Genomic DNA, 144179 nt, shown 5'->3' with positions numbered 1-144179 from the left:
TTGTTTGGATTCTACAAGTTTCATAAATCAGGATGATTTCTAAACAAGGGGCATGATCTAGTAAAGTCAGGTATAAGGAAGAGGGGATAGACCCTTCACATTATTTTCTGAGTGAGGCTCATACTCTCTTTTCCCTCCCCCGCCCTCCTCTCAACTCTGTTTACATCTTTTTCTCTTTGCTGAAAGGGAGGAAAATCACTTCTTGGCTCAAAATTCTTCTCACAGGTTTCCTGCAGAATAAATCCCTGTTCATCCCTAAGAGAATGTTAAACTCTCCATGGAACAGCTTTTTATAAATGCTTTTCATTGTGAAATTATATCCATTTTGTTACAATTTAAAACTACCTACCCCATGTTATATATTCTCGATTTAACTAAGGGTAGATTTGTTCCCTAGAGCAATGAGGTATTTTGTTTCAACATGTATTTATTTTCTCTTGCCTGTTCTAAAAGTGACTCACTTCTGATGAGAGTTCTTTAAAAATGGCATTCCATGTGTTGGGGCATTCAGGCTTGTGTTCTTAGAGTCTCACAGACTTTTTTTTTGTGCTCCTATATTTTTCTCCCTCAGAAGATAAATATGGGCCTCTTCCCTGTGCTAAATAATCGTTTGGAAGTTGACTGTGCTGAGAAAGATTCAAAGTAGGTTTTTCAGCAAGAAAGAAAACTCTTATCATATAGTGATGTCTACTGCTGGCATAGGCTGAGCAAGTAGGTCCCATGTGTTGGCCAAACATTCTTAATTTAGTATGTTAAACACTGCACATGGTGAAGATGAATTGACATACTAAAGGTATGTAATTAAAATGTTAGAATTGAGTATTTATTAAAACACGGACCCTCAATGTTATGTATATTAGGACAACTATAATATATTAAGGAAAACATGATAACTGAGAAATTGGAAATATTCTGAATATTTTGAAGCATCCTTCTCAATAAGTTTATAGAATAATAGACAAAACATATCTGTGGATTAGTGGAGAGGAATCATATTGAATACTACATTTGTCATTAAATAGTTACATGGTTTTAAAAATTCTTGGAATGCTGAATGCCACTATGATCAAGATCATAGCTTTGACCTATAGATATCTGGATAATTCTTGCTCTGGCACTAGCTCACACCATAGCAGATAACTTCAGGTTTGCCTTTCCATATTCACGTTCTTCTAATTTCTGTTTTATTTAGTAAGTACTCCAGGAGGCTGATCTGTATGGAATGCATTAATAGGCTCTCTTGGCTGATTTCTAGTTGTTTCAGCCAATGGAAGCCCTGGCAGGAGATCAGAGAGAAAGTGAACAAGGATAGTGTGTGTTTTCCTCTAGCTCCCTCCTTGTAAGGTTGCCTAGGGCTAGCTGTGCCTTTCATCTATAGATTACATTTTCTCTTAAGGTGGTCCTTTCTACATGATTCTCTCCTTACAAGTTCATGTAACTGTTCTCTCTCCTCCCTTTCTCAGGCCTAAAAAACCAAGTCCACGGCACTGCACTATCCATTATTGGTTTTGGGAACCCTGCCCTTACCTTTGTAAATAGTCTCTCTATTTACTCCTCTTTAAATTATCCAAATTTGAGTGTGCCATCTGTTTTCAAAAGAGACTCCAACTGCTGCACTAGCTGTATAATCTTGGCAACAAATTTTAAATTGTGCTTCAGTATTCTCATCTATATAGTAGAGGTGAAATCATTTTCTTACAGACCCTTTGCATATATAATATCAGGGTGTGGATTAGAATAATTATGTTCAAATGTTATTTTCTGAAGCTCTAGATATTCTGTCTCTACTGCTTTCCATACTTTCTCCAGGAGTAACTTTTACTTGCTCAGTTATACTGAATGCCTGAAAAATTTTTACTTGAAGCAAGAACTCCATGACTAAAACAGCTTGAGAACCACTGTTCTTAGATGATTATAGGGCTCTTTTAGTGCAACAAATTCTGTTATTCTGTCTGGCTGTTATATACAGAAACTAGTGTTCCTTGCATCATAGCCTCTGGCCAGTGCTGGAAATTTGGTAGGTTTAAATAGCTGTAGGCCATCTAGTCACATAATTTACTATCTGGCCATGGGGAAGAGTCTAGTTAACTTTCCAGGATCATGTTCCCCCTTTTTTTTTTTTGAGACGGAGTCTTACTCTGTCGCCCAGGCTGGAGTGCAGTGGCTGGATCTCAGCTCACTGCAAGCTCCGCCTCCCGGACTCCCACCATTCTCCTGCCTCAGCCTCCCGAGTAGCTGGGACTACAGGCGCCCGCCACCTCGCCCGGCTAGTGTTTTTGTATTTTTTTAAGTAGAGACGGGGTTTCACCGGGCGCGGTGGCTCAAGCCTGTAATCCCAGCACTTTGGGAGGCCGAGATGGGCGGATCACGAGGTCATGTTCCCTTTTATAATTTTTTTTCAAGGCTTAAGATAGAAGGCTGTAGGGGCCAATAAATACACTGCAAGTTGGGGATCAAAAAGCTATCTTCAGTGGTTTCACTGTGGCCATCTCAGTTCTCAGAGCCCTTGGACAGTAATTGCTTCTCAGTGTGCTGGGTGGGCACTAAGAACCCAGTTCAGAGTAATTGTTAAGCTTTGCAATTTGTCCAAGTCTAGCAACACTCTTGAAACGTTCTCCCTCTTGGCTTATTGTTTCTATCCTTGTAGCTAACATCTTTTACTTCCTTTTCTATATAAAGGAGTAGAGGAAAGGCATCAGCAAATTCTTGGGTGTACTATAAGCTATACCTGTCCAGAGATTTATTGCAGCATTTACTGGAGTGATGAAGCACTCAGAAGCACTACTGATAGTATGCCAAAACAAAAAAGTCTGTGAAGTATAGACAATAAACTGTGAAGTATAGTAGTTTAGAGTTGCCCTTTACAACCATGCAAGTGTTGGTTTATTCTTTCATTTAATATTTGTTCAGCAAAAATTTGAGTACCTGCGACGTACCCAAGAGTGTGTTAGACATTGTGGAACATGAAATTTGGCAGGACCCGTGCACTTAAGAAGCCTGTGTTCAGGATATATTCAGATAACGGCAACATGATTGGCTGGTAAAGGCAGCTTCCTAACCTGCTTGTTTTTAGAAGTAGTCCTGAAAGTCCATCTGAGTAGGCTGCATTGCCTAGTGGCTGGTCTTGGAACTGCTTGTTTTTGCATTTCTTCAGTATTCTTCTGACTAGATCAATACTTCTGGCTTGATCTAAGACTCTAGTCTAGATCAAGAGTCTACCCCCTTATGCTTCCATTTTCTGGTAACTTTCATTGCTGCAATCCAGTTTATTTCATTTAAGGCAACTTTGCTGTCACAATACACACATGTCCACTTTTTAGTGTTCTTTTCTCTCTCTGCTATTCAAATTACAAAATTCTTCTACACTCTTCTCCCCTTTGCAATCTAGTTGTCATCTAATATAAAAACCAATATACGGTGTAGTAGGGAAAGGAGAGTAAGATGTTTTGAAGCAAACATAAGCAGAAACAATCATTGCTTTTCACCACTAGAATCCTTGCAATCACACTTAGACTTTGGGCACATATATTTTCTGCTTCTGACTTTTCTAAGAATAAACTTTCAAGATTTTAAAATAAATAAAACTCATTTAATGGGAACTTTCACTGTATTTTTTTAGGAAGAAACATATGCATGATTAAGAGGCAAAATCTTGTGAAGGAAGTTGCATTTATACCCAATTCTGTGGGATCTAGTTAGATGAAGATGGAGGTGTGGGTTGTGAAAGGCATACCAGACAAAACAAAACAAAACAAAACAGAAACACTTAAAGGTGAAAGCTCAGTGCTCACCTTGGTTTCATCAAATTTTGAGCAGCTTAAGGTATGGTAATCTCTTTGCTTGACTGAAATCACTTGTTTGAATGACTGACTATAACACTCTAAACTTCTTTAAGGAGAGTCTCTTTTATGTTTGTATTTTCAATGTTTAACACAAGGCTTGACACATAGTTGGTATTCAGTAAATGTGGAAGGGTGAAGGATAAATTGCAAGATATATATTAAGGATAGGAAGTGACTTTGATTAACAAGAGAAAGGATTTGATAGAAAAGGGATCTAATATTAGAAAAGTAGATTGGGACAGATTAGGGAGGCTTTATATATCAAGTCATTAAATAGACTGAAGAGCCGCTTAATGGTTTTGTCACACTAATGTGTGACACACACTTTAGTATTCAGAAAGGTGAATGTGGTAGCAGTGTGCAGTACAGATTGGTGGAAGGAGGGACTGAACAGGAGATGCGGAAATCAATAATGGGGGTAATAAAGTAGAACAGGTGTCAGAGTGGTGTAAAGGTTATGAAAAAGTGTTATTTCACAGCTAAGTATGCTAAACAACTGGCTTTAATCTGCTTCTCCCTCCAGAGTACTGTCAGTCGGCCTGGGCTTGAATCCTAGACTGTCACTTAGTAACCAGGTACCTTGGACAAGTTACGTAAGCTCTCTAAATTCATTTCCATGTGTTTACTGTGAGGACTAATATCCCCCAAAACCAAAAACAAACCATGAAGTATTTGTCATGGTGCCCAAAAATGAGGAATATTCAACACATGATAATAATTATTAGTATTATTACTATTATTACTTGTGAAGGCTACAAGTAAGAGTTTCCTGCTGTAGGATGGAATGAGGCTTCTGTACAACTCTTCTGCCTTGCGTGTTCTGACTCAAAGAACTGTGTGCCCTTATCTCTTCAACAGATTTGATTAAAATCTTTCATCTAAGTAGCAAAAGGACAAGCTTTCAAGCAAATATTACATAAGAAGGAATCGTAAGTGGTAGAGTGTCATGGAAAAATTCTAGTCCAAAACTTGTTTCAGAAGAGCAGGGTGACCTTGGGGAAGTCACTTCATCAATCTAGATCTTCCTTTTTTCAGCTATAAAATAAAGGGGTTGGATTAAATGATAAATGTGTTTACACGCGTGCTTGTGCATACAATAGGACATTTTACATAGGTCTAGGGTTCAAACTTTGTTGATAAAGACAATTGCTTTATCAGTTTTCTGAAATATCTCTAAACTCCTGTAGCTTGGATGCTTCAGGGTAAAGTTGGGTGACATCACTCTTGCTAGAATTTATTTGTGCCACTAATTTACATGGGAAAGAAGAGTTTCCAGGGAGAAAAGAAATAGGGTTTGAGTCTTCTTTTTTTAAGTTTCAAAGATATTGAAGTTTTTTAAGTTTCAAAGATATTCAAATATATTGAAATATGTCTGATGGATTAGGGTGGCCTTGATAAATTCCAAATTATGAGAAATAGCAAGAAGGTGCTGAAAAAGACAACTCATCTTTCTTGGAGGCATAAGGAATTCTGATGAGGGAGGCTGTCTCTCTTTAGGGGCTAAACTTTGAAGGAGGGGTAGTCCTGATCCCATGCCCAGGATGACTGACACACTGAAACCATCTTGATGCAACCACCCTGACACCTTAGATATGCCTTGGGATAAACATTTACATAGGTTGAATCAAAAGAACTTGTCTAAAACATGGAAATTCTTAGGCATTTAACAGTTTTGCTACGGGACTGCTAAGTGAGTGTAGCTCAAAGGTAACAGCATTATTTCTTTACCACTCAGCACAGAACCATATTTGTCTGGGGAATCCATGGAAGTGTCTACCAAAAGCAATGCGAAAATACATACAGCAACTCAGTGACAATGATGTTAACCAAAACTAGCAAGCAGGACTCTTGGGGGCCAGCAAATGTAAATGCTAATTTCAGTAAATATCAAGTTCAGTCTTAAGGGCTGTGCCCTTTTCAGGTGCAAAAACAGTGACAAGCAATGACTCTTGGACACATGAACAATCTTGGAGATCCTTAGATATATTTGAGGGAAAAAAATTGTAGAGCAAGTTGGAATTAGTGTTCAAAGGGTAGGTGAGAATGCAGAGACGTCGCAAATTATGTATTAATGTATATGGGACTTCATTTGAATGCAGGCACATATTAATGCATCCACCAAGCATAAAGAAAGGTTAATCTATTTTGAGGGTCACTTATATTTATTGTAAACTAGTAGCAGGATATTCTGGTTAACAAAGCAGTCTCATGAACTTAGTTAACCTGAGGCTACCCCTGAGAGAGAGAGATCCTCTCTATGCACACTGATAGGCCAGATTTTTGAGTCTCCTCTATAAGGCTAAGAAAAATGCCTTAGCAATCTGTCAGAATGGCTGGCTAGCCTCTATCAGATGATGTCCAGATTGTTGCTACAGCTTTATTTTTATCTGCATCAATAATAAACTGAAAATCTTTATTGGGTAATGTTACCTTTATCTATTTTAAATGGAAATAAACAAGGGCTTAGATCATTCTGACAGTTTCCCAAAGTCACCTTGAGGGTAGTAGTGGAATATGGGCTCAAAATTTGGTCTTTTGACTCTAAGTACTATGTTATTTTATCTGTTTCCCTCTTCTGTGGTGAGTGTGACAATCTGAAGAGTAGAAATATAGATGAAAGGAGGGAGGGGAGTTTTCTTTTCATCGAAAAGGGGTAGTAATTCTGGACAGATTGTTGAAACTAGAATTAAGTCTTTTAAAAAAAGACTCCCGCCCCACAAACTATCCATAATGTTGGAAATCTAATTGTGTGTGTGTGTGTGTGTGTGTGTGTGTGTGTGTGTGTGTGTGTGTTGGATTGGGCAAGGGAGAGATCTTGAGTTATTTCTGTGATTTGATTCACAGTATTTTACAAGTAGCTCTGACAAAAACACAGTACAACAGTATGACAATAATAATTCTTATGCTGATTCTAAATGCAAATGATAATTTTATGGTTTGGGTTATTTAGTTCTGAAGCTTGGGGATTTAATTTTCTATTTTTTTGGTTATAATCCAAGTGGCATGTTATTAATTTTCAAATGTATTTGTAACAGTTTGTGTTACATATGAGTTTTAACTGTCAGAAATCAAGCAATGCTGAGTTTGGGTGCTCTCTGCAGAATAGCTGACAAGCAATATTTGGATTAGTGGATCCAAATGTCTTTGAAAACATAAAATGTAGAATATATATATTATATATTTCTAAAGTTGGTCTCCTTAAAGCTCATTAGTTTCCATGGCATTTTTGTGGATTAAGGAAGTATATGCTTGTTTGACTTGCTGAAAATAAATGCCCTTGAGAAGGAAAACATGAACCCTCTATCAGTCTTTTATTTCATGAGAATTGGCTCTTGCAATTAACTCATGGTAATTTCAGGAGGCACTGGGAAAATCAGACATAAAAAAGCACGATTCACTGGGAGGGTTACATCCAGAAAGTGGGTACTACCCCAGGAGTCAACATGGCAGAAGAAAGAATATGTGTTGGGATCAGAAGAACTGGGTTTGAATCATGTCACACTGTGTGTTGAATATGTGACTTTGAACAATACAATTAACTCATTCAGGCCTCTATTACTTTCCTGGAAATTGGGATCGATAGTACCTCCCTACCTGACTTCAAAAGATTATTCTGGGGCCAAGTTAAGTAATAAACCTTAAAGTATTTTTAAAAAGCTTGTATCATTTTAGGATTCTTTGGATATAAACATCACAGATGCCATTTAACTTCAGCGAAAAAGGAATTTACTGAAAGACCTTGGTTAATTTTCTAACCGAAAGGACAAAGATGGGATGCCAGGTATAGAAAGCACAGTAACCAGGGCTGCTGGACCAGGAATCCAAGTGATAACAAGTGGGCAGTCTTGTCTGGATGTCATCACCAGGATGAATCAGCCTTGCCTTTCTCTTTGAGATCTTCTCAAGATTCCGAATCCCTGGAGAGAAGGAGGGGGAAGGAGGGGCGGGGTAGACAGAGACACCAGGAGAAACCAGAAACCGGGACCAAAAGCCCTCCACGTGGATTAGGGATTATCTAGGGTGAAGCAGCTTGATTAACAGACCCTCAAGACTAACACAGGGATAGAGGAAATGCTGTCAGGGGAAAACTGAATGGAAACTGGATGACAAAAATACTGATGCTCGCTGAAAAGGCTCTACAATTATTTGTTCCTTTGGGAGAACAGGCTGCTGAGAAGATGCAATGGTGGCTGTCTGGGGGAGTGAGAGGGAGGTGGAGCTCTGGTTAGCTAGGGCCCCTCTGGCAGGGGTACATACCTTGGGGAAGAGGGTAAGAGTGATGGAGGAGGAGGATAGGGTGGATAAAAAAAATGGAGGTGGGAGGACACTCAAAAGACAAACACTGGTGATTTTGCTTACAGAATGTTTTGTGTCCTAATGATTTCATATAAAATATCAAGATAAACATAGACATCTGTTTAGTTTTTTGAGTTAGTTTTTCTAAAGTGGGCGTTTCAGCCTATCTTGTATGCATCGTAGGGTTGCACGAAAGTGACTGAAAGGACTTGAAATAGATATTTGGAATGGTTGGGCCTTGACCACATCACTCGGAAATGCTCCAGGTCATAGTCTTTATGAATTGGGATTTCATGTGTGAATCTCATAAGGAAAAAAGTTTCATTGCTAAAAATAGCACTAGAAAATAATTGCTAGAGGAAATCATGAAGAATTTTTTCTGAATAGCATATTTAGTCTCTTCAAATTGTCTTGGTCTCTATCAACAGCTGGGCAGCTGGGTACACAAGCATGATATTGCTTTATTGTTTGATTTATATTAATATTACCTCAGTGTTGTTTACACAATTCATTTTGCCATAGCCAGAAAGAGCCTCAGTCCGCAGAAAATATTTACCTGCCAAGAGGGTTTGTGAGGGTTTGTTGAAATAATCCTGAATTGTGATTGATCCATTTGGTCAACAGTGGAATTAATAGGCTCAAGCAAATTGGACTTCTTTGCTCAAAAATATCTCCTTCTTCCTTAGTGCGTGCCCTGAAAGGCCAGAGTTCAGCTGCCTTGGAATCCCTAATTTTCTTTGACATCAGGAAATTCTCTTGGCACATTCATTTGTCCCCCTGGTATCCATTAACATTTTCATGTGCTTTGTGGAGTAAATGAAACTGTCTCATGTGGACTGCTTATGTCTTATGTGAGGTTAGAGATAGTATGTGTTAGAGGGAGATGAGTGGTTTCACGGTGTGCGTTTTCTTAGTTTTGCTCCAAACAAAACAAATTGTGTGGATGTTCTTAGATTGCTCAAAATAAGCTGAGCAAAGAGTTTCATGTATGGTGAAGTCAGTGACTGAAACAATAATACTGTAGACCTACATTAGCCTACCATTTAGCTTTGAAGATGCTTTTATCACATACTTGTTCAATTGCATTTTTTTTTTTTTTTTTTGAGACAGGCTCTCACTGTCACCCAAGCTGGAGTGCAATGGCTCGATTATTGCTTACTGCAGCTTTGACCTCCCCAAGCTAAGGTGATCTTCCCACCTATCCTCCTGAGTAGCTGGGACCACAGCCATGCATCACCAGGCCCAGCTAACTTTTTGTATTTTTGTATGGTTTCGCCATGTTGGCCATGCTGATCTTGAACTCTTGGGCTCAAGCGATCCAGCTGCCTCAGCCTCCCAAAGTGCTAGGATTACAGGAATGAACCACTGTGCCTGGCCCAACTGCATATTTAATCTGATGTAGCTAGATCTTTAGGGCCAAAGGGGAAGCAGTGATATCTGTGTGTCTGTGTCTCTATAGATATATAGGTATTTCCCAAATACACCACTGTAATTATTTTTGTTTATATATCTTGTTAGCCTTATAAAGTTCTTTGTAGGACAAATATAAATGTGTGTCCAAATATATGTATATGCAGATGCCATTGGTATGGTGCTAAAAGAGGTTTGTGTATTAGGATTTCTACTTGCTTGATAAAGGCTGCCTGGTGGAGAAGACAGACCAAAGTATATAACAGAAGATAATAAAAAGGGCAGAGTGGGAAAATTTGAGAATAGATAATACAGGATATAGAATACTGTTTATATCAAATATTAATTTTTATAGGCTAAATTAAAAATACATGCTTATTTTCAAAAATGGTGAAAATATCAGATGAGGAAAATATGAAGGGGCATAAAAATCCTGACACTAATCTTAGCAGCCTAAAGCAACTAACAGCATTTCTCTACATTTCCTTCCAGGCTATTGTTTCTCCCTTTTTTACTTCCATTTTTCCATTGTTGTATTCATTCAACATAAAGTTATGTGCTTTCCTTTGTTTACTTAATAGTATATAATAAGATGAGTGTCTTTGTAACTGTCTGTCAATATTTTATATTTCTAAATCTAGGTTTCCCAAAATGGACTTAATGAGTTAAACATGTTTATTTTTTCTACTATGAACAGTTACATTTATTGGGACTTTGTTATAATTTTCATAATTGCATTATAAAACATAGCTCCATCATGTACCTAGCCCGGCAAGTTTCCTAAAGGAGGTTGCAAAACAGCTTGATCTAAAATATTATTTTCCTAATAACACAGCTTTACTGCATAGAACCAAGATAGGAGTTAGACCAAGATGCAATAGAACCTGTACAGAATTTTTTTCAATTTCTACTTCAATAGAAATTACTCTTTAATGACTATACATTCTTTGTTAATGATTTTTTTTGAAAACTAGAATTTTAAAATGAGCCCAGAATTTTTCTGCTGTATACATATATCCATTTTCTTATCAATTATATATAAAATATATCTTTATTGTTTAAACTTTTAAGTTCAGAGGTACATGTGCCAATTTGTTATATAGGTAAGCTTGTGTCATAAGGGTTTGTTATACAGATTATTTCCTTACCCAGATATTAAGCCTAGTACCCATTATCTATTTTTCCTGATCTTCTGCTTCTTCCCACCCTCCATCTTCCAAAAGGCCCCAGTGTGTGTTGTTCCATTCTGTGTCTGTGTCCTCATCATTTAGTTTCTACTTATAAGTGATAACATGTGGAATTTGGTTTTCTCTTCCTGCATTAGTTTCTTAAGGATAAGGGCCTCCAGCTCCATCCATGTTCCTGCAAAGGCCATAATCTTGTGGTTTTTTATGACTGTGTAGTATTCCATGGTGTGTATGTACTACACTTTCTTTATTCAGTCTACCATTGATGGGAATTTAGGTTGCTTCCATGACTTTGCTATTGTGAATAGTGTTGCAGTGAACATATGCACATGTGTGTCTTTATGACATAACAATTTGTATTCCACTGGGTATATATCCAAAAATGGTATTCCTGGGTTGAATGGTAGTTCTGTTTTAAGTTCTCTGAGAAATTGCCAAACTGCTTTCAACAATGGCTGACCTAACATTCCCTTAGCAGTATATAAGCATTCCCTTTTCACCACAACCTCACCAACATCTGTTATTTTTTGACTGTTTAATAATTTGGATGCCATTCTGGCTGATGTGAGATGGTATCTCATTGTGGTTTTGATTTGGATTTCTCCAATGATCAGTGATTTTGAGCTTTTTTTTCATGTGGTTGTTGGCTGCATGCATGTCTCTTCTTTTGTGAAGTGTCTGTTCATGCCCTTTGTCTACTTCTTAATGTTTTTTTTCTAGTAAATTTAAGTTTTTTACATATGCTGGATATTAAACTCTTGTTGGATACATAGTTTGCAACCATTTTCTACCATTCTGTAGGTTGTCTGTTTACTCTGTTGATAGTTTTTTTTTTTTCTTCTGTGCAGAAGCTCTTTAGTTTAATTAGATCTCATTTGTCAAGTTTTGCTTTTGTTTTGATTGCTTTTGGTGTTTTCGTCATGAAATCTTTGCCCATTACTATGTCCAGAATGGTAGTGCCTAGGTTGTCTTCCAGGGTTTTTATATTTTAGGTTTTACACTGAAATCTTTAATCCATCTTGAGTTAATTTTTGTATATAGTATAAGGAAGGGGTCCAGTTTCATTCTTCCGCATATGGGTAGCCAGTTCTCCCAGCAACTTTTATGGAATAGGGAATCCTTTCTGCTTTTTGTCAGGTTTATCGAAGATCAGATAGTTGTAGATGTGTGGGCTTATTTCTGGGTTCTCTATTCTGCTTTTCCTTGGTCTGCATGTCTATTCTTTTATCAGTACCATGCTGTTTTGGTTACTGTTGCCTTGTAGTATAGTTCGAAGTTGGGTAACATGCCTCTAGCTTTGTTCTTTTTGCTTAGGATGGCCTTGGCTACTCAGTGTACTGTGGTCCTGGTGATTGTTTGTTATGATTTTTTGGTTCTATGTGAATTTTAAAAGGTTTTTTCTAGTACAGTGAAGAATGTCAATGTTTGTTTAATAGGAAGAGAATTGAATCTGTAAATTGCTTTGGGCATTATGATTATTTTAATATTAATTTTTCCTATCCATGTGCTTGGAATGTTTTTCCATTTGTGTCATCTCTGATTTCCTGGAGCAGTGTTTTATAGTTCTCCTTTAGGGATCTTTTACCTCCCTGATTAGCCATATTCCTAGGTATTGTGTTCTTTTTGTGGCCATTGCTAATGGGGTTATATTCCTGATTTGGCTCTTGATTTGTCTGTTGTTGGTGTATAAGAATGTTAGTGATTTTTGCACATTGATTTTTCTATCTTGAGAATTTGCTTGAGTTTATCAGCTTAGGGAGCTTTTGGGCCGAGACTATAGGGTTTTCTAGTTACAGAATTAAGTCATCTGAAAACAGGGGTAGTTTGACTTCCTCTGTTAGTATTTGGATGCCCTTTACTACTTTCTCTTGCCTGATTGCCCTGGCCAGGACTTAATAATACTATGTTGGATAGGAGTGGTGACAGGGCATCTTTGTTTTGTGATGGTTTTCAAGCAAAATGTTTCCAGCTTTTCCCTATTTAGTATGATGGTGACTATGAGTTTGTCATAGATGGCTCTTACTATTTTGAGGTATGTTCCTTCAATACCTAGTTTATTGAGAGTTTTTAACATGAAGGAATGTTGAATTTTATCCAAACCCATTTCTGCATCTATTGAGATAATCATGTGATTTTTATCTTCTGTTTATGTATGAATGATATTTATTGATTTGCCTATGTTGAACCAACTTTGCCTCCCAGGGATAAAGCCTACTTGATCATGGTGGATATGCTTCTGGATTCAGTTTGCCAGTATTTTGTTGAAGATTTTGGCATTAGTGTTCATCAAGGATATTGGCGTGAAGTGTGTGTGTGTGTGTCCATGTATTCCTGATAGGTTTCAGTATCAGGATAATGTTGACCTCACAGAATGAGTTAAGGAGGAGTCCCTCCTCAATTTTATGGAACAATATCAGCAGGAATGGTACCAGATCTCATATGTACTTCTGGTAGAATTCAGCTGTGAATCTGTCTAGTCCTGGGCTTTTTTTGGTTGGTAAATTATTTATTACTGACTTAATTTTAGAACTTGTTATTGGTCCATTCAAGGATTCAGTTTCTTCCTGGCTCAGTCTTGGGAGGGTGTATGTGTGTGTCCAGGAACTTACCCATTTCTTCTAGATTTTCTAGTTTCTGTGTGTAGAGGTGTTCATAATACTCTCTGATGGTTATTTGTATTTCTGTGGGGTCAGTGGTAATATTCTCTTTGTCAATTCTGACTGTGTTTGTTTGAACCTTTGCTCTTCTTTATTAGTCTAACTAGCAATCTATGTATTTTATTAACTTTTAATGAAAACAGCTCCTGTATTCATTGATATTTTGAATGGGTTTTCATGTGCAGTCTCCTTCAGTTTAGCTCTGATTTTATTTCTTGTCTTCTGCTAGCTTTAGAATTTGTTTGCTCTTCACTCTTTAGGTTTTGTTTGTTTGTTTGTTTGTTTTTGCCTGGGCTGGAGTGCAGTGGAGCAATCTTGGCTCACTACAACCTTCGCCTCCCAGGTTCAAATGATTCTCCTGCCTCAGCCTCCCAAGTAGCTGGGATTGCAGGTGCCTGATACTATGCCCAGCTAATTTTTTGTGTTTTTAGTAGAGATGGGGTTTCACCGTGCTGGCTAGGCTGGTCTCGAAATCCTGACCTTGTGTTTCGCCTGCCTCAGCCTCCAAAAGTGCTGGGATTACAGGCGTGAGCCACTGTGTCCGGCCCCTTTCTCTAGTTCTTTTAGTTGTGATGTTAGGTTGTTAAATTGAGATCTTTCTAGCTTTTTGATGTGGGAATTTAGTACTAGAAATTTCTCTCTTCACACTGCCCTAGCTCTGTCCCAGATTCTAGTATGCTGTCTCTTTGTTCTCATTAGTTTCAAAGAACTTCTTGATTTCTGCCTTACTTTCATTATTTACCCAAGACTTTTTCAGGAGCAGGTCATTCAATTTCCATGTAATTGTATGATTTTGAGTGAATTTCTTAGTCTTGATTTCTAATTTCAATGTGTTGTGGTCCAAGAGATTATTTGTTATGATTTCACTTCTTTTGCTTTTGTTGAGTGTTATACTTCTGATTATATGATTGATTTTAGAGGATGTGCCATGTGGTGGTGAGAAAAATATATACTCTGTTGTTTTGGGGTGGAGAATTCTGTAGGTGTCTATCAGGTTTATTTGATCCAGTACTGACTTCAAGTCTTGAATATCTTTTTTGGTTTTTTGTTTCAATTATCTGTTTAATATTGTCAGTGGAGTGTTAAAGTCTCTATTATGTGGAAGTCAAAGTCTCTTTGAAGCTCTTTGAGAACTTGCTTTATACATCTGGGTGCTCTTGTGTTGGGTGAGTAATACTTTACCATTAGGTAATGCCCTTCTTTGTCTTTTTTGATCTTTGTTGGTTTAAAGTCTGTTTTGTCTGAAACTAGGATTGCAACCCCTGCTTTTTTGTTTTTCTTTTGCTTGGCAGATTTCTTCATCTTTCTATTTTGAGCCTGTGTGTGTCCTTGCATGTGAGATGGGTCTCTTGAAGACAGCATGCCAATGGGTCTTGGTTCTTTATCCAGCTTGACACTGTTCGTTTTGATTGGGTCGTGTGACCCTTTTACATTTAAGGTTATTGTTATATGTGGGTTTGATCTTGTCATGTTGTTAACTGGTTATTTTGCGGACTTGTTTATGTGATTGCTTTATACTGTTAATGGTCTATGTACTTCAGTGTGTTCTTGTACTGACTGGTAAAATAATCTTTCCTTTTCATATTCAGTGCTGCCTTCAGGAGCTCTTATAAGGCAGGTCTGGTGGAAATGAATTTCCTCAGCATTTACTTTTCTGAAAAGGATCTTATTTCTCTTTTGCTTATGAAGCTTAGTTTGGTCAGATATGAAATTCTGGGTTGGAATTTAAGATTGTTGAATATTGGCTCCCAATCCCTTCTGATTTATAGGGCTTCTGCTGAGAGGTCTGCTGTTAGTCTGATGGGCTTCCCTTTGTAGATGACCTGACCTTTCTCTTTAGCTGCATTAACATCTTTTCTTTCATTTTGATCTTAAACAATCTGATGATTGTGTCTTGGGGATGATCTTCTTGTGAAGTATGTTATTGGGGTTCTCTGCATTTCCTGAATTTGAATGTTGACCTCCCTAGCTAGGTTTGACAATGTTCTCATGGATGATATCCTGAAATACGCTTTCTAAGTTGGTTCAGTTATCTCCAACTCTTTCATGGACTCTAATAAGTCATACATTTGATCTCTTCATATAATCCTGTATTTCTCAGAGGTTTTGTTTTTTCCTTTTCATTCTTTTTTTTCTCTATTCTTGCCTGTTTAATTTCAGAAAGCCAGTCTTCAAGCTCTGAGATTCTTTTTTCTGGTTGATCTATTCTGATATTTATACTTGTGGTTACATTATGAAATTCTTGTAGAGTGTTTTTTAACTATCAGGCTGGTTACACTATTTCTACACTGGCTATTTTGCTATTGGCTACTGTATTGTTTTATCACAATTTTAGCCTCCTTGAATTGGGTTTCAACATATTCCTCTAGCTAAATGATCTTTGTTCCTATCTATATTCTTAATTCTATTTCTGTCATTTTATCCATCTAAGCCTGATACAGAACCCTTGCTAGAGAGGTGATACGGTCATTTGGATGAGAGAGAGCACTCTGGCTTTTTGAGTTTTCAAGGTCATTGCACTGATTCTTATGTTTGTGGGCTTATCTCTTCAATCTGTGAGGTTGCTTATTTGTGGATGGGTATTTTTTCATTTATCCTGCCTGATGACCTTCAGGATTTGATTGTGGTATAAGGTGGATTCAGCTCACTGGCCTCATTTCTGTAAGATTTTAGGGGGCCAGTCCTTAGCTCCCAACTCCTTGAATGTGTGCTCCAATTCTCGGGAACTTGTATTGGACCCAACTTTTCTCTGGCTCCTTAAGGTTAGGAATCCACTGTGCTGTGGGGACTGAGATGTTCCCAGATCACTGATCACTACACTCCAATGAATTGTGTCAGCCAAAGCATTTCATAGTGTAGTGAAAGCAAGATCCACCCTCCTTTGCATGTGTCTTCAGCAGTACAACAGCAGCTACAGTAGAGTGCTAGTGGGCACCGGGGTGCCTGTCTCCCTGTGGGCATTCACCACAGTTGTGGAGGCAATGCAGCTTAGGGGATATGGGTGGGGTCCCCTGGTGACAGCTATGTGTGTGCTCATAGTAGAGGGTGGTGATGGCTGGGTGGCGGGGTATTGGTAAGCACAGGTCTGGGTGCCTTCTTTGTACCCTACAAGCAGGAGTGGTTGCTTAGTGCAGAGGGGTGTCTATTCTTCTCTGTGCAGTGTTAGCACAAGGTCAGGGCACTAACAGAGTTGGACCTGGCTGGTTCTGTGCCCACCAAAGTTCCATCTGCATTGGTGGTCAGTGGTGTGGGGGGAGGAAGGAAAGAACTGTATGCCCACACACAACTGGTGCAAAACAATCAAAACCCATTGACGCAGATATTTGCCAGCAAACTGCTTTGGGGAGCTGCAGTAGGCCCATGGGGAGCTGCAGTATGGGGAAGAAGTGTATGGACTGGTGCCTGCCCATAGGGGTCACCCCACTGGAGCTCTTCACTGGTCAGTCATGGTCTTTCAGTGCATAAGCTATGGTAAGTGTCTCCCGGGTACCCAAGACTGCCCTGCAAGCAGGTGTGACCAAGCTGGGGCCCTGGGACAGACTAGCAGACCAAGGAGTGCTCAGGTCAGACTGGTCCCATCTGATGGGCAAGGCCACACTGCAGAGTTTAGGACTAACAGTTTACCTAAAGCAAAAGTCCCCTGTGAGAGCATGTGGATCCTAGGGGGATGGCCATCTCTGGTCATGCTCCGCTACCGGCACTCCCATGCCAAACCCTCTGTGCTCCACATCAGCTGGCTTGCTGCCCCTACTACTTCTCTAAGCAGTTCTCCTTGCCAACTCAAGTGTCCTTGATCTCTTTCTGCTGGGGTTCCAGAGGCTCACAGCGAGAACAGGTTGCTCCTTGATGATTCAACTTACCCATTCTCCTGGAGCCACTGGAGACCAGGAACCACTGTAGGTACACTATAGCCTCATGTATGGTTCCTAGCTTTCTCCCCCTTCAGTCAAGCTTCTGTGTCTTTCCTCTGTCTACTCTCAGTGCCTTCCCTCCAAAGATCTGTTAGGAGCATGCCAGCCATCTAAGTTCCTTGGTGGGAGCTTTCACCTGGTTGCATCTAGTCAATCATCTTGGCTTCCCCTCCTAAACATGTTTAGATTTTTGAGGCCCCTAACTTCTAGAAGGGCCTGTTAACTTAAATTTCCTTCTATATTCAAATTTACCCTTAGATTTACACTTTCTAAAGACCTCAGTTGGAATGCATATCCCATTTGGGTAGTATAATCGACTTTTATCAACACTGAATTTATAATTTTTTTGAATTTGAATTTGATCAGAAAGTTATATTCCATTTTTTACTTTTGCATGTTTTTGATTACTAGTACAGTGATATGTTTCATGTGTTTATTGGTTATCACTATTTCACTTTCTGTAATTATTCATGTATTTATATATTTCCATTTGTAGATTTGTATTTTTTCTTCCTGTGTTTCTATTTTAATTTATATTTACTTATTTTTTACTCAAGTTATTAAACACGTTAACACTTGTTAACTAAATTGCACATATTTCTCAGAGCTTGTAATGTTTTCTTTCTTTTTAATGTGTGTGTGTGGTTGTGTGTGTGTTTGTGTATATATATATGTGTGTGTATATATATCAGTTTTTGAGATGGAGTCTCGCTCTGTCACCCAGGCTGGAGTGCAATGGTGTGATCTCGGCTCACTGCAACGTCCACCTCCCATATCCAAGCGATTCTCCTGTCTTAGCCTTCCAGGTAGCTGGGATTACAGGCATACACCACCACAACCAGCTAATTTTTGTATTTTCAGTAGAGACAGGGTTTCGCCATGTTGGCCAGGTTGGTCTTGAACTCCTGGCCTCAGGTGATCCACTCACCTCAGCCTCCCAAACTGCTGGGATTGCAGACATGAGCCACCATGCCCAACCTATTTATTATATTTTTAATGCATGGAAATTGGAAGGTGTTATGTGTTCATATATAGCTGTTTATTCCATTATGATTTGTGCTGTTAAATGTATACTTTAAAACATTTTCACCTTTCCAGAATCATATAAATAATTCCCTACAATTATTATAATGTTTTCATATTTTATATTTAATCTTTTGATCTCCCTAGAAGTAATCTTGGCATGTGACATAGTGTAGGGGTCTACTCTGGTTTCTCCTTACCTCTGTCTCTTTATCTGGTTCTTACCTATCTAGCTATATCTATTCGTCTCCCTTACTCTCCCTTAAATCATTACTCACCAATCACATAGAGAGTAATTCTTACTCTTCATTTACTCTCCAAGCTGGTTCCTCTTATGGTTTTAACACTTGCTTCCCCTGCTTGGAAGGCCCCTTCCCAGAACTCCATATGGCTTATTCCTTATGCTTTGTCTGTTTCAAAGAGGTCTTCCTGATCTATCTATCTTAGATATACTTTCCTATCAATAGGGTCATTTGACCTTATTAATAGTTTCTTTCTGGGATTTAGCAGTATCCAAAATTGCTTGTCCATTTAATTGTATTGTCTTCAACATTGGGAGTATAGGCTCCATGAAAACATGGGCTTTGTTTTCTTTACCACAATTTCCCCAGCATCAAGAATTGCCTGGCATATAGTATGGATTCAACAAATATGTTCCTTGGGCAAATGAATAAATAGATTTAGTGTGTATCATTAGCCAAGTATTATGCTGTAAAAATAAAGACAATAGCTACTAACTTTTACTGAGTACTTATTCTTGATAGTCTGTCTGCTGGAAATTGTCTTTGCAAAAACTATAACAGTGAGAGAAATGTAACATCACTGACTCCATCTGACTTATAATTTCACAAGCTACTTGCCCTTGTTCATTGCTGGGCATAAGCCAAGTTAACTATTGGAGAAATTTAGCTTATAGTTTAACTTTAAATCAAGGATGATGATAGTCACTTTCCAAAACTAGCCCCTGCCTTGTTTGGGAACCAAAACTGCCTTTGTAAAGCTAATGAAAGTCTTCAAGGTTAGAATTATGGGAAGGGCCTGAATTCTGCTATGATGTAGGCTTATTTAAATGATAAACAGCCATTGCTCACAAGTTTTCTTTTCTACAGTTGCTGCTCAGGAGTCATATAGTCAGAAGTCACAAGATTTGTAACTACCCCCAATTGCTCCCATATATAATGTCACTATTGTAAAACCTAAGACTGGTCTTTGAGATATTTTTCAGACTTTTGCATTCTGGCAGAACAACTGATGCCATCCAGACCCATGACCCATACCACAGAATTGACTTGATTAGTCCTGTGAGCCCTACCTGGAAACTGATTCAGCACACGAGGACACTTGATTTCATAGTTTAGACATCCCTATGATTTAGAAATCCCTAGCCCCTGCCTGTCAACTTAACCTTAAAAACACTAGCTTCTGAGTTCTTGGGAGGCAGATTTGAGCAAAATCTCCTGTCCTCCTCTCTCGGTGCTCCATGATTATTAAGCTCTTCTTCTACTGCAACACCTACTATCTTAGTGTATTGGGATTTTCTCTTCAGCAGGCAAGAAAGACTTACTGAGCTTTAATATGCTTGCTTCGTATTTTATGAACATTATTTTATATAATCCACCAAACAAGATTTGCTTATTGAGGACCTAATGAACCTAATTACTGCAAATAGCTCTTAATAATAATAGATGGTATTATATTCCTCACAGGTAGAAAGCAGAGGCATTGAGTTTCAGTAAATATGTTAAGATCAAATAACAAGGAAGAATGTTGTAGCTTTGTAATATGTTTTGCATATTTACCTTCTCAATTTTCCTGGAAAAATGTTTTGACTTCATTTTAATTAGTTTATTCTACCAAGTGAACTTTTAGATCTTCCTTTTAGTTTCTTTCTGGCTAATCTTGTTGACCTTTTGATTAGAGTTGAATTAAACACTTCCTTAATTTGGAAAAAGCTTCATCTAGTCAAAATGGAGTCATTCTTGTCTGGGAAGATTGCCTTTCTTTTTCTGTATTCCTTTATGATCCCAAGCTTCATGGAACAGCTTAAGGCTTTTTTATAGGTACTGCATATTTTAAAAATGTTAAGTTTACATTGAGCTACTTTATATTTTTGCTTGCTGTTACAAATAAGACATTTGTTACACTGTTCAATTATTGTTACACATTTTTAAAATTATGTGCAAAGCTATATTTTTAAAAAGAATAGATATGGGGGTGCACTCAAGATGGCCGAATAGGAACAACTCCAGCCTCCAGCTCCCAGTGTGAGCGACACAGAAGATGGGTGATTTCTGCATTTTCAACTGAGGTACCGGGTTCATCTCAATGGGGCATGTCGGACAGTTGGTGCTGGTCTGAGGATGCAGCCCGACCAGCAAGAGCTGAAGCAGGGCGAGGTATCACCTCACCTGGGAAGCGCAAAGGGGAAGGGAATTCCTTTTCCTAGCCAAAGGAAAGTGAGACACATAATACCTGGAAAATCAGGTAACTCCCACCCTAACACTCCCCTTTACCAAGGGTCTTAGCAAATGGCACACCAGGAGATTATATCCCACACCTGGCTCTGTGGATCCCACGCCTACGGAGCCTCCCTCATTGCTAGCACAGCAGTCTGAGATCTAACTGCAAGGTGGCAGCAAGGTTGGGGGAGGGGTGCCTGCCATTGCTGAGACTTAAGCAGGTAAACAAAGCCACCAGGAAGCTCGAATTGGGTGGTGCTCACCACAGGTCTAGGAGGCTGGCCTGCCTCTGTAGACTCCTCCTCTGGGGACAGGGCAGAGCTAAACAAAAAGCAGCAGAAACCTTGGCAGAGGTAAATGCCCCTGTCTGACAGCTTTGAAGACAGCAGTGGATCTCCCAGCATGGAGGTTGAGATCTGAGAACGGACAGACTGCCTGCTCAAGTGGGTCCCTGACCCCTGAGTAGCCTGACTGGGAGACATCTCCTGCTAGGTGCAGACCAACACCTCACACCTCACACAGCAGGGTACACCCCTGAGACGAAGCTTCCAGAGCAAGAATCAGACAGCAACACTCGCTGTTCAGCAATATTCTATCTTCTGCAGCCATCGCTGCTGATACCCAGGCAAACAGGGTCTGGAGTGGACCTCAAGCAAACTCCAACAGACGTACAGCTGAGGGTCCTGACTGTTAGAAGGAAAACTAACAAACAGAAAGGACACCCACACCAAAACCCCATCAGTACGTCACCATCATCAAAGACCAAAAGCAGATGAAACCACAAAGATGGAAAAAGCAGTGCAGAAAAGCTGGAAATTCAAAAAATCAGAGTGCATCTCCCCCTCCAAAGGAATGCAACTCATTGACAGCAACAAAACAAAGCTGGATGGAGAATGACTTTGACAAGTTGAGAGAAGAAGGCATCAAGATAATACCAACATCTACAGCCATCTGATCTTTGACAAACTGACAAAAACAAGAAGTGGGGAAAGGATTCCCTATTTAATAAATGGTGCTGGGAAAATAGGCTAGCCATAAGTAGAAAGCTGAAACTGGATCCTTTCCTTACTCCTTATATGAAAATTAATTCAAGATGGATTAAAGACTTAAATGTTAGACCTAATACCATAAAAACCCTAGAAGAAAACCTAGGTGATACCATTCAGGACATAGGCATGGGCAAGGACTTCATGTCTAAAACACCAAAAGCAATGGCAACAAAAGCCAAAATTGACAAATGGGATCTAATTAAACTAAAGAGCTTCTGCACAGCCAAAGAAACTACCATCAGAGTGAACAGGCAACCTACAGAAGGGGAAAAAATTTTGCAATCTACTCATCTGACAAAGGGTTAATATCCAGAGCCTATAAAGAACTCAATCAAATTTACAAGAAGAAAACAACCCCATCAAAAAGTGGGCAAAGGATATGAACAGACACTTCTCAAAGACATTCATACAGCCAACAGACACATGAAAAAATGCTCGTCATCACTAGCCATCAGAGAAATGCAAATCAAAACCACAATGAGATACCATCTCACACCAGTTAGAATGGCAATCATTAAAAAATCAGGAAACAGGTGCTGGAGGGGATGTGGAGAAATAGGAACACTTTTACACTGTTGGTGGGACTATAAACTAGTTCAACCATTGTGGAAAACAGTGTGGTGATTCCTCAAGGATCTAGAACTAAAAATACCATTTGACCCAGCCATCCCATTACTGGGGATATACCCAAAGGATTATAAGTCATGCTGCTGTAAAGACACATGCACACGTTTATTGCGGCACTATTCACAATAGCAAAGACTTGGAATCAACCCAAATGTCCATGAGTGATGGACTGGATTAAGCAAAAGTGGCACAGATACACCATGGAATACTATGCAGCCATAAAAAAGGATGAGTTTGTGTCGTTTGTAGGGACATGGATGCAGCTGGAAACCATCATTCTCAGCAAACTATCACAAGAACAGAAAACCAAATACCGCATGTTCTCACTCATAGGTAGGAATTGAATAATGAGATCACTTGGACACAGGAAGGGGATCATCACACACCGGGTCCTACTGTGGGGAGAGGGGGGCAGGGATAGCATTAGGAGATATACCTAATGTAAATGACTAGTTAATGGGTGCCGCACACCAACATGGCACATGCATACATATGTAACAAACCTGCACGTTGTGCACATGTACCCTAGAACTTAAAGTACAATAATAAAAAAGATATTTGAGTCACTATATGCGTTATTGACATCTCCATAGAAAAGTGCTCAGTGGCGAAGTAGATGGGTAAAAACAAATATCAAAGCCAGAAAACTATCAATAATTCAGCAGGGCAGTCCTGGGCTCAAGTCCTAATTCTTGAATCTGAATAAGTTACTTAGACTCTCTGAACTTAATTTCATCTGTAAAGTGAGTATAATGATAGTTTTTACCCATAAGGTTGTTGTAAGGATAAGCTAGGTAATGATGTCAAACACTTAGCACATTGACATATACTAAATGCTTAATTAAGGTTAGCTATGATTAATAGGGCTACTGAACTATAATTTGCAAATATTTTTCTCCAGGTTTTTAAGCTATAGAGGGACTATCATATTGTGAAATTTCATGCTCCTTGGTCAGGGATGGTGCAGAGAAGCCTAAAGGAGAAGCCAATGATTGTAGAGTCACTTTTACTGTCATGTCTTTGCCTATAAAGTCAAATAGAAATCTAGGGTTTCATCTGTATTTTTATTTTTCTGTATTTATAACCATAAAATATAGACACACAACACACAGTCATCAATAAGTAACTGTATTAGGGTTCTCTAGAGGGACAGAAGTAACAGGGTATATGTATATATGAAAGGGAGTTTATAATTAAGGAGAATTGACTCACATAATCATGAAGTTGCATGATAAGCCATGTACAAGCTGAGGAGCAAGGAAGCCAGTCCAAGTTCTAAAACCTCAAAAGTAGGGAAGCTGACAGTACAGCCTTCAATCTGTGGCAAAAGCCTGAGAGCCCCTGCCAAACAACTGGTGTAAGTCCAAGAGTCCAAAAGCCAAAAAACTTGGAGTCTGATGTTTGAGGGCAGGAAGCATCCAGCACGGGAGAAAGATGAAGGCTGGAAGACTGAGCAAGTCAGCTTCTTTCACCTTCTGCCTGCTTTTTCTAGCCACGCTAACAACCAATATAGGCTAGTGCCCACTGACATTGTGGGTGGATCTTCCTCTCCCAGTCTACTGACTCAAATGTTAATCTCTTCTGGCAACACCCAGAAACACGGATATACCCAGAAACAATACTTTGCATCCTTCAATCCAATCAAATTGACACTTAATATTAACCATCACAATAACTTTTTAAAACGTATGATATAGCAGGATTTTTTCATCCCATAATTTGTTTTTTCCTTTCTTTCCTTCCTTTCCAGATGGGTTAATGCTATGTTGTCCAGGCTGGTCTCAAACTCTTGGCCTCAGTGATCTGCACATCTCTAACTCCCAAAGTGCTGGGATTACAGGCATGAGCCACTATACCGAGCCTCATTCCATAAAATTTCTATTGCTCCCTTGTGGACCCTTTCCTCTTTATGGTGATTATCCCCCATCTCCTTACCTAATCTGAGAAATGTACCCAAGCATTGTTCTACAAACATAGATCCATATAAAGGAAATAAATACAAGAATAATTTAATTTAAATCTGACACTCTTCCATCTCTCTTAGGTATGTCTTACTTCCTTTTAAGCCTCTAATACTTTGATCATAAAAACATGCTGTTGTAGGGGAGGGAAATGGTGGTGGTTAGATTACGTTTAACTCAGTCCTTACTAAAAATTCTTCCCGCCGGGCGGGGTGGCTCATGCCTGTAATTCCAGCACTTTGGGAGGCCAAGGCGGGCAGATCACAAGTTCAGGAGATCGAGACCATCCTGGCTAGCACAGTGAAACCCCGTCTCTACTAAAAATACAACAACTTAGCCGGTCATGGTGGCGGGTGCCTGTAGTCCCAGCTACTTGGGAGGCTGAGGCAGGAGAATGGTGTGAACCCGGGAGGCAGATATTGCAGTGAGCCGAGATCGTGCCACTGCCCTCCAGCATGGGCGACAGAGTGAGACTCCATCTTTAAAACAAACAAACAAAAACACCTCTTCCTGCTGCTTTTGATCTTTTTAGTTGTTGCTTTTGTTTCAATTTTTTGTTCTATATTAAATGGGTCAGTTCAGCTCTTTCTCCTCAAACACTAGGCAGTGTCCATAATTTAATCTTTAAAACTTGAAGTCATTTTGTTGTCTGAGAGGATCCTTTCCAATATGTATTCCTTACTACATGCAGACACCCTAGAGTTAAGAGAAGGTGGTAGTGTAGGGCTAGGATATTTGTGATGAGGACTTGAAGAGGCCTAAAGTGTGTTGAGTGGATTATAGTGAAGTGAGGGTCATCCTAGACCTGAGAAACATGGGATTTGGAATCAGACACCCCAGTATATGAATTCTGCCTCTAGCACTTAATAAGCTTACCTTAAACAATTTAACCTTCCTGAGCCTTAATTTTTTGCAGCTATTGTTTGGGAGGAAAGAGGACCCACCTGAGTATTTGTCTTGGGGATTAAGCCAGGCTGTGTAAGTAAAGTACTTGACATGGCACCTGGCCCATGTGATGTCAAAGACATTGCAACACTCATGATTATTACATTCATTCATGTCAGGTGCAGGGAAGAAAGCAGTCAGGTTGCGATGAGGTGTAGTTTGGCTAGTTTAAAATTTGCTCTGAAGTGGAGCTATTTTCCTTAGAAGGAGATGCATCTCACAAAACTGTGACTCTACAGTGTGTGAAGAAGGCAAGGTGACTTTCAGCCTTCCTATAATCTGGTGGCTTTGCTTGCAAATGGTGGCTGGTAAATGTTTTCCAGATTTTATGGACACACTGTCATTTGATGGTTTCTTAATAATTTTCCATTTCCTCAATGTGTGAAATAATAAACTATAGCTATTTGTTGGTCCATGGCAAGCCTATCTGTGATGTTGAGTAATTGCTTGGCACCCAGAAAAGATTGCCTTCTATATTTAAACATGTTTATCAATCATGCCTTCCAGACACCATCTGCCCAAGGAAGGCCACAAGTGGAGGTCCAGAGAAGAATGACTTTGGGAGGAAGCCTTTCCCAGGAGCATAGAACAGAACCTATTTGGCTCTAATGATTGTTCAAGGTGGATAAGGAGAGGAGAAGAGAAAATGTGTGATCAGATATAACCCTTACCTGCTTATTAATTGAACAAGGCAGGTGCCAGGCTGCTCTGAATTCTGCTGGCAGGCTGCAGAATGAGCCATTTTCCCTGTTAATAAGTCCTTCAGTGCAGGAGACATCTCTAGCAAGCTTTATATCAAGAAATAACAAAAAATTCAATTAATATGAACCCTGAGGTTAACTTAAAAATTTCCTTAGCCTATTCTAAAAGTGGAGGGTTGAAAGCAAGGATAAGAAAAGGAAACAAAAACAAAAACAAAAAAACAAAAGTAGAAAATTGAGCCCACTGATATTAGGAATTAAAGAGAACATTTTCTGGGTTTTATCTGAATTCCTTAGCCTGGTATTCAAGATTACTCTCATGTCCACATGCCCTACCTGGGACATGGCCTCTATAGCCTTGGTACCAGTTGCACCTGAGCCCCTGGAGTGAGGCTGGTGGGGCAGCAGGGAGGGGGAGTTGGAGGCTTACTTCCCATTTCTCTGATTCTTTTCATAATTATCCTCACAGATATTCTCATTTCTGTTTATCATCTGAGACCCAAAGAAGGTTTGGAGAACTTGCCCAAGAAATAAGTTAGTGAGTGACTGAAGTAGGACTTAATCCCACTCACAACCTATTTGTTTTCATGTCTTCTTTCTCCCGCTTATCTGAAAGGTCCTTGAGGGCAAGGTTAGCTATTTAAGATTTACTGTTTATTCTTTATTAAAAATAATATGCATACCAGACAGAATATTTGATAATAAAGAAAAGCCAAAGAAATTAAATTTTCATAGACTTTTCACTAATATTTGGTTTACGTGCTTCTGTGTGTGTGTACATCATTACACCATTTGAAAAGTTACATAATTGCTAAGATGTTTACTTGATTCAGACAGATCTAGACATCCGTCTGAATTTCTTACTGTAGCGTTACATAGGGAATATTGACCCTCAGTTTTCTTATCTGGGGAAATATGTGTTTCTCACTTTGTATTTCTTTGCTTATGATGTGGTAATAATACCTATTTCACAAGTACTTTCTGATAATTGAATCATATTGTCTATTTAAAGCACATAGTGGCCCATTTGATTAGATATTGTTATAATAACAGTGATTACTGTGGTAATAATTATCAAGAATATTTTCCTTGTCAATAAATATTCCCCTACAATAGTATTTCTCAATGTTTGGTTCATTATTGCCTACAAAAGGAGCTGTCTAAAACATTTTCTACCTAATTGCTTCCTCCATGGAATTTTAATACCACAGATGCATTGTATATCTGTTTGTGCACTTATTTATATCTGTGTATTTTATATAGAAAGAGCAGGATTTTTAACTCCTCCAAAAGCATCAATTTTAGTGCCTATTGAGAATGCATGTGGCATAACATGATTTGTAACAGTTACATGATCTTCTGTCAAATAGATAAGCTGTAATTTAGATAATCAAGACTAATATTGAATATTTGGGTTATTTAAATGTTTCACTATTAGCTACATTGTAATTAACATTGTACATAATATATTTGCAGATAAAAACATGTTTGTATATGTCTATGATTTTTCTTAGGATAAATTCCTCAAAATAAAAAATCTTTACCAAAGGTTATAGATTTTTAAAGTTACTTTTGAAATATTTTGTTAAACTACTCTTTAGAAGTGTTGATACAAAACTACACTTTAATTAGCAATATCTGAATGTGGCTATTTCACTAAATTTTATTTAAATGGACTATTAAAATACATAATTTTTTAGAATTTCTACAAATGTCAGCAAAGTTTAGTTTTGAATCTAATTGCATCCCTACTCCACCTGATATTTGTCTAACCTCATGGCATGGCTCATATGACCTGTCAGGGTTCAACTCTGGACTATTACTTCCTACATGACCCTCCGGACCCCTGAATGATGAATACAATGCAGCTCCCAATCCAATCTACCCATTTAATTTCTTTCATGTTCCTTCCTGTGTGTTCTATTCAGTGGTGGGTTGTCAAGGTTAGACGCCAAGAGTCCTAACTGATTCAATAGAAACAGCCATATTTCTATCCAATGGCACTTCCATTTTCACTTTGTGTTCCAGTTCCAATTCAGACCTATTTCTTCTAGCCACAAAGAACAAAATGTAATATTTGCCATTGACACAGCTCTAAAACTAGATTAAAGAAAGACATGGAGTAAAAGACTGCGCAGAGATAAAAAATTTTTTTCTATCAAGTTCAGTGTTTATTTTTTTGGGGGGAGGCATTTGTTCCTACATCAAATGTTTGTTGTGCACCTAAACACACAGTAGTTCTAGTTTCTGCAAATATAATAAACTAAGTAAATGCTGTCACATTCATACCGATTGAAAAATCTTATATAGTAGCAACAACCCCAATTCAAGAAAGTAATACCAGCTTAGGCTGGCAAATAAAAAAGAACAGAGTGAAACAGAAAAATGTGGATCATACAAGAAGAAAAATGGAAACCTTGCTAAAACATTGGTCTGCTAAGCATTTTCATTAGTTCCTTAGAGAAGAGAGAAGTGAAACTTGACAGGATCACACTGTAAATCTTTTGTAGCTTGTTATATTAGTTTTTCTTTTTCAACTCTCTAGTAAAATGTAGGTCATTCTTATTTCACAGTGAGAACACAGTCATTCTTAACAAAACCTTTTGTGGACTTCATAAATCTCTGAATTAAATAACTTTTTCATGTGTTTTTATACTTAGCTACCTGAAGTACTGGGAGTACTGACCTGACAATCTGATAGTGAAGATTTTGGTGCTCAGTGAGCCAAATCAGAAAGTAGTTCCTCACGTACACGTGGCCTTAAGGCTCATTTTATGCTGAGTGTGTTATGTGTTGAATAGGCAGAAGCGTTGAATATCCATGTGTTTTGGCTGGGTTCTTCCTAATTATCATTGTTGACAAGACATCCCTCAATCTCCCGATCCAATTCAGCTGACCTCCCTTTGATGTTTTAAAACACCTTAGAAACATACCTGTCCTAACACTGATTTCCTAATGACTACCATTTGACTTCTCCCTTTTCCCAGCTAGATGGGGACTTCCCTGAAACATTAACTATAATATTATTTCTCTATCATGAGCCTATAGCACAATCTAACCACAGTAGTTACTCAATGTAGATTTTTATAAAAGGAAGGAAAGAATGAGGGGGAAAAAAGAAACAGGTAGGTTCTGGGGCAGATATTCAATCTGGTATTGAATCCTGCTAAACCTGCAGCTCTGACTTAGGTCGATGCTGAAAAGTCACTGTGACCCTCAGCCACCAATATCTTCTACTTGCCAAAGCAGAAAAAGGATATCAACAGATTCTAGAAATCTTCCTCATATTGCATTTACTTGTTTCCTTTTTTTTAAAATACAACATTTATTGAACAGTTATTACATTCTAGATATAGGGCTCTAGATGCTGTGATACCACCATCTGCAGCATACCTCGCAATCATGCTGTAAGGTAAGTATCATTGTCCTCACTTCACCTAAGAGAGAATGAAGGCTTATAGAAGATAAAGAACTAGCCCAAGTGCACATGACTGTTAAATGTGATGGCCGAAATGTCTCACCTTGTCCTAATTTGAGAGTCCACTTAACTAACTACCAAACCTGTGATTCTATCTCGAGTCACATACACATTCCATTCAATCAGCATTTCAGTGAGCTTCTAAAGGGCTGTGGAACTTCAAACCTACATGACTTATAGGAAGATATATCATTATCACCTTTATGACTCTCTGTATGGCTGCACATGGCTCTTAAATTATTTGGCTTCAGATGAAAAAAACATACGAAATAATATCTGAGCTTTTGTGTCTGAGACTGATAAATGAGAGAAAGGCAGGGAGGAATAGAGAAAGGCAGGGGAGGAAATAGACTTTATACTTTTCTCTTTGGAAACATTTACTTAAAATGAGCTTAAAAACTCCTTTCCTATCTTTTCCTTTAGCTGCATTTATAGTAGAGGAATCAATTATTGTTGTGGATCAGTGAGTCAGCGGTTAGGGGGCCAGCAGAGGTCGGATCGTTGCAGTAGAAGACCTCCTGGCCCCTGGGAAGAGTCCACCCAAACCGTGTGAGTAGAGAACTCTCTGTCTTTCTCTTGTTCTCAGCAGGAATTCTTCTGTCCTCAACATTTTCCTGCTTTATGAGATCACAGATGTGGGGGTCAGATATTTCAAGACCCTGTGTTCTACACAAAGGTACTGCATTTTTCCTTTACTGCCAGATTCCTTTGTGGATAGACACATTTTCTCTTGTACTTTTAATGGAAATTCTGCAGGAAAATGTAATAGAATATATTTAGTCTGCCCTTGGTTGGTATTCAATATATATATATACATATATCATTTTATCATTTATAAGGATGATAAAATTGACTTAACCTTTCTGTTTTTCCCAGAAGCTACTTTGTGTATATAATATGGGTAGTTTCTCCATGGGGCGGGGGGGAAGTTTGATCAACAAAGGGATATAATTCTAAAATATGAGTTTTAGAGATCCTCTTTTATCACTCTATTTTTACATATAGCTCTTTGCAGGCAAAGCCCATGTTCAGATCTGAGTCTCTCAGTATGACTTACACAGGGGCTTTCCACATCCAGTGTTTACAGTTTAAAAAATGTAATTTGGAATGAAAATGTATTCAAATTTTAAAACGATGTGGCAACTAGAGGAAGTTATATATTTATGTGGGGGAGGGGGTGGGTGGTTTGTAAAAGAGATTGTTTTGTTTTGTAGTATGCGAAGTTTCTCCAGATAGAAATGGTTGGAGCTTCTGTAACCATCTTTAAGTTTTCTAGAAATTTATATTATTTATGTTATTTTTGTTATAAATTATAAAATAAATTATACATAATTTATAATCTTCAAATGTAGGAGGAAAAGTAATCTAAAAGGGAGGCTTTGATGTCATGAAAAGATTTCGCATTATATCAAACCCTGAGATTTTTTTTGTTTTTCCGGTAGAGAAAGAGGCAGACAATTGTGTGTAACTTGGCATTTTGGTCTGATAGCAAAACTTGGTAATAAGTTTTTCTGTTGCTGTCTGTGAAAGCTTTGATGCCTTGGGGGCTATTTTCCTCAGGGAATAGTAACACCTGATAGTAGGAAACAGAAACAGATAAAATCCTGGTTTAAAAAAAAAAAGTCTTCACACTGGAACAAGTTAACAATTAATTCAATTCAGAAAATCACATTAAAACATTAGAAGTATGACTCAACCAAGTAAGGTCTAAGAAGGTCAAAGCCATGACACAGTATCTTTTGCTAATTTGTGAATGCAAAATTCCTCAGGCACGAGGGACATTTCTACCAGTGAAAGGCTTTCTGGGCTTGCGTGTTGCATAGACTCAAATGATTAGGTTTGAGTTCCTGATTAAGTAACTCCTGTAACATGATGTTAGTGGTTGATTTAGACTCATTCCTTCTGTTTGTTTTCATTCACAACTCTGTGTGTGTGTGTGTGTACGCACATGACTGTGTGTGTGTTCTACAGATGTTCATGTTCAGAGGCATTTTTGATGTTTCATTTTCAGTTGTGATAGCTAAGTTGATATCTTGTACTGCTGACCCAGAGGCTGGCATTGCCCCAAAAGTAGAGGCAGGGGAATTCCCACAAGTGAGTGCCCCAGCCATCTTGATGTGGTGCTGATTGGGATTCCAGAGAAAGAAGTGCGAAGCCCCAGGATGATTTATCAGGGGAACTTATGCACAGAATGCTGCTGAATGTCCTCGTGGTGGATGACAGTGAGAGGATGGGAATGTTCTACCGTGGTATGCCCTCTATGAGCAGGTATGGAGTATATCTGAAGGCTTAAGGAATTTGGCTCAGGGTTGGGGCCAGTTTCTTTCAGTGTTTTGGGCAACAATCTGGATACCTTTATGAGTGCGCCTGGGAATGTTCAAGGCCCTGGTTTGAGTTCAAGCCTACTGGGAAACACCTGCAGCTGGCTGGGCACTTGGCGATTTTTTTAGTCATGATGTAGAAAGAAAGCCAGGGGGAGCTAGGGGACCCTACAGATATGACCAGGATGACTGCTTTAGTGGAATTTTGTGTTCTCAGGATAATATAAAAACTCAACTCACAACCAAGGAACCTTGAAATGACCTGGGGAAACATGTGTCTTTAAAAAATTGTATCAAAGGAAGAAAACTCCAAATTCTAATTCAGAGGCTTTCTATGTTGAAGTATAGACTTTTATGTCCACATATCTCCTAAGAAGATTATATGATGGTTTAACTATTTGAGAATGACGATATTTTTTCTTAAGAGAAGAACGATGATACTATACCACCTTGTGAAGCTTAAAAGCAAAACAGAATATATATTCTCCTAACCATTTGTAGTTAGAGATTGGTTTTCTCAAATAATTATTTAAAAATTATGACTATTTGTAATAGAATTTCTATTTTCATATGAGGAATAAATACTTGTTCCTCAAGTTCTTAGTTGAAATATGAAAGTATAAATGGCAAATTATATATTTTTTATGAAAGAAAATTCTGAGAAGTCAGGTGAAGTTACCCAAACAAATTAGAACAAAAAAGTTAGTGTAGGGCTGGGAACAAAATTAAAGTCTTGAATTAGCCCTACTGGGGATGGATTGAAATGTTTTTGCTGTTTTCTGTGCTAGCCTGTAGGGTCTGCATATAGCAGTCCTACAAAATGGGCTGTGTAATGGAGATGGGAGTGAATAATTCAATCCCATCAAAAATGACAGTCCTTTCTTTAGCATCTGCCGTTAACTTTGCACCATGGTAAATGTTGGAAAGGCAACAGAAGGGAGAATGAAGCTTTGTATTTGCCTTTATGTAGTGCATAATTTAGGCGATGAGAGAAAGGAACTGATATATATTAGGTAATATGCAGTAGACTGAGGATGTCTGTATTCTTATTCCTAGAACCTGTAAATATGTTATGTTGCATGTAAAAAAGACTTTGCAGATGTGATTAAACTACGGGTCTTCATTTGGGAAGTTTATCCTGGAATATTGAGGAGAGCTCAAATGTGACCACAGGCTCCTTATCAATGAAAGAGGGAGACAGGAAAGTCAGAGGAGATGTGACTGTGGAAGTAAGGTTTGCAGTAATGTGGGACTGTGAGCCAAGGAACATGGGCAGCCTCAGGATGATGGAAAAGGAAGGGAAATAGATTCTTCCCTAGAGCTTCCAGAATAAGCATAGGCCTGCCAGCCCATTTAAACTTCTTACCTTCTAAGATAGTAAGTTTGTGTTATTTTGAGCTACTACTACATGTGAGGTTACAGCTGTTAATTGTTATAGCACCAATAGTTAATTAATCACTATTATATATCAACTATATTTCCCATTAATACTATGAAAAGGTATCCCTTTGAAGAAACTCAAACTACTCAGAAGTAAAAATTTCTGAAAGCCATGCATTTACTAGACAGCAAAGCAAAAATTTAAACTCTAGAAACAAATTCTGAACTATACCAAAATGGAGGTATTTTGAATTAAGGATAAATAATAATCAAGGATATAATTATTTGCTAAATTACATCACAAAGGCAAAGAAGTTAAAGGAAAATGACATTGGGTTGGAGAATATATCTGAATGTTCCATAAAAGAGAATGCTTTTGGTTAATTCTAGAGGGGTGGCAAAACTTCACTAGGCAGAGGGAGCAAATATGCAGAAGTAAGTATGGCCAACAAGTGAGTGGGCAGGAGGTTGATTAACTGGATAATTAAATGTAAATTATATCTTGGGGAATAATAGGTAGATCATAGGTAGGGAGGGTGATTTCAGTTCATAAAAAATGTCACATCCCGATTCCAAAGTTTTTATTTGATTTAGAAGACAAAAGTAATTAATGGATCTGAGTTGTTCATGAAAATTTTCTGTTGTAATCATTTCTAATCATTTCAACTTAAAAAAGGCTTACAACTTTTAAGTCATAATATTGAAGATTGGTCTTCTAGCAGCTTATAAGAAAGACTGAAATCTGTACAACTGAGGGCTATTGAAGTAATCCAGCCATGATATGTCGAGGGCCTGAGTAAGGGTGGAGTAGGTGGGAATTTAGGCTCTCTAAATATTTATGAATATCATGTTGAAGAACAAAAATAAATCACAGATGAATTGATAGTTTTGAGTCCCATTTCCCAAGCAAATAGTTGGATCAATGAAAAGGTTATGGAGATGAATTTGGGGAAAGAGTCAGGAAAAATTTAATGAGTTGGATTTTGAAAATTTTTTTTGATGTTGACAAAACATGTAAGGGAAAATTTTCACTAGTCATCTTAAAAAAATAAGTTTTGGGAATCAGGCCAAAGGATACAAATGGAGGTATGGTTTGAAAGGTCATAGGCTACCCTGAACTGACATTTCTAGGACAAGACTGTAAAGAAACAAGGAAATAAAACTGCATTGAGTATTGGAGAACGGTAGAATTTAGGTGTAGGACAAAAAAATGGAGTGATACACAGAGGAGCTGATTGAGATGAAGAGGAAGAATCAGGTTTTGTGAAGGGTAGACGCCAAGGTATGGGGGATTTCAAAAATGATGGGTAAAGTCAAATACAGCAAAAACTTCACAGCAAATCAGCCTGAAAAGTGCCACTGGATTCTGGGATTCTACAACAGGAGAGTTGTTGGTGAACCTTGAAAAGGAAATATAATTAGGTTGGAAACAGTACACTAGATTAAGGAGCATAGGAGGGATTTGAGAAAATTACCATAATTTACTCAATTTGCAAGTAAAAAGAAGAGTAGTAGAGAAGGCACTAGAGTTAATTTCCAATAACTTCTTTCTCTCACCTTCCCTCTCTTTGTGTGTATGTGTGTTTATAGATACATAAACAAATATGTATTTGTGCAGATATTGATATGTTTGCAGGTGTTTGTGTATATGTGTATATATACATAAATATAGACACACATACTTCAAAGAGCAGTTAGGAGCTGCAGGAGAAGCTGGAGGGAAGAAGTAAATAGAAATGAGGTTTAATGGCAATATAAGCAACAAAAATGCCTTTATAGTATGAGTATACCTTGAACACAGTCCTAAGGAATTTCCAAGACCTAGAAGAAAATCTGTTATTTTTATCTCTTTTCTTTACTACATTTTCCAAGGATAAGGACTTAGTATTACAAGTCTTGGGGCCTTCTGTTCCCTACACATTTAATGCTCATTAAAAATTTGTGGTCTATATGAATAAGTGAATTATGTTTATTTCAAGTATTGCTTCAAAGAAATACAAAAATACATTCTCTGGTAAGGGAAAATAACCTTAACTTGTACTCACACCATTTTAAATAGTTTTGAAACCCAGAGGATTTATAATAACAGAATGTAGACCACTTATTGAGAAGTTGCAGAGCCATTTTAATCTAATACAAAGGGCCACTAGTGGGCCAGGAGTTCTCTGGCAAAAATATTTGTGTTTATATTTCTTACCAAGACAATATACATGGACTCCCCTAGTTTCTCTTCCTTTCTCTTTGCCAATGTAAATTAACTCAACATTGCTTAAAATCATGTGTGCTATTCTCTAAAAAGGAAAGGAAAAGGAGTTGGGGGTGAGTTGAGTTGCATTTGTCAGATGCCTATTTGTGCTAGTATTTTAAAAGATAGGCTATATAATCTTCACAACTCTTTGAGGCAAGTGCCTTTTTATTGTTGTAAAATACATATAACATTTACTATTTTAACTATTTCAAGTGTATAATTCAGTTGCATTAATCATCACTCTCCATTTCCAGAACTTTTTCATCATCCAAAATAGAAACTCTTTATCCATTAACCAACTCACCATTCCCACTTCTGCCTTCCCTCAGCCCCTGGTTACCTCTATCTTATTTTCTGTCTCTATAAATTTATCTACTCTAGTTAGCTCATATAAGTGGAATGGTACAGCATTTGTCCCTTTTTGTCTTGTTTTATTTGGCATAAAATTTTAAAGTTTCACTCATGTTATAGCATGCATCAAAATTTCATTCCTTTTTATGACTTAGCAATATTCCATTGTATGTATATACCAATATTTATTCATCTGTTGATGGATATTTGGACTGTTGTCACCTTTTGGCTATGGTAAATAATGCTGCTATGAACACTAGCATACAAGTATTTGTTTAAATTCCTGCTTTCAATTCTTTTGGTTATATAACCAGAAGTAGAATTGTTGGAGGCAGGTGTATTTGTCTCCATTTTTTCCTCTTTAAAAAAAAATGAAAAATATTAATGTTCCCAAAGCCACTGTATTAGTGTGTTCTCACAATGCTACTTATACAAAGAAATACCTGAATCTGGGTAATTTACAAAGAAAAGAGGTTTAATTGGCTCATGGTTTTGCAGGCTATACAGGAAGCAGGGATAGCTGAAGCCTCAGGAAACTTACATTCATGGCAGAAGGTGAAGGGAAAGCAGGCATGTCTTACATGGCCAAACCATGAGGAAGAGAGTGAATCAGGAGGTGCTACACACTTTTAAGCAACCAGATCTTGTGAGAACTCACTATCATGAGAACAGCAAGGGGAAAATCCGCCCCCATGATCAATCACCTCCTCCAATATTGGGAATTACAATTAACCATGAGATTTGGGCAGGGACACAAACCTAAACCATATTAACCACATTACAAGTAGCAAGGCTGGGATTCCAACCCAGCCAGATATGTCTGATTCTAAAACCTATGTGCTCTTTTTTTCTAATATCATGTTGACTTATGAGTTTTGATATATTTTTACTCTGTTATTATGAAAAGCTTTTGCTTTTCTATAAGACACGTTTACTGTTCAAATGGCCCAGAATGCATTGACATGACAAAAAATGATTTTGCTAAAATTGTAGTTATTGCCTTGTTGTTTTTATTGTGTGTTCATATTACCAAAGTTGAAAGAAATAGAAAAAATGGAGAGCAACATTTCAGGCATTTAATTCTCTTAAGATTTACATAAATAGAAATTTACACTAGACTTATTACCAACCCATTCATAGTACTTCCCGATGGAAATTGCTTGACAATACCATTTATGTACACATATAAATAATTAAATCAGATTAACTTTAAATCCTATAATTTACATTTGCTTAGTGTTAATCACTGAATTTTTTATACGCAAGAAGAAACAGGCAAACCAAAACAAATGCTGGCAAATAAAGCAAAAGAAAACAAATAAACAATAATTGCCCAAGAGACCAGTCAGACACCAAAGTATATTGTTACATACGACAGCACCTGCTTTCATGAGATGCATTTTTTTTCAAATACTCCTACAACCTTCCAGCAGTGACAGTGAGATGATGGGTGTCATACTTGTACAGTACATGTGCTCACTCTTAGAGCAGAAAATAACATTCACTCCTACCCTTCTGAATTACGAGGAGTCAACCTTGGAAAATCCTCCCATAAAAGTAAACTTTCCATCTGCTCATCATGAAATGCAGTGCTGCTGGAGGGCTTCTTTATCTCTACAAATTATTAGAAAAACGTATGCTTATTTTATGAACAATAACCTCAGTGGAATATATATATATTTAAAATACATATTAGATGAGCTTAATTCAGACAAATCTGACTGATGTGTATATAAAAGAAAGTTGGGTTTTGATTGCAAAATTAGAATCCCAATATATATTACTCATTTTAAAAATAATTCTGACCAACCTTTACAATGGTTGTGAATTTTATTTCTTCCATTGTTTCCCAAGAGACATAGGAAATTTCAGTATCTTTGGCAATGTATCATATCACATTTATAGCTCAATAATTGATAAGGCTTATGGGAGATCTATCTCTAGCTGCAGTAACTCTATTGCGTATAAAAGTTGCTACTGCTCAATTTGAGAACTTACAGGGACAATTGTCAATAGTTTCACAAATTGTCAGTAGCTTCACATTTTCTGTCTAACTTGATTTCAAGGCTTCTTGTTCTTTATGGATTGTTCAGTAATAAGGCATTTTACTTGAGTGTATGTGCCCAAAATTCTGAGAACTCTCATTTCTCATTCTATCTGTGGAAACAAAGATAAAAACAAACCTGGTTTTTGTCCATTTATTATATTGTGTTCAGAGATAGTACCAGTTGATTCTATTTTACTTAGTCATTTCTAATCTCCTGGTGATGAAATTGTCCGGAATACTTAAGTACACTTACATAAAAAATACATTTCATCTCTTTTTCCATGGGATGTGTTAAGGATCTTCACATTAAAAATGTAATGTATTCCCATGTTTACTTAATTTAACTTTCTCACAATAGTGGTTTGCATCTTACATATTTTATATATCTCAGTGTCTGTAACTCTTTTTAAAATGGATTTTAGCTCCTAAAACTCCTTATATGTATAGCAAGTGGGTTTTTACTTATGATTACTGCCTTTAAATATTTATCACAGAATAGGAGTTATATATAACATTGTATTAGACACCAATTCTGTAATACTTGCCTCCCAATTAAATATACTCACTGAAAGTCAGTATGACCAACTAGTGTCTGTTCTATGAGTTCTTTAAAGGAATTTAAACATGACTAGGAGAGCCAAGTATGATATTTTAGATAATTATCATCACAGCAACTAACAATAGCCTCAGGACTGATACTTTTAAAAATTTAAGGGTAAAACCTGTCATGTTTAAGTAATATACCAGATACGAGAGAAAAATACTTTCCTAGAACAGAGTCTATCTACAAAATAGTTCAGGGACACTGAGCACTGAGATTGGAGGAAGGTGATTTTGAGTGTCACTCTCTGTAGAATCTTGCCTGTTTTGCCTTTGGCCTATTTCCTCAGGAAACATGCTGATTTCCATGCCAGGAAAGGTAGCTGTTGAAAATGACAAGAAGAAGACAATTAACTAATTAACAACATCAAGGACATCATAAGAACTCGAAAGAATGAGACTTTCCTGTTTGTGATCCTATGAGTCATAACAATGCTGGCAATTCTTTTCTTCTTTATGGAGAGAATTGATTGCTGTGGGAATGGGGTTGGAACATCAGCAACTGCAGAAGCCCTGGGATTAGTGCAGGGGCCATAGGAAAGTGATTCTTCGAGGGAACAGCAAGCTCCAACACCTTGAAAGAGGTCAGCTGGTGCCACAGGGGAGAACACAGAGGCAGCCAACATCTTCTGAAGGTCGAATGGAAAGAGTGGAAACTTTATCTTCAAAAGCCCACTTTAATTAGTCATCCTGGACCCTATCAGGGGGAAATCTTGGTCTTGGAAGGATTTGGGTACCAAAAATTATGTTGGAGACAATAAAGCAGAAACTTTTATACCTTCTCTTGTGATATCCAGGTTATAGTTTTATAATACAAGTATTCATATCACTATCCTTATATCTATCTCTTATACCCCCTTTTCTGTTTGAAATGCATTATTCATTTTAATTCGATAGTTAAAACTTTACTTCACTTTTGATAGTTGATGGGTTGCCATTTGGTAGGTGGAATGCATTGATTTCTTTAGTGTCTCTCCAAGTTTTTAAAAAATTTACCAGGGTTGTTCTGGAACAAAACATGTGAGCAATATTTGTTCTGTCGTTCTCTCTGATGCCCAGTGGACTACCTTGTGTATATTACTTATTTTATGATTTGACTTGAAGGCTCCTATGTGAATACTACTTAGATATTGGTATTTTCATTGTGTTCTTTATTCTTGGTTGTTAAATTATGTCTTCCAAAGCTGAATTATTTCAGAGAATGATCTCACTTTTAAAAAATGTCTTTCTTTTTTTAACTGCATTAAATAACAAGTATGTTACGGATTTCTAGCAAATACTTGTTACTATTATCATTATCTTTATTAGTACTTGTATCCACTGCTTCAGCCCACTTTATAGTCATAGATTAATATAGTTGATAATTGTAAGTGCTTCCCTTCCCTAGATTCACCAGATAGTAAACTTTGTATATGGCGCTGTAACTTCCCTTACCCCACCCAAGTTTCAAAATCTTGGGTTTAAAATCTGTGATTTCTAGGATTTAGGTTTCACAGATACTATGATAAAAACTTTTTTCAGGAGGTCATCTAGAAGGGAAATGACTGGTGATTGATTTCTACAGCTCTCATGCAACTAGCTGAAAAGTGGCATTTCAAAACATGAGTTTGAATCCACAAAGGGAAAATACCAGAGAGGAAAATTGACTGACTGGTTTCAGGTCTCAGCATTCCAAATCTTACTCCTCTTGTCTTAGGTGGTTCAGTCTGTCTAACGAAACAAATATGACAAATATCATAGAGTGGGTGGCATAAACAGCAAATTTATTTTCTCACCATTCTGGAAGCTAGATGTCCCAAGATCAAGATGCCAGCATGGTCAATTACTGCTGAGGGCTCTCTTCCTGGCCTGTAGACAGCTACCTTCTTGCTGTGTTCTCACATGGAGGCTGGGGATGGAGAGAGGGAGAGGGAGCGAACAAGCTCCCTTGTGTCTATTTCTACAAAGACACTAATAGTCATCATTAGGGGGAAGCCTAATGATTTTCCAAAGGCCTCATCTCCAAAACCATCATGTTGGAGTTAAGGCTTCACCATATAAATTTTGGGAAGATACAATTCAGTCCATAGCACCTTTCTATAGTATCGAATGGCTCAAAACAATAATTTTTCACTAAAGGGTGTAGTAGGAGCTGAGGACTATGCTGGGTGCTATGGGAGCCACAAAGAAGGAAGATGATATAGATAAGAACTTGATTTGATTTTAGTAAGTTTTCATATCTCTTAGTAAGAAAACATAGATGTAGACACATAATTCTCTTTCTAACATTTTTTAAATGGCAGAATGATTTTGAGGTTCTTCATTGGGAAGGAAAAGTTTAAGATGCACAAGAAGAGTTGGTAGGAAAGTTGAGTAGTTCATCCTTTAAGACACGTCCTTTAAGATCGTGCCTAGATGTTCTTTAAGAACAGCCTAGAGAGGCCTATTTTTCCTTTTTCCCTGCGGTTCTTAAGGGGTTTATGTAGTTGTGTAAACTTGAGTTTGAATGTCAGTAGCTTGAAATTGTATGTTCTTTTTAAGTTCAAATGGGACCATCATTTTATGTGTAACAACATAAAATTAAATAAGGAATTAAAGTAATCAGAAAGGAAGGGAAATATTAGTCATTTCATGCCTATAATGTGGAAGGCATTTTATATACTATAGCTTATTTAATTCTCATAACCACAGTTACAAAATAGCTATTTTTATCCATATTTTATACAAGAAGGAAGACAATAAAGCTTAGGGAGATTAAATGATCTTGTTTTAAAAGCACTTATTCTGCTAATAAGTGGTAGAAATAGAATTTTAGTCAGACCATTTTGACTCTGAAGCTCATAATCTTTTTTACCATTTCAAACTGTTTCCCTGAAATAACTACAATGAGCTTGTGTTCAGTAACTGAATATCTATTCAATTTTGTGTGTTTTATTCTCAAACTCCTCTGCATATTAATAGCATTTGATTTGCTTCTATATTTCCTCATATTCTCTAATAATCAACATTAGATATTTAAGCAGGTTGAAAAGGATAAAAGCTCATTCCTTCATTGTTCTACCAATTGATCCAAAGCAATTTGATTGAAAGGAAAGAGAGTGGTGTTTGCCCTAATATATTACTTGAAGAGTTATATTTTACAAGAAATATGATAAGTATTATATGAAGATAAGAGCTTATGGCCAAATAAATTTCAGGAATCCTGGTTTAAGTACAAACAGATTTGTACCTTGGATAATTTCCTATATCGTTAAAATGCTAATGTGCAGTGTATTTCCAAGAAAGTAAAATGAACTTCAGTGTTTCAGAAAATTATTTGCCCACAAAACTCTATTATTACTGAATAACTATTAGCATCTTATGGAAAATAGAATACTCAAGTATAGCTTGAAGGAATGGCTTCTGGCAATGAACCACACCTGTTTCATTTGAGTGGTTATTCCAAGATCACTATGAAAGTACATTTATCTTGTGAGTTAAAACTTAGAAGCCCAGAATACATATGTGGGTGAGCTAGTTCTTTCATTGCAATTGGTAAAGCAGTTTGGAGAAGATGGTAAACAAACCACACAAATAGGTGCACAAAATTCCATTTGTCTGTGTAGTTCAGAGCAAGGTGAATTTAAGATTTAATTGCGCTGATGGAGCGTGAGTGTGGGCAGACTGGGGGTGTGGGTGGGTGGTATTCATTTTAGGCTACCATTATAAAAGTAGAACTCGCTTGGTTTTACTATTAGCACAATATGTGCCTTCATAAACAGGGCACAATCTGGAACCTTATTCCTGTATTAAATATACTTTTTCTACAGCTCATTTTTAGAATTTTGAGCTTAGCTTCCGCATGCTGTTATAGAGAAGGTTTAATGTGTGCCTACAGAAGGCAGTTCTCTTGGAGTCCAGGGGATTATGGGGAAGTAATACATGAACTGGAATTGTTGGGAAGAGAAAAACTGACGGCCACAGATCACTCTCTCAAGCTCCCAGCCATCTGGAGGATGCCATATGGGGGAGGGAAGAGTTCAGAGAGGACCAGGACTTAAGTCATCAGAATATAGTTCAGTTTAGTCTCCATTGGACTAGATCTGATCATAAAAAGCTGACTGCAGTTGTCTTCATTCTGCCTGTTGAAATCATACAAGACAAGGTTAAAAAAAAATGGGTGCACCTTTTACTAGCTGTGTGTTTGTTTTTAAATGATTCAGTTTTCCCAAACCTTATATGAATCATCAGTAACATGAAGATAATGCTTGTTTAATGGACTGATTGTTATTATTAAAGGGAATAATGTATGTAAATCACCTACATTGTGTTTGCCTTGCTCATAGTTGATAAATAATGAGAGCTGCTTTCCTTTTTAATTGAGGTTTTTGGATGAGGTTGGAGAAAAAGAATTTGAAGAGTGGGACAAGAAGGAGCCTGGTAGAGGGAACATATGCTGGTGCTTTTCTATATTTGATACTGTTTTTATGTTTAGAAGACAAATCAGTTTTACATTCCAGGCAAGAGATGGAAAATGCATTTAATTTTTGGTGACCTTTCTCTAGTTCTCCTTCTCTTTTTTCCTCTCTGAAGCCTTTTATAATGATGAATACTTTATTTTTCTTGAATTTCTTCCTTTGGCTCCCACAAAGCTCTCCCATCTTAGTTCTGCTTCATTATGTGACTGCACCACTTCCTCCAGTGTTTGAAAAATTTGCGTTCTGGTTATCCATCGCTGCATAACAAACCACCTCCAAACTTCTTGGCTTAAAACAATGACAATCATTTTATTTTTATCCCTCATGGTTCTGGAGGTTGATTGGCTCAGCCTGGTTTTTCTTACTTAGGTTCTCTTAAGCAGCAATCAGGAATGCTGGGCTAGAATCATCTGAAGGCTTATTCACTCATGTCTGGCTCCTGGGAAAGAGGGAGGAGATGTGAATAGATAGAAACTGCAGAAATTGGAGCATCTTTCTCTGATTGTATAGTGTCTCTTTTCACATTTTCACAGTTTTTTTAGTACAGCAACTTTAAGGTAGCCATGCTTTTTGCATGGTGGCTCAAGACTTCAAAAGTGCAAGAGGACAGAGAGAGAACCAACGTTTTATTACCTAACCTCAGAAGTCATGAATTATCACTTCTGAAACATTTTATTCATCAAGACAATCACAAAAGCCTGCTCAGGTTCAAGGGGAAGAGAAATAGACTCCACACTTGCTGGGAATCAGACAAGATTCTTTAAGAGCATGTGGAACAAGAAATATTTCTGTGGCCACCTTGGGAAAATAAAACTTAACCACAATCTGCCCTCTGGTTTCTTCATGCGAAACAGATTCACTCTGTGTCCTGGTCCCCTAAAACACACCCCATCCTGCTCACTTACCAAAGAAAGTCTCATTCCATTTGACATTGGGCTCACGCTGAAAGACGAGGATCTTGGCATATAAGTAAGGTTCAGTGTGGTTAAGGCTCTGTAGTGTGGTTCCTTGTGTACACAAGGAATCTCTTCTTGTTCTAAGACCTTTACATGGAAGTGACATGCTGTCTGGCTGTCTCTCACACCCAGCATATAATAGGGGGACAGGTAAAATCACAGTAGACGTTCCTGTTTTAAAAAGGGGAAATTGAGGTATAGCAGTCATTGGTTCATAGTAATTCTGAAAAAGTACCTGGGTATATGTTGCCAATTCCTTGATTAAAGTTCAGTTGTACTGGGAATGACTTTTTCATAGCCCTTGGCTTTACCTTTTCTATAAAATGTAGTCTGTGTGTGAGGCTTAATAGTTTTGTCTGCCTGCTTTCTGCTTGTAGAAGTTCAAGAGTCCAAAGTCCTCTTTAATATTGTACTGTTTCCGTGCCTTTCAGTCTAAGCTGATCTCATAGCTTTGAAAACTTCGTGTTTTTAAAAAAGTGTATCAATTTTATAATCTACTCCATTATATAAAAGCCGCAACCAAAGATCTCCTCAGTGTAATTCTTGTGCTACTTTGGACTTCCTGTGTGACTATTGTGGGACAATGTGCTTCAGATTCTTAGAAGCCCAATGTGTAATAGAAAGGATCTATGAGACATGCCTTACTATTCTTAGTAAATCTTTTGTCAGTTTGAGATAACACCTTAAATTTTTCTTGACAAAAGTTTTTACAGTCATATTCTTGGTTTTATCTTTAGATCATGTTTTCTTGATTGTATGCTAGACTTTTTCTCTGTCCTAAATTCATTTCTTAATTTTAGCATTATTTTACCTCCAGAGAGGCTCAGAATGAAAATGTTTTCTTTATCTAGCAAGTCCTTGCTCCTTTATATTTAACAATTCTTTCTTTAGGTTGTCTCTCTTCTCTTGCACTTTACTATATAGGCAGCTAGAACAAGGCAGGCAGCAACTTCAATGCTCTGTTTGGAGATCTACTTACTTAGATTATTTAGTTAGGTTAGTTTCCTAGTTTCCGTATCATAGCTGGCAATGATGGGCTAAACTTTCCAATATGCTTTCAGGTTAGCCACACATCCTACTTGGCAGCTCAGGGAGTCAAAGGTACACACATGTTTCAAGGTAAGATCTATTCTTAGAAGTCATGCAGACTTACTTTTTATTTTTATTTATTTTTATTTTTTGAGATGGAGTCTTGCTCTGTCACCCACTCTGGAGTGCAGTGGCATGATCTTGGCTCACTGAAACCTCAGTCTCCCGGGTTAAGTGATTCTCCTGCCTCAGCATCCCCGAGTGGCTGGGATCACAGGTCCCCTCTACCATGCCTGGCTAATTATTTTGTATTTTTAGTAGAGACGGGGTTTCACCAAATTGGCCAGGCTGTTCTCATACTCCTGACCTCAAGTGATCCACCTGCCTCGGCCTCACAAACTATTGGAATTACAGGCGTGAGCCACCACGCCCAACCTCAACCTTATGTATTTTATTTCTCTAGGTAATCAAAAAGCCCACTCAGGTTAAAGAGGAAGAGAAATAGCCTCTACTCCATGATAGGGGTAGGGGGGAAGTGGCAAGGATCTAGAAAAACACGTTGGAGTAACATGTTTTTATGACCATTTCTGCAAAATGTAATCTAACACACCCTGAATATAAGTGTTACCAAATGTTCTGTGGTGTGTTTTTTTTTTTCCCTGTTCCACTTTTTTTTTCCATAATTGTTCCTTGGCGATTTTGTTTGTACTCATGTCTTTAATATACTATGTATATGACTCTCCAGAATCATCAACCTCATCATAATCAGCCTCATTGTCAAATGGCTAACATATTTTGAAAACCAACACCGATCCAAACACTGTACTAAGGGTTTTGGATGAGCTGTCTTTATGTAGTTCCTACCACAAACCTATGACATTTTTTTTCTGTTTTATAGAGGAAGGTTAGAGGGTGAAGTAAGTTAAATGCAACCAAATGGTTATTATATAGTGCCTTTTTTTTTTTTTTTTTTTTTTTTTTTTTAATCTGTGATCTTTTACCTGTAAAGTCCACACCCTTAACCATTAGTTGAAGTTGTCTCCTAGAGGTTTATATCTCTGGCTCTGACTTTTTCTACAAGGAAAAGTGCTTGCTGGATAATGCCACCTTTTTGAATCTTTATAGACAGGAAAGTGGGGAAGAGAGGAGGGCTACAGACCTGCCTGGTATGTGTCCTGTGAGCCGAGACTGGAGAAGGAAAGATCCCTCTCCTAGAACCATAGAATTCAAAGACAAGGCACTGTTGGAATCTGGTTATTGAGCAGAGCAAACCAGAGAAGCAGGCTCTTATGTCTTATGAGACAAAGAGTTTCTGGGACATGTTACCAGGGAGGACTGGAATCAAGCATTTGCTTAGGAGATTGTTGAGCTGGCAAGGTGGGAGAGAAGTTGGGCAAAACATTGCCTGTTGGTAATAAGTAGCCAAAGCTCAACTTAAATGCCTACTCATGGAGTAGATGTCATCGTATTTCTCATTATTCCATTAATGTCATGAACACACTATCTTCTCCATATAAGAGATTCCAAAACTGTTACCAAAATGAAGTACCTTAAAAGTAATTTATGTGGGCCGGACATGGCGGCTCACACCTGTAATCCCAGAACTTTGGGAGGCCAAGTCGGGTGGATCACAAGGTCAAGAGATCAAGACCATCCTGGACAACATGGTGAAACCCCGTCTCTACTAACAATACAAAAATTAGTGGGGCGTGCTGGTGCACACCTGTAGTCCCAGATACTCAGGAGGCTGAGGCAGGAGAATTGCTTGAACCTGGGAGGCAGAAGTTGCAGTGAGCTCTGCCTGATGACAGAGCAATACTCCATCTCAAAAAGAAAAGGTAATTTATGTGAAAACAATTTAGATGCCTTAGTTGACCAACACTTCAGTGTGAATCTATAGTGCCCTCCTGTAACTTTGTTTTTTTAAAAATGCTGAGATGAAAATAGGTTGCCATAGAAAAGCCTGCAGCAAGGGAAGTGAGAGGTCCATGCTGTTCTGAGTATCTACAACCACTGCTAGAGTAGGTACAGTGTTCTGATCAGGGCAGTCTCTTCAAGGTTCAGATCTCCTCTCCTTGGCTCTTGAATAGCTTGGCTGGGGAAGCCATTCAAAACTGGGTCAAGTTAACTACAGATGAAGGAAGTAAAGCAGTTTATCTGGCAGAAACCAGGATATGTGTATTTGTTTTCTTCAGCTGCTGTATCAATTTATCACATCTTAGTGGCTTGAAACAATGTGAATATATTAAGTTATAGAGTTCAGAAGTGCAACATGTGTCTTACTGGGTGAAAATCCAGGTGTTGGCATGGCTGCATTCCTTTCCAGATGCTCTAGGGGAGAATACATTCTCTCTTTCCAGCTTCTAATGGTGCCCACATTTCTTGGCTTGTGCTATCCCTTTAACATAAGCAATCATGGATGAAGTCCTTTGCATGTAGCATCTCCCTGACAGGACATTCTTCTGCAATTATACAATTTTAAGGATTTATTAGGCCCACCTAGGTAATCTAGGATAATCTTCCTATTTTTTAAGACCAGCTGATTATCAACTTTAATCTCATCTATAGTCTAAATTGCCTTTTGCTGTGTAATCTAACATATTTACAGTTTCCAGGGATTAAGACGTAGAGATATTTGAGGGTCATTATTTGTCTAGTAGGGACTTTATACATGTGAATGTCTTTCTATCTGGATGTCCTCAGTGAGGAAAAATAGGATTAGTAATCAGAAGCATCAAAGAAATGTTTAAGATTTTTGATTGCCTGCAACATTTCACACATACACACACACACACACACACACACACACACACACACACACACACCTTTTTTTCTTTTTTTCTTTTTTGAGACGTGGTCTCACTCTGTCATTCAGACTGGAGTGCAGTGGTGTGATCATGGCCCACTGCAGCCTCGACGTCCTTGGGCTCACGTGATCCTCCCGAATAGCTGGAACCACAGATGTCTGCCAGCACACCCAGGTAATTTTTTGTATATTTCGTAGAGATAGGGTTTTTCCATGTTACCCAGTCTGGTCTCAAACTCCTGGGCTCAAGTCATTCTCTTGCCTGGACCTCCCAAAGTATTGGGAGTACAGGCATGAGGCACTGCACTCAGCCATATTTCATATACTTCCTTTAGATTGTCATTAGTTATCTTCTAGGAAGAAACTATGCCTTCCTAGATGAAGAGACAGAAGAAATGAAGAATTCAAGAGGCCGGTGAACTTGCCCTTAGGAAATGGTAGAACTGAACGTAAACTTAGGAATTAATGTGTTCCCATCTCTGGAAGCAGCCAGTTTATTTGGGGGCAGCTCTACTTCTAAATTTTGACTACTAAGATGGTAAGATGGGAAAATCATAAGCTTTTGAAGTCCCTGTATCTGAAAGTGGTTTGATCAGAGATTGGATGCTGTCATTTGAAGGAATGGTTGGGGTTGAAGGTGATGCAGAGTTGAATAAAACTCAAATCTCTTTACTAGTGTGAAACTGGTTCTTGCTGCAATTTTGTAATAATCTTCTAAGTAATTCCGTACCTAATGGTTCTTCCATCTGTAGTTCATATAAGAAATCTGTGGTCATGGTACAGAATATCTTCAGTTTAAATCTCAGCTGTTGTACTTACCCTTAAGTCATTAGGATATTATTTACCTTCTCTTAACTTTGGTGTTCTCACTCTAAAAGAGAGATAATGATAACACAACCTTTTCAGGATGAAATGAAGTCTAAATGAGCACAGTCAAGTAAAATTTTTATCACCATGCCTGTCACACAGTAAGCACATAATAGGTTTTGTCAATTCTTATTTGGATTGTCATTTTTACTCACTATATACATCTCAAACACAGCTCTAATCATGCAGCTTTCTTAAATATTAATATTTATTGCCCCCCACTGCTAATGGAATAAAAAGCAAGATGCTTAAGCTTGACCTGCAGTGTCCTCTCAATACGTCTTTCCATTGCTTACAGAAGCATCCAATCCAGACATGCTCATTTCCTTTGTGTCTGAACAAGCACATGTCACTAATTTTCTTGTTTTGGTATTCTTGCATCACCATTCACTTATTTTAGAATGTTCTGATCCAAATTTCCCCAATCCAAATCATTCCTTAAGAATAAGCACAAATATAAGGAGTAAGGAAAGGATCCAGTTTCAGCTTTCTACTTATGGCTAGCCAATTTTCCTAGCACCATTTATTAAATAGGGAATCCTTTCCCCATTTCTTGTTTTTCTCAGGTTTGTCAAAGATCAGATGGCTGTAGATGTGTGGTATTATTTCTGAGGACTCTGTTCTGTTCCATTGGTCTATATCTCTGTTTTGGCACCAGTACCATTCTGTTTCGGTTACTGTAGCCTTGTAGTATAGTTTGAAGTCAGGTAGCATAATGCCTCCAGCTTTGTTCTTTTGACTTAGGATTGTCTTGGCAATGCGGGCTCTTTTTTGGTTCCATATGAACTTTAAAGTAGTTTTTTCCAATTCTGTGAAGAAACTCATTGGTAGCTTAATGGGGATGGTATTGAATCTATAAATAACCTTGGGCAGTATGGCCATTTTCACGATATTGATTCTTCCTATCCATGAGCATGGTATGTTCTTCCACTAGTTTGTGTCCTCTTTGATTTCACTGAGCAGTGGTTTGTAGTTCTCCTTGAAGAGGTCCTTGACATCCCTTGTAAGTTGGATTCCTAGGTATTTTATTCTCTTTGAATCAATTGTGAATGGAAGTTCATTCATGATTTGGCTCTCTGTTTGTCTATTTCAAGATAGATTAGAGACTTAAATGTTAGACCTAATACCATAAAAACCCTAGAAGAAAACCTAGGTAGTACCATTCAGGACATAGGCATGGGCAAGGACTTCATGTCTAAAACACTTAAAGCAACGGCAACAAAAGCCAAAATTGACAAATGGGATCTAATTAAACTAAAGAGCTTCTGCACAGCCAAAGAAACTACCATCAGAGTGAACAGGCAACCTACAGAATGGGAGAAAATTTTTGCAATCTACTCATCTGACAAAGGGCTAATATCCAGAAACTACAAAGAACTCAAACAAATTTACAAGAAAAAAACAACCCCATCAAAAAGTGGGCAAAGTATATGAACAGACATTTCTCAAAAGAAGACATTCATACAGCCAACAGACACATGAAAAAATGTTCATCATCACTGGCCATCAGAGAAATGCAAATCAAAACCACAATGAGATACCATCTCACACCAGTTAGAATGGCAGTCATTAAAAAGTCAGGAAACAACAGGTGCTGGAGAGGATGTGGAGAAACAGGAACACTTTTACACTGTTCGTGGGATTGTAAAGTAGTTCAATCATTATGGAAAACAGTATGGCGATCCTTCAAGGATCTAGAACTAGAAGTACCATTTGACCCAGCCATCCCATTACTGGGTATATACCCAAAGGATTATAAATCATGCTGCTATAAAGACACATGCACATGTATGTTTATTGCGGCACTATTCACAATAGCAAAGACTTGGAACCAACCCAAATGTCCATCAGTGACAGACTGGATTAAGAAAATGTGGCACATATACACCATGAAATACTATGCAGCCATAAAAAAGGATGAGTTTGTGTCGTTTGTAGGGACATGGATGCAGCTGGAAACCATCATTCTTAGCAAACTATCACAAGAAGAGAAAACCAAACACCGCATGTTCTCACTCATAGGTGGGAACTGAACAATGAGATCACTTGGTCTCAGGAAGGGGAACATCACACACCAGGGCCTATTATGGGGAGGGGGGAGGGATTGCATTGGGAGTTATACCTGATGTAAACGACGAGTTGATGGGTGCAGCACACCAACATGGCACAAGTATACATATGTAACAAACCTGCACGTTATGCACATGTACCCTAGAACTTAAAGTATAATAATAAAAAAAGAAAAAAACACAAATAATGCCCTCTCCATGACCTTTTTCTGAATCTCAACAAGAAGTGATTTCCTCATTTTGTTGTAAAATGAATATATATCCATATATGTAAGGTGATATTAATTGATGTATAGTAGTATATGGGTATTTGCCACATATTCCCTCCTTATACCTCATTTAAAACTGAACTCGATCTTAGTTATTATTTTAATATGCTGTATAGATATGGCTCAGTCACTTAAAGGACATACCAAAAGGGCTGAATTAATGAAAGAAATGAAAATCCTTCACCTTTTTAGCTAATTCTCAATTGTAGCATTTGTGTATGATTTCCTGCACTGAAATAAATAATAATGATGATTTTTCATACTTGGTTCTTCAGGCAAAATCTCAAAATGTAAGGTTCAGTAACTCAATAGATACTAAGTTCCTAATACGTGGTCAATCATCTCTTACAGCCTCTGTGTCAACCGTCAGTGAGCCAGATATTTCTAGGACTTTTGTTGTGGAAACAAATTATGTTGTAAAACATTCACATGCTGTAGTTAAGTAGTGTGGCATGGTAGGCTCCAGAGCTAGGAAGACCTGGGCTTGAGTCCTAGCTCTGCCATTAACTTGCTATGAACTTTGGGTAAGACTCTTCCCCTCCCTGAGTCTTATTTTCTCATCTGTGAAACAATAATGATTATAGTAAGGGTAGCAATCATAGTAATAACATGTATCTTCTATATCTGTAATAATTTAATGGAAGAAATGGTGGTGGTCTCAAAGAGTCAACACTGGAAAATTTTAATCACCCCATAATCTCTCTCGCCATCCCCAAAGCCACTGCAAATAGGCTGTACAATATAAATAAAATTATTAGTTTGTCTAACTTCAAGAAACCTAGCACCCTAAACTATACTCTAACTTGATTGTCAATCACTCTTCCCCCATACCGACATGCTTGAGCCATCATTAGAGGGATCGTACATACATTATTGGTCAGTGTGTCTGGCTTGTGTTCAGTGAATGCATGGTGTTGCCTTTCTCTGGTATAGAATGAAATTGAGTACTAAGCACCAAAGCATGTTGGTGGGGAGGGGATGCAATGATGCCAGGGGGTGATCTTAGATACTCTCTTGTGATTCAGGTATTTTACTTGTTGCTTTCCAGAAACTACAAATATCCAAGAAGATATTTCTTAGCTAAGATTCCCTGCTACTGCATCCACCTGAACAACTCTACTCTTGCTTATTTTATGTATCCAGGTTATTTTTTTAGAGACAGGGTTTCGCTCTGTCACCTAGGCTGGAGTACGGTATTGTGATCACAGCTCACTGCAGCCTTGAACTGCTAGGCTCAAGTGATCCTTCCACTTCAGCCTCCATGATAGCTAGGACCACAGGCACATGCCACCACTTCTGCCTGATTTTTATTTTATTTTGTAGAGACAAGGTATCGATATGTTACCCAGGCAGGTCTTGGATTCCTGGCCTCAAGCAATACTCCCACATTGGCCTCCCAAAGCACTGGGACTGCAGGCATGAACTACCACAGCTGGCCTAGGGTTCTATTCAAGATTTTCTTTGGGGATCAATGGCTGTGCTATCTTTCTTAAAAAGTTGAAAATTCACCAATAATATCTACCTCTCTCCTTCAAAAAAAGAAGAAACTGAGACTCAGAAAATTTACATCTCAAAGGCACATGCATAATAAGAGGCAGAGGCAGCACCATTGTTAGTTTCTGTCTTTGCCAGCTCATATCATCCTCCACATCAGGCTCTAAAGAAAGAGTACCAACTACCTGCATCTGCATCTCTTCACCTGAGGACTTCCAACCAGGGAGGCTGTTCTGCCTGAATCCAGTGAGGACTGGAAGGGCTGAAGAATTAACCATCCCGGGAGCAAGCCTCAAACAACAAGTGACAGACTTTGGTGTTTAAATGCCCAAATTCCTTGCTCACACGGGAAAGCTCTGAGGTATGTGTTCTATACTCTTTCTAGGATTGTCCCTGTGAGATTAAGCTGTGGTCATCCACAGTGGTAATTTACTTGATAACATACTACTTACCAACAGCCTTTCTTTCCTCCTCCTCTTGGAGTTTCCTTGGGATCACAGCACTAATGAACTACTTTTACTGGAATCCTTGTCTCAGGATATGTTTCTAGGGGAACCCAAATCAAGATTTCTCTTGAGTCACCATGTAGTGCTGACTTAACTAGTGCTGGATGGGTAGATTAAACAAAAGTGAACTGTGAGTGAAGGACTAGGTAAAATGTGCAACATGGACAGTTATGTTCTCATAGGTTATGGACAATTCTACCATGTTGACATAAGGTCCTTCCAACATGTGTAACCCACTTTACTGGCCTCCTATTTTATACCCGCATGGCATATTATGCTCACTCCAGGATACAGTTATACTTTCACAGTCTGTGCTCTGTCTTCCCTGGTTTATCATGACATCATCAAATCAGAGGCTTCATCTCATTCATGCAGCATGTTACACAGTGTTTGGCACAGACAGTTCACTTGGTTGGTGGGAGCTGAGTGAATCACCTTCATTGTGTATTGGTGAAATGTGTTCAAAATTCATCTAACTGTAGAAGCAAGTGAAAAAGTACCTACACAGGATCAGGGAGAAGAGTTTAGCTGTGAAGTTGTAAGAACTCACAAACCATAGAAGGTTTTTAAGTACAGGAGCAACATTATGAAAGTGCTATTTAAGGAAGAAAATGCTTTGAAGCTGCACTTAAAATAGATTAGATCAAGTGAGCTTAAAGTCAAGGAGTCTGACAAGAGACCTTTGCTGTTAGCCAAGTACAAGGAGATGGTTTGGGGGCAAGGAGAATATCTGTCTAGGAGGATGGACAGGAAAAAACTGGTGAGAAAAAAAAAAAAACACTTTGCATAAAATTTCAACACAGTTGTTAAATGTTTATAGGTAAAAACTAGCAGCTTATATCTGTGTGGTGTTTTCTCTTTTTCATAGTGCTTGATTCAAAATGTTGTTTGTAGCCACTAGATAGATATGATGTTATTGACGAAGGCAGGGTCATTGAGACTAGAAACTGGTGTTGGAGGAAGTTCATGAGCTCAATTTAGTTACTTTAATTTGGGTTGACAGCAAGTTCTGAGGAGTAATATGCTACTCAAATTCAGAAGAAGCCAGGACTGCCTGACTGCCAAAATCCCTACAAATTACTGTTTTAGAAACACATAGATGTGTCAGCTGATCTTTAATGGAGAAAATAGATTAAAAATAGTTGTATTAAAATACTCATCACTTTTCTTTTTATAGTATTCAATTAAACTTTAATGATACTGAGTTTAGAGGCTGACCTTTCACATCAAATACTGAATTTTAAAATATGTAAGAGGTGAATAAAGTGATTGTCAACATTCTCAATTTTTATATGTCATATAAAGTGGCACATTGTTAGGCCTACATTGAAAAGCAGGACATATTTTATGTTTTCATCTTTATTGTGTATTGAGCATGTACTGTGTACGTTATGCTTTGGGAGAATATAGAATGAATAATATAACAATCTTGCTCTCTCAACAAATTTAGCATCTGCAGTTGTTTTGTTGAGACTAAGTCAAAATATATCCTTAGCCAAATCAAAATGTCCACATCAAAATGTCACGTGTGCATGAACACTGCTGTAGAATGTCATAAGGACAACATTGATGAGCTTATGACGTCTTGCAGATAAAGGAGGGTAGGGAAGGCTCAGTGAAGAGAGTCATTGTGCTGAATAGGGTCATCTGGGTAAGTTTTGCTGAAGAGGTGGCTTTTGATCTTGCCCTGGTATGGGACGACTAGATTAGCAATAGGTGGGAGAGTATGTAGCAGGTGGTGAGGGAATTGTGGTGGGTCAATGAGGCTAGAAGCTTTGAGATATCCTTGGGCCAAGTATGGACTCACGGGGGTGAAGATGTGAAGGTACATGGGAACATTGGGGCCTGAAGGCTGTGGCATTGTGGTGATTCAGACCTGAGAGCTTCACTGCCTCCCATTGCATGCACCAGCTCTATTTCAGAACAATGCCTGAGTCATTGCTGGAGCAGTTGGCCATGTTGTTACTAGTATGCTCCAAAGCAATCACAGAATATGGATGCTTTTTGGCAAAGGGAGATCAGATGAGGGGGCTCAGGATTCACTCCTGAATAAAGGAGTATGCCTGAAGTCTATTTTCCCCTTGAGACTTCCTCACAAAGAAGGTAGAAAACTTGATAAGAATTGATATGAGTATTAATAGGTCATCAGTGTTTCCATTTATAGATTGTCCTGTGCCCAGTTCAAAGCATGAAAGCATGTTGGATACATAACTTCACTGAAGTAAGTCTTTACAACCACCCTGCTGTCAGTAGCCCTAGTTTACAGGCTATGGGAGTAAGGTTTAGGAAGCTGCAGTAACTTACCTATGGTCATACAGCCTAATAAAGGTGGAATTTGAATCCAATTATTTCTGACTCAAAATCTCATTCTATTTAAACATTATTGCCTCTTATATTTAGCTAAGAATGATTATTCTTGCTGATGGGCCATGGAAATCATATTCATACACCATTTTAGTGTTTTTGGTGTGCTAAATATTATTATAATAGTTAAAAGCACTCCTCTTAAATCTTGCTTATTTTTCATAATCCCATAAGGTAGGGTTAAAGTTGATGTTCAGATAAAGTGCTAGTCGTGTCACAGGTAATTATATAAGGTCACTTGTAGAACAAATGCTCATTCTACAAGTGGTTTCAAACTTTTCAAAATAGGACAACCACTTTGTCAAAAGAAATATCATGATAAAAGCCCAATATGTGATAAAACTAGAGAGGATAGAACTTCTGGGAATGAATTTGGGTTTTAGAACCTTGGAGGTTCTCTCTGTTCAGATTCTTCCTCCTTTACTTATCAGCCCACTCCAAGGAACCTCAGTAGAAACCTGTGGCTAGAAGGGAATGGATTCTACTTTTGTTCCCTCTGTGTCCTTGGTTAAAGCTTTGTTTGCTTTTTTCCTTTCCCTACATAAGCTTAGCTCTAGTCATTAGACGACATGTTCCCCATTGTTTGACTCTTGCTTTTGATTCTGCTTTGTGAATTTTGAGGTTTCGGTTTTATGATGTACATGTTTATAATTTGGCCTGTACAGATGTTCATATCAGGAGCAATGGCTTCTTTTCCTTTACTAAGGGAATATGAGGCATCTTTATGTGACATTTTAATTATCCTTTTATTACTGAGAAGGTGTCAGGTTGCATAGGCTCAGATCCTCTTTCACTTAATAAGTTGAAAATAACCTCTGTATGTTACTCTTAAAATTCATAAAACGGAGATAATAATGGTAACTGCCACCTTGGACTGCTTTGATAATTAAATTAGTACTTCATGTAGAGGACTGAGTATCTGGTACATAAAAATTATGCACCTGGTACATAAAATTCATAAATATTGTGCATGAAAAGGTCTTAGAGGTTTTTAACCTCAGTGAATCAGTGACACACACACACACACACACCTTGATTTGAGGCTCCACTGATCAAAAGCATTGTATTAAGAGTGAATGAATCAATCTTTCCTTTTCAGAACAACCATGATTGAATATTGAGGGCAGTTTTTGCTGCCACACTTTAGGATGGGCATTGAAAAATTGTAGTGTATATATAGAACCACCGAAATGATCAGGCTTCAGAACATGAGGAGTAAAAAATATTTGAAAACAGGATTTTTGAACTGGAGAATAGGATATTTACTGGGGGGCATAATGGGTCTCGGGTAGAAGCAGAGCCAATAGTTAGATAAGAAGGAAGTATTTATATAATTTCTGTGATGTATTAAGATACATATTTATATATGTCATTTCCTCTAATCTTTATGGATAGCTCATAAAAGAGTTGTCCACATTTTTACACATAAGGGAAGCTGGCATTCAGTAATGTCACCTACTCAACTCGATCAAAAGGTAGAATTTCAATATAGGTCTCTTAGACTCCAAGTTCTAAGCTCTTTCCACCTCATTCCTTCTTATAAATTGGAGCCATCCAACAACGAATAGGTTGCCTAGCAGTTTCAAAGTGTACAGACAACACCATGAGTGAATTTTTTCTCTTGTGTCTAGTCTTCAGTATGTGACAAAAAGACACTTTCAGTCTCAATTTTATTTTAAGTTGCATTTAGTTTTCCATATTGTTCTTTTTTTTTTTGTTTTCAAATGTAAGGTCTTTGCTTTCAGGAAATCTGTCAAGTTGCCATTGAGTTTCACCAAGATGTCTGTATTAATTTTAACTGAGGGCAAATTTCAAGAGACAACAGTTCAGTATGAGCTTTGCCTTTCTGTACATTGACTTTACAGATAAAAATGAAGCATTTAAATATGACTTTGATCATTATGACAATCATGTTATATTGATGGAAATCCTTCAAGGCCACCCAGAAGTGAAAATAAAGACTGCAAAATAAGCCCATGGTTAACAAGCTTCTCCAAGTGGCCCCTTCTTTACTTGCTTCCTTGTTACCCGAATCCATACCTTGCCAGGACACCAGAGGTTTTCCCTTTGCTCCAACTTAAATTTCTTACTTGTATGATGAAGTAGTTGAATTACATATCCTTGAAAATTCTTTCTCCTACAGATACTTTGTGTCTGGGCATTACCCTAAAATAAATTACATGTCCGTCCTTCCATCCTTCTGTCCTTCTGTCCTTCTGTCCTTCTGTCCTTCCTCTAATTTATTTGGTAATCTGCTTGATAAATGAGACTTTAAACTAAAAAACCTTCATTAAAAAATAATAACCTTGAAGTGTGTAATTTCTAAAACAAACTGGCACTCTACAAGGAAAGAAAGGACTTTCAATCAGCAAAGCAGTGAAGTTACAGATTACAGCTATCATCACTAATTAGCTACCCCAGATGGAATGCTGCCCCATCCCAAAGTGAAAGCTGGATGGCTTCCTACAGGTAACGGGGACATAAATAACTCATGCCATTCTCTCTGTACAACAACCATACCCCTCTTGTAAGAGGTGTGCAATTGGTCCATTTTATATTTGGAGCAAAATAGACTTTAACTAATTTTCATATAATTTTTGAGGTGTAAAAATAATAAATGCTGTTATAGAATGTTTAAAAGAAGTGAGAAAATAAGTCAGCCACACTTCCACCATTCAGCTATAACTAAAGTTATATTGGTAGATATCCTTCCACTCTTATTTTGATAAATATATATGGAATACAAGTCTACAGTGAACATAACATTTTTCAAGCCTTTTGTCTTAATGTTATAATCTTTTCCCTTTTTTTTCTTGTATTTTTAAACCGCAATACTGAGGTATGATTGAAATTCAAAATGCTGCAGATTTTTAATGTATACAATTTGAGTTTGGAAATAAGTATATCTGTGTGTAACCATGACCACAATCAATGCTATGAATATATCCATTACCTCCAAAAACTTCCTCCTGCCTTATTATCATTACTTTGTGGTAAGAACATTTAATAAGAGCTACATTTTTAAAGCAAATTTTGATGAATAATTGACCCTTGGACAACATGGGGGTTAGAGGTGCCAATCCCCTGGCCTCATGCAGTCAAAAATCGGTAACTTTGACTTTCCAAAAACTTAACTAAAATCTCACTGTTGACAAGAAGCCTTATGGATAACCAAAACAGTTGATTAACACATTTTATGTTGCATGTAGTATGTATTTTATTCTTACAACAAAGTAGAAGAGAAAAAACAATGAGAAAACCATAAGGAAGAGAAAATACTTTTACTATTTATTACATATATTTATTATGTATCTGTATATGAGTTTATTAAGTATTAATTTACATGATCACAAGGTCGCACAATAGGCTGCCTGCAAGCTGAGGAGCAAAGAGAGCCAGTCTGAGTTCCAAACTGAAGAACTTTCAGTCCAACATTCAAGGGCAGTAAACATTCAGCACAGGAGAAAGGTGTAGACTGGGAGCCTAGGCCCATCTTTCCTTTTCATGTTGTTCTGCCTGCTTTATATTTGCTAGAAGGTGATTAGATTTTCCCCACCAGATTAAGAGTGGATCTGCCTTCCCCAGCTCACTGACTCGAATGTTAATCTGTTTTGGCAACCCCCACACAGACACACCCAGGATTAATACTTTGTATCCCTCAATCCAATCAAGTTGACACTTTATTAACCATCATACTGTCTTCCTAAATGATAGAACTGATACTCCCACCAACGGGGTAAAAGTGTTCCTTTTTGTCCACAACCTCGCCAGCATCTGTTGTTTTGACTTTTAAATAACCGTTCTGACTGGCATGATATTGTATCTCATTGTGGTTTTGATTTGATGCAAATCAAAATCATCAGTGATGGTTGAGGCTTTTTTTGGTATGTTTCTTGGCTACATGTATGCCGTCTTTTGGAAACTGTCTATGTCCTTTGCCCACTTTTTAATGGTATTGTTTTTTGAGGAAAGTAGTTTTATTATTTTACTCTAAGTTCTGGGATGCATGTGTATAAAGTACAGGTTTGTTACATAGGTATACATGTGCCATGGTGGTTTGCTGTACCTGTTAACCCATTATTTAGGTTTTAAGCCCCGCATGCATTAGGTATTTGTCCTAATGCTCTCCCTCTCCTTGACCCCCACCCCCCACAACAGGCCCCATGTGTTCATGTGTTCTCATTGCTCAACTCCCACTTATGAGTGAGAACATGCGATGTTTGATTTTCTGCTCCTGTGTTAGTTTGCTGAGAATGAGGGTTTCCAGCTTCATCCATGTCCCTGCAAAGGACACAAACTCATTATTTTTTATGGCTGCATAGCATTCCATGGTGTATATATATATTTTTCTAGTAAATTTAAGTTCCTTGTAGACTCTGGATATTAGACTTTTGTCAGATGAATAAATTGAAAATTTTTTCTCCCATTCTGTAGGCAGTCTGTTCATTCTGATGATAGTTTATTTTGCTCTGTGGGAGGTCTTTAAGTAGATACCATTTGTCAACTTTTGCTTTTGTTGCTGTTTTTGGCATTTTTGTCATGAAATCTTTTCCTGTGCCTATATCCTGAATAGTATTGCCTAGATTTTCTTCTAGCGTTTTACAGTTTTGAGTTTCACATTTAAACCTTTAATGAATCTTGAGTTAATTTTTTATATATGGTGTGAGGAAGGGGTCCAGTTTCAATTTTCTGCATATGGCTAGCCAGTTCTCCTAGCACCATTAAATAGGGAATCCTTTCCCTATTGCTTGTTTTTGTCAAATTTGTCAAAGATCAGATGGTTGTAGCTGTGTGGTCTTATTTCTGGAGTTCTGTATTCTATATTCAACTTCCATTGGTCTACATTTCTGTTCTTGTGCCAGTACCAGCCTGTTTTGGTTACTGTAGCCTTGTAGTATAGTTTGAAGTTGGGTAGCATGATGCTTCCAAGTTTGTTCTTTTTGCTTAGGATTATCTTGGCTGTTCACGCTCTCATTTCATTCTGTATACATTTTAAAATTATTGTTTTTTATAATTCTGTGAAGAATGTCAGTGGTAGTTTAATGGAAGTGGCATTGAATCAATATATTACTTTGGGCAGTATGGCCATTTTCGTGATATTGATTCTTCCTATCCATGAACATAAAATATTTTTCCATTTGTTGATGTCCTCTCTGATTTCTTTGAGGAGTGATTTTTAGTTCTCCTTGAAGAGATCCTTCACTTCCCTTGGTAGCTGTATACCTAGGTATTTTATTCTCTTTGTAGCAATTGTGAATGAGAGTTCATTCATGATTTGGCTCTCTGCTTCCCTGTTGCTGGTCTATAGGAATGCTAGTGATATTTGGACGTTGATTTTGTATCTTGAGACTTTTCTGAAGTTGCTTATCAGCTTAAGAAACTTTTGGGCTGAGATGATGGGGTTTTCTAGATACAGGGTCATGTGATCTGCAAAAAAAGATAATTCAACTTCCTTTCTTCCTATTTGAATATGCTTTATTTCTTTTGCCTGATTGTCCTGGCCAGGACTTCCAATACTATGTTGAATAGTAGTGATGAGAGAGGGCATCCTTGTCTTGTGCCATTTTTCGAGGGAAATGCTTCCAGCTTTTGCCCATTCAGTATGATATTGACTGTGGATTTGTCATATTTGGTTCTTATTATTTTGAGGCATGTTCCTTCAATATCTAGTTTATTGAAAGTTTTCTTTTAACATGAAGATACGTTGAATTTTATTGAAGGCCTTGTCTGTATCTATTGAGATAATCATGTGGTTTTTGTCTTTAGTTCGGTTTATGTGATGAATCACATTTATTGATTTGTGTATGTTGAACCAACCTTGCATCCTGTGAATGAAGCCAACTTTATCATGGTGGATGGGCTTTTTGATGTGCTGCTGAATTCGGTTTACCAGTATTTTATTGAGGATGTTTGCATCATCGATGTTCATCAAGGATATTGGCCTGAAGTTTTCTTTTTTTGTTGTATTTCTGACGGGTTTTGTATCAGGATGATGCTGCTCTCATAGAATGAGTTAGGGAGGAATCCCTCCTTTTCATTTCTTTTGGAATAATTTCAATAGAAATAGTATCATCTCTTCTTTTTACCTCTGATAAAATTCAGTTGTGAATCCATCTGGTCCTGGGCTTGCTTTTTTTTGTTTTTTTTTGTTTTTTTTGTTTTTTGTTTTTTGTTTTTTTTTTTTTCTGGTTGGTAGGCTATTTATTACTGCCTCAATTTCAGAAATTACTATTGGTCTATTCAGGGATTCAATTTCTTACTGATTCAGTCTTGGGAGGGGTACTTGTCCAAGAATTTATACAGTTCTTCTAGATTTTCTAGTTTATGTGAATAGAGGTGTTTATCGTATTCTCTGATGATTCTTTGTGTTTCTTTGGGGTCATTGGTGATATCCCCCTTATAATTTCTGGTTGTGTTTGATTCTTATTTTTATTAGTCTAGCTAGCAGAATATTTTATTAATTTTTTCAAAAAACTACCTCCTGGATTCACTGAGTTTTTTTTGTTTGTTTGCTTTTTTTTTTTGAGACGGAGTCTCACTGTGTCACCCAGGCTGGAATGCAGTGGCACGATCTTGGCTCACTGTAAGCTCTGCCTCCTGGGTTCTCACCATTCTCCTGCCTCAGCTTCCTGAGTAGCTGGGACTACAGGCACCTGCCACCACATCCAGCTAATTTTTTTTTTTTTTGTATTTTTAGTAGAGACAGGGTTTCAACATGTTAGCCAGGATGGTCTTGATCTCCTGACCTTATGATTCACCCACCTCGGCCTCCCAAGGTGCTGGAATTACAGGCATGAGCCACCGTGCCTGGCCTCACTGAGTTTTTTTGAAGGGGTTTTCATGTCTCTATCTACTTCAGTTTAGTTCTGATTTTTTTTCTTCTGCTAGCTTTGGTGTTTGTTTGCCATTGGTTCTCCACTACTATTGGTTGTGATGTTAGGTTGTTAACCTGAGATCATTTTAGGTTTTTGATATGGTCATTCATTGCTATAAATACCCCTGTTAACACTGCTTTAGCCATATCACAGAGATGCTGGTACGTTGTCTCTGTTCTCATTAGTTTCAAAGAATTTCTTGATTTCTTACTTAATTTCACTATATACCCAAGAGTCAATCAGGAGCAGGTTGTTCAGTTTCCATGAAGTTGTATGGTTTTGAGTGAGTTTCTTAATCTTGATATCTAATTTGATTGCCCTGTGGTCTGAGATACTGTTTATGATTTTAGTTCTTTTGGATTTGCTGAGGAGTGTTTTACTTCTGATTATTTGATCAATTTTAGAGCAAGTGCCATGTGGCAATGAGAAGATTGTCTATTCTCTTTTAGGGTGAAGAGTTCTGTATATATCTAACAGGTCCACTTGATTCAGAGTTGAGTTCAGGTTCTGAATATATTTGTTAATTTTTTGTTTCAAAGATCTGTCTAATACAGTCAGTGGGGTGTTAAAGTCTCCCACTATTATTGTGAGAGTCTAAGTGTCTTTGTAGGTCTCTAAGTGCTTGCTTTATGAATCTGGGTTTTATTGTTTTGGGTACATATATATTTATGATAATAAGTTCTTGAATTAATGCTTTACAATTATGTAATGTCATTCTTTGTCTTTATGATCTTTGTTGGTTCACAGTCTGTTTTTTCAGAAAGTAGGATTGTGACCTCTGCTTTTTTCTGTTTTCCCTTTACTTGGTAAATTTTCCTCCATCCCTATATTTTGAACCTATGTGTGTCTTTGCATGTGAGATGGGTCTCTTGAAGACAGCATACCGATGGGTCTTGGCTCTTTATCTGGCTTGCCATTCTGTGTCTTTTAATTGGAGCATTTATCCCATTTACATTTAAAAGTTAGTGTTATTATATGTACATTTGATCCTGGCATGATTCTAGCTGGTTATTTTTCAGACTTCTTTATGTGGTTGCTTCATAGTGTCACCAGTCTTTGTACTTCAGTGTGTGTGTTTTTTTTAAGTGGCTGGTAATGGTGTTTCCTTTTCATATTTAGTGCTTCTTCAGGAGCTCTTTTAAGGCAGGCCTGCTATGACATATTCCCTCAGTATTTGCTTGTCTGAAGAGGATCTTATTTCTTCTTCGCTTATGAAGCTTAGTTTGGCCAGTTATGAGATTTTGGGTTGGAAATTCTTTTAAGAATGTTGAATATTGGCCCCCAATCTCTTCTGGTTTGTAGGGTTTCTGCTGAGAGGTCTGCTGTTAGTCTGATGACCTTATTTTTGTAGATGATCTGACCTTTCTCTCTAGCTGCCTTTAACTTCTTTTTCTTTTTCTTTTTCATATACACCTAGAAGAATTTGATGATGCGTCCTGAGGATGACCTTCTTGTGAAGTATCTTACTGGGGTTCTCTGCATTTCCTGAATTTGAGTATTGGCCTGTCTTGCTAGGTTGGGGAAGTTCTCCTAGATAACATCACAAAGTATGTTTTCCAACTTGGTTCCATTCTCCCTGTTTCAGGTACCCCGATCAGTTGTACATTCATAGCTACAGTCTAGTTTATTTTTTTTTCCAGCAGAAATTTATTATTTTGGGTTTAATGGCTTTCACAGCTTTTTCTGTAAAAGTGGCATTTTTAATAATGTAATCTTTCCATGCTTTTATAATGTTGTCTTTACCGGGGTTCTTGTCCATAATGTTGATAATCCTTTACATAGAGAACTGTGTGTAATGAGCCTTAAATATCCTTAGAGCCTCCTGATCTGGAGGCTGAATTAGAAGTTTTGTGCTTGGGGCCAGATAGATCACAACTTCAACACATTTGGTGTTGAACTCATGGAGTTCTGGGTGTCCAGGGGCATTGTCCAATATCAAAGAACTTTAAAAAGTAGTCCTTTACTGACAAGATACTTCCTGACTTCAGGAAAAAAGCATCAATAGAAGTAGTACAGAAAAGAGGTTCTTGTTGTGCAGGCCTTCTTGTACAACCAAAAGACCAATAGATATTTTTATATTTTCCCTTCCAGGTTCTGGGGTTCACAGCTTTAGAGATAAGGGCAGTCCTAAATATACATCTGACTGCATTTGCACTAAGCAATAGAGTTAGCTTATCCCTTCCTACCTTAAATAGTGGTGCTCAATTCTCTTGCTTACTAATAAATGTTTGTGGCTTTTTTCCTCCCAGAGTAGGACACTTTTGTCTGAATTAAAACCTGCTTATGCAGATATCCTTTCTCCTTAATGATTTTCTTAATGGCTTCTGGGATCTCATATACTGCCTCTTGGTCAGCAGAAGCTGCTTCTCCTGTTAGCTTGACATATTTTTTAAATGCCAAACTTCTCTAAAATTCTCAAACCATCCTTTGCTGGCATTAAATTCTTTAGCTCTAGATCTGTTATTTTCTTTTTGCTTTAAGTTGTCATATATTGACTTTGCTTTTTCCTGAAACATTATAGCCTATAGTTATGCCTTGTTTTGAAGCAATCTTTGCCCACAAAAATGCTGCATTTTCAATACCAGATAAAAAGATCTTTCATAAAAAATGTAAGGTTTTTGGAACTGCTGGCATAGCTGCAATTAAGTGTCACAAATTTTCTTTTTTTTAAAATAATCAATCTTAAATTGGATTCATTTATGTTGAAATGGTAGGCAACTGCAGCTTCAGATCTCAATTTATGGTACATATCACGTAATTTAACTTTTTCTTGTAATGCCATGACTTCTTGGGAGCACTTTCGACATCATTAGTGGTACTTTGAATGGGTTCCATGGTGTTACTCAAGGTTTATGGTATTGCAATAAGCATAATGAAAAATACATGAGAACTGCCAGAGATCTTTTTACAGTGATACTCAACTTACTGGAGAGAAGAACTGCTCACATGGAGATGATTAGCATCACAGCATTTTAAGCAGATACTGGCAACACTTGAGCTCACTCTAAAAGCAACAGGAGGTGGCTATGAAATTATTACAGTGGTACAGTATGTATTAATTTTATGCAGTTATGACTTAATACTGCATCTTTACATTTGTTTACATTTTCCTCAACTGAGAATGGCATGTATCATCTATAAGTTTGTGTCAGTTTGATAAATTTTAATTTTTTATATTTGTGTGTATTTTATGGTAGTAAATGATAAAATAGACTACTATCTATATTTGTTTTATGCATTCATGGCATATCTAACTTTTTCTTAATTTTCTCAATATTTCCAGGCTATGCAGTTTTTCTGCCAGGTTTTTCAAATTTTTGCAAATCTTCAAAAAATTTTCCAATATATTTATTGAAGAAAATTTGAGTATTAATGTACCCATGAAGCTCAAATCCATGTTGTTCAATGGTCAACTCTATAAAATACCACATTGTTAACTATAGGCGCTGTTCGGTACAATAGAGATTCTTAGAACTTACTCATCTTGTATGACTAAAACGTTGGACCTTTTAATGAGTATTTCCCTTTTAGTTTTTCTCTCTCAGCTCTTGGCAATGATTCCACTCTGTGTTTTTATGAATTTGACTATTTTTAATTTATAATATAAGTTGTTCACATAGTATTTATCCTTCTGAGTCTGGTTTATTTCAATTAGCATAATGTCCTCTGTGTCGACACATGTTGTTACAAATGGCAGGATTTCCTTTTTTATAGCTGAATCACTTATGTATGTGTGTATATATGTATATATGTTAAAAACATATATCACATTCAGGTGTGTGTGTGTGTGTGTGTATATATATATATATATATATTTCCTTTTTCATTCATCTGTTGACAGACATTAAGGTTGTTTTTATATTTTGGCTATTGTGGATAATGCTGCAACAAACATGGCAGTTCAGCTGGCTCCTTGAAATCCTGTCTTCGGTTCTTTTAAATATATTAATATATCCAGAAGTTGGATTACTGGATTATATGGTAACTCTATTTTAAACTTTTTGAGGAACCAGCATACAGTTTTTCATAGTGACTGCAGCAATTTACATTCCCACCAAAAGTGTACAAGGGTGCTCTTTTCTCCACATTCTTCCCAACATTTATTATCTTTTTTTAATAATAGCCATCCTAACAGTGATTATCTTTTTGATATCTTAGAGTGATATCTTCTTGTGATTTTGATTAGTATTTCTCTGATGATCAATAATATTGAGCACATTTTCATATAACGGTTGGCCATTTGTATGTAGTGTTTGGAAAAAAATGTTAAGTGCCTTTGTCCTGTTTTTCGGTTATCGAATTACACGAATTCCTTACATATCCTGGATATTAACCCCTTATTAGATAAATGGCTTAGAAATATTTTCTCCCATTCTGTAGGTTGTCTTTTTACTCTGTTGATCTTATTTTCTTTGCCATACAAACCTTTTTAGTTTAATGTAGTCCAACTTGTCTATTTTCATTTTTAGTATTTAATATACTTCTGTCATCATATCCAGGAAATCCTTGCCAAAGCCAATGTTGAAAATTTTTCTCTGTTTCCTTCTAGGAGTTTCACAGTTTCAGGTTGTACATTTAAAACTTTTTAATTTACTATATGTTGATTTTTGTGTACAGTATAAAAGTCCAATTTCGTTCATTTGCATATGGCTATCCAGTTTTTCCAGTTATAAACATTTCTATGCTGCTGTTCTTTCATCATACCATTTATTAATGATCAACAATATCTATTTGACATTTGAGGTTTTTTCTTTTTCACTATTATAATAAGCAATGTTGTAATGATCATCCCTATAGACAAATCTTAGTACACATCCACAATTATTTTCTTGGGATAAAATCTTAATTTTAAAGTTACCAGAGCAAAGGATAGGCAATTTTAATGCCAAATTTATTCCAAAGATGAGGAACATTTTGTATGGTTATGGTTTATGAATCTGGAAGTTTTCCTTACTTCTTGGCCAATACTATAGACTACTGTTTTTAAAAAATTTGCCAGTTAGCTACATAACACACATACACACACACATTTTACTCATTTAGGTTGAGCTTTTTAATATGCTTATTAGCTTTTAAAATTCTGTCATAAAATGTCGTCAGGCCTCTGAGCCCAAGCTAAGCCATCATATCCCTTGTGATCTGCACGTATACATCCAGATGGCCTGAAGCAATTGAAGATCCACAAAAGAAGTGAAAATGGCCTTAACTGATGATATTCCACCATTGTGATTTGTTTTTGCCCTACCCTAACTGATCAATGTACTTTGTAATCTCCCCTACCCTTAAGAAGGTTCTTTGTAATTCTCCCCACCCTTGAGAGTGTACTTTGTGAGATCCACCCCCTGTCCACAAAACATTGCTCCTAACTCCACCGTCTATCCCAAAACCTATAAGAACTAATGATAATCCCACCACCCTTTGCTGACTCTCTTTTTGGACTCAGCGTGCCTGCACCTAGGTGATTAAAAAGCTTTATTGCTCACACAAAGCCTGTTTGGTGGTCTCTTCACACGGACATGCATGACATTTGATGCAGAAGACCTGGGTCAGAGGGACTCCTTCAGGAGACCAGTCCTCTGTCCTCACTCTCACTCCGTGAAGCGATCCACCTATGACCTCGGTTCCTCAGACCAACCAGCCCAAGGAACATCTCATCAATTTCAAATTGGGTAAGCATTCTTTTCACTGTCTTCTCCAGTCTCTCTCACTACACTTCAATCTCCTTGTCCTTCCAATCCCAGTTCTTTTTCCTCTCCAGTAGAGACAAAGACACATTTTATCTGTGGACCCAAAACTCCAGTGCCAGTCATGGACTCAAGAAGACAGTCTTCCCTTGGTGTTTAATCACTGCAGGAATGCCTGCCTGATTATTCACCCACATTCCATTGGTATCTGATCACCGCAGGGATGCCTGCCTTGGTCATTGACCCACATTCCCTTGGTGGCAAGTCAATTGCGGGGACGTCTGCTTTGGCTGCTCACCCACATTCAGCCCAGGGCTGCTCCCCACCCCCCTTCTCCGTGTCTCTACCCTTCTCTTTAAACTTGCCTCCTTCACTATGGGCAAACTTCCATCCTCCATTCCTCTTCCTTCTCCCTTAGCCTGTGTTCTCAAGAACTTAAAACATCTTCAATTCTCACCTGACCTAAAATCTAAGCATCTTATTTTCTTCTGCAACATGACTTGGCCCCAATACAAACTCGACAATGGTTCTAAATGGCCAGAAAATGGCACTTTTGATTTCTTCATCCTACAAGACCTAGATAATTTTTGTCAAAAATTGGGCAAATGGTCTGAGGTGCCTTACATCCAGGCATTTTTCACACTTCGTTCCCTCCCTAGTCTCTGTTCCCAATGCGAATCGTCCCAAATCCTCCTCCTTTCCCTCCCACCTGTCCCTTCAGTTCCAACCCCAAGTGTCGCTGAGTCTTGTGAATATTCCTTTTCTACTGACCCATCTGACCTCTCACCTCCTCCCCAGACTGCTCTTCCTCAAGCCGCTCCCTGCTTGACTGCATCAGGCTCCAGCTCTTCTTCAGTCTCTGCTCCCCATCCCTATAACTATTCTATTACCTATTACCATCATGGATGCCAAGCTTTGGGCAACTCTTACGGTGGAGGGTAAGTCTGTCCCTGTTTAATCAATATGGGGGCTACCCACTCCACATTACCTTCTTTTCAAGGACTTGTTTCCCTTGCCCCAATAACTGTTGTGGGTATTGACGGCCAAGCCTCAAAACCGCATAAAACTCCCCAACTCTGGTGCCAACTTGGACAACATTCTTTTATGCAGTCCTTTTTAGTTATCTCCAGCTGCCTCGTTTGCTTATTAGGTTGAGACATTTTAACTAATCTGCTTCTCTGACTATTCCTGGACTATAGTCACACCTCATTGCTGCCCTTTTCCCCAGTTCAAAGCATCCTTCGCATCTTCCTCTTGTATCCCCCCACCTTAACCCACAAGTACAGAACACCTCTACTCCCTCCCTGGCAACCAATCACACGTCCATTACTATCCCATTAAAACCTAATCACCCTTACCCTGCTCAATGCCAATATCCCATCCTACAGCACGCTATAAAAGGATTAAAGCCCATTATCACTCGCCTGTTACAGCATGGACTTTTAAAGCCTGTAAACTCTCCTTACAATTCCCCCATTTTACCTGTTCAAAAACTGGACAAGCCTTACAGGTTAGTTCAGGATCTGCGCCTTATCAACCATATTGTCTTGCCTATCCACCCTGTGGTGCCAAAGCCATATACTCTCCTATCCTCAGTACCTCCCTCCACAACCCCTCCATAACCCATTATTCTGTTCTGGATCTCAAACATGCTTTCTTTACTATTCCTTTGCACCCTTCATCCCAGGCTCTCTTTGCTTTCATGTGGACTGACCCCAACACCCATCAGTCTCAGCAACTCACCTGGGCTGTACTGCTGCAAGGCTTCACAGATAGCCCCCATCACTTAAGTCAAGCCCAGATTTCTTCCTCATTCATTACATATCTCAGCATAATTCTTCATAAAAACACATGTGCTCTCCCTGCCAATCATGTCCGACTGATCTCACAAACCCCAGCCCCTTCTACAAAACAACTCCTTTCCTTCCTGGGCATGGTTGAATACTTTCGCCTTTGGATACCTGGTTTTGCCATCCTAACAAAACCATTATATAAACTCACAAAAGGAAACCTAGCTGACCCCATAGATCCTAAATCCTTTCGCCACCCCTCTTTCCATTCCTTGAAGGCAGCTTTAGAGACTGCTCCCACACTAGCTCTCCCTAACTCATCCCAACCCTTTTCATTACAAATAGCTAAGTGCAGAGCTGTGCAGTCAGAATTCTTACACAAGGACTGGGACCGCACCCTGTAGCCTTTTTGTCCAAACAACTTGAACTCACTGTTTTAGGCTGGACATTATGTCTCTGTGCAGCAGCTGCCACTGCCCTAATACTTTGAGGCCCTCAAAATAACAAACTGTGCTCAATTCACTCTCTACAGTTCTCATAACTTCCAAAATCTATTTTCTTCCTCCCTCCTGACGTATATACTTTCTGCTCCCCGGCTCCTTTGGCTATACTCACTCTTTGCTGAGTCTTCCACAATTACCATTGTTTCTGGCCTGAACTTCAGTCCAGTCTCCCACATTATTCTGGATACCACACTTGATCCCCATGACTGTATCTCCCTGATACAACTGGCATTCACTCCATTTCCCCATATTTCCTTCTTTCCTGTTCCTCACCCTGATCACACCTGATTTATTGATGGCAGTTCCACCAGGCCTAATTGCCACACACCAGCAAAGGCAGGCTGTGCTATAGTATCTTCCACATCTATCATGGAGGCTACCACTCGGCCCCCCTCCACTACCTCTCAGCAAGGTGAACTCATTGCCTTAACTCGAGCCCTCACTCTTGCAAAGGAATTACACATCAATATTTATACTGACTCTAAATATGCCTTCCATATCCTGCACCACTATGCTGTTATATGGGCTGAAAGAGGTTTCCTCACTATGCAAGGGTCCTCCATCATTAATGCCTCTTTATTAAAAACTCTTCTCAAGGCCACTTTACATCCAAAGGAAGCTGGAGTCATACACAGCAAGGGCCACCAGAAGGCATCAGATCCCATTGCTCAGGGCAATGCTTATGCTGATAAGGTAGCTAAAGAAGCAGCGAGCATTCCAACTTCTGTCCCTCATGGTCAGTTTTTCTGCTTCTCATCAGTCACTCCCATCTACTCTCCCACTGAAACTTCCACCTATCAATCTCTTCCCACACAAGGCAAATGGTTCTTGGACCAAGGAAAATATCTCCTTCCAGCCTCACAGGCCCATTCTATTCAATTGTCATTTCATAACCTCTTCTGTGTAGGTTATAAGCCAATAGCCTGCCTCTTAGAACCTCTCATTTCCTTTCATCGTGGAAATCTATCCTTAAGGGAATAACCTCTCAGTGTTCCATCTGCTATTCCACTACTCCTCAGAGATTTCTCAGGCCCCCTCCCTTCTCTACACATCAAGCTTGGGGATTTGCCCCTGCCCAGGACAGGCAAATTGACTTTACTCACACTCTCTGAGTCAGGAAACTAAAATACCTCTTGGTCTGGGTAGACACTTTCACTGAATGGGTAGAGGCCTTTCCCACAGGGTCTGAGAAGGCCACCACAGTCATTTCTTCCCTTTCATAAGACATAATTCCTCAGTTTGGCCTTCCCACCTCTATACAGTCCAATAATGGACCAGCCTTTGTTAGTCAAATCACTGAAGCAGTTTCTTAGGCTCTTGGTATTCAGTGGAACCTTCAAACTCGTTGCTGTTCTCAGTCTTCAGGAAAGGTAGAATGGACTAATGATCTTTTAAACACACACCTCACCAAGCTCAGCCTCCAACTTAAAAAAAAGACTGTCAAGAATAGAGCCCCAAAACTCACCAACCAAACAAGTAATTACACTGAACCCCCTTGGACACTCTCTAATTGGATGTCCTGGGTCCTCTCAATTCTTAGTCCTTTAATACCTGCTTTTCTTCTCTTATTTGGACCTTGTGTCTTTCGTTTAGTCTCTCAATTCATAAAAACTGCATCCAGGGCATCGCCAATAATTCTATAAGACAAATGCTCCTTCTAACAACCCCACAATATCACCCCTTACCCCAAAATCTTTCTTCAGTTGAATCTCTCCCACTGTACGTTCCCATACCACCTCTAATCCCACTCAAAGCAGCCCTGAGAAACATCACCCATTAGCTCTCCATACTACCCCCAAAATTTTTTACCACTCCAACACTTCACCACTGCTTTGTTTTGCTTTCCTTATTAATAGAAGACAGGAATGTCAGGCCTCCGAGCCCAAGCTAAGCCATCATATCCCCTGTGACCCGCACATATATATCCAGATGACCTGAAGCAATTGAAGATCCACAAAAGAAGTGAAAATAGCCTTAACTGATGACATTCCACCATTGTGATTTGTTTCTGCCCCACCCTGATTGATGTAATCTCCCCCACCCTTAAGAAGGTTCTTGCTACTTCTCACCACCCTTGAGAGTGTACTTTGTGAGATCCACCTCCCACCCACAAAACATTGCTTCTAACTCCACCACCTATCCAAAAACCTATAAGAACTAATAATCCCACCACCCTTTGCTGACTGTCTTTTGGGACTCAGCCTGCCTGCCCCCAGGTGATTAAAAAGCTTTATTGCTCACACAAAACCTGTTTGGTGGTCTCCTCATACAGACATGCATGACAAATGAATCTTCTTGTTGTAATTCTTTACATACTAAGGGTGATGATACTACATTATATATATTAAAATACTGCTTTTCAATTTTTATTTACATTTTAATTTTGCTGATTATAGTTTTAGCATAATACTTAAGAGCACAGACTCTATATTTTAACTGCCTGGGTGCAAATTTGGTATCCAGTTCTTTTGGCTGTATGACCTTGGGTGAGTTACAGAATAACTCTCTGCCTCAGTTCACTCACCTGTAAAATTGAGATAATAATATATATCTCATATGGTTCTGAGGGTTAAACAGGATGTACTTGAAAAGTGTTTAGCACAATCTCTGAAGATCCTAAGTACTCAAAAATCATCCACAGGGTGAAAATGGTACAAAAACATCACCTCCTGACCTACTTGGGCTTACACTGGGGTTGAGAGTTGCTGTTGGGTGGGAAGATGGGTGTGTATTCCCAGACATCTCTGAAAGTTGTGCCCTTATCCTCCTTAGCTTTAAGTCAGTATTGATGCAAACTAAGTTCCTGATGAGGCACAAAAAGTCCACATTGGAGAAGAGGTAAAATGGCTAGTATGTTTGTTGGCCACATAAATGTCTTCTTTTGAGAACTGTCTGTTCATATCCTTTGCCTACTTTTTGATGGCTTTTTTGTCTTGTAAATTTAAGTTCCTTATAGATTCTGGATATTAGCCCTTTGTCAGATGGATAGATTGCAAACATTTTCTCCCATTCTGTAGGTTGCCTGTTCACTCTGATGATAGTTTCTTTTGCTGTGCAGAAGCTCTTTCATTTAATTAGATCCCATTTGTCAAGGTTGGCTTTTGTTGCCATTGCTTTTGGTGTTTTGGTCATGAAGTCTTTGCCCATACCTATGTCCTGAATGGTATTGCCTAGGTTTTCTTCTAGGGTTTTTTATGGTTTTAGGTTTTACATTTAAGTCTTTAATCTGGTCCAGTTTCAGTTTTCTGCATATAGCTAGTCAGTTTTCTCAATACCATTTATTAAATAGGGAATCCTTTCCCCATTGCTTGTTCTTCTCAGGTTTGTTGAAGATAATATGGTTGTAGATGTGTGATATTATTTCTGAGACCTCTGTTATATTCCACTGGTCTGTATATCTGTTTTGGTACCAGTACTATGTTGTTTTGGTTACTGTATCCCTGCAGTATGCTGTTCACAATAGCAAAGACTTGGAACCAACCCAAATGCCCATCAATAATAGGATAAAGAAAATGTGACACATATGCCATGGAATACTATGGAGCCATAAAAAATGAGTTCTTGTCCTTTGCAGGGGCATGGATGAAGCTGGAAACCGTCATTCTCAGCAAACTAACACAAGAACAGAAAACCAAATACCACATGTTCTCACTCATAAGTGCTAGTTGAACAGTGAGAACACACGGACACAGGGAGGGGAACATCACACTCGGGCCTGTTGGGAGATGGGGAGCTAGGGGAGGGAGGGATAGCATTAGGAGAAATACCTAATGTAGATGACGGGTTGATGGGTGTAGCAAACCACCATGGCACATATATACCTATGTAACAAACCTGCACGTTCTGCACATGTATCCCAGAACTTAAAGTATAATTTTAAAAAGCTAGTATGGCAAGGATGAATCAACAAGTCCTTTGACTTCAATGTGCTACCAATTGTTGAAAGTTAATCATTTTGCATGTTTTATGATGAAGGATGTTGGCACTGAGTGGTGATGCAGTCAGCCAAAATTTGGAAATTATTGTGACAGTAAAAAAAGAAAGGTTGATTAGAAATAATACAGCAAATATTCTAAATAGTAGGCCTGGTCAATCCATCACTGAGGCAGAGATATCAAGTCCAAAGCAGGTCAATTCTGTAAATCATGGAATTAGCACTACTCCTACTGTTGCTCAGAGTGACACTTGGATTTCAGAAGCATTTTAAAGTTCCTAAAGATCATAATGATCTATCAGTAGAAATGCTTTTAAAAAGTCATAAGGTCTAAATTGCCTTAGGGTTAGTGACGAGATCACAAAAAATGGTCAAAATGGCTGAAAGGTTAGGGATAAAAAGGCTAATTTACTTCTATGAATGTCTATTGGTATTGGAAATTTGATTTAATAACTGGTTTCTTATATTTGGATAGTAACTATATCTGAAAAGCTCAGGGTCATGGTAATGCTGGTTTAGACTCCTATTCAAGAAAACAGGTAAGTTCTTGTTTAGATGAGATGTAAGAATGCAGAATTTATATAATTTAGAGTCATATAATGAATGCATTTATGTTGCTAGCAAGAAAACCCACAGTGTTTTTTTCAAACTTAGATTATTTATGTTTAGCAGGTATATTATGACCCTAACAACAGAAATAAACTAGTCTAATGACTATTTTTCCCCACAAAATTATTTATTAATACATGTTGACTAATAAAAACATGTTTATTTTCTACAATAAGATATAGCCCTAAGAAGCATTAGTTTTTTAGCTGGTTGGGAGTTTGATGTTATTTTGTACAAAAACCCTAACAAACTAATATTAAAGTTTTAGTAAGAAGGAATTAATACACTTAAAAGTATTATTGTAAATCATATAAAAACATGAATTTTTTACTTAAAACATGGGCAAAGAATATAAACAAATAAGTTATAAGGAAGCAATATAAGTGAGTGTAGTCATATGAAAAAATAAACTGTCTAATTAATAAAACAAATTTAATTTTAGAAAGTTGAAAATACATACTTTTTAATAAGATCATGATGAAAATCATGTAAATGATGGAATGTAAAGCATTTAAAGAGAACAACTTGGTAATTTATGTTAAAAATCTTAAAATATATTACTTTTTAAATTTAGTCATTTTCTTTCTGGGTAACTACACTAGTGTCTTAGTTTGGGTCCACCCAGAAGTAGTCTCTGAGATAAACAAGTCATTTGTTTGGGAGGTGCCATCAGGAGAAAAATGGGGAAGTGACATAGGAGAAGGTGGTCAATAAATGATGTGTTAGCCACAGTGGGCTGCTGGAGCTGGATCCAGTGGGCACTTCTTGGAAACAACAAATATGCACCTCAGAATTATCCATCTGAGGGGAAAAAAGAATTTTGGGTATTTCTACACTAACTCGTATATACCCAAAGGATTATAAATTATTCTACCACAAAGACACATGTACACGTATGTTTATTGCGGCACTATTCACAATAGCAAAGACTTGGAATCAACCCAAATGTCCATCTGTGACAGACTGGATTAAGAAAATGTGGCACATAGACACCATGGAATACTATGCAGCCATAAAAAAGGATGAGTTTGCGTCCTTTGTAGGGACATGGATGCAGCTGGAAACCATCATTCTTAGCAAACTATCACAAGAAGAGAAAACCAAACACCGCATGTTCTCACTCATAGGTGGGAACTGAACAATGAGATCACTTGGACTCGGGAAGGGGAACATCACGCACTGGGGCCTATCATGGGGAGGAGAGGGGGAGGAGGGAGGGATTGCATTGGGGAGTTATACATGATATAAATGATGAATTGATGGGTGCTGACGAGTTGATGGGTGCAGCACACCAACATGGCATAAGTATACATATGTAACAAACCTGCACGTTATGCACATGTACCCTAGAACTTAAAGTATAATAAAAAAAAAAAAAAAAAAAGTCATTGTTGAAAGTTACTTGTTGGGAGTGTTAATTCCCTAATCTTTCAGCGTGCTGTGAACTTGGGCTGATTGGCTTCTGCAGTTCTGGAAAAAAACATTGAGCCACAGAGATGCAGATAGTGATAGTTAGAAACAAGTTATGCTCCTCAAGAAACAGACAAGCCAGTGACAATATGCTATGTTAAGGAAACAAGCAAATTGCAAATATACTTGTAGAAATGTATATGTATACATCTGTTTATTATAACATATGTTATATATTAGAAACAATGTAAGTGCCCAACATTTAAGGATCCCATAAATAATGGTATATACAGCAATAGATAATATCCAAATAAAGTGTGATAATTAAAAAGTATGTCATAGAAGAATATTTGCTGATATACCAGTAAATATTTTTAGGAAGATAAACACAAAGCAGTGTGTATAGTATGATGATATTGTAGTTGAAAAAATAGTATGTATTCATGAAAAGATTTGGAAGGACACAAAATAAGATACTAACATTAAGTATCTTTGGATAGTGTGATGATGAATCATACTTCTTACCTGTTTTTACAAAATTTTCTACACTAAATATATATTGCTTTTGCAATAGAAAAATTGTAGATTTAGTCAGTCACCAATGAATTAAAAATACAATGAAAAATGCTTCACTGAATCTAGAAAATTAAGTGAATTAATTACTGTTTACTTCTTTGAACTCAGTCAAGATTATTTCTATGAATAATACTACTTTTTTCTAGCAGTTTGACTGTTTATATTAGTCTATTATCAGATATGGCACATAAAATGGGTTGGGCTTCAGCATATATACTTCAAAATCACCATTATTCAATTCATGACACTGGCAATACAGAATTTGAATTCTAGTTTAAAATGTTTGAATTCCGGCATAGAGAATTCTGTTTTAAAAAACAACTATCCCATTTTGATAAAGAATTATTATAAATAAAAATTGAGAAATAAGTCTCAATGAAGTCCCAAATATAGATGTGCTGGACTAGGAAATTATTTCCTAAAAAGGATTTAGAAACTGCCAGCTTGAGTTAGTAATAAGTAAGCAATATCTTCAGAACTAAGATTAGCTAAGAGTGCTGGCGATGGATACTAATATAAATCTAATCAAATTGTCTAGCATAGTGCATTATACACAGTAGGCCCACAGAAATACATGTCCAATAAACTAACGTTAGGCTTGGAAAAAGTATGCCATAAATATAAATTACTGGTTAGATGGTTCATGTTAGTCAAATTGGCAATTCTTTGTTGCTTTTTTTTCCCCCAGAAAGATAGTGGGAAATTGTTGTTCTTTTATTGTTGTTGTTGTTATTATTATTACACTTTATGTTCTAGGGTACATGTGCACAAGCTGCAGGTTTGTTACATATGTGTACATGTGCCATGTTGATGTGCGGCACCCATTAACTCGTCATTTACATTAGGTATATCTCCTGATGCTATTTCTCCCCGCACCCCACAACAGGCTCCAGTGTGTGATGTTGCCCTTCCTGTGTCCAAGTGATCTCATTGTACAATTCCCACCTATGAGTGAGAACATGCAGTGTTTGGTTTTCTGTTCTTGTGTTAGTTTGCTGAGAATGATGGTTTCCAGCTGCATCCATGTCCCCACAAAGGACACGAACTCATCGATTTTTATGGCTGCATAGTATTCCATGGTGTATATGTGCCACATTTTCTTAATCCAGTCTGTCACTGATGGACATTTGGCTTGGTTCCAAGTCTTTGCTATTGTGAATAGTTCTGCAATAAACATACATGTACATGTGTCTTTATAGCAGCATGATTTATAATCCTTTGGGTATACCCAGTAATGGGATGACTGGGTCAAATGGTATTTCTAATTCTAGATCCTTGAGGAATCACCACACTGTCTTCCACAATGGATGAACTAGTTTACAGTCCCACCAACAGTGTAAAAGTGTTCCTGTTTCTCCACATCCTCTCCAGCACCTGTTGTTTCCTGATTTTTTAATGATTGCCATTCTAACTGGTGTGAGATGGTATCTCATTGTGGTTTTGATTTGCATTTCTCTGATGGCTAGTGATGATGAGCATTTTTTCATGTGTTTTTTGGCTGCATAAATGTCTTCTTTTGAGAAGTGTCTGTTCATGTCCTTTGCTCACTTTTTGATAGGGTTGTTTTTTTCTTGTAAATTTGATTGAGTTCTTTATAGGTTCTGGATATTAGCCCTTTATCAGATGCGTAGATTGTAAAAATTTTCTGCCATTCTGTAGGTTGCCTGTTCACTCTGATGGTAGTTTCTTTTGCTATGCAGAATCTCTTTCATTTAATTAGATCCCATTTGTCAATTTTGGCTTTTGTTGCCATTACTTTTGGTGTTTTAGACATGAAGTCCTTGCCCATGCCTATGTCCTGAATGGTATTGCCTAGGTTTTCTTCTAGGGATTTTATGGTATTAGGTCTAACATGTAAGTCTCTAATCCATCTTGAATTAATTCATGTGTAAGCAGTAAGGAAGGGATCCAGTTTCAGCTTTCTACTTATGGCTAGCCAGTTTTCCCAGCACCATTTATTAATAGGGAATCCTTTTCCCATTTCTTGTTTTTGTCAGATTTGTCAAAGACCAGATGACTTTAGATGTGTGGTATGATTTCTGAGGGCTCTGTTCTGTTCCATTGGTCTATATCTCTGTTTTGGTAGCAGTACCATGCTGTTTCGGTTACTGTAGCCTTGTAGTATAGCTTGAAGTCATGTAGCCTGATGCCTCCAGCTTTGTTGTTTTGACTTAGGATTGTCTTGGCAATGCAGGCTCTTTTTTGGTTCCATATGAACTTTAAAGTAGTTTTTTTCCAGTTCTGTGAAGAAAGACATTGGTAGCTTAATGGGGACGGCACTGAATCTACAAATTACCTTGGGCAGTATGATCATTTTCATGATATTGATTCTTTCTATCCATGAGGATGGAATGTTCTTCCACTAGTTTGTGTCCTCTTTTATTTCACTGAGCAGTGGTTTGTAGTTTTCCTTGAAGAGGTCCTTCACATCCCTTGTAAGTTGGATTCCTAGGTATTTTATTCTCTTTGAATCAATTGTGAATGGGAGTTCATTCATGATTTTGATTCTCTGTCTGTTATTGGTGTATAAGAATGCTTGTGATTTTTGCACATTGATTTTGTATTCTGAGACTTTGCTGAAGTTGCTTATCAGCTTGAGGAGATTTTGGGCTGAGATGATGGGGTTTTCTAAATAGATGATCATGTCACTTGTAAACAGGGACAATTTGACTTCTTCTTTTCCTAATTGAATACTCTTTATTTCTTTCTCTTGACTGATTGCCCTGGTCAGAACTTTCAACACTATGCTGAATAGGAGTAGTGAGTGAGGGCATCCCTATCTTGTGCCAGTTTTCAAGGGAAATGCTTCCAGTATTATCCATTCAGTGTGATATTGACTGTGGGTTTATCATAAATAGCTCTTATTATTTTGAGATAGCTTCCATCAATACTGAGTTTATTGAGATATTTTAGCATGAAGGGCCGTTGAATTTTGTCAAAGGCCTTTTCTGCATCTATTGATAATCATGTGGTTTTTGTCTTTGGTTCTGTTTATATGCTGCATTCCATTTACTGATTTGCATATGTTGAACCACCTTGCATCCCAGGGATGAAGCCCACTTGATCATGGTGGATAAGCTTTTTGATGTGCTGCTGGATTTGGTTTGCCAGTATTTTATTGAGGATTTTTGCATCGATGTTCATCAGGGATATTGTTCTAAAATTCTCTTTTTTTTTTGTTGTGTCTCTGCCAGGCTTTGGTATCGGGATGATGTTTTCCTCATAAAATGAGTTAGGGAGGATTCCTTCTTTCTCTGTTGATTGGAATAGTTTCAGAAGGAATGGTACCAGCTCCTCCTTGTACCTCTGATAGAATTCAGCTGTGAATCCATCTGGTCCTGGACTTTTTTTGGTTGGTAGGCTATTAATTATTGCCTCAATTTCAGAGCCTGCTATTGGTCTATTCAGGGATTCAACTTCTTCCTGGTTTAGTCTTGGGAGAATGTATGTGTCCAGGAATTTATCCATTTCTTCCAGGTTTTCTAGTTTATTTGTGTAGAGCTGTTCATGGTATTCTCTGATGGTAGTTTGTATTTCTGTGGGGTCGGTGGTGATATCCCCTTTATCATTTGTTATTGCATCTATTTGATTCTTCTCTCTTTTCTTCTTTATTAGTCTTGCTAACAGTCTATCAATTTTGTTGATCTTTTCAAAAAACCAACTCCTGGATTCATTGATTTTTTGGAGGGTTTTTTGTGTCTCTATCTCCTTCAGTTCTGCTCTGATCTTAGTTATTTCTTGCCTTCTGCTAGCTTTTGAATGTGTTTGCTCTTCTCTAATTCTTTTAATTGTGATGTTATGGTGTCGATTTTAGATCTTTCCTTCTTTCTCTTGTGGGCATTTAGTGCTATAAATTTCCCTCTACACACTGCTTTAAATGTGTCCCAGAGATTCTGGTATGTTGTATCTTTGTTCTCATTGGTTCAAAGAACATCTTTATTTCTGCCTTCATTTCATTATGTACCCAGTAGTCATTCAGGAGCAGGTTGTTCAGTTTCCATGTAGCTGAGTGGTTTTGATTGAGTTTCTTAGTCCTGAGTTCTAGTTTGATTGCACTGTGGTCTGAGAGACAGTTTGCTATAATTTCTGTTCTTTTACATTTGCTGAGGAGTGCTTTACTTCCAACTATGTGGTCAATTTTGGAATAAGTGCGATGTGGTGCTGAGAAGAATGTATATTCTGTTGATTAGGGGTGGAGAGTTCTGTAGATGTCTATTAGGTCCGCTTGGTGCAGTGTTGAGTTCAATTCCTGGATATCCTTGTTAACTTTCTGTCTCATTGATCTGTCTAATGTTGGCAGTGGGGTGTTAAAGTCTCCTATTATTATTATATGGGAGTCTAAGTCTCTTTGTAAGTCTCTAGGAACTTGCTTTATGAATCTAGGTGCTCCTGTATTGGGTGCATATATATTTAGGATAGTTAGCTCTTCCTGTTGAATTGATCCCTTTACCGTTATGTAATGACCTTCTTTGTCTGTGTTGATCTCTTTTGGTTTTAAGTCTGTTTTATCAGTGACTATGTTTGCAACACCTACCTTTTTTTGTTTTCCATTTGTTTGGTAGATCTTCCTCCATCCCTTTATTTTGAACCTATGTGTATCTCTGCATGTGAGATAGGTCTCCTGAATACAGCAAACTGATGGGTCTTGACTCTATCCAGTTTGCCAGTCTGTGTCTTTTAATTGGAGCATTTAGCCCATTTACATTTAAGGTTAATATTGTTATGTGTGAACTTGATCCTGTCATTATGATATTAGCTGGTTATTTTGCTCGTTAGTTGATGCAGTTTCTTCCTAGCCTCGATGGTCTTTACATTTTGGCATGTTTTTGCAATGGCTGGTACTGGTTGTTCCTTTCCATGGTTAATGCTTCCTTCAGGAGCTCTTGTAGGTCAGGCCTGGTGGTAACAAAATCTCTCAACATTTGCTTGTCTGTAAAGGATTTTATTTCTCCTTCATTTATGAAACTTTGTTTGGCTGGATATGAAATTCTGGGTTGAAAATGCTTTTCTTTAAGAATGTTGAATATTGGCCCCCACTCTCTTCTGGCTTGTAGAGTTTCTGCTGAGATATCTGCTGTTAGTCTGATGGGTTTCCCTTTGTGGGTAGCCTGGCCTTTCTCTCTGGCTGCCCTTAACATTTTTTCCTTCATTTCAACTTTGGTGAATCTGGCAATTATGTGTCTTTGAGTTGCTCTTCTTGAGGAGTATCTTTGTGGTGTTCTCTGTATTTCCTGTATTTGAATGTTGGCTTGCCTTGCTAGATTAGGGAAGTTCTCCTGGATAATATCCTGTAGAGTGTTTTCCAACTTGGTTCCATTCTCCCCATCACTTTCAAGTATAAGAATCAGATGTAGATTTGGTCTTTTCACATAATCGCATATTTGTTGGAGGCTTTGTTCATTTCTTTTTACTCTTTTCTCTCTAAACTTCTCTTCTCACTTCATTTCATTCATTTGATCTTCAATCACTGATACTCTTTCTCCCAGTTGATCGAGATGGTTACTGGAGCCTGTGCATTTTTCACATAGTTCTCATGTCATGGTTTTCCGCTGTATCAGGTCGTTTATGGACTTCTCTGCTTTGTTTATTCTAGTTGTCCATTCGTCAACATTTGTTTTCAAGGTTTTTAGTTTTTTTGCACTGGGTTTATAGTTCCTCCTTTAGCTCTGAGATGTTTGATTGACTGAAGCCTTCTTTTCTCAACTCATCAAAGTCATTCTCTGTGCAGCTTTGTTTCATTGCTGGCAAGGAGCTGTGTTTCTTTGGATGGGGAGAGGTGCTCTGATTTTTTGAATTTCCAACTTTTCTGCACTGCTTTTCCTCCATCTTTGTGGTTTTATCTACCTTTGGTCTTTGATGGTGACGTACAGATGGGGTTTTGGTTTGGATGTCCTTTATGTTTGTTAGTTTTCCTTCTGTCAGGAGCCTCAGCAGCAGGTCTGTTGGAGTTTGCTTGAGGTCCACTCCAGTTAGGATCTCCCAGTTAGGCTACTCGGGGGTCAGGGACCCACTTGAGCAGGCAGTCTGTCAGTTCTCAGATCTCAACCTCCATGCTGGTGAATCACTACTCTCTTCAAAGCTGTCAGACAGGGACATTTACCAGGAGATTATTGTTCTAATCTCTTTTTAAGAGCTCATCAATAATGCGCCAGATCAAAAGTTAGAACAGTCTGTGTAACAGTTGGCATATGGGGGTTGAAGAAAATTAATTTGATAGAAGAGAACAACCAGACATCTTCTCCTCAATAATCCTACTTCTGTGAAGGGAGGACTTAGGAGAGGGGTGAGCAGATTTTTAAAACCTGGCTTGTTTGCTTGCTTATTTATTTATTTATTTGCCATGTAAAGAATAAATTGATCTGATTAAAATGGATCTTTCCCGTCCTCCTCCAATTTGATAGCCAGTCAGTTCTTCTGTCATATTGTTACTAGCACTACAGTTGTGCTCAAATTCATTGCTTCCCCTCCATTTTGTCTTTTTCACATTCCCCTTACCTCTGTGATTTATTCTGATGGGACCTAACCATATTTTTCTGTTCCCCTCTATCTTTCCCTAATTCAGTTTTATGTTTTTAATATCATTGCCAGTTAACCTCCAAAAGTACAGCTCTCTTTTTTATGCTATTGTCAGGTAGCATTTCGCATTCCATTCTATATTGAGATTGTTGGCAATATTTATGTTCATCTTTCTTGGATCAAGGCTAAACTTAAGGGTATTGGTTCAGAAGAGTAAGTCTGGAGGCAGGATTCTGGTACTGCAAACATCCACATAAAGAAATGTTCAAGGCTCACTGTCCACAGGGCAGGACCTTAATCATAAGAACCACAGGAGGTGATACCCTTGAGGGAAAGCATCATTGTGTTGTAGACTTTCTGGGCTTGACTTGTAGTTTTACAGTATGACCCTGCTGCTTTCAGAGATTCCTCACTATTAGACCCCAGCACAGGGCTGTTAGTACATGTGATTGTCTTCCTGGAAACCCCATCCTTCACCTTTTAGTTCCTGCCCAATTTGTAGATTTCTTTCACATGTAATTTCCTTAGGGAAGTCTTCCCTCATTCACTGAAATTAAGCCTGGCCCCCACATAATTAATTTTATAACATCCTATAATTTCCATTTATAGTACGTATCAGAATGTTTAATTGTATAATTAATTCATAGCTCCCTGACTAGACTTTAAATACACAAAACTTTTAGTTTTGCTCAGGGGTTTGCTTAATACCTGGAACAAAGATATTCTCAGTGGACATCTGTTCAATGAATCAGTTAATAAATAGATCTTTTCGTCTCCCAGTATTTTACTATTCTTGTGAAAAGAGATGACTAGTGAAATTAAAGATTCATGTTCTTAGTCTGTTACCAGTAATTGTTGAAGCCTCTGTGGGGTTACCATAGTCATACTGTGAAGCTTGATGTCATGTATACAGAGTCTACCATATAGTTTTCAAGGATCTTGCCCAGTCCACCCTGATACATTGAGGTGTGGACAATACTACAGCGTGGATAATCAGCATTTGAGTGTTTCTTTGATATGAATTGTTAGACTACCAGCATCCTGCCACAAGCTCTACTTTTCTGATTCCAAATATCCCTAACTTTAGTCATGATCCATGAATGGTGAACGCAAAAGTAGAAACCACTTAGAAATGAAATTTTGCTCAGCAATTGAATATTACCAAGGTACCCCAAGACTCCCCATAGAATACAAATGATAAAAATAATAACCATCAAGAGGAGAGTAAAGATGTGGGCCAAAGTGGTCAAAGAGACATCCAATGTAGAACACTGCCCCACTTGAGCAATAAGGTTTCCCCAAGTCCTTTTTATACTCTTTTATGGGCCTTCTAAATGCAATTAAGATCTCTTTTAATTGCCACTGTAGAATCACAGCATTCACCTAAGTTTGTTAGAGAACGTATGTACATGTTTTGCACAAGCAATAAAAAAGCACTACAAAATCTTAAATGGTTTCAGCAATGATTTTCGCCAGATTCTTTCAAGCCATTGGGAAACAGAACAATGAACAATGAAGATGAGGTCCTTACTGTTGTGAAATTATGGTAGCATTGGGCGTGAGAAAAAAATTGATAAGTATATTAATAAATGATCAGGATAACTTCTCAAAGTGTGACATCTTTAGGCTGCTATAACAAAATATGATAGACTTATAAACAACAGATTATAAACAACAGAAATTTATTTCTCAAAGTTCTGGAGGCTAGTAAGTTCAAGATCAAGGTACCAGCAGATTCAGTGTGTGGTAAGGGCTTCCTCTCTGCACCAACGATTGTGACTTCTTGCTGCATTCTTATATAGTGGAAAAGTCAAGGCAGTTCTCTGAGGACTCCTTTATAAGGTCACTAATTCCATTGATGAGGGTTTCATCCTGATGATCTAAGCACTTCACAAAGGCCTCACCTCCTAATACTATCACATTGGTGATTAGGTTTTCAGCATATAAATTTGGGACCATTAGCAGCTGTGAAGAAAACTAAACAGGGTGATGCCATGGTGAATGGGGCTGGTGGTTGCTGCTTAAGATTGAGTAATCAAGGAGGAGTGGAGGACTTTTTTTTTTGCAGAGGCGATGTGTAAGCCTCCACCCTTTTCCTCTATAGCAATGATTTTCAACTAGGAATGATTTTGCCCCCAAAAGACATTTGGTAATATTTAGAGACCATTTTGGTTGTCATGACTGGCAGGGGGGCAGGGGTTACTACTGACATATAGCAAGCTGATTTCAAGGATGCTGCTAAACATTCTACAATGCAGAAGACAGCTTCCAATAATGAATTATCTATTCCAAAATGTCAACAGTGCCAGGGATGAAAACCCCTGATCTATGGTCTATTCTCATCACAACAACCAGGTTGATTTTTTAAAAATACTGAATCATACCATATTAATTCTCTGTTCTAAGCCTTTTAACTAATCCTCAGGTCTCCCAGATTCTTCTCATTCTGGCTTCCCGTAATCTTTCATCTCCTATTTTATTGCCTTCACTCATTACACTCTGGCCTCGGGCCTTTGCACTGGCTGTTCTCCTGACCGAAATTTTCTTCCTTTGGATATCTGAATGGCTTTCTTGATTATCAGAACTGAACCCCCTTCCCCGCTTCTGATTGCCTTGCCATACTCTCACCTCTTGCACTTATCTTCTAATGTGCTATATAATTTACTTATATAACTATTGTTTGTTGGCTCTTTTACCCTCTAGAAAGTAAGCTTCCTAAACTCAGGGGTTTATGATACTTTCTGCCACATAATGGGTACCTTATGAATAGTTGTTGAATAAGTGAAGGAAGGAAAAGCAACTTATATGATGAGAATGTGGCTTCCAAAGAAAAGCTATGGAAAAAAAAAAAAAAAACTCAAGTACAGAGGCCCGAAAAGTGATTGAGCTTAGTGTGCTTAAAGGACAACCAGGAGGCCAATAACTGAAGTGCAATAAATGAGGGGCAGAGCATGCAACATGAGTCAGAAGCTGTCATGGTCAAATCAGATAAAACCTTATAGAACACAATAGTGTCCAGGTATATTTTGTAAAGGAAGAACTTGTGTGCCATGTTTTGAAAAATATGTGTGCATTTGTATATTTTTTCACCTGCCTGTTAAATTTTATTTTTAACATATGTTGTTTTTGCAGAGATAGGGTCCCACATTGTTGCCCAAGCTGGTCTTGAACTCCTGGGCTCAAGCAGTCCTCCCACCTTGGCCTTCCAAAATGCTGGGATTACAGGTGTGGGCCACCGTGCCTGGCCCAGCTTACGTTATAAACATGAATGATCCAATCAATGGCTTTTCTCTATATACTTGCAGTGGAGCCACCAGTCACATGGTAATACCTGTAAGATACTCAAAAGTTCAACTGCCCCCAAAGTATTTTGACACTGACTCATATGTTTAAAGTTTTTTTAATTGACGAGTACAAATTGTGTGTGTATGTATGTATGTATGTGTGTATATATACATATATATATGGCACAAAACATGTTTCAATATGTGTGTACATTATGCAATGGTCAAATGAAACTATTTAACATATGTATTACCTTACATGCTTATTTTTAAAAGGGGACAACATTTACCATCTATTCCCTTAGAGATTTTCAGGTATACAATATATTGTTAACTAAAGTCACCATGATGTGCAATATACCTCTTGAACTTATTCCTCCTAGTTGAAATTTTGTGTCCTTTAACCAACATCTTCCTAATTCTCTCACCCTCCAGCCTCTGGTTACCATCATTTTACTTCCTGTTTCTATGAGTTCAATGTTCTTATATCTCACATATAAGAGAGATAATGCAGCGTTTGTCTTACTGTTTCTGACTTATTTCACTTAGCGTAGCATCCTCCAGGTTCTTCTATGTTGTGGAAAATCACACCATTTTCTCCTCTTTAAGGTGGAATAGTATTCCAGTATGTATGTACATCACATTTTCTTAATCCATTTGTCTGATGGACACAAGTTGATTCAGTGTCTTGGATATTGTTAATGTGTCAGTGAACACAGGCATGTGACATTGACCCATTGTGTAAATGTTCATAGTTGCTTTCTGTTTTAGCCATTGTTTCAGAGGCTACTATTCAAAAGTAAATATATCATTTGGAACATGTGATGCATAATTCTAATACCTGTAATTGTATTGATTATAGTGTCTCCTGAAAGATAGCATGAATGAAGGTAGAAGAGAGATCTTCTGAGTAGAAATACAATGACAGTGAAAGTGTGAAGGCAAGGAAAGAAAACTAGTATTTGCTGGTCAACTAGTGTGCAGCAACTACTTTATTAAGTGGTTTGCATGTGTGATGCCATTTCAACATTAAAAAATACAGTATCCCCTTTAATGAAGAAATTAAACTTGCTCAAGATTGTGTACCTAGTAAGAAGTCTAGCTGGAATTTGAATTAAAATGTTTCTAGGTCCCAGACTGTATTCATTTCCTCAGGTTGCTGTACAAGAATAACAGAATAACAGAATACCATAAGCTGGGTTGCTTAAACAACCAGCATTTATATCTCACACTTTAGAGGTTGGAAAGCCTAAGATCATGTGCCAGCTGATTTGGCTCATGGTAACGGCCCTTTTCCTGGCTTTCCCTCTTCCTCCTGTCTCTTCACATGATGGAGAGAGAAAGAAAAAGACCTCTCTTGCATCCTGTCTTAGATAATCATTAGGGATCCACCCTAATAACCTAATTACCTTCCAAAGGCCCTATCTTTAAATGTCATGTTGGGGGTAAGAATGTCATATGAATTTTTGGGGGGACATGATGTAGTTCATAACAAATATGAATGCTCTTTCAATGACATTAAGCTGCTTTCCTACTTAAAAAAATGAAAAAGAAGATACCCACTTTAATATTTTACCAAAAGTAGGCCCTGAATGAATCACTTGTGAGTCTAGACTTAGATTAATTCCATTCAATTACGTCAGTTTCTAAGGTCTTTAGCTAATGCCTAGAAAGTTTTTCACATACTTCTGTAAAAGAAGTTTTGATAAGATAGTCTGAATGAACTTTTTTCCCCTTAGTTCTCTAAAAAGTCAGAGATTGTCATACAGCAACTTTTTTTCTGCTAGTTGTAAAAGGAACATACAAAGGCCAAAATCTTCTGTTTGGGCTTTTGGTACAGCTTTTGTGTCTGATAATAAAACCCAAGATTTATATTGTTGACTGAAGAAATTCAACCATTGCCCTATATATACCAAATAGACAAAAGGGCATTCACTATTAAATAAAGGTTGTGTTGGTTACATTCAATCCTGTCCATATAAAGATAATTTAGATTTTTTTAAAAGCTCTTGCTGAAAGAGTCACATAAGTTTGACCTATGCCAAAGAATTGCCCATCAACTTCAAACTCAAATGTTTTATTTTTAAAAGAAAAGAAAGGTCCCCTTTTCTCTTCAAACTTTATTTGGAGGGATTAAATTTCCTGTTAAATGTATAATATGTATTTGTTTTAACTATAAAAATAACTTTTAGCATGTATGGAGATTATTGTACATTAAACGAATTGACTGCAGGTGAAATGTTCTTATTCAGAAATCCTTAGTTTACGAAAGCATAATTTAAAATAGAGAAAAAAATACTGGAATCAGTTTAAACATCCCCCAACTACGAATTCTGTCTTGTTATTTGTTAAGGTATATGGAATCCAACTAAAAAAAAAAAAAAAAAAAAAAACTGTTGTGCTGTCTATGGATATGCTAAACAAGTTTATAAAAGTTTTACTTTTTTTCCTGGAAAAATCAGTTTATATTGGGTAACATTCTGTCTCTTTCATCAAAATCTAAATTTCTGGAGGCCTTAGATAATGGTACACAGAATCCTGCTGCTTATAGTACAAACAAGTTTGAGAATTCCATCTGCTTGTCCTGGAAAGAAGATGAATAGTATAAGCTTCTATATGTGAGAATGTATTCTCTTTCAGAATTGTTAATGTATTGTATGAAATAATTGTCTTTGGTTTTGTGCCAATTTTAATTGCCTATTTGAGCAGAAATGCACTTTGAGTTATTTTTAGCCCTGTAGATTCAATTTAGAATTCAGTGGATTTACGTTTCAGCAATACAGATAACAAGATCTGTCATATTCGCAGCGACACTCTATTTTTAACTTCATTGGTTCATTAAAATGATGCATGGCACTGGTTTAAGAAGCAACCAGTCAAGGAAACACAAACTATGAAAACACACTCCAAGGAGACACACTCTGCCTCTATAAGAAATCAACACAACTCAGCATTTGTAAAATTCCAGCTTGATAAATTTACACATTATTGTTAATTCTGGAAGAGTGAAATGCCTTCTTTGGAGAATGTGGCTGCTGTCATTAAACTAACCTTTCTTTGCAAGATAAAGACTGCCACTCACGTGGATGTCACACTTTATACCTGTCAGGTTTAGACAGTTGTGGGTTGCAGTTAAAGATTGTCACTCTGCAGGATATTTTTTCAGTAGCTCATTTATATAATTCCATTTTGTTAAAAAAAGAAAAAATGACTTGTCAGAGAAGATTTTCACCCAGTTGCCCCAATTCAACATTTATGCTCCAAGGAATCTAGGTTTTTGTAATAACAGGCAAACCTGTAAGACTTGGGAACCTGGGAAGTTAGCATAAGCATGATTCAATAATGTGGGTAAGTGGGTAGACCATCAGTGTGTCATTGGAAACTGATGGAGTTGATCAGAACACAAAAGATAATGAGAATTACATTTATAGAATGGTGGCAGGAGAAGTTCCACAGACCTGCTCCAGTGAAGCAACCATGGCTGGTGAGAATGGTTTTAGAATAAGAACACTTATTCCAGAAAAATTCTGTAAGAACATTAAGTCTATGACACTTGAGTCATGGCATTCTTCTCACGTAATCCCCCAGCTCAGCATGATGGAAGATTCCAGGCAAGAGCAGCCGATACATTGGGGGCTTCCTTCTTCTACCCTGTTTGATTATGAAGTCTCTGACCTAGTTTGTTTTACGTCAGTTACCCACTTTTAAAGGTAGTTTTAACATTGTAGCTTCTCTTCCTTCACATTCTTCTTTGAATACAGGAAACACACCTAATATTTTTCTGCCTAATCTTGCTAATGAAGAGCAGGGTATTTAAATTCAGTCAGAATGATGATTTTGCATTGGTAGTATAAGTGGTTCATTCTTCATCTTTGCATTTTTGATATTGAAAATTGAAGACATTGAGGATTGTTTGGGAATCAAAAAATGTAATATTCAAGGCAATGAAACTAAAATGGTGAATGTGGTATCTAGTACTTTGCAGGACATTTAGAAACATGGTAAAACAGTGAACTCTGCTTGATTACTGTATTCATCATGACTATTTCTGAATGGGGCTTTAGATATAATTCAGATAATTTTCATGAAAAATCTGCAATTTCAGAATGACAGCTTATATAACCTGTCTGTGCCATAACATGCAAGGTTCTTACAGCCATTTTCTCATAATTTATACCTATGAAATTGTACGTTCTATTATTTAATTAACAGCATTTCTTTCCAGCTTCTTTATAAAGCATAGTGATTAATATAATCAAATGTTTTATGAACCGTTGTACATTAAAAGTGAAATTCTATTATGAGGCAATTTCAATGCCATCTTTTAAGCTTAGCAGACTTCTAAAATAAAACTCATCAACTGCTCTTTCCTCCTATACCATGTAAGATTCTCAAAATATTTCAGTTTTGTGTAGTTACTCCTTTCAACTGTTATAATTTCACTTATTTGGCTCAAAGTATATAGAATTCATTAAAAATAATTTGTCATGCACATGTGAACCACTAAGACAGGAGACCAAAGAGAACCTATTTGAATGTGGTTAAGAAGTAAATGCACTTACCTGTAAACCAGAAAATAATCTATCATATATTAAAAAAGAAAACATATTCTATTCAAACATTTTTTCCCTTTTCCTTATGTAGTACACAAATTATCTCATTTGGTTTCAGAGAAGGGGAAGTTGGTATTGTTTACTTTATCACAGTAAGTATTTCATAAAACACACCTGAAAAATTCCATGAGGATTTTCACACCCACTTTACATAGTAGATAACCGCATTTAAATAAGATGAAGAAATAGCTAATTATATCTGCAACAGTTCCACATAATAAAACTGATTCTGTTTAAAATTCACTCATGTTTAAAAATACATCAAGAAATAAAAGGAGCACAAAACATAAGAAAAGGAGAAGGGTAATATTTAAGCAGAAAGTCCTATTTTTAAAAAAATTACATAGTAATTCTTAAATAGTTAAAAATGCAAAGGATAGATTAAACAGCAGATGAGACACAGCTGAAGATAGATTAAATAGACCTAAAAAAATTTATCCCAAATGCAGGATAGTAACATAAATAGAAGGAAAATGTAAAATAAGAGTTCAAAATATAGAAAATGGAGATTGAGAAGGTAAAACATGTTTAATAGGACTTCTAGAAGAAGAAAATAGACAATGAGAGAAAAAGCATGCAAAGAGATCACAGTTAATAACTTTCTAAAATTATGAATCCTCAGCTTCATGAAGCACACTGATTCATAAAGAGAATTTCAAAAGCGACCAGAGTAAAACCCTCAGGTTACCTACAAAGGGATGGCAATTAGACTGCTGTAGAACTTCTCAATTAAAGAAGCAGTGAAAAAAGCCAGAATATGGTGAAAGTATATATTCAAAGTTCTAAGAGAATATAAGTAGTAATCCCTAATTTTATAAACGGCTAAACTGAGTCCAAAATAAAGGTAGAAGAAGTTTTCAGGTTTTACTAAACCAATGGACATCACTAGAGAAATGTCGAAGGAATATACTTCAAAAAGAATCAAACTGATCCCAAAAGAAGGGCTAAAATAAAAGAATGACTGTCGCGTCAAGTATATATACACACATATATTTTTTAAAAGTAAACATGGAGGTCCATCTGAAATAACACTGATTTTTTTTTTTTTTTTTTTTTTTTTTCTTGAGATGAAGTCTTGCTCTTGTTGTCCAGGCTGGAGTGCAATGGTGTGATCTTGGCTCACTGCAACCTCCGCCTCCTGGGTTCAAGTGATTCTCCTGCCTCAGCCTCCTGAGTAGCTGGGATTACAGACACCCACCACCACGCCCAGCTAATTTTTGTATATTTAGGAAGGGGTTTCACCATGTTGACCAGGCTGGTCTTGAAGTTCTGACCTCAGGTAATCCACATGCCTCAGCCTCCCAAAGTGTTGGGATTACAAGTGTGAGCCACCATGCCCGACCCTAACACTGATTTATAAAACAAAAACAAAAACTTACAGGATTTAGGCAAGAAGGTTAAGATGTAATTGAAAAGTTAGACAATGAGAATATATCTTTGTATTGTTTTTGATGAAAATAGCACTATAGAAGTGCCTGTTCCCACCTTCTTATTCACTAATTCAGCAGTTATTCATGTTGCAATAATTATGCCCCAGATATTCCTCAAATTTTTCACAGCACTCAAGAAAAAAATTCCATTAAAAATTCCTGCCATCACAGTGTTTATGTTTTAGTGAGTAGGGCCAGAAAATAAATATAATTAAAATGTAGCATAGATAGTATTTTCATCAGTGTTAACTACTCCTGGGGATGAGGAGATGAAAGAAGGGTAGTTGTAAGTACATGCATGTGCAGTTTTAATAGTGTGATCAGGCAAGGTCTCAATGAGGAGGTGGGATTTGAGTAAACACTGAAGGGAATCAGGGAGGCATGCTGCTATTTAGGAGAGAATTATTCCAGCAAAAGGAAGCAAATGTAAAGCCCTAAAGGTAAGGTGGAGGTGTTTCCGCTGCATTTGAAAAATCACAGAAAATTCAATGTGACTGGAACAGAGAGTGAGGAAGATAGAAGATCAGCAAGGTATTGAGGAGCCAAAAAGTACAGGGCTAGTAGGCACTGTAAAACTTTACCTTTTACAATGAATGAAGGGTGAGCGAATTATATTTTGAATAGAGGAGAGATGTGATCTGTTCTACATTTTAAAAGGATCACTGTGCTGGAATTAGGCAAGGATAAAAGTATAAAAAACACTTAACCACTGTAATATAGAAGAAAGGTGATGGTGAATTGAATATAGCAATAGAGGAGGTAAGAAGTGTCTCAATTCTGGATATATTTTATAGGATATCCAAATTTGATCTTGAGTATGAGAAAAAGAGACAAAAAGTAACTCCAAGTTTCTTGGCCTGAGAAATGAGAAGGATGGAATTAACATTTACTGCGATGAGGAACACAGCTGGTAGAGTAGATTTGTGTGTGTGTGTATGTATAGAGGAAAAGTGGACTATAAGGGAAAAACATCAGGAGCACAGTTTGAGATAGCTGGATATAGGGAATGTAAACCAAAAAGTGACTGAGGTGGTGTCTTAATCAATTCAAGGCTTATTTAGCCAAGGTTGAGGACAAGCTGGGGGAAGAACAAAAATCACAGGGGTATCTGTGATCTATGCCTTTTCCAAAGGGGGTTTTGTGAACTTAAATGTCTAAAGGAAAAAGACCACGTGGGAGGGAGGAAAAAATAAAATAAAAAAAAAAAAAGGGTAGGCAGTGAGGCAGATGGTCACATTCTTGTGAAGCTCTGATTAGCTTCAGTAAATCTACATTTTACATGTGAAACAAACAGGAAATGTCAATTATGCATTGCTTTTCAGTAAATCCACATTTTACATAAGATAAAGTAAGCACGTGAAAAGTAGTAGGGGAAATAAGGCTATGAAATGGGGTTGCGAAATTACAGCTATCTGGGAACAAAAGGAAGACAGTATTGGTGGTTCAGTTCCCAAGCTTACCTTTCCCTTTGGCATAGTGCCATAGGGTCCCGAGGTGCTATTTTTCTTTCGTATTTTCCCTGTTTAAAAATATTTTGGGGAAAGCATTGTATAAGTACATGAATCTCTGGTAATACGTTTGGTCTGATCACTCGTTGCTAGGATGGTTTATTCCTAGAGGGTTAAATCCCATGTTGCTAGGAAGGCTCGTTCCCAGGTCATGTCCCACATTCCAAAGAAGGCTCATTTCTAGGAGGCTGTCAATTTTCATGTCTCATGGAGAAAAATAGGGGGAGGAAGAAATAAAGGAGAGGCTGGGTGTGTGACTCACTCCTGTGATTCCAGCACTTTGGGAGGCCAAGGTGGGCAGATCATGAGGTCAGGAGTTTGAGACAAGCCTGGCCAGCAATGTGAAACCCCATCTCTACTAAAAATACAAAAATTAGCCGGGTGTGGTGGTGCGCACCTGTAGTCCCAGTCACTCGGGAGGCCGAGGGAGAGAGAATTGCTTGAATCCGGGAGGTGGAGCTGCAGTGAGCTGAGATCGCCCCACTGCACACCAGCCTGGGCGACAGTGTGAGACTTTGTCTCAAAAAGGAGACCAAGATCAAATTATAGCAACAAAAGAAAAGCAATCCTGAAAAACTAATTCAGGCTATACTACCACCTCTTTAATCAGAGCTATTCTTTGGGTAATTGTCATTTTAACTCTTTCAGTTGTGCATTGACTATTGTATGTCTGGAGAAGTTTATAGACTAGCTAGGCTTTTTTAAGTATCAAGCATTTTTAAATTTCAGTAGCAATATGACAGATTTTTCTGGATGGTAGATTGAATCAGGTGTTAAATGAACTTTCTGAGAAGGCAGGCACAAAACTGATATATTAATACATGTGTGTATACACCCACCCCCATGTGTTATATAATATGTATAATATACATCTATATTGCTGTTAATACAAAGTTTAAGTTGTCTAGCTTCAGCTTGCAGAGCTTTAAGAAAAGTACAGTTTTAATTTCTAGTGATTTCAAGTCAGAAAAATAGGAGAAAACACAATTTGAAAACATTCGTTTGGAGAGTTGTAGTCAGGAAATAATTCAGGATTCAGTCCAAATTGTAGACAAATAATAAAAAATGAAAGCCAATAGACAAAACTAGAATCTAATAACAGGTATATTATAGTTTCTTTGGAAACATAATTTTTCTCTTTAATACCCCACTTTTACCAAATCATAGCAGGACAGCTTGCAAATACATTTTAGTCTTGTTGTACTTGGTCAGATTATTTGCATAAAGTACAGCAAGAATAATTGTTGGCCATTTGTCTCTTTCAAAATTGACTTGCTGAAACTTTTCCATAAGGAATCTCAGATAAGGTTTTTAAAGGCCTCTTGAACCCAGCCTAGGATTTATCTGTGCTTGCAGATACCTGTATGAATTGAGTGAATTTCTCTCTTTTCAAGGTCCCAGGAATAATTTAATGTTCTTGGGACGATCAGAAAGTGGCATTCTTTGGGTCAGAAACCATGTAAAGGAACTACGTAGACAAGGTGTGAAGCCAGTCTTTCCAAGGGGCTTTTATCTGCTCTTTAACCTCAATTCCTCAAAGCATTCTGGTAATATTTGAGAATATGTCATTTCAGTCAAAGCCTCAGTGAAATAACCAGTGTATCCAGTTATATCTTATTGCAAAAGATAACAGATTCTTATTGAAGTCATGCAAATAACTATATTGGCATAAATTAAGAATACTCACAAATAGTTTCCAAATTCTGGAGAAATCAGAAAGAAATACGCTTCAGATTTGCTCGCAGGAGTATATTTCACGCAACTGTTGAAAGTTACAAATATCTCAAAAGAAATTTTTGACTCTGGAAAACAAAAAGAATCAGCAACATTTCAAACAAAAACAAAGTCAGAAAAATTTATTTCAGTCCTCTGTTCAGTTTCATACAAGTAAATCATTCTGTTTGACACTGGGGTTCTCAATATATATAAATGCATCAGCTCTCCACTGAGAGTACTGAAAGTTTTTTCCCTAGTCCAGTGGTACAGTCCTTGAAGCTGTCAGAAACCTGCATTGAAGAGCCCCAACAGAGATCTTTCTGTGAACTCCCTTAGAGAAACAAGATTTGGACTGTAGCTGATTATAAACTACAAGAGAAGTTTTGAGAAGAATCAAAACAATAATCTGTGGATGACAAGAGTTTTAGGACTGCCATGGTTAAAGACACAATTGACAAGGAAATTTGGTTATTTCTGTGGCATGCAACAATACAGCATAATAATGATAATTATCAATAACATTAAGACATCAGAATTATAGGAATCTCATACAGTTTAACATATTAATAACATTTATATTAAATATAACTCTAAGTTAGATACATCTCATATTAGACAATGCTTCCTGTATGATTTTAATATATCAAATAAACTGAGTATGTCTCTTGGATTTCAAGGGGCTTAATATCTTAAAAAAAATTAAAGTCTAAAGAACTGAATTTAGAGCTTGAAATTTGATTTTTAAAAATTTGTCAAATACCACAGGTTTAGAACACTTGCTAGCATAATATAAGAACATAAGTAACTCTAAAATAAGTTATTTAGTCAAAATGATAAAGATTTTTAAAAGCAAAAGCCTTTACTCTTTGATAGAAAGGAGACTCAGTTCCACAAACAATATGACCTAATAAAGACAGCACAAGGCTAACTGAATCTGTCTCTTCCCTAATCCCATTTTTGGCAGTTTTCTCAAAAGGTAAATAAAACTCTCTAATTTCTTAATATTACATGACAATCTTGTTCATAAGGGAAAACCAAATTTTATGTTTGCATTCGTGTTATTAACTCCAATAAAAAAACTCATGAACTCTCCAATCTCAGTTTGATCTTAAGGTAAGAATTTCATAAACTTCAAAAATATTTTACAGTTTTCTATTAAAGAACATATCAATGTTCCAACAAAGCCCTCTTCTTCTGACACTGGGGCCCAGACTTTGGCATCAGTGTACTTTTTATATTAGTTGTTTTATAGGCAAAAAAATTGTCCCTTTTAAATTTTAGCTACTTGGTTATACAAATTTTTTTCATAAGATCAATCTTCTACAAACCTTCTACAATTTCAGTTTTGTATCATTTTACCTCAGGGCATATATTTACTTTCTTTTCCAATTTTATATATTCATTTAATTTATTCATCTTTTTACTCCTTTAATTAAAAAAATAGCCCACTCAACTGGGCAAAATTACTCTTGCTTTGACAAAAACCACATTTCTGTGCCTTCTTACACATTTTCCCCTAAAATGCATCCTACTCTTATACACTTTGCATGAAGAACTGTTTCTCTTTTATCTAGTAGTTTTAATTATATACATTAATTACAATGTTAAATCTTTGTTACTCTTATTTTTAGTGAAAAACCTTGAAAGTAATCAATTTTAAGTATGTATCAGATGCAGAACCCAGGACAAAAAAAAAAATAGAGCTTCAGATAATGCCTGACTCTTCCTAGTATATCTAGGAGACATAGCTGGCCCAAGGAGAATGCCATATATCCCGAGGCCTTCTCCTGGCAATTTTTTATTTTTCTTTGTATAACCTAGACTCTAGAGGCTCTAAGACAGGTATTAAATAATTATTAAAAATATCACAGAAGGCTGGACACAGTGGCTCACACCTGTAATTCTAACACTTTGGGAGGCTGAGGCAAGTAAGTGGATTGCTTGAGCTCAAGAGTTTGAAGCAGCCTGGGCAACATGGCAAACCCTGTCTCTACTAAAAATACAAAAATTAGCCAGGAGTGGTGGCATGTGCCTGTAATGCTATCTGCTTGGGATGCTGAGGCAGAAGGATAGAAGCTTGAACTTGGGAGGTTGAGGCTGCAGTGAGCAGAGGTGGCACCATCATGCTCTAGCCTGGCTGACAAAGTGTGACCATGCCTCAAAAAACAAAAACAAAAAAATACAAACCAAAAAAACCCTACAGAACCAGTTTATGATGTTTAAAACTCTAGCAAAAACAGTATCTGAACTGCCTGACTGGGAGTTTATAGAAACAAAAGATATTTCTATGTTACTTTACCAATAATTTAAAAACTGTTTTATTTACTAACATGTGAACTAAAAGGCATTTGAGCTAGTTTCTACATTTCTGGGAATATATTTAAGTGCTTACTTTTTCCTTTAAGTCAATTAGCACTCTTTCATATATTTTTATCATGAAATATCATATACAGATGATACCATATGAACACATAGACATATAGACAGTGGGAGATCTTATAGATTTATAATGTAATCACCTGATGGGTCCTTCCTGCATGTTGTACAGATAACTTATTGAGACTGTGGTATTAAAGTAAAAAAAGATTTTAATTGACATGAGCCCAGCCACATGGGAGATGAAGCTATTACTCAAATAATTCTCTCTAAAGTCTTGGAAGTTAGGGGTTTTTAAGGGTAGTTTAGTGGGCAGGGGTTAGGGAATGGGTACTGCCAATTGATTGTGGATGCTATGATAAGGGTAAGAAAAATGATCCTTGTGCACTGAGTCCTTCTCTGGGTAGAAGCCCAAGGTCTTGTTGAGACATAAGTCACGAGTTTGGGTTGCGTCAGTCTGAAAAACATTACAGTAAACCAATCTTAGGTTCTACGGTAGCAATGCTATGTATAGGAGCAATTGGGGAAGTCACAAATCTTGTGACCTCTGGCCACATGACTCCTGAGCAGTAAGGAATTATAGGAACTGTGCCCACATTTCAGCAGAGCTTAGGCCCTTCCCATCATCCTAATCTTGTGGCCTTTCATTAGTGTTACAAAGATGGTTTCAGCCCCTGAACAGGAAGGAGATTCGTTTTAGGAAAGGACCATTATTATCCTTGCTTCAAAGTTTAAACTAAATTCCTCCAAAAGTTAACTGACATCCAGGCCTACATGCAGGAATGACTAAGGAGAGCTTGAAGGTCAGAAGCAAGATAGAATCAACCGTGTCATATTTCTCTCACTATCATAATTTTCTAAAGGTAGTTTCAGTATGATTCTTCATTTGCCTGTTTTCAAAGCTTCTCTCCCTCAAGTTAGACTGTAAATCTCTTGATTATATGTTTCCTACCATAAGTAATTGTTAGCCAGGCAACTCTACCATTGCATTTCTAAAGAGACAATTCTTAGGTGAAACAAGGTAGAAAATTTACATCTCGAAGCACAGAGCTAAGACATTTGGCCTAAATATTGAACCGTCATTTGCTCAAACCAAGGGACAAAAATGATGTAGGTGTAAGTTCAGTTAAGATGGGTAGGAAAATGACCTTAAGCAAAGGTATAGCTCACACTTCTGTAAGACCATATTTTCCGGGCTCTTAGCTTTTCAGATGACCATCCACACATAAAGGCCCAAAAGCCTGTGTTGCCCACAGACAAAAGAATACAGAAAATCAACAGCTGTCAAAGGAAGGGGAAAACAAATAAATGATAAATTAGTACCCTAGAAGTCACACAAACATCTAAACCAAGAGAGGTTAGTTCCCTGACCAGAATCAAAACTATGCCATGGAGGTGAAAGTGTAGAACTGTAACTACTAGGCCACAAACTAGAGTGATCTTTGTTGTTCCCTAATCAGGAAGCAAGCCCGGGCCATGGCAGACATTTTAACTACCAGAACTGTTTCAGGTCAGATTTTTGCTCTTAATTTAGTCAGGAGAATTTTTAAGGCTAACCATGAAACTGTTAGGGTGTTTTTAAAACTTTGATCTTTCCATTAATTGTTTACAATAGGAGATCTCTAAAATCTTTAATAGCATACACAGAGAGAGGGGCTAGGAAAGCAGTATTGTTACGTAAATAAATCCTCTCAGTCAAATTTTGGTTTTGATTTATCTTAGCCAGTCGGGGTTTTAGAGATGGAATTTGACTTTCTGCAGCTGTAGGGGTTTCAGTAGATATTAGAGTGGGCAAGGGATTGGTCAAATCTAACAGAAAATGAGCTAAAATAAAAACCAATCACACAGTTAACATATTGTTGAGATCTCTGAGCATAAGGAGAAGTTCTAGACAACTGACAAAAAATTTTGACTTCCAATTGCCAAATGCCCTTCTAAAAAACCCAAATGAGCTCCTTACCTGGAGATGGGGCCCAAGCTGAAGACTGCTCTTTGCTGTCAGGGAAGTAGGAAGCTTGCTTTATTTGTTGGAAGTGTATAAAAACTCAATTTTAGGCAGCAGCAGCAGCAAAATAAACCTCGGATCTCAACAGAAAATCAGGGATCTCTGGAGGGAGACTCTGCCAGACCTCAGCAGACCATCCAATTGGTCAGAGTGATAAAGAGCTCTAGCTGGCACAGGACGCTGATAGGACAGTTGCTGCAGGCTAAGGGCCAATTCCACTCAGAGAATCACTTCGTGGTTACCGAAATGTAAACCAAACAATGACTGAGGCAGATGTCTCAATTGATTAGCGATTTATTTAGCCAAGGTTGAGGATGTGCTGGGGGGAAAACAGATAAAACGGGCATCTGTGATCCATGCTTTTTTCAAAGGGGATTTTGTGAACTTTAGTATTTAAAGGGGAGAGAACAAGCAGGAAGGAGAAAATAAGGGGAGGCAGGGTAGGTAGATGGATACCTTCTTGTGAGGTTCTGATTAGCTTTAGTAAGTACACATTTTAAATGTGAAAAGGAGTAGAGGAGATGAGGCCGTGACGTGAGGGTTGTGAAATTACAGCTATCTGGGAACAAAAGGAAGACATTATTGGTGACTCAGCTCCCAAACTTAACTTTCCCAACGTACGGTGAGTTTGGGGTCCTGAGATTCTATTTTTATTTCACAGGGATAATTCTTTAATATTGATTCTATGTTGGATGTCCTCAAACATAAAATTTTTAATTAATCAAATCAGCTTGATTTTTAAAACATATATAGTATTCTAAAGATTTTTAGATTGATATTAATTTTCCAATCTATGTTATTTAATTTAATGAATATGACACAGAAAGAGAAAGAAGGGTGAGGCTGAAAGGTGAAAGCCTTAGAGGGAAAGAGAAGAAGAGAGAATCTTTACTTCCACAAGCTTCTTCCCTCAGCTCCTGAGGGAGCCACACAGATGGGTGGTGGTCCATCCTCCTAAGTCTGAGGGTCAGGTCTATGGGGCTCCTTCTTTGAAGCACTAGATTCTAATAACCATAAACACTTTGACTTTCTCCCATAATCCAAATCAGTGGAAGCTGTTTTGTAGTTCCTATCTTTGTGTTTTTGCATTTCAATTCTTTTTTTTTTTTTTTTGAGACAGTCTTGCTCTGACGCCTAGACTGGAGTGCAGGTGCGATCTCGGCTCACTGCAACCTCTGTCACCCTCCTGGGTTCAAACGATTCTCCTGCCTCAACCTCTCGAGTAGCTGGGATTACAGGCATGAGCCACCACACCCAGCTGCTTTTTGTATTTTTAGTAGACACAGGGTTTCACCATGTTGGCTAGGCTGGTCTTGAACTCCTGACCTCAGGTGATCCACTCACCTCAGCCTCCCAGAGTGCTGGGACTATAGGCATGAGCCACTGTGCCCAGCCACATTTTAATTCTTTCAACACCTGTTTAATCAATTCTTTACATTAAATTATTTTTTAAAAAATGCCTAGTATGGTTTTTGTTTTTATACCTAAGCTCTACCTGGTGTACTCTAAATAGAGGTGACAAATCCAATCCCAGTATAAAACAACCACAGTTTTTTTCATTGTTCTTAAAATTATAGGATTCAATTTTCCTCCATTGGCTGTTCATTAATAGGCAGTTTGCATAAAGGGCATATAGCGTTCTATACCAATTGTGCAACAGCTTTTGGAATATTTTGGGCCATAACAAAGCAACTATGTTACCACAATAAAAATAAATTAAAACTGAGCTTTTAACTTTATTTCTTTTGCAAATTTTGGCATATGAACTGTTTTAACATAGTATAGGGCTCACATTTTCCTAACAACACACGCAGTATTTTTGAACAGCTCTCAGGAGTTGAAATGCTATGTGATTTTACATTTAAATGTAGAGTTTTTGAGGGGGAAGACATCTCTCCTTGCTGTGGAGCTGAGTGACTGTTTTATTTCTTTGAAGATGCTTTAAAATTACCTTTTATTTAATTCAGACTTTCTTTTCTGTGCAAGTTTGAAAGAGTTCTTGGTATTCCTATAAATCTGCATATTTCTTTAACCCATTAAATTTTGACTATAAGGGAATCATTCCAACTGAAAAGTTCATCTTTCTGGATGGGATATGAATATTTAAATTTTATACAAATTGTTGTTTGGGACCTTTGTGGAAAGATAACATTAAACAAACTCCCAAGCTAGGAGAAAAATGGCTAAGCTTAGATAAAAATTACAATAGGTTTCCAAGTTGATTATAGACAAAACCTTGTTTAAAAACACCATATATTGATCTAACTTGCTTATATTAATAGCGTGCTTTTAGTATTCAGGAGGAACTTCTATTTGATAGTGTAAGAATCTGTCAAAACTGAAAGCACTATGTTTCCTTTTTTTTTTTTTTTGACACCAAATACATCAGTTATTATTGCTTTCTGTGAATTAACCCAATTAACTAACTAAATTGTCATATAAATTCAGGAAAGAAAATTCTAGATTTTACTGAAGTTTTAATTCCACACATTCGGTGCCATTTTTGGGGAAGAATTATGATTCTGTTTTAAATAGATCCCTAGGGTCATAATCATCTTAACCACATGAAAGTTATTCTCATTTTCATAGTCTTCATTCCTTGGCTACAGAGATAAGACCCTCTAAACCTCTAAAATGAAAACTACTTGGTGATAGGATACAATCCGGGTGAATCAGTTACAGCGGCTAACATTGGTTGCCTATTCAGCAACTATTCACATCTTTTTCTTTGTCAAGAAAACCTGATTTTTACATATTTCAGGCAACAAAGTTCAATGAAAAAAGACACATGAAGCAAAATGTACAAGGATATGAGCCCTAGAGATGTGGCAGTAATTTTGTGAGTATGGAAAGGGAAGACAGCAACACTCTGAGGACTCTTGTGAATGGCAGAGAAGATGGGAGCTTGGCCCTTGATAGTATTTCAGAGACATTGCACCAACCCTGGAACTTCCCTATTTTCAGGGCTCTTGACATATGAAATCTTTGATATTAGTATTTAAATTATTTTTTATTGGGCATTCTGTGTTATAACCAACTTTTATGGAGTCTAGTATGTAATTGTATTTTATTTTATTGTGCTATAATCGTTTGTTATCCATTGATCACAAGGCCAAACTGATGGCCCCAGTTGTTTACGTCTCCTCTGCTATCCATTTGCACAAATCATAGTACAACCACCCCTTCTGCTCCCTGCCAAGCACAAAACTCAACATTTATCTTTTGCTTGCTGCCTTGTAGAGGACATTTCTTCTTAACAACTTTCTATAGCTATGGCAATGAAGGATCTGGGCCGTGATGTTCCCTTGCTTTTTCTGCCTACTGACAAACCTGGTGCTTTACTCTGTGACCCTATGTGATGTGGCACTGTCTCTTAAGACTCTTAAAAGTGTAAGTAACACATTTTCTTTCAATGACATTGACCTTTTCACGTTGTCACCTAGTCACCTCTATAAATTAAAATCCTGTGGGTACCATTGCGACAGTTTGTGTGGGTGGCTCAGTGTTTGATGAAGGAGCATGCCTCTAGACTGCTCTTTTTGGCTTACTAACTGGATTCCCTGAACAATGAGTGCTGTCTGGTAAGGTATGACTGGCACTTGTGCTTTAGCCATCACTACTTTATGCTGTGTCTGCTGTTTGCTGCCATGGCATTCCAACGTACATTGTAAGAGGACATCTGAGGCACGTGCCTCTATGATACACCTTACTTAAAGTAGTGGAGTTTTAGGGAAAAATTAACTACGTTTTGGGATATATAACTAGATCCCAAGGTAGGTATCAAGGTAGGTATCTTATTTGATACCCTACCTTGCACTGGGAAGGGGAGATTAGGTTGATTGACTAACATGCAAGGCCAAGAATCCTCAAAGGCAGTGAGGAGGGGCTTCCTCTAGAAGTACTGTGTTGGGGGCAAGTCTGATCCACTGACTCAAACATGCCGACATCAGTGGGAGGGTCACTTGGCTGGCCTGGGCTCTTTTCTCATTGTAGGTGAATTATTGTAGAGGCCTGCCTTTTTAGAGAATGTCCGTGGGCAAAATTCAGACATGGTTTCCCCCAGGGAGTTCTAGGGGCACACTGGCAATGCAGCAGGGAGCTCACTCCTCTCTGAAACCATAACACTCAGTAGACTTAAATGTTGACTCAAAGGCAAATCTCCTTGTTGTTCCTTGCTCTCCTGTTGTCACTGTTTGTCCCTTGACCCCTTAGGGTATAAACGATCCTATCTTTGGACTGGTGGCTCAGTGCTTAATGAAGGAGGAAAAGAGGAAGGAGAATTTTGTTTCCATTTTCCCTAAGACACCTGAGGGGGTTCTCTCAGTTCATCTGAGATTACAAATCTCTGGGCCATGTGCTTGGGTACTCAAAAGTGCTGCAGCTTACCAACATTTTGAGTCTCCTCCTTAAGACTAAATTGTCAGAAAACAAATAATGTGAAAGATAAAGCTGAGGTTACTATTGGTCTCTTGGATATAGACCCCAGCCCTGATATTGATTGGGATACTCTAGAAAAGGAGGCTGCTGCTCATAGCAGAGGCCCCCCAGGACCACCAGGAATTTACCAGATAAACATCAAAAGGATAAAAAGGGGCAAGCACATTTTGTAATAATAAATTTTAGAAAAAATTAAGTGAATTAAAGGGATAGCGAATGCCATGAGGCTAGAAGAGCTATTTTGTTCAGCACCTGTAAAAGGTGACAATAACCAAATACTTAGATGCATAACTCTTATCCTTACTTATCTGGAAAGAACATTTGGGTAGATGAATTAGCATACACGTAAAGACTTGAGATACAGTTGTGGCTGCAGCCGTGGAATGAAAGGTCGATACACTGTGCTAAGTGTATTTAATACCATCAAATGATACATAATATACACAATATGCTTAGCACAGTGCCTTGCATGTAGTAAACAATGAATACATTTTAACTTTTATTTTTCCATTCCATTTTATTGCAATTCAGAACACATGGTCTTGGTATTATTTTAATCCGTTGCATAGCTCATTGGTCCACATTTTCTCTGAGAAGTGGCTCATTGTGACCAGAAACTTCATTGTCTTAGATTCAACCTTCTACAACTTTTCCACCATGATTCATATGATAATCCTGGCATTCACAGTTAATAGCTGAGCTTTTAATCTCATCAATGACATTTATTATACTCATTAGAAAAAAAATGAAAGTCTTCCTGAAGTCTGCAACATTTTTTGACTTTCCTTGTTTATGGATCAGAGAGGCATATGTATGTTAATGTTCTAACCATTACTATATTCTACCTAAAATTTTTAACCAAAAAAGTATGAAATACGGAAAGACATCCAAGACATGTTAAGAGAAAAGAGCAGGTTGTTGAACCATATGTAGAGAACCTGTTATTTTAAAAACAAACAGCGTGTGTTTATGCATGCATGAAAAGATGCTAAGACTGGGAATTTTAGAGCTAAGTTCTGAGAGATGAGGAGAATAGATTTTAAATTGTTAAATACATCTAAATCTACATTGAAGTTCTTGAGCATCAATGTACCATATCATTTGCCATGGGGTGGGCAGGGCGAGGGGCAAAAAAATTTCTCCCAGGATTAGCCTACTATGTACATTGAGTCCAGGCTACATAAGAGACCCTTAGGAAGCTAAGAGTTCTTGAGAGCAGTCAGTGTGTGACTGTTTTTGGTGACACTTGTGAGTGTACTGACTGATTCCTGCATCCCGTTGAGAAGCAATGAGGAATAGGCCTTCCCAGCCTTGAAGCCAGGTGAAAGGTTCTTGAAGAAAATCATTTAGAGGACTTGGCTTGTGTTTTCTGAGATTATCATACATGTGACTGATTACCTGACATGTGACTCCTGCCTGAAGTGGTCTGTAGTAGTAGAGAAACACAGACTTGTTCTTCCAGAGTTTCATGGGACATAGATATATGCTTATGTAGAACCTAAAAGGAAACAGGAAAAGGGGCTTCTCAAAGGCACACCACCCGACAATACCACCTGGAGGGTCAAAGAAGCCTCCACGGAAGGGTGAACCATCTGAAGATTGAGGCAACAGGAGAAGATATTGCCTGTATCATGGAAACTGCTGTTGTAAATCCCTGGGAAGAGGGCCTAATTAGATAGAAAAAAGTCTTTCACTCAGCCTCAATACAGGTGGTAACCATGTCAGTCAAGCAAGATCTTGACTCAAACTACTTTCCCTTTCCCTACTCCACTTATGGAGGGCTCTAAGCAGTCTTGGTGGCTAAAAGGGAGGAGTAGAGTAACAAGATGAGTGAATAATGTAGTCTACTATGTGCAAGCATCGAGAGAGGAAAAGCTTTAAATGTATGAGAGATAGCATTGATCTAGACTCGGTTTTATAATACTGTGTGAAATGATGCTTTTAGAAAGGTAAAATCACGACTGTCAAACATATAAAATGAAACTGTGTCAAGAAAATACCTGGGACTGCAGCTAACTGGGGAGGTAAAAGATACCTGGAAAGAGAACTATAAGCCACTGCTCAAAGAAATTGGAGATGACATAAACAAATGGAAAAACATTCCATGTTCATGGATAGGAAGAATCAATATCATTAAAATGGCCGTGCTGCCCAAAGCAATTTATAGATTCAATGTCCTTCCTACTAAACTACCAATGACATTCTTCACAGAGCTTGAAAAAAAAAAAAAAAAACTACTTTAAAATTCATATGGGACCAAATAATAGCTTGAATCGACAATGGAATCATAAGCATAAAGAACAAAGCTGAAGGTGTTTTGCTACCTGACCTCAAACTATACTACAGGGTTACAGTGACCAAAACAGCATGATATTAGTACAAAAAAAGACCAAAGAAACAGAATAGAGAACCCAGAAATAAGGCTGCACACTTACAACTATCTGATCTTTGACAACAAGCAATGGAGAAAGGGATCCCTATTGAATAAATGGTACTGGGATACCTGGCTAGCACTATGCAGAATGAAACTGGGCCCCTTCCTTACATCACATATAAAAATTAACTCCATATTCATTAAAGACTTAAATGTATGACCCCAAACTATAAAAACCGTTGAAGACAAGCTAGGCAATATCATTCTGGACAGAGGAACTGGCAAAGATTTCATGATGAAGACACCAAAAGCAACTGCAACAAAAGCAAAAATTGATAAATTGGATCTAATTAAAGAGCTTCTGCACAGTGAAATAGATTATTAACAGTGAACAGCCAGCCTACAAAATGGGAGAAAATATTTGCAAAGTATACATCTGACCAATATCTAATATCCAGCTTTATAAGGAACTTTAACAAATTTACAAGAAAAAAAAAAAAACATTAGAAAGTGGACAAAGGACATGACCAGACATTTTTCAAAAGGAGACATACATGTGGTCAATAGGCATATGTAAAAAAGCTCAGCATCACTGATCATTAGGAAAATGCAAATCAAACCGCAATGAGATATCACCTCACACCAATCAGAATAACTATTATTAAAAATCAAAAAATAACAGATGCTGGTGAGGTTGCAGAGAAAACACTTTTACACTGCTAGTGGGAGTGTAAATTAGTTCAACCATTGTAGAAGACAGTGTGGCAATTCTTCAAAGACCTAAATCAGAACTACCATTCGACCCAGAAATCCTATTACTGGGTATATACCCAAAGGAATATAAATCATTCTATGATAAAGACACACACACACATATGTTTGTTGCAGCACTATTCACAATACCAATGACATGGAATCAACTAAATGCCCATCAATGGTAGACTGGATAAAGAAAATGCAGTGTATATATATACACCAGGGAATACTATGCAGCCATAAAAAGCAATGAGATCATGTCCTCTGTGAGAACATGGATGGAGCTGGAGGCCATTATCTTTAGCAAACACAGGAACAGAAAGCCAAATACCACATGTTCTCACGTATAAGTGGAGCTAAATGATGAGAACACATGAACACAGAGAAGGGAACAACACACACTGTGACATACCAGCGGGTAAAGAGTGGTAGGAGGAAGAGGATTAGGAAAAATACTAAGTAGTAGGTTTAATACCTGGGTGACAAAATAGTCTGTACAACAAACCCCTATGATACAAGTTTACCTATGTAACCTGTAAACCTAGACATGTACCCCTGAACTTAAAAAGAGAAACAGAAGCACAGGAAGTTATGTAATTTACCTAAGATAACAAGCTAGCAAATGTCAGAGCTGAGATTTTAATACAGAAAGTCATACTTCACAGGGTGTATTTTTAACAACAAAGCCATACTGCTTCCTCAGTAAATTACAATATAAGTAACTTAGCATCTATTTCAGTTGTAACATTGTGATGTTAGTCAATAATTCAGTTCATGGTTTTCCACCAAAAGACTCTTGGCATGAGAGTTAGAAAGTATGCTACTTGAGGCCAGGTGTGATGGCTCATGACTTTAATCCCAGCACTTTGGGAGGCTGAGGTGGGGGATCACTTCAGTCCAGCAGTTCATGACCAGCCTGGGCAATATGGTAAAACCCCTTCTCAAGACAAACAAAAATTAGCAGGGCATGGTGGTGTGTGATTGTAGTCCCAGCTACTAGAGAAGCTAAGGTGGGGAGGATCGCATAAGCCCAGAACGTTGGGGCTGCAGTGAGCTGTGATCACACTACTGCACTCCAGCCTGGGCAACAGAGAGACCCTATCTCAAATAAAAACAAAAACAAGAGTATGCTACTTGAGAGCAGATAACTGTTCTTTATTATATTTGACCTCTCGAACCTCCCCACTGAGTACCTGCAAGAATGCCTATTTCTCTACAGGCGCTCTGTAAATGTTTGAATAAATAAATGAGAAAAAATAAACCGAAGGTTACTGTATATTTAATTTGTAAATTAATGAGGAAAATAGTACTGTAGATAAGTACAAGTTTTAAGAATACAACAACTGTTTCAGTGTAAACCATCAGTCTTTGTAATGTACTTGTGCATACAATAAGGGTCAGGTAAGTGCTAAGGACAGTGTATATAGTAAAAATTTACTGGAAGCAAACAGTACTTGAAGGCAGATCGATCTGGTTAGAATCTTCATAGAACAGAAACAATGAACTTCAGATAAATAGAGGGAAGACAGAGAGTGATTCTCAAGTAGCCCAAACAGTTAAAGACTTGAATATCTTATTTCCTGGGGCCAAAAAAGAAATTTAACTGCATTAGGCAGAAGATTTTATGAGTAATATGAGGTAATGTTAAAAATGTAGGTGAGAAGGATGACGCCTGCTTTGCTCAGCATTTTATTTCTAGCTTCTAGCTAGAATACCTGACATTTTGTATGTGATTAATAAATATGTTTTAGTATGAATGATTGTTTACGTTGTTCTAAATTGCAAAAGGCCACAGGAACTTTGGATCAGCAAAATAAGCCAAATTATATTTTAGAAATATTATTAGAATAGTGATAAGAGGCATTAGAGTAAGAAAGAACAGGTATGAAAATGCTGAGAGCCTGGAATGAGAGTGAGAGACCTTGAAAATGTAGAGGAGGAAGTGTATATGAACCTTTTTACAAAGATAGGATTTGTGGATGGTTTGTGAACACAGAGAAGGTATAGGTAATAGAAGGAGGGAAAAAATGTTGAAGGGTAATTCCACATTTTAAAGTTAGATCAAGGAACCTATGTTCAGAATACTATTATTAAATTTCCCAGTGTTTGAACGTGGAAGACTTTTCTTTGTAGGAACACAAAATTTATAGATTCATTTCAAGATGGCATTGGAAAGTTTTTGAGTTTTCTCTCCATTTTTATCTTGACTTCCTCCCATTTAATTTAACAGACCCTCTGCCCTCTTACTGAACTTTTCTCTGTAACTGGGAAAGGACTTTCTTAGTTTGAGTTCCTCCAAAATGCAGAGCCAGAGACAAACGTTTCCTTGAGGGTTATTTATTTTAGGAAACTATCCTAAAGAACAGCAGTAGGTGAATCGAAAGAGTGAAATAGAATAGAAGGCCAATTTAAGGATGTGTTAGTCACCTATTCTATGCTGTGGACAACAGTCTTGATCTTGCTAGGGACTTTGAAGTTGTGTAGTGTTCACCTCAGAACTGTCTGCCCAAGGGAAGAAGAGGGAAGAATTTATCCATAGATTTCCTTCTTTAATGATTAAAGGTTGCCCTATAGTGCATCACCTTCTTCTCACAAAGGTTTGCTTGTTGGAATAGCTAAGAAGGATATTGATGGTAATGGAAGTGGTTGGTTCAGAAAAGTTCCAGGATAGAGAGCAGAGATTATGCAGCACAGTCTTAATTCTGACTATGCCAGATTACCCGTACACACAGCTGAGTGCCATGAATACCATAAAAACAATGGCAGGAGTAAAAAAGTGGAATGAAAGGAAGTGAGTTGGACAGAAGTGTCTGATACAGTTTACTCCTTGAACTTGTGCCCTGCATTAAGTCTAATTCATCATACAGCCTTCAAAGCTGTGGCTCGTTACAATCTTTACAAAAGACTTTCTAGACCAGAATCAGGATAATCTGTTCTGTGGATGTTAGGCAGCTTTGTCCTAAACCATCCTAGTACTTGCTTAATGGATCCATGAGCAGGGAACATGTAACAGGGACGCAGGCAATGAGCAAGTTAATCAATGTGGGTTTTCTCTAATCAAAGCTTCTCTAGCTCCTCTTTGATGGTCAGCCTGCTGGCATCAGATTAATGTTGATATATCACCATTCCTTAGGGAGACAAACCGGTTACCCTAGTGGCAGGTTGATTATATCAGACCCTTTCTACTTCAAAGGAGGGAAAAATTCATTGGTATTGGGATTAATGCATACTCCAGATATAGTTTCTCCTTTCTTGCCTACAGATCTGCCATCATAAATTGGCCTGTAAAATGTCATACTATTTGACAAGTCTTTGGTATAAGTTCAAACAATAGGTGATTCCACCTAGGATGTGAAATTGCTTCTTATTGATTATCTTGTCAGGGGGAAGAGGTGCAACTTCAGAGGCTTCCTCATGGTGTTTGCTATCATAGTGTTTCTTATTTATAGTTTAGGGAACCAGTGTGAGAACTCTAGCTGCTAAATATATCCAACCCAGTGATACACTCAAACTGGATAGGTAGCCCACAGGTGGGTCCATAGACCTTTTGGATTCACTGCGAGGTGAGGATGGGTCAGGATTTGATTTATCTATTGCCTTCCATAAGCACTTATCTAACCACAGTTGATGATTATATTTCTGGTCCCAGGTGTCAGTAACAGCTCAGATTCCACAATTATCTGTCTTCATCCCTGAGATGGTTTATATAGTGCTTCAGTATAGGATATATTTTCTCTGATAAATAGCTGCAAGTACCTTTTGGAAAGAAATGGGGAATGTGTGTTGTTCATACTTGAGTCTCTTCTCCAGTGGACATGGACTCTCTGCAGTCAATGGGCTCTGGGATGGGAACAGACATCTGGGATGTATATGAGACATCATAGTTTTTCATTAGAGCAGTGACCTCAGCCTTCTATATACCAGCTCTTGATTTTACCTAGTTATGCAAATATACCCTAGTCAACTCCCTATCTTTTTCATCCTAGGAACACTATAGTTTGTTCCTGTCACCATGGTCCCTCTGTTTAAGAGCTTACCAGATTTCAGTTATTAGTTGGTTACATTGAGCCTTCCATTTTTTTTTTTCTTTTTCAAGGCTTTTTGCAACTGTAAACAAAATCCAGGCAACTACATAATCTTTATCAACATTGCTTGTATATCATCCAACTTCCACTGCTACCTCCTAAGACAATGCTTCACCATCCACCTGAACCTCTCCCAATTCACCACTGGTGTGAAGGTCCTAGCAATTTTGGATGCTACCATATGTTAGTGGTTGTCACCATTTCCATTATTACAGTGGGTAATTATTACACTTAGTGTTGTCCACCTGGTGGGAAATTCAGCCCCAGAATGGCATTGTGAGTTTGACTTCTAGGGCCACTTCTGGTACCAATTGTCTTCATTTTAGCTCTCACAAATAACAGAGCCTAGGATGAAGGTTTTTGTGTAGGTAATTTGTTTTATAAAGTAATCTAAAGGAACAGGAGTTGTCTCTAGAGAGACTTAAATAAGAAAACCAGTGTGTGTTTGTAAGCTGTTTATGGCTATAGGCAATTGGAGTTTGATCCTGCAATAAACCCTCTGAAAGGCCCAAGGGACAGAAGACAAAGCCAAAAATGATATGATTTTGCATGATAAAACCTGTTATTATCTCTATCTTCATTGATCAGAGGTTTCCCTAAGGGATTTTAACTCACTAGTACTTGATGCATCCTTCAGAATGACTGAGTGGGTTTCCACAGTCATTCCAGGTAGTGCTATCCAACAAGTCTTTGTGCAGAGAGTGAATGACAGAAGCTACACTGAAGTTATACCTGGGTGTAGCTTGTTGCCATAGCAATGGCTGGAGTGAAAACGTGGGTCAGGAAGATGTAAAGTGAGGCACAAATGTATCTAATACAGAGTGGTATTGATAATTGATGTTTGACACTTGAACTTTCAAAAACATTCACTATTTATTATGTACATATGTATGTATAGTGTCTTCCACTTAGTAGGCACATTGGTTGATTTAGGATACAATTTTGAAGAAAATTGTTACCCTGGACATCATAAGTCTTACAATATGGTATGATGTGAATAGGTCCAGTTCAAACAGTTCACAGGACTTGGGAAATTTTAAACATTCCATTTCTAAATGTGTTCAGATCTAGAGAAATTGTAAGCCTTTTGTTATAAGAGATTAAATCATTTGGGAGTTAGAAATGCAAATCCCTGGGCTCCACCTCAGATATACTGAAGAAGAACTTGTGGTGATGGGGCCCAGGGATCTGTATGTTAAGAAGCTCTCTGGATGATTCATACACATGCTGAAGTTTGAGATCTGCTCTTCTCAGATCTTATTCCTAAACAACCACCTCATATGGTTATGTGAGTAGCACTAAAAGGAAATGTAAATCTTTTGGGAACCCAGGGGTACTTTCGTGATCTCTCCAGAGATAATTCTTATTTATATTAGAGGCTATGGCCTGGATTTTCCTAATGCATTTCTTCATAGTAATAGCTATACTTTTACACTTCCTACAGAGAATCTAACCCAAAAGTTTTTATCCCTATGACACCAAATGGCATAGAACAAAGAGTTTGAGTATAATGATACTTAAAGCTCTCTCCAGTTGAAAGACAGAATGAGAAGAAGGAAGGTATTAGAGACATATTCTAAGGTGATGTTCAAAATGAGTTATGCCTTGGTAAAACTCTTCCCCTGAGTGTGGTCAGAAACTTGACTTGCTTCTAACATAAAATATGGCAAAGGTAATAGAATATCTCTCCCTTGATTGGGCTATGGTAATGGAATGTCACTCTTTTACTGGTTTATGCTGTATAGCAAAGGTCATGATTTGTTACTCCTATGAATCATTGTATTTGTTAGATAAGACTGTCTTAGCAGAAGCTTAAAAGCTTCCCCTGCTTCCTGGTTTTGGTGAAGAAAGCTGCAATGATGTGAAATGCCTATCAAGAAGGCTTGGCTGGGTACAGTAGTTCACACCTGTAATCCTAGTGCTTTGAAGGCTGAAGTGGGAGGATTACTTGAGGCCAGGAGTTTGAGACAAGCCTGGGCAACATAGTGAGACAGTGAGACCCATCTCTACAAAAATTCTTAAAAGTAGCCAGATATGGTGACACAAGCCTATAGTCTTAGCTACTCAGGAGACTGAGGCAGGAGGAGTGCTTGAGTCCGGGAGTTTAAAGTTACAGTGAGCTGTGATCACACCACTGCACCCCATTCTGGGTGACAGAGAGAGATTTTGTCTCAAAAAAGAAAAGGAAGACTAGATGGCAGAGAACTGGTGGCCTCTAAAATCTGAGGGACGAAGTCCTATAACCACAAGAAACTGAATTCTGCCAGCAACCATGTGAGTTTTGAAGAAGATCTTGAACATTAATAAGACAAGCCTCAGTAAACATCTTAATTGCAGCTTCTGAGACCCTGAGCAGATGACCTAGCTAATCCATACCTGCACTGCTAAACCAGGGAATCCGTGAAATAATAAATGTACATTGTTAAATCCACTATTTATAGTAATGTGTTATGTACCAATAAAACAATAATACAGAAGGCTTGGTATGCATAATCGTATCTATTACTGTGCCTTTAAAATTTATGGATTTTTGGTGTCTAGGTCTATGTGTGATATGAGTTAAATAGTTTTCATTACCTGGTTGCAGGTAATAACACAGAGTTGAGAACTCAGGCTCAAATATCTGCAGAGGACATTCAATTTATGGACCAGGATTAAGTGGACAGTGTGAGATGAGAATTGCCAAGCTGCCTGCATGAAGGTGGAGCACGGAACTTACCTAGTGACTGCACTTTGAAGACCATTGTGCAGTATCACAGGAAAACTGGGGAAAACAAAACAAAACACCTTAACAGACTGGGCTGCATGTTACCCATGAACTGGCAGTTTCCAAAGCTGTTTTACATGGCTTTTATATTTTTTGTTCAAAATATTTTAACTCCCCATCCTAAAATTCTGGTTTGTTCTCCTATCCTTAACCTCCACTATCTGGCCATGATCTCCTGAGGTATTATTGTTAAAAGCTTGTTTCATCTTTCACAGATGCTGGGAACAGGTAAAAATGATGAAAAGGCCACTTCTACAGTTATTAATATGAATAATATGATTCTGGAAAATTGATAGAAGAATGAAGTTGTACTTGGAAAATTCAGTTTAGCTCCATAAAATTAATGCCAATCATATTGAGTCCATAAATCTGCTTTCTACAGATACCCAGCTCTGATGTTCACTGGTTCAATTGACAGTGTTTGAGGAGCCAAAACCAAGTGCTGGCCATTGTTCTAGGTGATAGGAATGCAGTCAGGCACCAAAGAATAAATTCCCTTCATGGAGCATTCTAGTTAGTGGGCATTCATGTTGCACAGCAACCACTACAAGTACATAGAATGTGTTAGTGTGGCTATAAATTGGTTATGGAAATAGTTTTAAAGTTTTTTCCAATATCAAATAGAGTGGCTGTGGACTCACAATTTAAAAACAGCAGAGAATTGATTGCTTACGTTGTGAAGTTGTAAGTTGTATTTAGCTACTTCAGATGTTTTCATTTCTATATTTCTTTTAGACATTGGAATCATAGGTTTATGGTAGTGGACATGCACAAACATTTATTGAGCAGTCTAGACCAAATCTATAGTATTTTGTAGTACATAATATTATGTTTTTAAAAGGCAAATATGTATCTAAATTGGAGTATAGGGGATTCAGGTAGTGGTCTCAGGATGTTGAAGAATCTACACAACTTTGGGATATTGCTTGAACCAACGTTCTTATCTGACCTAGAAAATTTAGATTGGGGTAGTTCTATGTATTACATGTAAAAGTAGATTAATGTACTACATGCACACAGTAAGCATCTATTTAATGTTTTCAAAAATAAGTTAAATATGTGTCACACTAGAGCACTGGTGCTGAACCAGAATGGATCAGAATTATTTTAAAAATAAAAAACTTATAAAGACCCAAAACACAAAAGAAAACAGCAGTTTAGCCAGGCGCGGTGGCTCACGCCTATAATCCCAGCACTTTGGGAGGCCGAGGTGGGTGGATCATGAGGTCAGGAGTTCGAGACCAGCCTGGCCAACATAGTGAAATCCCGTCTCTACTAAAAATGCAGAAAAAATTAGCTGGGCATGGTGGTGTGTGCCTGTAATCCCAGCTACTCGGGAGGCTGAGGCAGGAGAATCGTGTGAACCCAGGAGGCGGAGGCTGCAGTGAGCTGAGGTTGCGCCACTGTGATCTGCCTGGGCGACAGAAGTCTCAAAAAAAAAAAAAAAAAAAAAAAAGCAACAGTTTATAAACGCAAATTCAGGAGGCTCTGATTTTCTATAGATCTGAGGTAGAGTCTGGGCATCTGTATTTATTCACAGCTTCATGGATCATTCTGACATAGCATTTATAAAAGGTATGCACAACTTACAAGGCAGAGTTTGATTCTGTGCAGAGGGAGAACTTTCTAACAATTACTATAACTGTCCAGAGTCAGCGTAAGTAGGATATCAAATTTAAATGGGGGAATTGGTAGTAATATTCAGACATAGGCATATATATATATTACTACTGGACAAAGTAAACTGTGCTAAATTTTTTTTTAAATTTTCACGGTAGACCAAATATTTTAACTCATGTAATATTGTTTATAATATATCAGTGGAAATCTAAGCTTTTCTCGTAATTTCTGTAAACTACTTATTATCCAAGCTCTGCAGAAAAAGGCAACATAACAGAGTGAGTTCAGACTATTTGTAATTACCACCTTTATCACTTGCTGTGTATTCTCATTATTTTTTATTCATATGTAAATGAGTATAATCATGATCTCTATTCTTGGAGAATTCCCTTTTCCCTGGTTTTCTATTTCCATATGCAACAAATTCTACTGGAAACCACTATTGGTCTCTCACACAACAGATTCTGTGTTGCTTTTCCCAAGTCCTCTCTTTAGAACCAAGGCATTCATTTCTTTAACTGCAAGGTTACTGACTGCCAATAGGCCACAGCTGTCACATAAGAAGGGCCTGCAACTGAAGGGAGCAGCCTTGCCCAAGTTATTTGACTTCCAAAAGTCAGCCTGCATCCAATGACTAGTCAATGTAAGTATACAAAGGTCCAGGTGTCTTGCCTCAACACAAGACAACTGTGCAGGGCCTTCCTGCTCCAGAGCTCCCTTTGGGATCTGCAGAAGCCTTTATTGAAATTGCATGACATTTCAATCTCTCCTCTGCCGAATTCTACTTCCCTCAAACCCCACAGGTATTGATCCTTCAAGTACTCCCCAGTAAACCACCTATGAGTAAATCTTCATCTCAGAGTCACTTTCCACAGGACCAGACCTAAGATAGTCAACTTTTCTTATCAATGAATATGAAAGAAAGAACAAGGCCTGCATGCACTGCTCAGCCTTCAGAGGGTTCTCCTTGTGGATCTTCCTGTTTTTTAGGGAGCCTGTGTTCTGTCATGGTGGTTGTCTTATCATTGAAGGGGCCTGACTCTCTGGGAGATAACCACTGTATAGTGCTGCCTGCGACTGGTTGGGGTTGGCTTGCTCCGGATCAAAGACACGTTCTTTGATCAGCTTAATACATAATAAGAACATTTTGTATCTCCACCTGTCTGTCTGATTGCTTTATCCATTTTATAATTCTGAACTCAGATATAGTAAGACTTCAGCTTAATACATAATAAGAACATTTTGTATCTCCACCTGTCTGATTGCTTTAACTGTTTTATAATTCTGAACTCAGATATAGTAAGACTGTTGTGTTAATTACTGGGAGACAAAGACATTTGTATTATTGTTACTAAAACTCCCATGCATATCTATCTCCTAGGGTTATCATGATAATTAAATAATACATTTAACTTGCTTAGCACAGCACCTGATATTTAGTAAATACTGAATAAATGTTATTTAATATGAGGTAATGCCACATATATTTCAAAATTCATTCAATTTATTTAAAGCCAGAACATGTTGAATAGTCTCTGGAGGTATTAATACAGGTATGAAAAATGAAGACCAATGGGATAAATTTATATTTTGATTTTTGGTCAACAGCCCCCAAACCAACCTAAATCTACAATCTCACAGCCTGGCTACCTGCCTGTGATCTTCAAAGCTTATTGGTACTCTGTGCCAAGCCTTGGGCTAAGTAAAGCTCACAAATACTATTTCATTTAATCCTCTCAGGAAGAGAACTCCTGTGCTACAGCCATCTTCTAATAGCATCGTTGAAATTCTTTTACCTAGAAGCCTTAATAGCAATGCAATTCTTGACACAATTTAAAAACAATTATGTGCAAAGGCAGAATAACGAGTTACTTTCATTTTTAGTGAGCATCCTTCTGCATGGAATTAAATAATAGGAATAATGCCAAGACTGAACTGTGAGGAGAACTGTTTTTAAATTTTACCCATGTGTAGAAATATGGGTCATTCCATGAATGTGTAGTTTAGGCCTTGGAATCATGTAGGTGGCCTTAGGTGAAATTAAATACTAACTATATAAATTTTATTAGCCTTTCAAGCCCTTGAACATTTTTGTGTAAATTAAGTAATTAAATTTTCTTATGACCATTTCCTAAGTAGAGAATATAAGCAAAGTATTTAGCATAGTTAATTGCCTGACAAAGTATTTGCTCAATAAAAGATATAGGTACTATTAGTAGTAGTAATACTAATAATGGTGGTACTAATAATAGTTGTAAGTATATCTGCAAAATGAAATCCAATTGTAGCAGATCCCATTCAATAGCTGCCACCTTTCTTTTTCTTAACAGAATACTTATTTTGTACAGGTAGCAGGCAGATGTTCCACATCTCAGGAAAGTTAGCCTTTCCCACCCCAGCAGCTCAAGGAAATCATCATTATGGCGCTTGTTAAAATGTTGACATTATTCTTTATTGGCAATAATGATGATGATAGTGAAATTAGTTCAAGATAATTGTCATAGGATGTTGCAGTGATTATTGTTGAATGGTCACCTTGTTATGGGGATGTTCCTGAAATGGTTGCAGCACTTTCTGGCACTTGTCTTTGGCCAGGTAAGCACCACAACTGTGTTCTGGAATTTTCCAGAAAAACTCTACTTTTGGAGAATCACACACAGCCTATTAAAAAATTTTCTCTCTGCAGGTCATGTCTACCTTGACTGGAAGAGGGTTTTGTGTCGGGCAGGTCCTGGTTTACACTGGAAGGAGAATAGGAGGTATTGGAGTTTAAGACACCATTTCCCTTCCCTGCTTCTGTTCTCTGGGTTAATCTCCAGTGATACTGGTTGGGCAAAGGACAAGTGTCCTTTGATTGCTGAAGCTGTCTTACAGAAAGTCGGCTAGAACCCAAAGATTGGTGGGCCGGTCATGTTTACCCACTTGTCCATACAGGGCGGGACCACATGGTGCCTATTCCACTGCTGCAAACTCAGCCATGAATGGGGCTCCCTCTCAGTGAGCCCTTTCTCTCATGCATCTCTTTTCCCCTGATCAGACTTCTGGGGCTGCTAAGAACATTGGTCTGAGGTTTACAGAGCTAGTATGAGTTAATAGTATTGGTGAGTTTATAGAAATTTTCTACTTTATGAGACTGTAAGTCACAGAACAAGTATCAACTAGTTGAGAAAATTATTGGAAGAGTTAATATGATTCATTACAATAATCATGGCTGAAACAGGGACATCACAGCTCTGTCAATCACAGCAACAATTTCTAAAAATCAACAAATGACTTGAAAATTATTGGAAGATGCAATGAACATTGTATGTCACTTTAAAAATAGTCTACTTAGAGCTCAAAAGGAAATATATATTTAAATCTTTGAATTACATATTTATTTGTATATTTACTGTATTACCATCATGATTGGTATTTACTTGAACTGTCATCTTTGCTTATAACCAAATGCTTTCTAAATAATACATAAATTTTGATGGAAAGAAGGAACAGTTATTTTACCCCAGTAGAAGGTTTGAAGAGTTGGCTTTTGAGTGGATTTTTCAATTCTGGCAACAGATAGGTAAAAGCCAAATTCCTCCCACGTTGGTGAATTTCTTCATCTTTTAAAAATTCCCTTGTCATCAAACTGCATGCTGGGCCGATGTCAAGTTTATTTGAACTTTTCTTTTGCTCAACTCAAAGTGAATGAGAAGACACAAAAACCATATTTTCTATGAAATGTGAAGCCCAGACATTGGTACAATTTAATTATGAAGACAAGCCAAGGAAATGTTCCAGGTTTTACTCACCCTTAAATGAAAGACTTTCCATCACAAGTCTATTCTTCTTTGTAAGTAACCCTTGCCTTTTCCTGGATGCCAACACCAATGCAGCTCAGATGTCACTTGTTGAGAAAACACTGCAGGCTGGTAATTTGACCTTTGACATCACTCTAGACTTTTTTTTTTTCAAAAAATAATCTTTATGACATTTTCTTTGTGAGACTTAACTGAGTAAAATGTTATATATTATGATTAGATTATATGAGATACTTATTTTGAAGATAAATGTAAAAAATAAAAAATAAAAATAGTTAAATTTTCTTATAACTGTTTCTTAGATACTGTGGAGTATGGTTTTTATTTTGTGCTCTGTCAAGTCCTCATGATTTTTCCTGAGTTCTTTTTTTTTTTTTTATTTTGGAGATGGAGTCTTGCTCTGTCGCCCAAGCTGGAGTGCAGTGGCCAGATCTCAGCTCACTGCAAGCTCCGCCTCCTGGGTTCACGCCATTCTCCTGCCTCAGCCTCCCGAGTAGCTGGGACTACAGGCGCCCGCCACCTCGCCCAGCTAGTTTTTTTGTATTTTTAGTAGAGACGGGATTTCACCGTGTTAGCCAGGATGGTCTCGATCTCCTGACCTCGTGATCCGCCCGTCTCGGCCTCCCAAAGTGCTGGGATTACAGGCTTGAGCCACCGCGCCCGGCTCCTGAGTTCTTAAGGAGCACTGTGTGAAGGGAAATTTCACTCGGTATGCAAGACTGCTACCCCCATATCAGAATTTGAAGCTCTGTTTTTATTTGTTTATATGTTGAGGTTCCACAGATTAAACAATATTTTATTTAATAGTTAACTTTTTATGTCTATATATCTGTGTATGTATACACACGTACATAATTTGCATTCAATAAGATTTGCCTATTTTAAGTGTGCAGTTTGAGTATTGACATATATATATCTATATAACCATCATTCCAATCATGATAGAGAATATTTTTATTACTGTCAAAAGTTCTCCATACTTGTTAAAGTCAATCCCCACCACATCTGGGCTTAGAAACCACTGTTCACCTTTCAGTCACTGCAGATTAGATTTTCCTGTTCTAGAATTTCTTATACACGGAATAAAATAGTATGCACTATTTTGTGCTGATTTATTCCTCTCAGCCAGTTTTCTTTCCAGATTCATCCAAGTTGTTGCAGGTATTTTTATTTTTAAATTGATAAATATGCTTTTGCATGAATATGTTGCAATGTGTTTATTCATTCGCTTGTTTATGAACATTAGTGCTATTTTCAGTTTTTAGCTATCATGAATTCTCTTATAATTAACAATGTAAAAATCTTGGTCAGAGGTATTTAAGAAATTTTTCTTTGGTAAATGCTTAGAAATCTCATGGCTGAATTCAATGGTACAGTCATAATTATAGGTTCAGCCTTATAAGAAATTGTCAAATTATTTTCCAAAATGATTATTCTATTTTTAATGACCCCAGTTTTAGCTCTTTTTTTTTTTTTTTTTTTTTTTTTTGAGATGGAATCTCACTCTGTTGCCCAGGCTGGAGTGCAGTGGTGTGATCTCAGCTCACTGCAGTCCCCACCTCCCAGGTTCAAGCAATTCTCCTGCCTCAGCCTCCCAAGTAGCTGGGACTACAGGCACTTACCACCCCACCTGGCTAATATTTGTATTTTTAATAAAGACAGGGTTTTACCTTGTTAGCCTTCTAGCTGTTCTAAGTCCTCTTCAAGACTTGATATTATAAGCCTTATTGATTTTAATAATTCTAGTGGCTATGTAGAGCTGAGCTGGGATATTGTGGTTTCAATTTTTTTTTTGTTTTTGTTTTTTTTGCATTTTCTTGATTAGTTACTTTGAACATCTTTTCATGTGCTTATCAACAATTGGTTTATCTTATTTGGAGAAGCGTCAATTCAAATGTTTTGCCCTTTTTGAAATTGTGGGTTTTTATATTGTTGAGTTTTAGGAATTTATTATATATTCTGGATATTCCTTATCAGATATATGATTTGTGAATACTTTCTCTTGTTCTAAGAGTTGCTTTTGTTGATACTATCTTTTGAAGCACAGTTTAAAAAATTTTAATAAAGTTCAATGTGCCCATTTTTTTATTGTTGTTGCCTATGCTTTGGTGTCATATATTTTGAGCATTATAAATATATTGACCCACTTCCTTCTGGCCTCCAAAATCTCTATTTAGAAATCTTCTGATAATCTCATTGAGAATCCTTTGTATGTGATCAGTCACTTATACTGCTTTCAGTATTCTGTTTTGTCATTGTCTTCCAAAAGTTTGATTAAATGTGTCTTGGCATGAGTCTCTTTGAATTGATTTAACTTGAACCTCTTACTACCATTTTGCTAATTGTTTTTTTGACTGTTTTTTAATTCCTTTGTCCTGTTCTTCCTCTCTGAATGTCTTCCTTTGTTATTTGATGTGTGTCTTTGTGATGATTTTTTGGGGGTAGGAGTATGCTTTAATTATTTTACCTATCTTTTGCAAATCTACCACAGATTTTTCTTTGTAGCTATCATGAGGACTCATAAATCATGTTGAGACAGCCAAGTAAAGAGGGCTCCCTGTAGAACCTCCAAGCAGCCTGCACACTGGGAGGAGTGAACACTGGGGTAGAGCCTTGGGAAGTCCATGCCATTTGAATAGAAGTAGAGCCTGGACTCTCCTGTTCCTGGGTGGTAACCTGGGATTGAATCTGTGAAATGGGGGCCTGTTAACAGGAACCTTTCTCATTTTGTTGAGCATCTAGTTTGATTCCATGTCATTGCTATTATGAATAGTATGGTGAAGAACATACATGTTCATGTGTCTTTATAGCAGAATGATTTATATTCCTTTGGGTGTATACCTAGTAATGGGATTGCTAAGTCAAATGGTAGTTTTGTTTTCAGTTCTTTGAGAAATCTCCAAACTGCTTTCCACAATGGCTGAACTAATTTACATTCCCAACAGCAGTGTATAAGTTTTCCCTGTTGTTTGCAACCTCACTAACATCTGTTATTTTTTGACTTTGTTTATAATAGGCATTCTGACTGGTGTGAGATGGTATCTTACTGTGGTTTGGTTTATGTTTTTCTGACAGTTAGTGATGTTGAACATTTTTTCATATGTTGGGTGGGTGCTTTTATGTCATCTTTTGAGAAGTGTCTCTCCTGTCCACTTTTTAATGGGGTTATATGTTTTCTGCTTGTTGAATTGCTTCAGTTCCTTATAGATTCTGGATATTAAACCTCTGTTAGATGTGTGGTTTGCAAATATTTTCTCCCATTTTGTAGGTTGCCTGTTTACTCTCTTGATAGTTTTCTTTTGCTATGCAGAAGCTCCTTAGTTTAATTGGGTCCCCCCACTTGTGAATTTTCATTTTTGTTGCAATTGCTTTTGAAGACTTAGTCATAAATTATTTCCCAAGACTAATGTCCATGTATTTTCTTGATTTTCTCCTGGATTTTTATGATTTGAGGTCTTGCATTTAAATCTTTAATTCATCTGGAATTAATTTTTGTCTGTGGTCAAATATAGGGGTCCAGTTTCATTCTTCCGCATATGACTCGCCAACTATCTGAGCACCATTTATTGAATAGAAATTCCTTTCCCCATTGCTTGTTTTTGTTGACTTTGTCAAGGATCAATCAGATGGCTATAGGTGTATGGCTTCATATCTGGCTTCTCTTTTCTGTTGTATTGGTCCAAGTGTCTGTTTTTTATACAAGTACTGTGTGGTTTTGCTTACTCTAGCCTTATTGTATAGTTTGAAGTTGGGTAACCTGATGCCTCCAGCTTTGTTCTTTTTGCTTAGGACTACCTTAGCTATTTTGGCTCCTTTTTGGCTTCATATCACTTTTAGAATTTTTTTAATTATGTGAAAAATGACAATGATAGTTTGATAGGAATAATATCGAATCTACAGATCACTTTGGGAAGTATGACCATTTTACTGATATTTATTTTTCCAACCCATAAGCATGGAATGTTGTTTCATTTGTTTGTGTCATCTGCATTCTTTCAGCAGCGTTTTGTAGTTTTTTGTAGAGATCATTCACCTCCTTGGTTAGATGCATTTTCTTTGTGGATGTTGTAAATTGAATTGTGTTCTTCACTTGGCTCTCGGCTTGAACGTTTTTGTTGTACAGAAATTCTGATTTTTTAATATTGATTTTGTATCCTGAAACTTTACTGAAGTCCTTTATAAGTTCCAGGAACATTTTGGCAGAGTCTTTAGGGTTTTCTAGCTATAGAATCATCTTGTCAGCAAAGAGAGAGAGTTTGCTTTTTTCCCTCCTCTATTTTTATGCTTTTTATTTATTTCTCTTGCCTGATTGACCCGGCTAGGACTTTTACTACTATGTTGATTAGGACTGGAGAGAATGGGCATGGTGGTGGTTTTCCATTTCTCAGTGGGGGTTGTTCCAGCTTTTGCTCATTCAGTATGATGTTGGCTGTGGGTCTGTCCTAGACAGTTCTTATTATTTTGAGGTATGTTCCTTTGATGCCTAGCCAACATCAGGAATGGATGTTGAATTTTATTGAGGCCTTTTTCATGTCCATTGAGATTATTACATTAAAAAAAAAATCTGTATATGTAGCAAATGACAGTTATTGATTTGCATATGTTGAAACAATCTTGCATCCCTGAAATGAAGCCTACTTGGTTGTAGTAAATTAATTTTTGATGTCCTGCTGGGTTTGGTTTACTAAGGTTTTGGTTTGTTGAAAATTTTTGCATCTGTGCTCTTCAGAGACATTGGCTTGTAGTTTTCTTTTATTGTGTCTTTGCCAGGTTTTGGTATTAGAGTGAAGCTGGCTCCACAGAATGAGTCAGGGAGGAATCCTTCCTCCTCAATTTTTTGGAATAGTTTCAGTAGAATTGGTACTACTTCTTTGTACATGTGGTAGAATTCAGCTGTGAATCAACCTGGCTGTTTGTTTGATAGTTTTTAAAAGTATGGATTCAATTTTGGAACTTGATATTCATCTCTTCAGGGTTTGTTTCTTCCTGATTCAATATTGGGAGGTTGTGTTTTCCCAGGAATATCCATTTCCTGTATATTTTCTAGTTTGCATGCATAATGGTGTTTATAATAGCCTCTAAGGATATTTTGTATTTCTGTGAGATCAGTTATAATGTCACCTTTATAGTTTCTGATTGTGGTTATTTGAATCTTTTTTTTTTTTTTTTCCTGTTGTTAGTGGTCTATCAATCATGCTTACCCTTTCAAATAACTGACTTTTGGTTTGGTTGATTATCTTTGTGGGTTTTTGGGGAGTCTCAGTTTCATTCCATTTTTCTCTGATTTTATTTATTTTCTTCTGTTTGGAGCTGTTTTGTTCTTGTTTTTCTAATTCTTCTAGGTGTGATATTATATCATTAATTTGAGATCGTTCTGATTTGTTGATGTAAGCATTTAGCACTATAAAGTTTCCCCTTAACACTGCTTTTGCTGCATCCCAAATGTTTTGGTATGTTATGTCTCTGATTCTCTTTATTTCAAAAAAATTTTTGATTTCTGTCTTGATTTTATTGTTTTCCCCAAAATCATCAGGAATAAGTTGTTTAATTTTCATGTAATGGTGTGGGTTTGGTAATTTTCTTGGTGTTGATTTATATTTTGATTCCCTGTAGTACAAGAGCACCCTTGATATTTCATTTTTTTTGAATTACTGTCACTTGCTTTATGGCTGAGTATGTGGTCAATCTTGGAGCATGTGTCATGTGCAGATAAGAAGAATTTTGTACTTGATAGGTGAAGTATTCTGTATATATTAATTAGGTTCAGTTGGTTAAGTGTTGAATTTAAGTCCAGAATATCTTTGTTAGTTTTCCACTTCAATGACTTGTGTAACACTGTTTTTGGGTATTGAAGTCCCTATGTAGCTGTCTAAGTCTTTTCATAGACGTGGGAATTGTAGTTCTATGAATTTTGGGTGTTTAAGTGTTATATGTATATGTATTTAGGATACCTAAGTCTTGTTGAATTGTGCTCTTTATCATTATGTAATGCCCTTCTTTGTCCTTTATGACTACTGTTGGTTTACCATCTGTTTTATCTAATATAGGAATAATGATTCTTGCTCTTTTTTGTTTTCCGTTTGCATGATGTTTCTCAAACTCTTTGAACCTATGGTTGTTGTTACATGTGAGATGGGTCCTTTGAAGACAACTGATAACTGGGTCTTGTTTATTTTATCCAACTTGCAACTCTGTGCCTTTTAAGTGGGATATTTACATCCTTTACATTCAAGATTAATATTGATATTTGATGTTTTGATCCTGTCCTGAAGTTGTTGGCTGATCGCTTTATTGTTTCTATTGAATGGTTGCTTCATAGGGTCTGTGGGCTATGTACTTGTGTGTTTTTGTGGCAGTAGATACTGTTCTTTCATTTCCATGTTTAGAACTCTCTTAAGGATCTCTTTAGGTTGGTTTAGTGGTAACAAATTCCCTTAGTACTTGCTTGTCTTAAAAAGCTTTTATTTACCCTTTGCTTATGAAGCTTAGTTTGAAGGGTTATGAAATCCCTGGCTGGAATATCTCTTTAAGAATGCTGAAAATTGACCTCCAATAAATATCTCCTGGGTTGTAAGGTTTCTGCTGAGAAGTCCTCTGTTAGCTGATGGTGTTCCCTTTGTATGTAATCAGACCTTTTTCTCTAGCTGCCTTTAAGTATTTTTCTTTAGCTTTGACCTTGGCCAGTCTGGTGACTATGTGCCTTGGTGATATGCATTTTGTACAGATTCTCACAGGTGTTCTCTGGATTTCTTGTATCTGGCAGGATTTGGGAAATTTTCTTGAATTATTATCTCAGTTATGTTTTCCAGGTTGTTTACATTTTTCTCTTAGGAATGCCAATAATCCATTGGTTTGATAAGTGACCTGTCTTTGAATCCACTGATCCTTTGCTTGATAAGTCTACTGTTGAAATTCTCTACGAAAGTTTTAGTACAGTCATTGTGTCCTTTTGCTCCAGAATTTACCTTTGCTTCTTTTTTATGGTTGCCATCTCTGTTAAAATTCTTTTTGCTCATGAATTGCTTTTCTGATTCCATTTAGTTGTCTATCTGTATTCTCTATAGCTCAGTGAATTTTCTAAGGTGATTATTCTGAATTCTTAAGCAGTGCATAAATAAATTCCATTTATTTAAAATTGGCTACTTGTGCTTTATTTTCCTTCTTTGGGGCTGTCATGTTTCCTGGTTTGTTCATGATCCCTGAGGTCATGCATTGGTGTCTGACAATTAAAGATGTAGGCACTTATTTCAGTCTTTACCAAATGATACTAGCTGGGAAAGCTCTCAACTGTCAGTCTGTCCAGAGATTCTTGGCAGTTTATCTAGCATGATACATGGTTGGACTTGCTGCTGTAGTTCTTGAGGAGACTGACCTGGTGCCTGGGTGAAATAGTTCTCTTAAGTCTTTAACTAGTAGATTTGTTGTCGGGTCTTTTCCAGTGTCAGTTTTTGTTGATCTATTTATTTCACGTTTTAAGTTTGACTGGGTTACAATTTACTGTTTCTTTGCATGCCTTGTCATTTTTGGGGAAACTGAATGTTTGAATCTAATAATCTACTAACTCTGAAAATAAGATTCTACCCTTCCCTGAGATTAGTTGTTTTTGTTGTTGTTGTTGTTATTTATTGTTTACGCTTTTTGATTGTTGTAGTATGGCCCTGTGTCAAGGATCAGCCTGAGGTGCAAACTCAAGGTCTTCTCAGTTTTCTTAGGAGCCTGTGCCTTTCCATGTGTTTGCATGGTCACTTTCTGCTTTCCTCCATATATCCAGTTGCTTTTGAATGTTCTAATCTACAGTATCTGGCATCCAAAAGGGGCACATAAAATAAAATGGGTTTGGGAAAATAAAATTAAATGGTCTTGGAGAAAAATCTAGTTCTTTAAATTTGTAACAGTAGGAGGAGGTACAAGAATAATAACTATCACCTCGGTGTCCTTGTCTCTGTGATCAGAAGCAAAAATCAGCAAACAGAGAACAGATCCCCAAAATGTGGACAACAGGATGTGTTTTACTCACCCTGTCTCTCACAGCTGTGTGCCAGCTACTCCAAGAACACATGCATAGCTGCCTGCCACACGACTGGAGTTGGAAGATGGGTAGCTGAAACTGTGGGAAGAGCTGCCATTGACCATAATTAACCACATTTTACCACTCAAGTCTTACCTGGAAGTTGCAAACCTTCAATAGACTTTACAGTTCCAAAACAACGTGGTTATTTTTCAAAATTAGTTTGCCTAACCTCTAATTTTTCAAAATTAGGTTCTTTACATTTCCACAAAGATTAAAATTAGCATGTAAATTTTTTCAAAAAAAATCTGGTATTCTTAATGGGATTGTATCAGATCTATGACATACCCTTTTATTTACACACATATTTATCATTTTGGGGACTGTCACTTCTTTCTTTTTGTAGGTTTCACTTTCTACCTGGTATTTTTCTTTTGTGAGAAGATTTTATTTTGTCATTTCTTGTAGTACAGAATTGCTGGCAATGAATTCTCTTAGCTCCTGTTTGTTTTCTATCAATGTCTTCACTTCACCTTTATTTTGAAGGACATTTTTGGCTGATAGTAACATTTTTGCTGCTTCTTATCTGTTTGTCTATTTTGTAATACCTGCACTTTTTCTAATGTGATGTCAATCATTCTTACTGAAGTTTTCCTATGTATTAGAGTTCTCTAGATGGACAGAACTAACAGGAATGAATATATACACATATATATACATATATACATTGTGGGACCTTGTGATCATGTAAGTTAACACTTAAACTCCATATATATGTGTATATATATGTATATATGTGTGTATATATATGTGTGTATGTATATATGTGTATATGGAGTTTATTAAGTACATATATATGTGTGTGTGTGTATATATATATATATATATGGAATATATTAAGTATTAACTTACATGATCACAAGGTCCCACAATAGGCTGTCTGCAAGCTGAGGAGCAACCAGAGTCAGTCTGAGACCCAAAACTGAAGAACTTGGAGTCCAATGTTCGAGGGCAGGAAGCATCCAGCACAGGAGAAAGATATAGGCTGGGAGGCTAGGCCTGTCTCTCCTTTCATGTTTTTCTGCCAGCTTTGTATTCGCTGGCAGCTGATTAGATTGTGCCCACCATATTAAGGGTAGATCTCCTTTCCTCAACCTACTGACTCAAATGTTAATCTCTTCTGGCAACACGCTCACAGACACATCCAGGATCAATACTTTGTATCCTTCACTCCAATTAAGTTGACACTCAGTATTAACCATCTTCACATCCTGTATCTAATTTTTCTTCTTTTGTTGCTGCTTTTAAGAACTTCTCTTTTTTCAGTGGCTTATTTTCCTTGTTCACTGAGAGCCTTGCAAGTAAGAGTTTATAATTATTTACAAATATTGAAAAATATTAGACATTTTTGTCTCAAATATTCTTTCTGCTTTATCTTTATTTTCTGGAACTCCACTTTATTAATATTATTTTAATGTCTTTCTGCAGGTCATTGAGGATCTACTTGCTTTTTTAAACACGACTTTATGAAATCTCTCAACAAATTTTTAAGTGCATTATACATTGTAGGCACAATGTTGTAAAGGAGATCCCTAGAACTTATCTTGTGTAATTGAAATTTTATGTCCCTTGAGTAACAGCTCCCCATGTCCCACTACCCCCAACTCTTGGCAATCACCATTCTACTCAGTTTCTGTGAGTTTGACTACTTTAGATTCCTCGTAATTGGAATCATGCATTATTTATTTTTCTATGACTGATTTATCTCACTTAGAATAATGTCCTGTAGGTTCACCATGTCACATTTGGCAGGATTTCTTTATTTTTTTGAGGCTAAATAGTATTCCATTGTTTGTGTATATCACATTGTGCCTATATGTTCATCTGTTAATGGACATTTAGGTCATTTTCAAATCTTGGCTATTGTGAATAATGCAACAATGAAAATGGAAGTGCATATATCTCTTTTGATGTACTGATTTTACTTTGGATGTATACTTAGTCGTGGAACTACTGGATTATATGGCAATATTATGACAATTCTATTTTCAATTTTTTGAAAAGCCTCCATAATGGCTGCACTAACTCATTACTCATCAACAATCTACAAGGGTTTCAATTTCTCCACATACTACCAAGCACATGTTAACTTTTAGTTTTGTTTTTATTATTTATATTTGATTATAGTCATTCTAACAGTCATTTTTGTTTTGGTTTGTATTTCTCTGATTAATGATGTTAAACATCTTCACATGGTAAACAAATGGACAACTAGTCTTCCCATTTGTATGCCTTCTGATTTGTATGCCTTCTTTGAAGAAGTGACTATCCAAGTTCTTTGCCCATTTTAAATCATTTTTAATGATTTTTTGGCATTAAGACATAGGAGTTCCTTTTATGGTTTGGGTATTAACTGCTTATCAAATACATGGTTTGCAAATCTTTTCTCCTATTCTATAGATTGCCTTTTCACTCTGATAACTTTTTCCACTGCTATGCAGAAGCTGTTTAGTTTGATGTAGTCTCACTTGTCTATTTTTGCTTTTGTTACTTATGCTTTTCATATCAAAAAAATAATTACCCCAATGTCATTAAACTTTCCTCCTGTTTTCTTCAAAGAGTTTTCCAGTTTCAGATATACATTTAAATCTTTTTTTTAAAATTATACTTTAAGTTCTAGGGTACATGTGCATAACGTGCAGGTTTGTTACATATGTATACTTGTGGCATGTTGGTGTGATTGTAAACTAGTTCAACCATTATGGAAAACAGTATGGCGATTCCTTAAGGATCTAGAACTAGATGTATCATATGACCCAGCCATCCCACTACTGGGTATATACCCAAAGGATTATAAATCATGCTGCTATAAAGACACATGCACACGCATGTTTATTGCGGCACTATTCACAATAGCAAAGACTTGGAATCAACCCAAATGTTCATCTGTGACAGACTGGATTAAGAAAATGTGGCACATATACACCATGGAATATTATGCAGCCATAAAAAAGGATGAGTTTGCATCCCTTGTAGGGACATGGATGCAGCTGGAAACCATCATTCTTAGCAAACTATCACATTTAAATCTTTAATTCATTCTGGTTTTATTTCTGCATGCAAAATAAGTTCAGGGTTTCATTTTATTCTTGTGTGTGTGTATGTATAGTTTGCCCCAAACCATTTGTTAAGGAGACTATCCTTTTTGTAGCCTTGGCACTTTTATTGAAGTTTGGTTGACCATGTATATATGGGTTTATTTGAGGGCTCTCTATTTCTGTTCATTTGGTCTATATGCATGTTTTTATACAGGTACCATACAATTTTAATTTTTATATCTTTGTCATATATTTAGAAATCAGTAAGATTGACACTTCTGGTTTTGTTCTTCTTTCACAATATTGTTTTGGTTTCTTTATTTTGTTTCATATAAACTTGAGGACTTTTTTTTGAATTTGAAAAATACCATTTGTATTTTAATAGGGACTGCATCTAATCTTGAGATTGCTTTAGGAAGTATAGATATTTGAATAATATTAAGTCTTCAAATTTATGAACACTCATTTGTGTCTTCTGCAATTTTTGTTTTTTATTAGTGTTAAGTAGTTTTCAATGTACAAGTTTGTTACCTCCTTATTTAAGTTTATTCCTAAGTGTTTTATTCTTTTTGATGCTATTGGAAATAGAATTCACCATTTTCTTCATTTCTAGAACACTGTGTGTTTGTAGAAACACAACTGATTTTGTTCGTATAGACACAACTGAGTTTTAAGTTTTTTTTAATCTTTCAACTTTACTGAATTTTTAAAAAGTCTTCAGTGTTTTCTACATGTAAGATCATATCTATGCATTGAAATAATTATATTTTCCTTTCTTATTTGGATACCTGTTGCTTCTTTTTCTTGCTCAATTACTCTAGCTAGGACTTCTAATACTGTGATGAATAGAAGTTGGTAGAGTGGGTATCTTTGCCTTGTTCCTGATGTTAAGGAACAAGCTTTCAGTTTTTCACTGTTGAATATAATATCACATGTGTTTATAATGAGATCATAATTGTATGAGCTGGAAATAACTCATGAGATAAAAAAGACATAAAACAAATAGATGTGCAGATAAAGAACCATCCAGAAATAGAAACAAGTGTGTGTGTGTGTGTGTGTGTGTGTGTGTGTCCCCGCGATAAGGAGGTATGAATGCTGAGGGACGATATTACCTATATGGTAGTGTCTGAAATTAGACCTACTGGTGCTGATTTAGTTAAATATTCTAGGGAAACTACCTTTGTTAGAGCTCTCTTGAGAATAAAAGTCTATTAATAAATTTGCTTCTGTGTCCTGACCTGCAGGACAGTCGAACAGACCCTGGAAGGGGGAGTGGGAATGGAGGAGACAAGAAAACACAAGAAATGGAGACAAGACAAATAGTCTGATCAAGTCTCGTTTAATGATGGCGGTGCAATGCCTTACATAGGCTGGCAGAGGAAGAGGTTGGGCCAGGGCGTTGACAGGAGGCTGGGTTTACTCAAATTACAATTGCGCATGCGCCGTGGGTTTGTAATTTTCCCGGGCGCGGGATTGCGCCTGCGCCGTAGGCTGCATATCTTCTTGGGCGGGAAAAATGTTTGCGCGCACACGGGAAAGGTTAGCACGCGCGGGAAAGGTTAGCGCGCGCGCGGGAAAGGTTTGTAATGAAGAACCCGGAAATGTGCCATCTTGTCTCCGCTTTGCGGAGATCAAGCAACAGAGGTCGGCTAATTCCGGGCCTCATGGCTCCGGACAGGTCCCCCTTTTTTTATATATAATTGTGGCTAGAAGATTGTCCCTCGGGAACTGTGCCTGTCTTTTTTTTTTTTTTTTTGAGAGTCTCGCTCTGTCGCCCGGGCTGGAGTGCAATGGCCGGATCTCAGCTCACTGCAAGCTCCGCCTTCTGGGTTTACACCATTCTCCTGCCTCAGCCTCCCGAGTAGCTGGGACTACAGGTGCCCGCCACCTCGCCCGGCTAGTTTTTTGTATTCTTTAGTAGAGACGGGGTTTCACTGTGTTAGCCAGGACGGTCTCGATCTCCTGACCTTGTGATTCGCCCGTCTCGGCCTCCCAAAGTGCTGGGATTACAGGCTTGAGCCACCGCGCTTGGCTTGCGCCTGTCTTAGGTTGGAGTAATGCATCTTATCACTGGTACCTGTCATGGGATTAGGCAGTAGCTTATGACGGCCCTCCTGTCTTAGGTTAGTGAGAGATGATACTCTCTTACCCGTCATTGGCTGTCCAGTTCAGCGCATAGGGAAGGTGGTCATAATGGGTGTGAGTATGAACCACCGCGATCTTCTTGTTCTAGGCGATGATAATGGACCTGTATAGGTTTCGCTTGGATAGCCTCGACTTGTTGCTTAATGAATGTCATGAGCTTATTGAAGACCAAAGGTCCTACAGAGAGTAAGAGCAATAGGCAAAGCAGGGGGCCCAGGAATGGCATAAGATAGGGGAGAAGTCCATGGAATCCAGTCCAAAACGGGTTATCGGTTATTTCTTTTCGTCGTTTTTCTAGGCCTTCTTGTAGACGCCTGATTTTATCCTTGACGATCCCGGATTTGTTGGCATAGAAACAGCACTTCTCCTGTAAAGCCAAGCAGATGCCTCCCTGTTCTGCAGTTAGTAAATCTAGGCCTCTTCCATTTTGGAGCACTACTTCTGCCAGAGAATCTACCTGATCTTGTAAATCTTGTATAGTACTTCAAATGGCCTGCATATCTGAGATCAGTTGGCGAGAAAATTGGTGTATTGAGTAACAGAAACCCCTAGGCCTGTAGCCCCAGTTGCTACGGCGGTAGTTATGCCTAATCCTGCAAGTAAGGGGATAAACCCCTAGGCCTGTAGCCCCAGTTGCTACGGCAGTAGTTATGCCTAATCCTGCAAGTAAGGGGATACATTGTATTGCCCTTTTGTTTCTTCCCAAAAAGTGATCTATAGCTGGGATAGGTACAGGTTCATCTCCAGGGATAATGTCTATGTCTGGCAAAAGTGTGGCTAAGACACAGCGTCCTGTCCAGTTAGTAGGTAAATAGGTATAAGCCCTATTATTGCCACATATAAAAACCGAGTTGTTGGGGGCACACAACGATTGGGAAATATTTACTATGGTGGAACAATTATTGAATTGATTGAATCCTACATTGAGGTCGTACATGTTATTAAGGGGAGGGGAGTAGATGCAAGAGGAACTAGGAAATTCTAAAGGCTGTACTTGAAGGGGAGGAATTATGGTGCAAGGGGTATTGGATGTATAATTTAAGTCATTGCTGGGTATGGCAAGAGGAACGGGATCTCCTGATTGCAGACACAGCCAGCAGTTATTAGCTAGACTAGAGTTGGAATTGTTAAGCAGGTTATGAGTAGCCGTGAGGAGGGCAAAGGTCTGGGTATCAACTTTCTCTTTCCCTCGGGCTTTGGGCAAGGCCAAGGGGTGGTAGTGAATTTCCGGGTACAGGGACCTTTGCAACTCTTCAAGTTGTATACCCTAATTTCTCGGACCTTGTCTTGTGGTCCTCCTCCATCAGAGATATGAAGAGGGGGGTGAATATTCCAGCAGACAGGCTGTCCTACAATTCCAGTACAGCCAGTTGATATAAGGTTATTGGTATTTCCTACAACTGTAGGAACACTACTGGCCCCTATAGTGGGGGTTCTAGATCTTGTTAAGATAGCAGTATAGTATGTTCTGTTGCCAGAGGTACATTCTAGATAAGTAGTGTAGCAGGAACTATGCGTAGCAGTCTCAAATGTGTCACAAGGGCAGGTTATGGTATCCCCTCCGCTAAATATTCTTGGGGTTGACACACACCTCCACTTAAGAGAGTCACTAGACAGGTATGCTGTGTAAGCGGAGCAGGACACAGCTGAGATGTACGTATTTGGAAGGGAGGTCACATATCCCCCCAAACAATCACAGGGCTTACCGTATCGTTGTCATATATATTTACGGGCCTCATGGGGATTACCAAAGCCGGCATATACCTGGAGTGCTTGGCAAATCAGTACCATGGTCCAGAGGGGCTTGTAGTTGAAGTTCATCTCTGCAATAGAGGAAAAGAGTACTCTCAGGGAGAAAATTACTCCCTGGATTGGTTATTGTTAGGTACCTGTCTTACCAGTCGCTCTGGTAGCCATCTGGCTGCATCATGAGTTTGGGAAAAAACATAAACTGAGCCTCTTCCCCAGATTAACACTGGGTCTGGACCATGCCATGTGTTGTCTAAGGGGTCTTTCCACTTAACCATGGCAAATTGTTTTTTGGACTCGGAATGCCAAAATCGATCGGCTGCTGATCTGTTCAGGTTATCCAAATTTAAAAAGTTTAAAATAAAAAGTGTGTGATTAAGGATATTTCTAGGGGTGCCCTTAGTAGGGTACCATTCTCCATTTTTTATTTTGTCAATGGTGGTTTTTAAGGATAGGTGTGCTCTTTCAACTATTCCTTGTCCTTGAGGGTTATATGGAATTCCAGTAATGTGCTTTATTTGTAATTTAAGACAGAAGTCTTGAAAGGCTTTGGATGTATAGCCAGGACCATTGTCTGTTTTTAATTGTTTAGGCTTTCCAACTATGGAAAAACAGTGTAGTAAATGAGCTATGACATGTTTGGTAGCTTCTCCTGTTTGTAAGGTGGCTAGTATAAATCCACTAAATGTATCTATACATACATGGATGTATTTTAAGTTACCGAATTCTGAATAATGGGTGACATCCATTTGCCAGATATTATTGGGAACTAGTTCTCTTGGGTTAATTCCTAAGTGAGGGACTGGCAGGTATGTTATACAGGTCTTACATTGTTTAACTATTTGTCTTGCTTGTTCTCTAGTTATTTTAAACATCAGTCTCAAAGTTTGAGCATTAAGATGGTGTAAGGCATGAGTAGCCTGTGCTTGGGCTAGATTTGTATTTGTAGCTATGGCTACCGTCTTGGTTGCCATATCAGCTAGTTGGTTGCCCTGGGATAGAGGTCCTGGTAATCCTGAATGAGCTCTAATGTGTCCAAGAAAGAAGGGTGTTGTTCTATTATGTATTAACTGTTGGCATTGTAAAAATAACTTGGCTGTGTCTGACACATGTTTGATTTGTGCTACGGTCTCAAGTAAAGGTATTGAGTGAGCTAAGTATGCACTATCAATATAAATATTAAGAGTCTGATCAGGGAAGGCTAACAGCACCGCGATTAGGGCCTGCAATTCTACTAGTTGAGCTGAAGTATGGCTGGTTTTGAATTTAACAGTGGTGTCAGCAAAGGTATATTCAGCAGTTCCTGTGGATGACCCATCAGTGAATACTAATAAGGCATTGTCTAAAGGTGTTTTACTGATGACATGAGGGAAGACAAAAGCATGTAGCTTACAAAATTGGATAAGCTTGTTTGGCGGGTAATGGTTATCTAAGTTGCCGGCATAAGAGGTGCAAGCAATTGGCCACGTTTCAGTATTTTGCATCAACCAATGGATTTGTGGCTTAGAATAAGGTTGTATGATCGTAGAGGGTTCAATTCCAAAATATTTTTTGCTATTGTCTCTCCCTAGAATAATTAAATCTGCTATGGCATCATAATAGGGGAGTAATACCTTTTTGGGAGATGAAGGTAAATGGACCCACAAAATAGGGTTATTTTGCCAGAATAAACCAGTGGGTGTCAGTGTTGTGTTAAAGATTAAAAATGTTAATGACTGTGAATAGTCTATGTTAGTAACAAATTGTTCAGCAATGGCCGCCTCTAACTTATTAAGTGATAAAAGAGCTTCTTTTGATAAAGACCTAAGGGACTTAGGGTTGGGGTCACCTCTCAGGGTGTCAAATAAAGGTTTTAAGTCTCCCATGGTGAGTTTTAAGTATGGCCGGAGCCAATTTATGTCTCCAAGGAGCTTTTGGAAATCATTAAGGGTTTGCAACTGATCTTTACGGATAACGGCTTTTTGATTGGTAATTTTAGGTCCATTTATTTGAAAGCCTAAATATGTATAAGGGTCTTGTAGTTGTATTTTTTCTGGGGCAATTTGTAACCCCACTGTGGTTAGTTCTTGCTTGAGTTGAGCAAAACACTGTAAAACTTGTTCTCCCACTTGTCCTGCTATAAGAATGTCATCCACATAGTGCATAATGTGTATTTGTTTCCATGTCTCTCTGACTGAGTGTATGGCTGTAGCCACATATTTTTGACACAAAGTGGGACTGTTGGCCATACCTTGAGGTAACACTTTCCATTGGTATCGTTTCATTGGTTCTTTGAAATTTATAGACGGTAAGCTAAAGGCAAATCGTTTTTGGTCAGTAGGATGAAGGGGAATTGTAAAAAAGCAATCTTTAAGGTCTATGATAATTTTAAAATATCCTTGAGGGATTGCAACTGGAGAAGGTAGTCCTGGCTGTAAGGCGCCCATAAGGACCATAGTAGCATTTACTGCTCTTAAATCTTGTAAGAGTCTCCACTTTCCGGATTTATTTTTTATGACAAATATGGGGGTGTTCCAAGGAGAGTTGCTTTCTGTAATGTGTCCTGCCTCTAATTGTTCCTGCACTAACTGTTGGGCAGCGGCAAGCTTCTTATTGGTTAGTGGCCATTGATCAACCCAAATGGGCTCATCTGACTTCCAAGTGATTGGGTCAGCACTTTTTTGGGGTGCAGGCATGTCAATAGCTATGGTTAAAAATTTCCAAGCCCCCTTTTATCCAATTTTCCTATGGCTGGGATTGGCTGTAAAATGCCATCTTCTCTTTTTCCTAACCCTTTCCAGAGTGGTAGCCCTGAGCCAACATTTGTGCAGTGACTATATCATTTGGGCTACACATCATGACCCTCATTTGGGAGAGAAGATCTCTACCCCAAAGGTTAACAGGCAAATCAGGGATAACAAATGGCTTAATGAGACCGGAATTACTTTCTTGATCTCTCCAGGTGAGATATTTGGAACTTTGTCTAGGGTTATTACTTTGCCCGATTCCTCGTAAATTTGTTAAGGTCTCTGAAGTGGGCCAACTGGCGGGCCAATCTTGTTGTTTAATAGTTGTTACATCGGCCCCTGTGTCTATCAGTCCTGTAAATAACTTTCCGTCCAGCCATAAGGTGAGAGAGGGTTTTTGATTAGTAATGGACTGTACCCAGTGGATGTCTGAGGATCCGAATCCTCCCTTTCCCCTTAGGGGCGATTGGACTTTATTAGCTGTTTTTAGCGATGGTAACAGGAGTAACTGTGCCATTCTATCCCCTTGAGGAATGATAATGATGTTGTCAATAGCCTTGGCCATGATTTTGATTTCTCGTATATAATCACTATCAACTATTCCCGGAAAGACCTGTAGGCCTCTCATGGTGACGCTGCTTCTCCCTAGGATTAATCCAAACATGTTTGAGGGTAGGGGTCCATATACCCCAGTACCTAAGGCTTGGGGTCCCATTTCAGGGGTTAATACTGTCTGGGAGGTGGAACAGAGGTCCAATCCTGCGCTTCTTGGGGTTGCTCTACTAAGCTGTGAAACGGATTGCTGTTGGTTGGTACAAAACTGACCGCCCCATAAGCTTGTTTCGGGGCCTGGGGCTGGCCCCTCAATCCGTTTCCCTGTTGAGGTGTTAGGGGATTTCCTTGATTGTCAGTTTTAGATTTACATTCGTTGGACCAATGTTTTCCTCTTTTACACCTAGGGCAGAGGCCTGGAGCTTTTGCCTCTAAGGTCTTAGCTAGCTCTCCCTTACAATCCCTAGCGAAGTGTCCCATTTTTCCGCACTTGAAGCACCCCTTGCTATTCTTATTTTTACTAGTGAGGAAGTCTTTTACAGTTTGTCCACTAAAGGCAGCAGCCATAGCCAAACCCTGTTGATATGAGGGCCCTATGTCTGAACAGAGGCGGATGTAGCCTGTTAAGTCTGTTTTCTTTCTATAAGGTCTGATTGCTGACTGACAAGCTGGGTTAGCATTTTCGTAAGCTAGCTGTTTTACATAATCCACCCCTGCCTCGGCATTTCCAAATATTCTGCTGGCCGTGGTTAAAAGTCTATGTACAAAGTCTGCAAAGGGCTCATCAGGTCCTTGTTTGACTCCAGTGAGCGAAGCTCCTGGGTCTCCTTTAACAGGGAGTTTCCTCCAGGCTTTGGTAGCCACTGCTTGGATTTGAGAAAACAGTCCGGGATCGTACTGCATGTGAGCATCGGTTTCTGTGTAGTTACCCAAGCCAGTTAGCATATCAAAATCCCAACCATTTCCGGCTTGTTGGTTTCTCTTGGCCGTATCTCTACAATTTTCATAAAATTCTGACTTCCAAATCAGATGGTCGCCTCCGGAAAGAACTGCTCTAACTAAGGTATTCCAATCTATGGGAGTGAGCCAATTTTCGGCCACAGATTCGACTATGGCCAGGGTGTATGGGGCAGTAGCTCCGTATTGCGAGACAGCGGTTTTTAGTTCTTTTATTACAGTAAATTCAAACCCATTGTGGTGTCTCCAGGCTCGGCCCTGCGCATCTGTAGTTTCCATTACTGGAAAAACAACTCTAGGAGAGAAATCCTCCCTATCCCTACTACCAAGCGACCTTCCTTTTGGGACATGCTGTCCGGGTCACTGAGGGTGAGAGAGTTTCTCTATTCCTTTAGGGTGTTGAAAGCTCTCACTTCCTGTCCTTAATTTCTGCAATCTAGTGATTAAAGACTGATATAGTTCTTCGAGCTTTATTTACTCTTCAAGTTGTGCAATTTTTTCTCTAAGCTCCTCTTTTGGGTCTATTACTGCCATAACTGCAGGGGCAGAAGCCTTAATATAGGGAGGGGGATAAGTAAAAGTTTGTGGCCAGTCAGAATTATGATATTTTGCTGCCCCTTCCTCCAAATTATCCCAGTTTACTTCTGAAGGGTTAAGGTTATTTTTACTTTTGTTTTCATTAGTTGTAGGTAAAACTGGGTATTTTTTGGCCTTTTCCTTATTTGATGTTTCTACACTTGTTATTGAGGGGACCCCAGTCTCTTCCTCGTCGCTTTGTAGCGATATAAGGTCTATGTCTTTGCTAGGTGTGGATTTTTCAAGGTCGGTTTGGGAGCTGCCCCTTAATATTTCCTCAGTCTGAGTAACCACCGCCATTACCTCAGGATCTTTTTCTTTTTCTTTTTTATCTATTATATCTTTGATCAGATTCCAATAAGAAAAGGCTGTCACCGGAACCTTTTCTGGTCCAAAAGTACTATTATAATCTTGAAAACAATCTCCCACCCTACGCCACCTCTTTATGTCAATGGTTCCCTCTTGTGGAAACCAAGGGCAGGTTTCTTTTACAAAATCAAAAAATTTAAACAAATCATTACTTTTAACCTTTACTCCTCGTGCTTTTAAAGCCTCTTTTAATTGCCTACATAAATCTGATGCTGGCTTAATTCTTGTCCCATAATCAGACACTATTACTCACCTCTGGTTCCAACGCGGCAGGTTCCCGCGACGTCCGGAGCAATTTCTTTCACTTTCACTTTCGGCCGACTCTAGTGCCTTCTTCCTCACTGTTTCCCCCGTGTCCAGGTCCCTGTTTGGGCGCCAGGTGTCCCGACCTGCAGGACAGTCGAACAGACCCTGGAAGGGGGAGTGGGAATGGAGGAGACAAGAAAACACGAGAAATGGAGACAAGACAAATAGTCTGATCAAGTCTCGTTTAATGGTGGCGCTGCAATGCCTCATATAGGCTGGCAGAGGAAGAGGTTGGGCCAGGGCGGTGACAGGAGGCTGGGTTTACTCAAATTACAATTGCGCATGCGCCGTGGGTTTGTAATTTTCCCGGGTGCGGGATTGCGCCTGCGCCGTAGGCTGCATATCTTCTTGGGCGGGAAAAATGTTTGCGCGCACACAGGAAAGGTTAGCACGCGCGGGAAAGGTTAGTGCACGTGCGGGAAAGGTTTGTAATGAAGAACCCAGAAATGTGCCATCTTGACTCCACTTTGCGGAGATCAAGCAACAGAGGTCGGCGAATTCCGGGCCTCATGGCTCCAGACACTTCTGGACTATTTGTTTTATAATTTTAAGTGATTTTTGTCAGTTGGAACCTCAATTGATGATGTAGTTGACCTTTAGTAAACCTCAGTGTACTCACTAATGTATTGAGAGCATTACTAATAATGCATACTGACAGATTAACACAGCATAATAAACCACTGGGATAGAGCTTTTATACTATATTTCTCCAAAAGACTGTCTAGGGAATGATAGGTCTTGAAGATTATTTCATTTAGTTATAGTCTGGAAAATGCAAAGATACCATGGAATGTTTTAGTCCTGTAGATAAAAGACAATTTGGAGATAGTTATAGCATGGAGTATTTAACATCTGGAAAAAGACTGTCTTGTTTTTTTGCAACAGGAAAGGTCCATTTTGTAACTACCTAGCTTTAAATACTATCAATAATTGATTTTTTTAATTAACAAAAATTGTGTATATTTTTGGTGTGCAATATTCAGTAATCAATTCGAACATACTCTATGCCTAGCAATGGATTGTGAGCACATATAAGAGGTGTTGTTAAGCAGTTACTTATTTTGTGGGCCCTGGAAAGATAATCACGTAAACCAGATGTAGTTCAGGGTATTAGTTTTATTGTTTGTTTAAGGGTGGGGAAATGGAGAAGGGGAACCGACAAAATAATTCAGGAGTAAGACTGGGAATGATAAACAGATTTCATTTTGAATGTCATTTCTGAAAATTCGAGACAGTTACCTAAAAGGCTGTTTTGAGAAATATTATGAAGCAATACGTAGCTCTGCAGGAAAGTGTGCCATAATAAATTGAGTGTGCTGAACTTGAGTAAAGGAAATGAAAGCATTTTTTTTTTTTTTTTTGCATCATCGGCAAGTGGAAAATAAGATTGGTCTAAATTATATTACTGAGAAAGGAGTGGCAAATTCATGGGGGCATGATGAGTAAAAGGTCACATTTCTGTACTATACTGTGCTTGAGAGTTAAACTCTAAATAGTGCAACATGAGCCTGGATAGAAGAGGTGGCATATATGTGCATTGATGAGAGAAGACTAGAGAGAGTGTGGATGGCTTTATTGAATGACAAATATAAAAGTGAAGTTTTAAATTTCTTTATTAATATATTTAATCTTTTTTGGGGGGATGGGGCTGGGTGGAGGTGGGGAAGGGGGGAAGACAGGTGGACTGACAAGGGCAAAGCTTTAACTTTGTTTAGAGGTGATTTCTGTGCATAGAAAAGCGTATTTTTGGTTACTGTTATTTTAAATTACTATTGAATTTATTAAACATATAAATTCATAAACTTTATTTTACCTTAAGAATCTTGGCTTATCGTATTATTCTATGAATAAATCTAGCAATTCTGTCATTTTGATTAGTTTGGTTCCATTTATAAGCTTTGTCTATTAAGTTCTCTCAAATATTTTAAACTGAATTTTTTTTAAACAATTCAAATGGTTGAATAACTACAACCTTGCAAGTCTTAAAAAATTAAAAAAATCCCTAATCAATTACATGTGGTGAATCTAACACCACTTATAAAGATTAAATACCATTGTACTTTCAAACAGAAATCACAAATATAAGATTAGGCCCTCAATAAACATAAGGCTAATCTTGTTAGATCCTTTGAAATGTTAAATTCCTTTCAACATTAGAGTGACTTTAAATATGAAACTTAAATACCTGAGTTTATAATTTTGTAACTCCTTTGGCTTAAAAGCAGATGATTTCTTGGCCTGAGGTGGTGGCTCACGCCTCTTATCCCAGCATTTTGGGAGGCCAAGGCAGGTGGATCATCTGAGGTCAGGAGTCTGAGACCAGCCTGTCCAACATGGTGGCCATTGTGAATAGTGCTGCTAAAAACACACACAAGTTTTTCTTTAAATACCTGTTTTATCTTCTTATTTTTGGGAAGCTAAATAACTTAGCCAAGTTTTACAGTTAATACTGGAATTGAGATATGAATAATCTCACAGTCCAAAATCCATACTTCTTCCAGGAGAGAATAGTATTTCTCAAGGGCAAACGAGTTGGAATAGCCCACTTTCTTGCAAGAGGATTTGAAAACTGCTTACTTCCTTTGCTTAGAAGAAACAAATGGAATTTGATTATTTCCCATATTCTAAAGAGGCCTATAATTAGGAAGGGATAGAAAAGGCGTAGGGAAGAAAATGATGTGACTGATTATAAATTATTCCTGTATTTACAGATAGGCACTGTTTCTTCTCCGCCCTTTCTACTTACCTCCAGTGACTTCTGCCTTATAAACATTATTGGCTAATATGTCAATTAGTTTTAGTTTAGAAATTATCTGGAGGAAATAGGCTCTGAGAGCAAACAACACTGTGCTCTGTTGGTGTCCTTTTGTAAATGATTCCCTCTAGTGGGTTGAAATTTTTGTCACTGTGTTGACAAGATCCCTACCTTCAAAAATATAAGTAAAAGAGACCCAGGATATTAATTATTGATAATAATCAAAATAATGACAACAATAATTCTGAATGTTTCTGGCTGTCACCACATAGTGGAGCCCAGGGTGAGCTTTTAAAATATTTATCAGCTCACGTAACTTCCTGGCTTTACATTCCAATTAGAATAAACTCCAAACTCTTTGCCTTATAAAACCCTGAAGGCGTGAAGCCTGCCTGTTGCTCCAGACTCTTGCTGGAATGTCAACACCAGTGGAACATGAGCTTCTCTGTCTGCTACTGGTTTATATTCAGCACCTGGAATAGCACCTAGTAAGTGGTTGGTGCTCTGTAAAGCTGTATGAATAACTGAATAAATATCTTATTTCACTCTTCTTTTCAATAATACATTCTCCTCTCTTCTTTCAGTACCTTGATCACATCAAACTCACTGACCCTGTATCAGAGTCTTCACATTTGCAGTCCCTTCCAGCAGGAGCTTTCTCCCCCAGCTCTTTGCATGTAGAGGAAACTTCACATTTGCAAGGTCCCAGGCTCCAAGAAGAGACAATATAAAGCAAACATCTCCTCATTTGTTATTCCCTATCACATCACTCGGCATACTTCTTTTATTGTCACAGTTTGCAATCATCCATTTGTTTACATGTATCTTGTCTGTTTTCCCCTAGATGGCAAAAGGGCAAGGTCCAAGTCTCATCCATTTATTGCAGTATGTCAAATAATGAATGCAGTGTACACTATTTGATAGATTCTCTTTAAGAATGTATTGAATAAATGAGCAAATTGCATGAAAATGAGCAGT

At 37.8% G+C, this 144179-nt stretch overlaps 1 long non-coding RNA gene across 1 annotated transcript; it reads right to left on the bottom strand.

Annotated features, from left to right (window-relative positions):
* Positions 1-38754: 38754 nt before the first annotated feature.
* Positions 38755-100196, bottom strand: LOC115893675. The gene is made up of 3 exons (XR_004053740.1): positions 100074-100196; positions 95709-95823; positions 38755-38816 (listed from the first exon to the last, which is right to left on the bottom strand). It is a non-coding gene; the product is annotated as an uncharacterized LOC115893675 (long non-coding RNA).
* Positions 100197-144179: the final 43983 nt, after the last annotated feature.

Source organism: Rhinopithecus roxellana, chromosome 15 (genome assembly GCF_007565055.1).
Source record: "Rhinopithecus roxellana isolate Shanxi Qingling chromosome 15, ASM756505v1, whole genome shotgun sequence".
Classification (NCBI taxonomy): Eukaryota; Metazoa; Chordata; class Mammalia; order Primates; family Cercopithecidae; genus Rhinopithecus; species Rhinopithecus roxellana.
Note: the sequence above shows the minus strand (reverse complement) of the source record. Positions and strands in the feature narration are given on the sequence as shown.